This window comes from Ailuropoda melanoleuca, chromosome 3 (genome assembly GCF_002007445.2).
Source record: "Ailuropoda melanoleuca isolate Jingjing chromosome 3, ASM200744v2, whole genome shotgun sequence".
In the NCBI taxonomy this organism is placed as follows: Eukaryota; Metazoa; Chordata; class Mammalia; order Carnivora; family Ursidae; genus Ailuropoda; species Ailuropoda melanoleuca.
In genome coordinates this window covers 96,654,474-96,798,652 of record NC_048220.1, presented here as the reverse complement: position 1 = coordinate 96,798,652, position 144,179 = coordinate 96,654,474, and positions in this window count along the sequence as shown.

The following is a 144,179-nucleotide window of genomic DNA, read 5'->3' as shown; positions in this document are numbered from 1 at the left end:
TAAGTGCTTAGATAAATTAATAACTGAAGGTAAAGAGACAAATCTCCTGGCCAGAAGGATTTCAATGAACTTATTTACATAGTCTACCCTCAACGTTATCAATACTGGTTCATCAGTTGCAACAAATACACTAATTAATGTAAGGTGTTTATAATAGGGGTAACTGTGTGTGGGGTATATGGACCCTCTCTGCACTATTTTTGCAATTTTCTGTAAATCTAAAACTACCATAAAATTAAAAGTTTATTTAAAATAGGATGGAAAAAATATTCCTAACTGAAGTGAAAATCTGGTTTTATAATGCTCTCGCTTCAGAGACATCTGTTAGCATATTTGGACTTGCATGTTCAGATATGCATTTGGTGCCAAGAAAATGCTTCCAAAATAACGGCCCCTAAACAAAAAGTCAGCTTTAGTGAAACTGCTTTGTGGTTCACAGTTTAGTGGGCTGGAGCCAGCTCGTGGAGTTGGTAACTAGAATCCCTCTCCTATGTGACTTGTCCAAATATGGCAAAAACAGCTCACCAACATTAGGGACAGTTTTGTAAGAAAAGAAAAAAAGGAGCATTGTGTAACTTAGTACCTGTCTCAGCTGTATTGGTCTTAAGGCTTTAAGTTTTTCACCGAGGAGAAAGGGAAATACACTTTGGAATAGTGAGCTGCATGTATTTTTTGTACCCAGTATATCACCTTTTCCTGATGTTTCACTATATTACCAGAGTTTGTATTCATTGGAAAGGGAACGCACCAACTGTGTGTTTAAAGATTTGATTTAGAGTCCTTTTCATATGATGTGTATTGTAAAAGACAGTCCCCATTAATCCTTTGGCTTGTGGGGTTTTGTGTACATTTAAAAAACACCTTTTCTGTTTCTATAATTTAACCTTGAAATGACTGTTTCTAGTAAATTCTAGTGTTTAAATGCATCTAATACTTCAACAAGTTATTGAAAGAATGAGACTTCAGCTTCAATATAATAAGTAAACATTTAATACAGGATTATTGGAGTACTTGTCTTTGTAATTAATGTATTGATTGAATCAGTAATTATAATCTCTCAGCAAATTAGTGTATTAACATGTGCATTTTAATGGAAAAATTACATGCTTTAAAATAAATATTTACTTAGCTTATCAGGATTATTTGAATAATTTAAAATTGGCATTTTCTCTCATGAATTTAGACAGGAATTTCAGCCACTCAAAGTGTTCTATTTTACTTTAAATGGAGGGGGGTGGGGTGAAAAAAAGGTACGAAAATTATAAAATAAAAATTTACATTTTTGTCCAGTTTTGAAATTTTATCCTTTTTGGAATTACCATTCTCAATTCTGCATATCAAAATCTTACTCATCTTTAAGGTCCAGTCTGTTGGGGCGCCTGGATGGCTCAATTCATTAGGTGTCTGCCTTCTGCTCAGGTCATGGTCCCAGGGTCCTGGGATCCAGCCCCCAGGCTCCTGGGATCAAGCTCCTACTGTCCTGGGATCCAGCCTGGTGTCCAGCTCACTGCTCAATGGACAGTCTGCTTCTCCCTCTGCCCTTCCCCTCTCCACCCCCACCCCTGCTTGTACTCTCTCTCTCAAATAAATAAATAAAATCTTAAAAAAAAAAAAAAGTCCAGCCTGTTAACTATAAATTGTCAAAGGTCTTGTATTTGTCCAGATATATGTAATGTCTCCCTCTTCAGACACCCTGTTAACTTCTTAGATAAACTGATTATAAACATGTGAAGAAGACTTATATTCAGCTAACCTCAAGGGAAGAGACTCCAGATAGAACTAAGGCAAATATTTCTGTCTTATAGCCACATATAGAAAATAATGTAAAATAATGTAAAGGAATGTCCATTTAAAAATTATTATTATGTGAGTCAAGTCTGATTGTATGATATTGTATCTTTAAAGGTCTGGTTTGAGACTGTTTGGTAGTACAATCAAAGGGAGTGGGTAGCTTTCACTTCCCTTAGGGAGTTATTAATTAGATCATTGTTCAGGAATTTTTATCAGGAGTTCTAGTTACTTTATAGGAGAGATTATAGATTTTGTCATGCAAAAAAGACTTTCTCAGATGAGGTTTAAGGAAAATTTCCTTTCTCTGCACTGGATGACTCATCTCAAACAAGACTGTATAAAACAGACAGCAAAGAAATAAACATGGAAGGTTTTCCTACACTGTAAGTTTTATTAGAAAAAATTTTTAAAGGGAACAAAATTTTTTTTTCTCTATTAAAGGGATTTGCCACAGATATAGACAGGGAAATGAACAAAATTTCTCTTTTCTTCACTGACCAATGTTCTTTTCACCCTTGGGTTCCATGCAAGCCCAAGGAACAGAATACTTACCTGCATGAATAACTAGAGAATTTTATACCTGTGTGTTTTCAGAAACATTGTGCTGTTTGTGCTACATTAAATCAAAGAGAGAGAATGAAGGAGCTCAAAATTCCAGTCATAGATAGCATACCAATATCACAACCAGCTGTAAGAGATGAGCAAAGACTGCTGTTTTTACAACCTTTCTTTGCCATCTCAGAAATTTGGCTTGCTTTTTGCCCTCCAGTACTAATTACAAATACGAAAAAGCACAGGCTTTCACAAATCAATTCAACTTCCTGTGTATACTTTCAAATGTTTCATTCACAAACAAGGGACTATATTCAATTTCAGTTCCTACGTAACAAAAGAACCCTCAAATTTCTGGGTATTGAGATTTTCATTTTCTTCGTCCTTTGTCTGAAATGAAGATAATTTCACTTGCAACAAGGAACACAAACTGTTTATTAAGAGAATATTTGAAGCATATGCTTACCGCCGGTGAAGCTATGCAAGGCAATGAGAGAAATTCAGAATAATCTTGAGTCACTAATGTTTTTGATGAAAACAATATTGATGTTGAAGATACCACAATGAACTTAACAGTGAAACAGATGATAGCAATCTCAACTACAATTAGAACTCCATGCACTCCACTCTGAGTAATTGATATACTGAGCAGACAAAAAGTCAGAAAGGATACTGACGATTTAAGAGCAAAAATGTTTGTATAATGGATAATTATACCCAGAATTTGAGAATATGTATTTTTCTCAAGCATATAGTGAACATTTAAAATAAACATATGCTATGCCTAAGTATCAACAAACTTCAAAGAACTGGTATTATCCAGAGCACATTCTTTGAACATAATTCAATTTATTAAGAAACAAATAGTAGGGGCGCCTGGGTGGCACAGTGGTTAAGCGTCTGCCTTCGGCTCAGGGTGTGATCCCAGCGTTATGGGATCGAGCCCCACATCAGGCTCTTCTGCTATGAGCCTGCTTCTTCCTCTCCCACTCCCCCTGCTTGTGTTCCCTCTCTCTGGCTGTCTCTATCTCTGTCAAATAAATAGATAAAATCTTAAAAAAAAAAAAAGAAACAAATAGTAAGAAAAGTAAGAACAATCCTTTATGATTAGAAATTAAAAACAAACTATATACTTCTCAACAATGGATGAGGTCATGAAAGAAATCTTAAAGGAAAATAGAATATACTTAAATTTAACTGTAATAAAAGTAATATAGGTAATTAAAGTTTAATTTAACTTTGAAAATAAAGGAAAGCCAAATATCAGTAAACAAAAGATCTAACTAAAACATTAGAAAAAGAATAAAAACAAAGAAATTTAATATCAAAATCAGTAATACAGAGAGAGCAGAATGCAGTGAAATAGAACGATACAATAGAGATAACTTACAAAAGTAAAGTTTGGTTTTTTTGGAAATTAATAAAATTGACACATTTCTCCTGGGACTCATCTAAACAGAGAAAGAAGAGGAACAAATAAAATAAAAAGTGGGAAAAGGGACATAACCATAAATCCTACAGATACTAAAAATATATTATGTAAGGATTTTAGGAACAACTTTAAGGAAACAAATTTGAAATGGACAAATTCCTAGAAAAAGATTACTTAGTCAAACTGACTGAAGAAAGAGGATATCTGCTTAGTTCTATAACCACCAAATAAATTAAATATGTAGTGAAAATTTTTCCCTCAAAAAAAAAAAAATCTCACTAATACTCAGGTAATCTTCTAGGCAAGTTCTAACAATTATCCAAGGAATAGATGATCCCAATCCCATGCAACTAACTTCAATTAATAGACAAGAAGGACTACAACTCCAGTTCCATTTATAAAAGGCTGCTTATAATTAGTACAACTACTTTGGAAACAATTTGGCAATGTTTGTGAAGCTGAAATGCCTATTCACCACAAACCAGTAATTTTTGGAGAAATCTTGCATATGTGTTTTAGGAGTTATGCTTAAGGTGTTCATTGGAGTAGCAGAAAAAAGCGGAACCATCCAAACATCGACTGAAAGGAAAATGGAAAAATAAAGTGGTGTCTATTAAAGTAATTCTAGACAGAATTGAAAATACGTGAATTAAAGCTGTATCCGTTAACATGCATGAAACTCAAGAATATACCATTGAGAGAAGAAAACAAGTTACAGAAGAACTCCTACAGTATTACTCCATATACATCAATTTCAAAAACATGAAAAATTAAGTGATCTGTTTGGTGATGTACCTACACGGCAAAATTTTAAAACAAAGTCACAGAATAGCAGAAGTGAAATTCAGGACAATGGTTAACTTAGGTGGTTGTGCAAGGGGAAAATAGGATAGGGCTTATATGTGGTTATAATGTTTTGGCCCTTACTGGTGGTGGGTATATAGGTGTTTGAATTATTGTTATTCCAAATAATTTGCAAATATTATAAATATTATATTGTATATGTATCCAATCTTTAACATAAAAAAAACAAAAAAAGAAAATTCATTCGTGTAATATTGAGCTTACCAGAGAGGCCTTGCCTGAAAACAGTTAAAAATAACTCAAAATAAAAAAAAAATCATCTTTTTCATAATTGTTTGAAAATGTGATGAGGACCAGATAGGACAAAATTTGGCAGTGCTCTGCTTGGTATAAGTTTGAAGTTGAAAGGTAATAGCCGATCTTGAAAAGGTTGCCTTACTCCAACTATTAAATGGCACATTTCAGCATATACACAATACATAATATACTTCATCAGTTGCTTGGGAGGCTGAAGTTTACCTAATTCTTTCCGTAACTATTATTTAAAACAAAATACGTGCCTTCATGATTTTCTCATTTTGTCGTTTTATAAAGGTGTCTTAAGCAGCCTTAGAGTGACGAAGTCTGAAATTATGTTAATTTGCAAAGTGATTCATGATAAGATAATTATTGAAAATATTTCAGCCCTAGATACAAACGTTTTCGTGCACATGTGATTGACCGGAAAGCTGACTAGACATGAGTGAATGAGGCCAAGCTGTTAACGTGCCTCACAAGAAGAATGGGGAACTTGATCACGGCTTCTAGACTTTCTGAGTTCACCCATGGACTTCATTGCTTGAGTTTCTCTTCTGATGTTTTAGAAAGTACAACGGGCTACTTTGAAATAGTTTTTATTTATTTAAAAAAAATTTTTTTACTATATTATGTTAGTCACCGTACAGTACACCCCTAGTTTTTGATATAAAGTTCCATGATTCATTACTTGCGTGTAACACCCAGCGCACCATGCAATACGTGCTAAGTGAAATAAGTCAAACAGAGAAAAACAATTATCATATGGTTTCACTCATTTATGAAATAGTTTTTAAAATGCATTTTGAACACAAGTCTTTTTAGAAAAATTTATAACCAAAGGCCTCATCTCCCACTCCATTATTTTCTGCCTTAGCCAACAAAAGGAGTTGATGAAGGTAAACACAGGGATTGAATTTGTTTTTCTTTAGGAGAAGAAATAAAATGGATCACAAAACAAAGAGAAAGGAATTGGATTGGGTAAATTTTTTCAGTTTAAAAATCAAGAGAGACTTGCAGTATTGGTTATGAAGTAGGTGTTTTCCCAAGCCTACACACTTTTAAAAACAATTGCAAGGCAAAAAGTGTAAATATTTTTTACCAAGCACAAAATGATTGCTTCAATGTAAAACCAGTTTGAGCCGTGGAAGAAGCAAACTGGCCATGGAGACTGCAAGTCATGAGACTTGACTCATTAAGATATGATGAAAGTAAAAAACCCACCCCCATCAGTAACTTTTAATCCTTCTCTCTCTCTCTCTCTCTCTCTCTCACACACACACACACACACACACACACACACACACCCCTACCTTTTGGTGGTTATTCTGCTGAGAAAATAGAAATCAACTATTCAGCCTAAGATATGGCATCATGTTTAGTCTATGAGAAAATAAGGCGCTTGTGGAAACTTTCTTCAAACTTGACTGATTCTTTAGCAACATTCTGATCACACTGGCATAGCTCCAGAAAGAGTAAAAGTACTGTTTTGATTTATACCTGCAGGCCTATTTTTGCATCTGCTAAAATGTTTGCTCAAGTCTATCAATGACACCATCTTGTCTCAAACCTTTCAGAGAGTAGAGCTTATAATTTTGAACCGACTTAACAATTTTTTTTAGAGAATGTTAGAATTGAAAGGGAATTTAGGAGACAGTCCTGCACTTCCCTCCCTCTCTCATTTTATGTAAGTGGAAGGTCCAGAGAAGTGAAGAAGAGCTCAAGGCAACATACTCTTATTTCTGGTTCAATCACTGGTTTATCAACTACCTTTAATACAGAGGGAAAGGGGGAGGGAGAGGAAGTTTTATAAAGCAGAAATAGAATATAAAAACAACTCAAAACCGCAGTATTTTCTGAGAGCTGGGGATTTGAGTAATGATGGGGTAAAGTAAGGAGAAAGTGCCAGACGGGAACCACCCTGCTTCTTTACACCTTCTGTGTACTCTTCTTGCCCTGATGTCAGCACAAGGGACATTGATTTATAGCAGGTGCTCTCTTGTGGCTCTCTCTAATGTTTGAATCTGCCAAGTCATTACCCATTCCTACCGTTGCTATCCCTTAAGTAGTAGAGATGCATCATTGATGAAAGTAAGGAAGGAAGGAAGGAAGAAAAAAGAAAAAAAGAAGAAAAGAAAGAAAGAAGAAAGAAAGAGAGAGAAAAAAGATCTATTTGAAAAATATTGGGAAATTTACTGTATATATTTAGTTCCTGGAAAAATCTAACAATTAGGGTGCAAATCATTTTACTTAATTAAATTTCAAGAAACATAAAGCCACAACTGTATTCTCTCTGGAGCTGCTGGGAGTGACTCCCTTATTCACAATACACCAATACAGCTCCAGGTACTTGCCACCTTACTCACTGGGCAGGGATAAAACAGGAACCCAACTTTAGAATGAAGATGATAATAAGGCACTTTTCAGATCATGGCAGCTTTTCCGTTGTTGGGAATTCCCTCACATGGAAATCACTGCAGCTGTTGTGGATATTTTGACAATAGACTGAATGTGCTAGCATAAATAGAATCAAATAAAAAAAAATCTGACATTGAAAACATTAACTATTTTGGTAATTTGCAAGATATTTAAAAATATCTATAATAAATATTTTGAATATTTTAATAAACATTTTGAATTTTAAATAAATAACTCAGATTTTTAAAAAATCTAACAAATTAGAGATCTCATATTCTTCTATAGCCATATTTATTAATTTTAATAACATTTTATCCATTCTTGGATGAGTCCTTAATTGCAATAATTAGGTTTCAAAAGACAGGATTTTTTTTTTTTAAAAAAACAGGTGACAATAGTAGTGGACCTTCTTATGAAGATGCTTCATTCTACCTTATTTGTAAATTGTAATAGATTATTTGGTCATCAATTACCTGGGTACTGAAGGGACATTTTGCTATCTCCATGGTATATATATTAAAATTCTATTTCAAGGGTTCATTTTTGATGGCAGGCTGTCAGGGGGATGGATGCACAGGCTTGATGTGGTTTTCGAACTTCGTGATAATGAGGAGGTATGAGGATCTTTACGTTCATCATGGAGCATTCTTTGTGTTATAAAACTCCAGTACAAAGTGCAGAGCTAGCACGTCTCCAAATGGTAATTGTAATTTTGTTGGAATGAAAACTATTGGCTATGGTATTGAGAGGCTTTCAAGATTGAACAAAGATCACCAAAATGTGTCTTAAGTTTAAAACCAAGTTTCTCTTCCTTTGGAAGTTACACGTGGGGCTTTTGATTTGTAGATACTGCAGTAATGTTTTCTCATATTTTATGGAATTTTAACAACCTTTATGTTGTGCACTAGGTTATATTAATTTGTACTGATTTGCCAAAACAAAAGCAAAGCAAAAACTGTAGCTCAATCTTCCCTTCCATCATTAAGCATTTGCACTAAAAGGAGCAGGAGGCAAGAGAAGTAAATTTGCTTTTTTCTCTCGGAGCTAATGTGCCTCCGGGGTATAACCCCTCACCTCACTGGGTGTGAGTCTGCTATTCGAAGGTGAAATTTTTTTTATACAAATTGGCTCTTAAGCCAATTTTCTCTGCTTGGTTCTTCAGTGAAGAAAGAGATTTATTCCAAGACTGGAGGAAAGCCAACTATATTGGACTGAGACATGATCTCATTAGCTCTCTTATGGTATGTGAGTGTGGCCATGAATTAGGCTTGTCAGGTATAATGCAAGACACCTGAGGAAAACTGAATTGCAGAGTAACAAAAATTTTTTTAGTGTTAAGTTTGTTTTGCTAAATTTGTCAGTGCTACCATAAATCCTGTATTTTAAGGAATATTTCAAGGACATCCCCCCCCCCCGGTAATTTTGATTAAAACTGATTTTCATTTCTGTATTGATATTAGAACCTAACTCTGGTATAAAATGAGACCTTGCTGCACTTTTATCAAACTGCTCCACAGCTCTTATCTCATTGAGATCTCCATGATAATCCTCCTGGGGACTTTAAGTCTGTCTCATGAACGCCCATTTCCAGATGAGAATGCTGATATTCAGAATAATTCTGTTAATCAAGGCCATTTGGAGAGTCAAGAGGCAGAGTCTGAACTCTCTTATAGCCCAATGTTCTCTCACAAACTCACTCCTATGTGGGAGTGGATAATAACTGATTAATCTTATGAATATATTTCAGCTAGTTCATCATAGTTCCCCCATCCCTCTCTCTTTCTCTCTCTATAAGGTACTATAATATAGAAATATAATACCATATAATAAAATTATATAATACTACCTCTTTGATAGCATTGTATTCTAGCCTAATAAAAGTGTTTGCTTCCCTTCAAGATAACAAAAATAGGTGATTTGGGACAGTATAGCCTTCTACGGAGACATTCAGCAGGCCTATCTGAATACCTTAACATTTTACCACATAGATGACCACTTTCCGAACTTGTTCAATGGCATAAAACATATTGGTGCATGAATAACAGAGATAAGATTTTTTAGAAGAATAGTTCTTTAAATGGTTAAGTCTTTTGAGGCACTCCTGCCCCTGTGCCCCCGCACATAATAAGCATTCACTGTTCATGCCTTTGTTTGAAACATACCTCTAAACCTTCTCTCTTGAAATCACTTTCAGATGCTCTATCCAATTGAGGTTTATGGTTTTGATGGTATAACCAGCTTTCCTTTCATGGTCTGTTTCCACTTCTGGAACTAGCAGAAGTTACAGAGTGACAATATGAAGCAATAATTATGTTATTTATTCACTAAAATGTTCTAGATGGTTAATAACACGTACCAAGGCATGTTTCATCTTTGCCACTTCTCTGGTATAACTTCCTTCCTCAATCATTTCAGATCTTCTTGGTGGAAGTGGAGAGTTAATAGTAATGTCAGGAGGAGTAAACTCTGAGTGAATAGTTTCTTCAATGTTTAAAATGCCCTGAGCATAATCTTCACAGTATTGTCAATTACTGGCTTCTCAAAATGCCACATTTTCAAACAATGTAACAAACATGTGTCAACCTAAATGTGGCTCATCATGGCACAGTGGAGAGGGAAAATTAGTGAGGATTAATATATATGAGGAATGTGGCTGAAGTTTTCCTATCCCCTGCATTGTTGGTGGGTGAATTCATTTTCTGGATTCTTTATTTTTCTCAAGGTCATCTCATCAGATACGTTTTCAGTTAAGTACAGTACTGTATCTAGTAGACAAATTTATTTTCTTCATTGAGGATAGATGGTAACATAGAGGTGCAAAGTAACTTTAATGGAGAAATCTAAGGAATATGGGAATAGAAAAACCAATTAAGAGAGAGAGGAGAAGCTGGGTGGGGGAAAACAGTAAAAGCGGAGGAGAGTGCTTGTAAGGAAAATATGGAAATTGAGACTAAAGCCTTTTCGATAGTAGAAAACCATGCCCTTCTTTGTTCAAAGGAAACTGAAGTCTTTATGAGCTCTTTGGACATCAAATATCATTTCGATACTTGATACTTCAATGAGGGAAAAACATGCTGCTTAAAGTCCCTTTGAAATTCACATTTGATATAAAACTCAAGTCTAAAAACGGTTTTAGCATAAATAAATTTATAGAAGGCCAGCTCTGGAAGAACATGCAAATAGATCAAAATACCATCCTATGGCTCCCCAATTTTCTCTCTCTCTGGTACTGGCACGGAGAAGATATTTTGATTTTTTATTTAAATAAAGGAACAGTGGCTAAAAAGAGGCATTGAGTACAGATTCAAATGAACAGAACTGATGAAGTGGAAATGAATATGCTTGAATTAATCATAATGCTTTAATCAGGGTTTTCTAATGCTAGTTAATTGCATCCACAAAATACAGCACCAAATGAGCTTGGTGAGTTGTAAAAGGGAGACTCGGAGTCTCTGAATAGGATTCTGTTTTGAACAAGAGAGGTGTGGAAAAATTGACCAATTGCCACTGAAGCTGTTGCGTGCCCAAGTGGCTGAATAAACTTGGTATCAGTCAACTCAATTAAATTATAGGCCTAAATTAAACTTATATCATAAGGCTACCATATTCAATTTCATTTGTTTTTCTAAGTAATTCCATTCCCAAGAGACACTAGACGTCTCTCATGACTGAAAATAAATTATCTTTCTTTTCCAATGTGGTTTCCATTAATTTAATTCCACTGCATAATAATTAAAACCATTTGGCCTCTCTGGCATTGAAATACCTATGTGTTCAAAGTGATTGTTGTCCCCAAGAACATCAGAGCTGGGGACTCTATGAACTCTGTCCCCCCTTCAGAAACATCACTCTGGTCTCTCTGACAGGACCAAAAGTTTTTATCTCTGATTCTTCTCTTTGGCTTAGCACATAAATGATTTTAATTTCATCCTGCCTGTGTGACATAAAGGGCCATATCTTAAACAGTGTATTTGTTATTGCCAACAGACTATTTCAATAATTAAAACCAATCTTATCTTTTTTTTCTCAGCAACATATTCATTCATTCATTCATTCATTCATTCATTCAACATGGCATTCATTCATAACATTCATTCATTCAACTACATGGCAAAGACTCTCTGGTGGAATATGTTATTAGAATTCATAAGCTCTAAGATCTCTGCAGCTTCTCTCTTCACACTGACTTGCCTCAATATCTGAGTCCATGAGAGCCAGCTTATTCTGAGAAAAGCCAATTCTTAATTAGAACATAAAGTTTTTATCAGCAAACATCTAATCTTTCAGAATCTCTTACAAGCCTTAAGCCTTCAGATCTTCAAGGCTGTTAGTAATAGTTTTATAACCCACATTTCCAATACATTGCTTTGCCTTTTTTCAAGTCTCTGAAGAGAAGTCCTTTACTTACACACTTCTCTGGGTTGATAAGTTGGATGATGTCAGACTCTGAGGGTTAACAGACAAGTAAGAAGGTTAATTTATGGTGAAGTTTGGGTGGGGTGGGGAAATGCATGATTGGTGTGGAGAGTAGAAATTATCAGTGAAGATGAATTGTGCAAGCCAAGGCAATTCTTCCCATATCTACATTCCTGGGACACTGAGATTTATCATCCCAAACATATCTATCTGCCTGACTTATCTAACAAATAATCTAAACAGCTTTGTTTGCTTTTTTGTTTATAATATCTGCTGGTTTTGTGCACTGTTCCTTCAAAATCAGGACACAGGCAGATAAGTGTTTGTTGGTCACTTGTATTGAACAACTTACTCAACAAATTTAGCTGTGTTTCATTAACTTATTTATTTTTTTTAAAGATTTTATTTATTATTTGACAGAGAGAGAGACAGCCAGTGAGAGAGGGAACACAAGCAGGGAGAGTGGGAGAGGAAGAAGCAGGCTCCCAGCGGAGCAGGGAGCAAGATGCGGGGGTTCGATCCCAGGACCCTGGGATCACGCCCTGAGCCCAAGGCAGACTCTTAACGACTGAGCCATCCAGGCGCCCCACTGAGCCACCCAGGTGTCCCTCATTAACTTATTAATTGGTCTGCAAAAGCCCAGGCTCTGTGTTATAGTAGATGTCTGGTTTCCTCCCAATCAATACTCTTTTATGCTTAAAAACAGAGTGGGTTCTAGTCTAATCATGAAATGGGAAGCCTGTTTCCTTAATCACCCATCTGCTTGCTGTTACCTTTCCAATACGCTTTTTCGGTTACCTTAATTCTAAACAATGAAGCATCTCTCACTCAATTCATAGAACTCTATGAAGGAGCATTTTCTGTTAAGTGGCAAGGAGTAGTAAAACATTAACCTCTCTAAACCTCAGTTTCCTCATCTGTAAATTCACACTTAACGTATCTCTTCAGAGAAAAGTCACAAGTTCAAAATAAAAATAAAATTTTCATAATACATAAAAAAAGAACAGATCAAACCAACTTCCTCTTTTCCATTTCTTCATTTATAGTATTATTAATAACAACAGGTAACACGGGAGCATGAGACAGATCATGTGCAAACACAACTGCTACAATTCCTCCTATGTTTCCCAACATAACTTTGAAGCTAATCCCATCAGGTGGTGAAGCCTAGTTTCCCCAACACTTACATAGGTGGCCTTGTAACTTGCTTTGACCAAAAGAATGCTGCAGATGACTTCTAAAGCTGGATCATATGAAGCTTTTCAGGTTTTGTTTTCACACTCTTAGAATGATGTCCTAAGATCATCGTGCCATGATGAAAGCTGGGAGGACGACCACACAGAGAAAGAGATCCAGATGTCCCAGCTATCTCAGCTGACTACAGCCCTCAGTTGATTCTCCAGCAAAGTACATTCATGAGTGAGCCCAGGGGAGACTGCTCAACCAATAGCCAGAATTATGGACAATAATAAACTGTTTTCTAAAGCTATTAAGCTTTAAGATAGTTTGTTTTACAGCAATAAATAATCAATAGAATTATTGTGGTAAGGATTAGCAGTGAACAACAGAGAAGATCCTTGCTTCATAAATGTATATGTTAGCCTCAAAAATTTTATTATAATTGAAATTATATATATATATAAATTGAATTATAATTGAAACCTATCTTATGTATTTTTTTACTGATTTACATAAAGGAATGGCATGTAAAAGCATGAGTTTAATATTTTGCTGATGGTTGTCTATGACATTTAGTAGAAACATACTGGAGTTAATGGCTAAATTTTTGAATGCTTACTATATAATAGGTTTACAGGTATTTTTACAGGTAATAACTCATTAAATATGTACAATAATCCTAAGTGATATATACTATATATATGTATATGTGACATATATACATATGATAGATACTATTTTCACTCTCACTTTGCATTAAAGGAACCTGAGACACAGAGAGGATGATAGCTTTAGCTAAGTTCACATAGATAGTAAGTATTGGAGTCCAATTCAAGCAATCTAGCTCCAGAGTGTACCCCCTTAACTTCTGCACACTGTTGGACTAAGGCAACTATTGTATTTACACAGAAATTCTCCCACTTAACATCTTTAGGTAATTTGGGGAAGGCTACTTTTTATTATAATGTATGAGATAAAAGACAAGGCAGATTAGATTCAATGTTCCCCATTGAATTTTCCCAAGGACGGATATAGGGATATTTAGTCTTTTTAAACATCACTCAGACTTACCCTCAAGGCAGTAAATAAAGTAGAAATTATATTTATTTAAAACAGACAAATGGCACTGGACATCATTATACCAGAGATTAAATTAATCAAATTTTTCTTCTAAATAGAGTAATACTTAATGCATTTATTTTGCTAATAGTTGGTAAACCTGTAAAATGTACACGCTTATCTACACCGTAATCTAGTGATTATTTTGATTAGAGCACAGTACTTACTTCTTTTTTTTTTTTAAGATTTTTTTAAAATTTATTTATTCGACAGAGACAGAGATAGCCAGCGAGAGAGGGAACACAAGCAGGGGGAGTGGGAGAAGAAGAAGCAGGCTCATAGCGGAGGAGCCTGATGTGGGGCTCGATCCCATAACGCCGGGATCACGCCCTGAGCCAAAGGCAGACGCTCAACCGCTGTGCCATCCAGGCGCCCCCACAGTACTTACTTCTATCTTAAAGTGAGTTTTGTTGGAATTTAGCTCCCCTGAGCTTTTTTTTTTTTAAGTTATTTACTGTCAGCACCATGGAGAGAAACCACCCCATCTAGGCTGGTGATTTGCCGGCACCAACCTGAGGGTGAGCTACTAAATAGTCCAACTAACTATTGCCCTGCTAGATAGGGGGAAAATCTACCGAATTGTAATCTCCAGAGGTGAGGATCAGAAACGTTGAGTATGTGAATATGTTCCTTAGGTAATTCTGAACATCAGCCACGTATGAACACCTGCGTGGCTATGGGTTTTACCAAAAAATCCCGGGATACTACCTTACCTATACACTCCCTCTTAACTCTCTGAAGTTGCAGAATTACTTGGAAAAGTTATTATTATTTTTTTAATGCAATGCTGGCTTTTAAAAAAGGGAGTTCCTGAGGTTTATATTCAGTGCCTTGCCTTCCAGCTTATGGTTTTCCCTGTTTGGTTATCCTTTTCTCTTAACTCAGGCACTTATCCCCATGTTATACTCATCTACTTTAACCTACTCCTGATACACTAAGATAAGCAATTCACAAACAATTGACATAAACTGGAAATTCACAGGAGAGGATTACAAATGACCAAAAATCTAAAAAAAATTAAAGATGTTCAACCTTCTAAATGATTAGGTAAATGAAAAAAAAATCAGTTATGTCTTTTTGTAACACATCAGATGGGTAAGAAGTTTGAGTTTTCTAGTGTTAGCAAGGGTAGAATAAAATTGACATTTTCAGTCGCTTCTGGGCATTTAACAAACACTGATATTGTGCTCACCTGCACCCATTTCCTATCACTACCTTAACTTAGAGACTAGAAATGTAAATATTCATTTCCCTAGCCTTCTTTGGAGCTGTGGTGGTCATATAACACAGTTCTAGTCGATAAACGTAAAGAAAGTCTGCTGCTTTATTGATAAGAAAACAGAATTGTAGTAAATGCCTCCTGTCTCTGCTTCATTATGTTTTGAATGTAGACATGATACCTGGAGGAATGGCTTTCATCTTGTCATCATAAGGGAAAGGCCGTGGAACTCACGGATAGCAGTTATAATATTTTTAAGTTATTGAAAAAATGCCAGCAGCTGCCCACACACTACTTTGTGAGACAAGCAGATCTCCATCTATGTAGATTACCTTTAATTTGAATTTTTTGTTACTTAAAGAATTATTAACAGAATGGTAGGATTATAAAGTGATGAAATATTTTTAGAAGGCAATTTCACATAATCTCTTAAATTTTAAATACACTAAGTATTACTATTGCAGTTTAATGACTGCAGTATATGAATTTATCCTAATGATATATTCACTCATATACACAAAGATTATATATATTTATATAGACATATAATATATTTATATGTACATATATAGACATTCATTTAAGCATTCTTGCAATAGCAAACAATTGTAAATTATGAATAACTTGGATGTTTACCATTAAGGAGAATGATTAAATAAAACATGGGTACTACGCAGCTATTAAAATAAAGAGTACACAAACATAGAAAGGCCATCAAAATTCAGAGCAAGTTTAAAAATACACTCAAGGGGTGCCTGGGTAGCGCAGTCGTTAAGCGTCTGCCTTTGGCTCAGGGCGTGATCCCGGCGTTCCGGGATCGAGTCCCACCATCGGGCTCCTCCGCTGGGAGCCTGTTTCTTCCTCTCCCACTCCTCCTGCTTGTGTTCCCTCTCTTGCTGGCTATCTCTCTGTCACATAAATAAAAAAAAAAATCTTTAGGGGCGCCTGGGTGGCACAGCGGTTAAGCGTCTGCCTTCGGCTCAGGGCGTGATCCCGGCGTTATGGGATCGAGGCCCACATCAGGCTCCTCTGCTATGAGCCTGCTTCTTCCTCTCCCACTCCCCCTGCTTGTGTTCCCTCTCTCACTGGCTGTCTCTATCTCTGTCGAATAAATAAATAAGATCTTTAAAAAAAAATCTTTAAATAAAATACATTTAAGAACAATATGTATAATATAGATACCACCTTAAACCAGTTAGAATGGCAAAAATTAACAAGACAGCAAACAACAAATGTTGTAAAAGGGGAACCCTCTTACACTGTTGGTGAGAATGCAAGCTGGTACAGCCACTCTGGAAAACAGTGTGGAGGTTCCTCAAGAAGTTAAAAATAGAGCTATCCTACAACCCAGCAATTGCACTACTGGTATTTACCCCAAAGATACAGATGTAGTGTAAAGAAGGGTCACCTGTACTCCAATGCTCATAGTAACAATGTCCACAATAGCCAAACTGTGGAAGGAGTTGAGACGTCCTTCAAAAGATGAATGGATAAATAAGACGTGCTTCATATATACAATGGAATTTTACTCAGCCATCAGAAAGGATGAATACCTACTATTTACATCGACAGGATGGAACTGGAGGGTATTATACTAAGTGAAATAAGTTGATCGGAGAAGACAATCATCATATGGTTTCACTCATATGTGGAATACAAGGAATAGCACAGAGGATCATAGGGGAAGGGAGGGAAAACTGAATGGGAAGAAATCAGAGTGGGCGACAAACCACGAGAAACTCTTGACTCCGGGAAACAAACTGAGGGTTACAGAGAGGGAGGTGGGTGGGGGGATGGGGTAACTGGGTGATGGGCATTAAAGAGGGCACATATGTGATGAGTATTGGGTTTATACACAACTAATTAATCATTGAACACTACATCAAAAGCTAATGATGTACTATATGTTGGCTAATTATATTTAAATAAAAAAATAAAGGAGAAAATACATGTGTGTGGATATAAGCTTACACATGAAACTTTAACAATGGTTATTTTTTATGTGGGAGAAGAATAAGATTTTCAGTGTTCTTTCCAATGCTCAGTACTGTTTCTATCTTGGTTAATGATCATATGATCACATGTTAACATGTTAATAAATTTATTCATGTTGAAATTTAAACACTTGATAACAGCTTGCATTCATTGAAAATTTGAGTTTCAAATAGTAACTGAAGGAACTGACCAAAGGTCCAGGTGAGCAAGGGAGAAATATGATAAAATCACGCAGTATAGATGGCCACTTCTTATCTGTTGGAAAAATAGTCTTTCCCTCTTGGTATTTGGCATTAAGTGGCTGGCTGAAAGTTAGATCTTCAGAAAAAAGTAAAGCATTTATGAACAGCAAAATATATTTGCCATGAATGGATCCATGAAGATAATTTAGAAATCTGTAAGTTAAAGATTATTCTAAATTATTTTCCCATTCTATGGCTTCTAGAATTCATTTTTTGAGTATGAATAAAATAATTTTCACTGACACAAGATTGTGAAAATCACAAGTATTATTTAGGGCTAGATAATTTTATTTTTGCCTAACGATTGCTACTACCTAAATGATTGGATGTTATGTATTTTATTTGATTTGTTTATTATCACTACCCATCCCAAATCAAAAATGGAAAACTCATAAGACAATCGATCATTTTAATACTTTACTTCACACTTTGATAACTGTTTGATAATATTGATGAAGACAAGTTTATAGATTGGATCTATTGCCTTTCTTTCAATTTCAAAAGCATGGGTGTTTTTATTTCATTATTTTTTATTCATGGTCAGGTAAGTTTAAAAGTTAATACAACCAATGGTTGTATAGGAACAGATAAGTGGGAATAAGGATGAAATTTGTTACTAGAATTAGTTGTTACTCATTCTAAAGTGAGGATGAGTGAACAGTGGATCTTTACAATTGTCACAATGTTTGTCATAATACCTAACATGTATTGAGCACTTACAAAGTCCCTGATACGATGTAATCTCTTTACATGCACTACTTCATTAAATTCTTAAAACGAGATATGAGGTAGGTTCTATTATATCTCCATTTTATTGATAAAGTAGCCAGCTGCGACTCAGAGAAATTAAGTAATTTGACCAATTAAGTAATACAGCTTGTCTGGAATACTAGCCCAGGTCTGTGTGACTCTATTAGTCTCTGCGGAGTCCCGAGGCATTAAACACGCACTTGTATATGACATAGAGGTTGGGTTCATATATAAGTCCCACATTGACAAGTATTTGTTTGTGTTGTTCAACACTGTATCACAAATAAAATAGATACTTGATATATATTTGCTAAATGGATGAATAAATATATACACAAATGAAATGCTAATGATCTGAATATAAAATACAAAATAATTCCTCCTTCTTCACAAGACCAGATCTCCTCCCAGGATGCTATTAATTGGTTTCCTTCTTTGAGTATTTAGCTAGAAATGTCTCTTAAGATACCTCCTGTTTAATAATTTTAACATTCTAGGAAATGTTGTTTATTAGTTCTAGAGACATAGCCCAAAACTGAAGACTAACTGAATTTTCCACTCATGGATGGAGAGAGTCCTGGTGGAACAGTGCTTAAAAACAGCCTCAAAACAGTATGTCTTCCTTTGTGTCCTTCTCTCAATGGGTCATAAAGAGACATGCTGAGAATGCTGACTTTGAAGAGCTCCCAAGATAGCTTTCCAGATGACCTCTTGGTTACAAAGGCCTGTTATTTTGAAAGGCATAAGTACCATAGAGAGCAAAGGGAGTGGCTGGAATTTCCTTCCTTGATTGGTGCATTATTCTAAGAAAAGCTGATACAGACCATTTTGCCTCAGAGGGAGGGAACCCAAGCTCCTGGCTTTGCCTAATTTGCAAATCTTGAAACCAATTAATCTTTTAGAAATCTAACAAACTTCCCCAACTGAAAAAAATACGGAGAATTTCTATATATATGACAAAAAAATAACAAAGGAAAATCTAGCATTTATGTGTCAGTACATATTGAGACCATGGGTAGTGCCGGCTACTAACAGAGTACTTTTTCTAATGCATAGTTGGGGGAAAATTAACCCATTTCCCTGCTTAAGCACACTGCTTATGTGTCTCATTGCTTAGACTCCTTAGAATTGAGTTCTGGGCCCTCTACTTAGGTCTATCTAGCATTATCTCCTACTACTGTCATGTAAGAATTCTCTGCTCCAGACAAAACAAGTTCTTAGCCTCTTTCTAAAATGAGCTTAAATGGCCAACGTTAACATCTAGCATTTTTCGAACATGTACTATGTGCTAAATATTCTGCTAAATGCTTCTGTAGATTATCTCATTTAACCTCATAACTCTATAAGGGAAAATCCATTTTACAGATAAAGATATTGAGATACAGAGAGGGTAAGTAATCTGTCCAAGCTCACACAGCTGTTAGTGGTAAATTTGAACTTTAACTTCAGCAGTTTAACTCCCATTGTTTTAATTGTAACCTCTCTCTTACAGAAATAAAATAGTTTAGAACCTTAGTTTTATTCTCTTTGGCCATCATATAACATCACAACCATAAAGTGAGTAGAATATCTCTTTTCTACCTCAAGAAGCTGGAAGATCTGTAGATATCATGTGAATTTGGTTCATTCAGTCATTTAACAAGTGTTCATTGAGTACTTCCTATGTGGAGGCACTGCTTTAGGCACTGAAGATACATTCGTGAAGAAAACAGAAATCCTCACCTTCATGGAACCTATATTTTAGTGCATTTTAGTTCCTCATATTTATCAAAGGGACCTAAGTCCTATACCTAAGTATAGAAAAGTTTTTGTCCCTGGCAAGGGATAAGCAGGCATGTAACTAACTTTGCTTTCTCTTGGAGGCTGATCACTCAGATAAAGGGACACAGTTTCTGGAGGTGAAAAAGAGGTTTAATAATCAAACTTTCATACTACGGGGGCATCTGGGATATGTAGCAGAAAGTAGGTCAGGAGGTGACTGTGGTACACTAAAGAGTACTTATTCAGTCTATAAATGCAGGCCGTTCTCAACTGTCATGAGCTGTCACCATCCTGGAATGTGGGCCAGTGTTATAAAGCTACCAGGATTTCAAGAGAAGACAGAAATCTCATTTTTTTGTGTGAAAACAGCAAAACACAAATACCAAACAAAATTCTGTGCCAATTAAAAAAAATCTATTTTAACGCCGAATGATGTTTCAAAAATACTGCAAGATTCCACTTATATGAGGTACCTAAACTAGTCAAACTCATAGAATCAGAGAGTAGAATTGCAGTTGTCAGGGGCTAAGGGCAACGGGGAATGAAGAGTTACTAACCAATGGGAATAAAGTCTCAATTATGCAAGGAGAATGAGTTCTAGAGCTCTGGTCTATAACATTGTTTTTAAAGTTAACAATTTGTATTGTACACTTAAAAAGTTGTTAAGAAAGTATATATCATAGTGTTTTTATCACAGTAACAGAAAATTGTATATTCTGTGTGTTGATGTGTGTGTTTGTGTGTTGAGGTGGGGTAATTAGAAATGCTGCAGCAGTTAGCACAGTGATTGCATTAGAGGAATGTATCACCAGAGGCCTCTGCACAAACCTAGTAGAATATAGAATGAAGGAGGCCAGGGACCTTGCAAAAGATCCTATAAAAAAAAAAAAAAGGAAAGAAGGATTTAAATCACTAACTAAAAAAGGTACAAGGAGAGTTTGACAAAAGAATCAGGAGCAATGTCAGAATCAGCATGTATCTTCCTGCAAAAACATCACATAAAGTTTATTTCAGCCAATGTCACTTCCCTTCAGGCTCTCTGCAGTTTGCTGACTTGCTCTGAGATAGAGACAGGGCAGGTCATTTCTCCTTTGTCCTGGAGCTCTGGTGGGGATAAACTTTTCCTTTGAAACTTCAGAGACAGGGATAGAGAAAGCCTAAGCCTCCCAGAGGAGGAGTTTCTTGCAAAGAATTTGTTCTACCTTTCTCAGATTGGTTCTCTTGCAGGATCTGGGCATTGCTCTAGGCAAGGTTTATTTTACTATCTATCATCTATCTATCTATCTATCTATCTATCTATCTATCATCTATCTATCTATCATCTATGTATTTATTGTGGTAAGAACATTTAACATGAGAGCTACATCTTAACAAAGTGCATAATACAATCCTGTTGACTATAGGCACTATGCTGTACAGATCTCTAGAACTAATTCATCCTGCGTAACTAGACTTTATACCAATTGAAGAACATTTCCCCATTTCTCCATCCCCCATGCCCTTGGTAATCACCATTCTTTCTGGTTTAATAACTCAGACTATTTAGATACCCCATAAAATGGAATCATTCAGTATTTGTCCTTCTGTGGTTGTTTTACTTCACCCAGCATAATGTCCTCCAGGTTCATTTATGTTGTTACAAATCTGTAGGCATGTTCTGACTCATTTTCCCCAATTACAAAGGCCATGGATGAATCTGAGCCCAAACACAGAAGACCCATGTTCTAGAATCATTTAGCAAAACACTTTACCCAGAAACAAAAGGAGGAATATTATCCACATGACTTTGAATAACTTTGTTAAGTATAGAGAAAGACTAAGAAAATCAATTCTTCTGTGGCGTTTTTGAGCTTTTGGTAGAAGGTAGACTCCCCAGTAATATGGGAAAGTAAAAATGTTTAGCTAAATGTCCAGTTCAGGGAGGGACACCTGGGTGGCTCATTCAGTTAAGCATGATCCCAGAGTTCTGGGATCAAGTCCCACAATGGGCTCCTTGGTCAGCAGGGAGCCTGCTTCTCCCTCTGCTTGCTGCTCCCCCTGCTTGTGTGCTCTCTCTCTCTTTTTTTTTTAAGATTTTATTTATTTATTTGACAGAGAGAGAGACAGCCAGAGAGAGAGGGAACACAAGCAGGGGGAGTGGGAGAGGAAGAAGCAGGCTCATAGCAGAGGAGCCTGATGTGGGGTTCGATCCCATAATGCTGGGATCATGCCCTGAGCCGAAGGCAGACGCTTAACCGCTGTGCCACCCAGGCACCCCTCTCTTTCTGACAAATAAATAAATAAAATCTTAAAAATAAATAAATAAATGTGGTTCATGGTAAACATCCAATAAAGGTCAGCAGTTTTTATCATTATTTCTCAGTTCAATAAATGGTTTTTCCTCTATTGCAACTTTAGTTTCAGTTTTGTTCATCAATTTAACTGAAACACTTATTTTTATAAAAACTTCAAAAATTGTCCCAAACATATGCATATTTGATTGAAAAAAAAGGGGGGGGTCTTGCTTAAGACATTTTGCTAATTATTTCCTTGGCCAAGAATGCTAATGTTCTCAAGTAGCAAGATCATTGATCAATACCCTACTGAAATATAAGCAGTAATTACTATCATTCAGAGTCTTAACAGATTCCCTGAAAGTTTATAAAGTTCAGTGCTTTTAGGCCCTCAAATTTATTATTGTAGATGCATCATTTTTGATAGAAAAAAAAATCAGTTGATTGTATTCAAAGTTACCATAAGTTAAAAAAAATTAAATAGCTCTTAACAGATTCCCTGAAAGTTTATAAAGTTCAGTGCTTTTAGGCCCTCAAATTTATTATTGTAGATGCATCATTTTTGATAGAAAAAAATCAGTTGACTGTATTCAAAGTTACCATAAGTTAAAAAAAAATTAAATAGCTCTATTGAGACACAATCCATATACTATATAATTCACTCATTTAAAGAGTTCAAATGAATGGTTTTTATTATATTCACAGAGGTCTGAAACCATCACTGTAATCTAAGATTAGAACATTTTCATCACCATCAAAAGAAACTCTGAGCTAACAGAGCAGTCATTCCTCACCCCCTACTTCTACCCAGCCTCTAGCAGCCATGAATCAATTTTCTGTCTCTATGGATTTGCCTATTCTGGATATTTCGTATAGATGGAAGATGCAATATATGGTCTTTTGAGTCTGGCTTCTTTCAATTAACATAAGTTTTCAAGTTTTATTCATGTATTAGTTTTTTAAAACATTTTTTTAAAAGTTTCATTTATTTGAGAGAGAGAGAGGGAAAGAGAGAGAGAGAACGTGAGTGGGAGGAAGGGTGGAGGGAGAGGGAAAGAATCTCAAGCAGACTCCCTGCAGAGCATCTCATTCCTTTTTATAGATCAATAATATCCCATCGCATGCATATACCACATTTTGTTTATCTATTGATCCACTGATGGACATTGTTTGCTTTCACTTTTCAGCTATTATGGTGCTGTGAACATACGTGTAAAAGTTTTTGTGTGAACATATGTTTTCAGTTCTTTGGAGTGTATACTTATGACTAGAATAGTAGTAACACAGAATATAGTAATATAGTAAATAATAATAGAATGAATAGCCAAGATATGGAAGAAACCCAAGTGTCCATTCCTAGGTGAATGGATAAAGCTGTGATATGTATGTACAATGGGCTACTACTCAACCATAAAGCACATTTGATACCCGCTCAGCCACTTGTATGACACCCAGCTGCAACAGACTTCCATCCTGCTGGCTGTCTTCTATATTTATATAATATTGAAGGTTTACTGAGTGTTCTCAAGTATATGATCTCATCCAAACCTTACGATAATCTCACAGGTATACTGTACCTCACCGTGAAAAGTAAGGAACTGACTTTGAGGAGCTAAATGACTTGCCTTGGGCCACATGGATTGCAGAGCTAAACCTTGAACTCATGACTTTTGACTCTAGAGTCAGGATTATTCTCATTGCCCCAGGCTATTGTGAGACTTTATTAATCTTTTCATTCTGGGACACTGCCTTTTGCTTGTCGTCATATGTAAAGCTATAGTACATTCTGCCATAGAAATCACTTTAAAATGCTTTTAAATACTACTTGGATCATTTTTCTACCACCTAGAAGTAATGAAAATTTAAGAGCCCACAAGGACTGGGTGAAGACTTCAGTGTGTTTATTGATTATAATTTAGTTTGGATGTTTACTATTCTCTAGTCGCCTAATCAATAAAAAGTGATTAACTGATTAATTGATAGGCATGCTGGTGTTTTCAACCTTTTTACTGACCTGTCCAGATTGAGCGTTCAGCCTACTTATTTATAGTGTAGCAGTTATTGAAGTGCTCACAAAAATTCTAACAGAAAATATATGCAATGACAGATCTGTGTTTGGTCAAGAGGAAGTTATAAAAATTTAGGAGAGCACATTAAGGAAAGGTTTAAGGACATAAATTCTGGAGTCAGGGAGACCTCGGTTTGAGTCCCAACCAAGCTCTGCCATTTACTTGCTGTATGCCTTTAGGCAAATTGTTTAACATCTCTAAACCTCAATGTCCTCATCCATAAAATACAAATGACAGTTTCTCCTACCTTGAATGTTTACTGTGGGGATTAAATGAGTTAATTTAAGTAATGGAATTATAGCATTAGCTAGTATATCAAAAGAATTTCAGGAAATATTAATTACTATTATAGTTATTATTATTTATTTAGTATCGCTAACTTAATTTCCCTCATTAATTTCTTTAACCATACAGAGTGTCAGCTCATTGTGTTGGTGGTATCACAGTTAACGTGATAATGCAGAGAAAACATTTTTCACTCAGTGATTTGCAATGCCTCAACGCTAGATAAATATCTCCTGTCATATTATACACCTCCTAGGCCCCAACTCATAGCTTCTTGGCCTGTCTTCTACTCCAGTCATTGCTAGGCAACTTGTTTCATGTTGAAGCAGCCTCCTAGCACCTCATCGGCCTCACTTTCTGAGCCTGGATTTTCCACGTGGCTGAGTTGAGGGATATATATATGAGAAACTCTTTTAGCACTGGTACATGTGCAGATTTGGAGATTTAGGAGAGTTCACACCCCATGGGGGTCTTTCCCAGTCAAGGATTGAAGCTGGTAGACAAATGCTGCCTTCTTCCATCCCTCAGGTGGACAGTGTAGTTGCATTTTATACAGCTCTTCAGGGGTCTTTGGCAGGATTGAGCCAAGTTTCCCAGAGCAATGACAGCTGGGTAACACATCTTTCCTCTCATACCCTATTTTAATCTTTCCAATCCCCAACCACTGTTTCCTGGGATCACTTTCCAAATAAACTGCCTGCACAGAAGTGCTTATCTGGAGTTCTGCTTTCAGGGGAACTCAGAATGTTATAATATATGGCATGAACCCTACTGAAGTAAATATATTTTGACTTTTAGGTTCCATCTCCTAAGAATTATATTAAGGCCTTTTCGTGGTATCAGAAGACTGTTAAACTGGATCTGGAGGGTAATTTACACCAATCCATTGAATGCTTCTAGACTCCCTTTCAATGATCTTAAGTAATATTTTAGCCCAGGGGTTGGCAAGCTTTTTCTGAGGAGGGACTGATAATAAATATTTAAGGCTTTGCAGGCCGGGTGGTCTCTGTTGAAATTACTTGACTCCATTGTTGTAGCGGAAAGCAGTCAAAGATGATAAGGAAATGAATAGGTGTAACTGTGTTTCAATAGTCTTTATTTACATGTGGCAGTTCTAGGCTTGCAATATAGATGTGATACATAATTTCAACATTTTTTTAGGCAGATATGTTTGAAAGTTATTAATTTAAAATTTTTAAGCCCTAAAGATGCTTGTCTCAAAGCATCTCCTTTACAATAACTGAAAGTGTCTCCATATATTTCTATTCCTTCTCCTCCCCACACCCTCCCCTGCCACCTTTCATGCAGACAAACTATGCTGACTGGAGGAAGGGCTCAAACTGAATGTCTGAGGACTTACTCGATGATAGTAGTTGGATTCATGAGTGCCTGCTCTGTCCCAGGCTTGTACTGATTCCTTTTTTCTGCCTTAGCTCATTTATTTTGGAGAGAAACAGAGGTTGAAGAGGCTGTAGGCAATCTGCCTATATCCTCACAGCAAGTAACTGAGAAAATGAGAGTCAAACCCAAATCCATCCCTACAGTGCACTCTGTTAGGACCACAGGATGGTCTATAGCACATTTGTAAAACTAATAGTACTCTTCGACGGCATAGCAATTTATGACATAGCATTATGTCTCAATATGTGGGGTCTAAGCCGGGAGTGGAGACAAAAACAAGTGTGGTTGTCTAAGAAAAGTGTATCTACCATTCTCTGTCAAAATATTTAACATGTTTTTGGAGTAAATAGCTAATTCCACAACTTTAAAAATATCTAAAGTATGTTAGTGCTGTCATGTAGAACACAGTCTTAGTTATGCGATAGTAATTTGTAAAATTGGATTTTCATTGTTAATTCTTTGGAATTAGTCCAAGAATGAAGCAAAGCATGAGAATTCACACATGGACATTTAAATCATTCATATCCATACTAAGAATGCATTTACAGCAGTTGACAGCTGTCACTGAAATGGCAGCTAATTAGAAGGGCAAAATTTTTTTTAAAAAATTAAGAATAATCCAGATTTCTGCTCTATAATTTAAGAGGACTCAGCTTCATATCTCAGTTGTGATATACTAGTTCTTTGATGATATAAAAAAATACAGATTTTCATTTAAACAATAAGTAACTACTTAAATGACATTTTAAAATTCTATTTAAACTAAAACAACAACAACAACAACAACAATAGTTCACCCATGTCTTCCATCCCCCATCCTCTGCCTCTGGCAATCACCAGTCTGTTCTCTGGATCTATAAGCTTGGTTTTGTTTTTGTTGTTGTTATTTTCTTTTTTAAGATTCCACACGTAAGAGGGATGGATCATACAATATTTGTCTTTCTTTGTTTGACTTATTTCACTTAGCATAATGCCCTTGAGTTCCATCCATGTTGTTTTGCAAATGGCAAGATTTCTTTCTTTTTTATAGCCAAATATTCCATGTATATATACACTACATCTTTATCCATTCTTCCATAGATGTATTCTTAGGTTGTTCCCACAGGTTAGCTATTGTAAATAATGCTGCAATGAACATGGGGGTGCATGAATCTCTTCAAGTTAGTGTTTTCATTTTCTTTGGGTGAGTACTAAGAGTGGAAGTGTTGGATCATATGGTCATTCTATTTTTAATTAAAATAAAACAAAACTCTCCATAGTGTTTTCCGTAGTGGTTGCACCAATTTACATTCCCACCAACAGTGCACAAGGGTTGCCTTTTCTCTACATCCTTGCCCACACTTATTACTTGTCTTTTTGATATTGGCCCTTATAACAGGTATCAGGTAATGTCTCATTGGAATTTGATTTTTATTTTCCTGATGATTAATGATGTTGAACATCTTTCCATGTACCTGTTAGCCACTTGTATGTCTTCTCAGGGAAAATGTCTATTCAGATCAGCCCATTTTTTAACTGGATTGCTTGCTTTTTGCAATTGAATTATATAAGTTCTTTATATATTTTGAATATTAGCCCCTTCTCAGATATATGAGCTGCAAAAACTTTCTCCCATTCAGTAGGTTGCCTTTTCACTTTGTTGATGGTTTCCTTTGCTGTTCAGAAGCTTTTTAGTTTGATATAATCCTACTTGCTTATTTTTACTTTTGCTGCTTTTGTTTTTGGGTCAGTAAAAAAAAAATCATGGCCAAGACCTATGTCAAGGTGCTCACTGCCTATGCAGTAAGCTATTTTTGAACACTGTAAATGATAGCAGGTTTTAACTACTATGTGAATAAAAGAAAGATAGCAATAGAGATGAAGGGTCACAAATCTAAGCTGAAACACAATGTTATTGTATTTCTAACAGACGGTACCTTCAATCCACATTGAACTGTTGTAGACCAAAGGATGCACAATTGGGATGGGAGTCTATAGCTAATTCTAGATATACATTAAGTTCAGTCATGGAAAAGAGAATATGAAGGCAAATAAAGAACAAAGCATAGCGCTCCTATGACATTTGCCATTTGGTCTGTGAAGTGGAAGAAAAATAAGGTAAAAATTACAAGACATTTGAGGATAGTTTTGAGCTAAAAATTTGAATGAAACCCAAATCTCAGAAAAACAGCATAATTAGTGAGTCGCAGGATTGAGTCACATTGTGACCAGCACAAGAAAGGCAAGGGGGCATGGGGCAAATTTCATGAAAAAGAAGATCTGATTGTAAAGGGGAACATTTATCAGTGGAGGATAAACTGGTTTGAAGAAATACATAAATATGGATAATATTTTTCTTGAATTACAAGATTTTCATACTGCTAGGCCATCTTAGAAATTATCCAAGAAATAATCTTTACCATTCCTAGACTGGATTTTGAGACTTGGTCTGTGTTAAGGCATCTAATCAGTGTGAACTCAATTGTTCATTCATTTATTCAACAAATACAAATCTTTAGTTTTTTGCCCTTCTTCTTGGCACAACTTGAAAATTTTATTTTAGTACACATATCCTCTTTAGTAAACATATCCAGGTGGCATGGGTGCTGGAACCATCTCCTAACGTTAAGAGTGTCTCACCTCAGCTTAAGCCAACCAACCCTTGACACCAAGGTTGATTGAGGGATGCGCACAGCACAGCCAATTAAAAACATAAGAAGCTACTGGGCATCTTGGAAATGGGACTTCCCTCTCTCTGCCATGGGAGCAACTAGAAGAGATTCTTTCTCCCTCTGATGGTGTGATATGAAGATGTGGAGCCTGAAAAAACTGAAGCCATTATGCTGCCAAGAGAAAAACACCTGGGTGCTGGTGATTTCAGTTGGTTTGAACCATCGAACCAGTCAGAATGTATTCTGGAGTTTTTGGTTTTGTGAGTTAATGAACTCTCTTTATTGCTTAAGCCTGTTTGATTTGGGTTTCTTTTTGTTACTTATTTATACGAATCTTTGTAGAGTAAAAGTACATTGTGTCAGGTTCTAGGGAACCAAGACAAATAAAACTATGCTCTGCTTTCAGAAGACTTCCTATGTCATAGAAATAGAACCTCTGAGCTATAGGTTGAAGACGACCCAGATACTTTCAGGTAAGAGACTGAAGCACTAGAAGAAATCAACTGAGTTAAATTTTTAAAGAGAAATTATAAGAGAAAAGAAAAATAAATATTTCTTGGGGGGAGGACAAGATATAGAAATGAATAACAAAAGCTTGTGCTACCCAGTGCATAGATTGAAAAATAAACCAAAAAATTACCTGAAAGTCTTAAAAGGTCCTCTGAATGTGAATCAAACCAGTTTCAATGGAAAACATTTATATATCCTAAAGTCTTGTTGTGCAGAACAGAGGAATTTTGGGTAGTGTTCACAGCTTCTAGGAGCAAAAGCATGTTCTTTCCTCCTACAAATAATTGAGAACAAGATGTCTGTACAGAATTAATCAGATTGGTGTCAAAGATGAGTTACAAAGCCAGCAACATCTAAGAGATCAACTGTGTCATCTTTATCCTTAAGAACAATTTAAATCATTAAAAATAGATTGATTGTATCTTGAGCTCATAGCTATATTCAATTACATCCACTGTCACAGAAAATGTGCGGCTGAGATTTTTTAACCTTTCTTTTTCAAAAGAGTAAAAGAAGCCTCCTGGCAAGAGCAGGAATTGTTCTTTTTACTTAACACAGAATTGAGATTTATGGTGCTGGGTTATGTAAAAGAAAAAGGGAAATAAATGTGTTTGTCTTCTGGCTATAAAGAATGATCTCTTGTGGGTTTAGCTTTGGGCTTCTACATACAAAATAGGGATGTGTGCTACAGAACATATGACTCAAACTATAATGTGCATACAAATCATGTGGGAATCATATTGAAATGCAGATTCAGATTTAGGAGATCTAAGTTGGGCCTTAGATCTGCATTTTGACAAGATCCCCCATGATACTGGTGCTTCCAGGTCTATGGATCACACTTTGAGAAACAAAGATGTAGGGTGAAGAGCTGGGCTACAGAGGATGCAAGAAGTCTGGGCCTCGTTCCAGCCCCATCATTAACCAGTTGTGAGAACTTGCTAATATCACTTAAACTTTGAGTGTTTCTCATATATAAAATGATGGAGCTGGACTTAGTCATTTCAAAATCTATGACAAAGCCAATCCAACAGGAAAAAGAGGCTCTATATATTAATCATGGTGTTTAAAAATCTTCTCTGTTCACTTTTCATTGCTCCTTTCCTTCAGGGAAGCTATCATCTATCATACTAGCAACATGACTCTTGTCCTTGGCTCTTCTCTCTCCACTACCTCCCTATATTTAGTCAATCTTCACCTATCACCCAGTTTCTTACTAAATAATTGTAGACTCTTTTACTTGTTTGTTTCTACTTCCACTGGTAGAACTAAAATTCAAGTAACCATCATCTTCCTCTTGACCACACTATAACAGTCTCCTAAAAAGTAAATTCCTTCTGTCCCCATTCCAATCCATTATTCATTCATTTATTCAGGAAATGAATATTTTTAATAGTCTGCCTCATGACATTTCCTGTCTTCTAGGCATAATGCTTTTCATACACTGCAGCATACCTCTCCTCCTGTCCTCTCCGCTATGTGGTTAGATGGGTTCTACCTACCTTTCCATTCCAATACTGAATTTATATCTAATTATCTCCTGTCCCTGTATGAAATCTTTCAGTGACTTCCCACTTTTTGTAAGGAAATGGACTAGTCTCTATTATGAAATAGGCCATGCACGAGCTCACTCTTGTCCTCTCCTTCTCTCCCCTCTTGCTCTCACAGTTTAGTCATATAGACTCCTTTAAGTTTTTTAAAAGCCTCATGCTGGGGCGTCTGGGTGGCTCAGTCATTAAGCATCTGCCTTCGGCTCAGGTCATGATGCCAGGGTCCTGGGATCTAGCCCCGCATCAGGCTCCCTGCTCAGCGGGAGGCCTGCTTCTCCCTCTCCCACTCCCACTGCTTGTGTTCCTTGTCTCGCTGCCTCTCTCTCTGTCAAATAAATAAATAAAATCTTAAAAAAAAAAAAAGAGCCTCATGCTCTTTTTCATCTCAGCTTCTTTGTGCCTGTAGTTCCTTCAGCCTGGCATATTCACTCATCTCCTCCCTGATTCAGAGTCCCTGCTGGTGAATTATTTTGCTGAGCTCTGCTGAAATGTCACATTCTGATTCCCAAGGTTAATTAAGGTCAGGACTCTGAGATTAAATGTGCTAGAAGTACTGTGCTCTTGACCTTCATAATGTTTAGTAACATACTTTTAAATATCTGTCCAATGTCTATTTTTGCCAGCAGACTATATGCTTGATGAAGACGGGTAACCCATCTGCCTTACGCAGGGCTGGATTTGCAAGTATTTTCAATACTTACTAACAGACTTCAAATGGAGAAAGTACAGATAAAAATTTGGCTTTCCACCTCTTTAAAGACCAGGTTTTATAGAATATTGAGCATTTCTTGGATACTTGGTCTCCCTGCCTCCAATTTCTCTTTATGTCAATCTCTTCTTTATTACTAGCAATTACTTCAAACCAGAGCTCCAATCATCTTAATCCTTTGCTCAAAAGTTATTTTATGGTTTCTCATTTTCTGTGGAGAAATCCCAAAACCCAGAGTCTTTATTCAAGTTTCTTCATGAACTGTTCTAAGAAACCTTGGGGATATACTGCCTAAACAAATATTCTAATATCTAGCCAAATGGAATAATTAGCGGTCTCCCAAACACTTCCCATATTTCCAAGTTCATGATTTTGTTTCTAATATGCCCCTTTTCTAGAATATTTCTATATGCATAGCTCAACACAAATTCCATTTATTATCAGTCTTTTTTTTTATGTATGCTCTAGATTAAAAATGATCTCTTCTTCCTTTATATCTTTTAGCAGTTCATCTGTCCCTTCGTGCTGGAGGTTTAAAGGAGTCTAATCACCCTTGTTCTCTTGTTCCAGTTCTAGCCATTGATATGTACACAGAAAGCCAATAGGGATAATTAATAAATGAGGCTTAACAGCTCATAAATGACAAATCTTTCTAGACTGTTAAATATGACTTAGACCTAAGGGCTTCCCTATTCCTCCATCCCTTCCCTACATCACATGTGGAAAAAGTTAAATCTACTGAGAAGATACTCATATAGCCAGCTAATTGCAAAATTACAGCTTCCTTCGTAAACTCATTCAGGAAAATGACTTAGAGCAGCACCGTGCAATAGAAATACAATGCAAGCCATATATACAGTTTTACATTTTTTAGTAACTATGTAAAAATCCCAAAGAACAAAATTAGTTTTAATAACACATTTAATTTGGTCTAATATACCCAAAGCATTATCATTTTAACAGCTAATCAATATAAAAATTACTGATGAGGTATTTTGCCTTTTTTTGTCATGATAAATATGGTATGTATCTTATACTTTAAAGACATCTAAGGGCTCAGTAGCCATATGTAGCTATTCTATAGTGAAGCCTGAGAGGAATATATAGGCCACTGTTGCATTTTTAAAATAAATTTTTATTTTGAACTAATAGATTCAGAAGATGTTGCAAAGAAATGAAGAATAGGTTCTATGAACCCTTTACCCCATCTCCCCTGTCATTGTCTTTTATAATTATAGGACAGTAGCAAAACCAGGACATTAAAAAAAATGGACAGAAGACATGAAGAAGCATGATTCCAAAGAAGATATCCAGCAGGCCAACAGACACATGAAAAGATGCTCAGCATCACTGACCATCAGGGAAACGCAAATGAAAAATACAATGAGATACCACCTCACATCTGTTAGAATGGCTAAAATCAACACAAGAAACCACAACTGTTGGTGAGGATGTGGAGAAAGGGGAAGCCTCATGCACTGTTGATGGGAACTGGTGCTGCCAATCTGGAAAATAGTACGGAGCTTGCTCAAAAACTTAAAAATAGAGCTATCCTAAGATCCAGCAATTGCAGTAGTAGACATTTATTCAAAGAACACAAAAATACTAATTCAAAGGGCTACTTGCATCCCAATGTTTAAAAGCACCATTATATACAATAGCCAAATTATGGAAACAGCCCAAATGATGACTGGATAAAGAAGATGTGGTATATATACACAATGGAATATTACTCTGCCATAAAAAAGAATGAAATCTTGCCATTTGCAAGGGCATGGATGGAGCTAGAGATTATTACGCTAAGTGAAATAAGTCAGAGAAAGACAGATACCATATGATTTCACTCATATGTGGAATTTAGGAAACAAAACAAATGAGCAAAGGAACAACAACAAAAAAGAGAGGCAAACCACAAAACAGAGTCTTAACCATAGAGAACCACCTGATGGTTACCAGAGGCAAGGTGGGTGGAGGACCGGTTATATAGGGCATGGGAATTAAGGAGGGCACTTGTGATGAGCAGTGGGTGTTGGATGGAAGTGTTGAATCACTACATTGTACACATCATACTGATATTACACTGTATGTCAACTAACAGGAATTTTAATAAAAACTTTAAAAAACATGAATGAATGAATGAATGAATGAATGAATGAATAAATAAATAAATAAATAAAGCAGTGGCCTTTTCCTCCCTGCCCGGATTTCTCTGAGATCAGCAATGGATAAGTTCTTTTTCCTAAGAGGAAAGATGAATAGTAAAATGGAGAAATAGGATAAAATTTTCATTCCAATACTGCTTTCTTCTAGAGAGTGGATCAGATGTCACCTGCCACCTGTGAAAGTGAGAACTCATCCCTCTACCCACACCAGTACATTATACTCTGCCTTGTTTTAGAGTTAATTATTTTTGCATTATACTTTTACTGAAGAGGTGATAAGATTCTGATATAGGGAAACTTATTCTTTTCAGCATCTTCTACACATACATTGGTTTGCATAGAGAAGATGCTCAGTGAGTATTTATTGAGGTTTCTTGAAATGATCCAATTGTTACATGAAACGCCTCCATTATTCACATTTTCAAGCTACTCAGCTGTTGTATGCCTAAAAGGGAAATGACATAGCCTTTGAATAGTTTGGAAGGATGGCTTTTCTTAGGCAAGAAAGATTTACAGGGCACACAGTAAATTAGCCAGCAGGGAATATTCTATCGATCTAGAGATACAAGCCCTTTTCCTTACTTGGTTTTAATTAGAAATAAGTCTCTGAGGACTTGTCATCCATGCTGTAGGTAGTTTTTTATTAAGTTTATCATCGCCATACTTCAAAAAGAAAAAAAGCAGAGATACAGGGACCTCCCGGCCATACTAGCTTATAAGATTATTCAGCTAATAATTGGTGCATAAATATAAACCATTGCTTTTTCGGTCTAATTTTTACAGTCTAGATGTGTTAAATCAGCTCCAGGGGCTACTTACTTCAAATAGATTAAAACTCAAATACCTCAGCTGTGTGATTAGCTCTATTTTTAGATCCAGACAAGGCTGGGAACATATCAATAAATATATATTGAATAAATGAACACATGAATGAATGATGTTCACATTCAGTGTCACTTTTGAATGTATGTAGGATCTAGGGATAGATTGTCTGAATTGGAAGGGTACTGGGTAATTTATAAAAGTAATAGAACTCACCAGGAAATGTCACCAGCTTCTCAGTATCTCTTGGCAACAGCCCTACAAGGGCCTAGGGCAAAAACCTGAGCATGTCTAGACCCAATGATTATCACTTTCCCTGCTTTTATCCAGGGATATCTGTATGTTAGAGCTCTAGAGTTCTGGTCATGACTGTCTTCTAGGAGTACTCAAAGTCTGCACAATAAACAGCAGCATGTCTTCAGATCCTTGCTTGCCATTTATTTAGATGTATCTTCTACCTGACAACCAGCCCCTCCTCCATTCTTTGACAGAAACCAAGGTAATATCAAATCCTATTGATTTTGATTTTAACTTATCCCTAGAATCTGTCCATTTCTTTTAATGTGGCCACAACCCATCTCTAATGTAGGTAACTGCAACAGTGCCCAGGGTAGCCCCTGTATTTCCACTCTGGCAGCTGTCCACCTAAAGGGTGCAGGGGGTGTCATGTTACTTCTCTGTTTCAAACCCTTCAAGGTCTTCTCACAGACCACTCTTTGTTTCATCCCAAGACTTTTCTATCTTCATAAATAAATTATTAATGGTCCTTACCTTTACATGTAGTGCAGTGGGAAACATGCCATTGTCAGAAGCTGGAGGGTTTGCCTGAGGAAGCATGTTTGTCTGGTGTAACAGAAAGGGTGCTCAACAGAGAGTTACAACTCCAAGTTTTAATGCCAGGGTCTACCATGAAGGAGCTATATAAACTTCACCTAGTTCCTTCCTTGCTCCAGGTCTTAATTTACTTTTGTGTAAACTGTACAGTGGAGAAACTTTAAATGACCACCTAGGGCTAATGTTCTGTTTAAGGTCTTCCCCAAAGAAAACTGTGATAGCTGGCCCTTCAGTTATAAAGAGCAGATGCCACAAAAGTTTTGAAAATAAAGTATAACTGCCTTTTGGAGAATCTAAGGAAAAATAATGATATTCTTTCCAGAAAAAAGGAATGTGTGTACATAAACGACCATTACAAGTTTGCTCAGAATTTCAAGTTAAGAAGTATTACCCCAAATTAAAGTTACAGATATTCCTATGACCATCTCTAGGCAAAGTTTTAAAGTCACTGAAGTTTAACTTTTGTATCTTTTCACCATTCTATTTGCTCTCTTTGCTCAGTCACTTACAAGCTCCTGGGACTACTTTCCATTTTAGTATAAAAATCTCCATTTTTTTCAATTGCCATGAAATATTACTTATCCAGCAGACAGAAAAATTCCAAAAGTAATTAAAAGGCCTATTAATTATGTAATAATATTAATAATGGTTAACACATGTTGAACACTTTCTAAATGTCAGGAAATATTGTAAATACTTTACTTCTTAACTTCACCGATCACCTTGATTAGCTTCTACTCCAGCCAAACGGTTTTTCCTTATTCCTTAAACACCCATACACATTCCTACAGCTGAGCCTTTCCTAACATCATGTCCTCTCTCTGATTCATCTATGGATAAATAATTTGTTCCTTTTTAAAAAAAATTATAAACTTTATTTTTTTAGAACAGTTTTAGGTTCACAGCAAAATTAAGTGGGCAGTAAAGAGAGCTCCCATACACCTACCCCTCCACACAAGCACAGGTTCCCCCACTATCAACACCCCACACCAGAGTGGTTCATTTGTTACCACTGATGAACTTACATTGACACATTATTACCATCTGAAGTACATAGCTTACATTAGGGTTCACCCTAGGTGTTACACTTTTCGTGGTTTTTGACAAATGGGTAATGATACGCGTTCTGTAGCTGAAACTCCTCTGTGCTCTACCTATTCAACTCCCCGCTTCCGCCCAACCTCTGCAACCACTAATATTTTTACTGTCTTGCCTTTTCCAGGTCATATAGTTGGAGTCATAGAGTATGGAGTTTTTTTCAGATTGGCTTCTTTCACTTAGTAATATACATTTAAATTTCCTCCGTGTCTTTTCATGGCTCGATTATTCATTTCTCTTTAGCACTGAATAATAGTACCCTACTGTTTGGATGTACCACAGTTTATCCACTCACCTACAGATGGGCGTCTTGGTTGCTTTCAAGTTTTGGTAATTATAAATAAAACATAGAAACATTTGTGTTTATTTATTGCTTCCTCATTTGTTATCTATTTTCTTACTGGATTGTAAACTTTCTCAGGGCAGGGATCTTGTTCTTGTTCGCCACGTCTTATGTTACACGCCTTGATGCAGTACATTGACTGGTCCACAGCTGGTGTTCTGTGGCTATTTGTTGAATGCATGCATGAATGAAATGGTTCCATGCCAGGAATGGCCAGCAATCCCTGCACCGACGGATGAAAGATTACTCCAAACTTTGCCGTGAAAGAGAGGAGAAGGGCAAAGGGGTCAACGCTCAGAGACGAAGACCCTTTGCTCTTCTCTGCTCCCGCTTTTATTGGTCCTTCAAGATAATCGCAAATCCTTTATTACTGTTCCTCAAGCACAGGTTGACAAGGGGTCTTACTGAAACTGGGAGGATCTGTTTACAGAAGATGCTATATGCTAATTTGGGCGTGTTCTATTAAACACAGCCTAAGGGACAATGCCTACATCTCTTAGATCACCCGGCAGCTGTTTGGGCTAGGAAAGCTTCTGCAAGGCAACTCCCTGCTGAGTTCCAACCGCAGAGTGGTCACTTAGGCCTCGGCATTCCAAAGCCCTAAGCCCTTCTCCGAAACCTTCCCTACCCTCAGCGGCCTCCGCGTTACATTGTAGCAAGCCAGGTATTATGGCTGATTCCATGCTCTACGTTAACCCCAACAGTTGTTTTTTCAACACACATACTCCAATTAGCTTTCAACACACCACCATAACCACCTATACTTCATAAGGCTGAGATGAGGAAACATCATCAGTGCACGCTTCGGGTGGGAGAACGTGTCTGTGTCACCAATTCCTAGTGTTTTTTTCTTGTTTTCCATTTTGCCTTTGCATCTTCCATTTTTTAGCACTTGTGGATAAGCCCTGAAGGATTGGGCCTGCCTGGAAATCTTGATGCCCAGATCATAGATTGGATCCTTCTTTATGTTCAGCTTTACCATGTCATCTGAATACCAAAATTATATAGATTCTATGTATCAGGCAGGGGTAAGGATAAAAGCATTCTAAGATCAGAATAGAGCACGGACTATTGCTAAGTAGCCCACACAAGACTAACAGACGAGACAGAAGACTGAAGCATCACTTACAGCAATGCCTTAGTCCTGAAGAACTAAGAATTTTCATCAGAGTAGATTTGTCTTCACTTAAAAAAGGGAGTCTAGAATAGCATCCCAGTTCTAATAGAACCTTGTCTTCCTGTTATTTAAACTCTCCCTAAACTGTTCTCTGGCCTCTGTTTCTAAATCGTAGTGGCTAAACTAAATATTCTCTGATTCAATTAACATTCTGTGAATTTTCCAACCAGGTCAAAGAGTCAGTAGTTCCTGATTGTCCCAATTTCTCATGCACAATATATCATAGCTGTTTGTTTACTTTTTTTTTTTTTTGAAGATTTTATTTATTTATTTGACAGGATAGAGACAGCCAGCGAGAGAGGGAACACAAGCAGGGGGAGTAGGAGAGGAAGAAGCAGGCTCATAGCAGAGGAGCCTGACGTGGGGCTCGAACCCATAACGCGGGATCGCCCTGAGCCGAAGGCAGACGCTTAACCGCTGTGCCACCCAGGCGCCCCTGTTTACTCTTAAACTTACTAGTCCACGAGCTCCCTAAACGTACTCACCAGGGCTTTTCTTTTTCCCCCCATTAATGTATTCTTGGCACCTATTACAGTGACTGGCATATAGACAGTAAATATTTGTTGAATTATTGAAACATCTATTTACATGGAGCTCTAGTCCTCATAGCTCATACACATAAGTAATCAGTGGTTAGGGCCATAGGATATTACCACTGAAACAGATTTCTCAAGATTTCCTAGTTGAACTCCTTAACTGTATACATGAGGAAATTGAGGTACAGCTAACTAAGAGTCTTGAAGAATAGTCTCACACACCCGAAAAGTGGTTAATTTGGCCTACAGTGCTGGTTTTCTATTCATAAACACGAAAACTTAAGAGCATATATTTAACAATACAACCATAGTGAATACAGCAGGATCTTTTCTCAGTAATTCTCCAACCCTGCAAGTTCTTGCATTTTTTTTTTTTTGGGTCCTTGATAGGCATGATGATTCTCATGGAGAGATGTGCCAGTTAATAGAGGTCTGTGTTTTTTTCCAGTGTCAGATGATAGGGAGCTTGATTTGTTTCTCTGGGTCAGCAAAACAAAACAAAACAAAACAACAACAACAAAAAACCCACCTCTGGATTGAGTTAACACAGACACTTTTCAAAGTGTTTTATATGAATTAACTCATGGAATCATGGAATCTACCTCATAAAGTAGATTCCTTTATTATCATTTTCATTCTGCTGGTGAAGAAACGGAAGCACAGAGAAGCTAAGTAACTTTCCTAAGGCCACACAGCTCGGTAGTAGAAGAGTCAAAATATGAAACCAAGGAAGGTGTTTAAAGATGGCAGAGAAAACAAAGTATCATCATTCCAAATGGGGTATATATCTGGCTCCCTTCCCCCAATCGCTTGCAAAAGTGAGAGTCAGCTTTCTTACACCCAAGATGTACCTTTGGACTATTGAGTTACATGAATCCATCAATTCTCTATTATAATGAAGTCTCTCAGAGCTGGATTTTCTGTTACTTGCCCCCTAACTCTTCCTAACTGATAAAGTTTGCAAGTCAATTAAATTAGTCAGGGTGTACATGGAACTATGCCTAATGCTGGTACTTACTAAGCATTCAGTACTTGTATCCAGCATTTTTCTAACGAGGAGCTTCTCTCTGGCTTTTGGCATTTTCTGCCTTCATTCCCACCACCAAGGCTATTTCTCAGGTTCTTAAAGCCTCTTAACCTATTGAAATCTCACCTACACTTTAGAATCCACCTCAATCTCCTGTCCTCTTTGCCCAGACCCCTGGTGCCTGTCTGTGACCAGCTTGGATGAGACGCTCGAGGCCTTGTTCTCTGGGCCCATAGAGCATATTCCTCCTCTATCACTTAACAAAGAGTAATACTAATTCTTTGTCTCTGCTTCTTGAAAGCAAAGATCGTGTTTTCTATGGCTGTATTCCTTAGAGCCTGACAGATAGTAGGTGCTCAATAAATGCATAAATAATTAAATGAAGTTTCCTTAGGCAAGCTCATCTCAACATGATGCCCCTGGAGAAGGAGCAGAAAAAATGTCAGGAACCCTCCTTAGTATATCAAAGTCACATTAATAATTTATCACCAATAAGCAAAGGGACAACAAAGCAGAGAAGTTTTCCTAACTATAGACTCCTGAAAACCAAGAGGGATTAGCTGACTGGGAGCTACTTATAAATGTATAGTTTATCAGACAAAGTCTCTGGGAATGATTTGTAAATAGCCTTGACTTTAATTGTCAGAAAAATATTTCCTCATTCCTTCATCCTCATGCACAATATTTAAAACTCATTTCCCAAATATTGTCAAACTGAAAATTAAGCAGAGGCTCCCAACCCACTTAACGAAGTCTTTTTTTCTTAACATTTCTTCCAGTAATCAGGCAAAAAGCTTTAGTTAAGGATGGGGGTGGGGCAGGGAACTCATTGTCTTGGCTGCCTCAGTGGGGATAACTTTAGGTCAAAGTTTTCCTTTTAAATCCTGAAGTTGAAAGTGACTTCCACATTCTGTGACAGGACTAGAGATGAGATTGAAGCGAGGTCACTGAGGGGGAGATGGCGTCCTCCAACAGGGCTTTCCAAGGACACTGATTGGGTCCCTTATTGTTCAAGAGGAAAAAAGAGAGCACAGAGTGTTTGATAGGGAACTTGAGCAGAGTCTCTGTGGGAATGAAAATGCTTCTCTCTGTCTACTCTGACTCTTGAGGTCAACTTCAAAACTTCGCTTCCCGACAGAGAACCTTGAGTAAAGGAAGCCCTCTCCCCTGTGTCCTACCTCAAAGCTGGACAGCTTTCATTGAATAAACACATTTTCTGAGTTAAGCTAGGGATCAGGGTTAAGAAGCCAGGGCAATGCCACTTTTCAGATCCAAGGAGTGATGGGGCACCTAGGTGGCTCAGTCAGTTAAGCATCTGTCTTCAGCTTAGGTCATGATCCCAGCATCCTGGGATCAAGTCTTCAGCCTCCTTGCTCATCGAGGAGCCTACTTCTCCCTCTGCCTGCTGCTCCCCCTGCTTGTGCTCTTTCTCTCTCTGACATGTAAATAAAATATATATATATATAAAGTACCAAATCCAAGGACTGTGAGAAAGTCATCAAATATAGAAGTTTAGTACCAGATGATAATCATTTAGTTATGAACCTGTAATTCAATGTTCCTAATCACTCCTTGGTATTGGTGGTCTTAGTAAGGCAGTGTTTTTGTTTGTTTGTTCCTTTAATGATAGTTGCTCTTTTGTTTTTGTTTTCCATATTATTCTCTCTCTCTTTCTCTTTCTGTGTATGCGTGTGTGTGTATGTGTGTCCTCTCCAATGCATTATCACATGAATGCTTGTCATATAAGTGCCAGGAGGGGCAAATGCAAAGGGCAAATGCTTTGTCCTCAAGAACAAGGTAATGTAGTACAGCAGTAAGGAGTTTCAACTCCAGAGTCATTATCTAGACCAGGATTTTGACTCTGGTTCTGCCTCAAAGTCCATATGGCCTTGGTTAGTTTACTGTGAAGATCAAATGACATAGTGTTTTATGTACATTATTGTATATAAAATTGTACATTTGTTGTATATTGTACATAAAATTGTACTATGTGTCAGAAACTGCTTATTTTATATAATTATTATATACATTACATAACTTAGGAACCATAATGTCACAATACTTTATCCCTCAATTACCCCAAGCTTAATAGTAATTTCTACCAAATGACATTCTTCTTTCCACTGTGAAGACAGAAAATTGTGTAAATGTGTGGCAGGGGCAATGGGGAGCGATTTGTTTAGTGGGTGAGAATGTAAAAGAGAAAACAGTGTAAAGTTAAGTCCAGACCCCCTTTACTGGGCCCAGCTGCTATGTGTTGGCTCCTAGTGACTCACAGCTGCCAACTTTCCTTCCGAGATTTGCCCTAGGGCAATAGAACCCACCTTGCTCAGGGACACCAGGGAGGATATGCCAACACCCCCACCCCCAACCACAGGTGCAGCTCTTAGCTAATGACTAACATATATGGAGGAATACAAGCTTGCTCTCTTGCTCCAAGGTGGGGTGTTTTGGTAGTGCCATTGTGGCAGTGGAGTTCCCTGTGGGATCAGGCTGAGACTTTGCTTAGCATCTTCCTCTGCCTGATCTTGCTTCCTAACTTCCTGATTTTGCCCGAGAGCCTTTCCTCAATGGCTTACTTGTATATGAATCACCATCTTAGGCTCTGCTTCCAGGGGATTGGACCTAAGATAACAACCATTCATGACAAATTTCACAGAACAATTCCCTCTCTATGTCCTGCCTCTTGACTTAGAGGGGTAGTCCAAAATGAACAATTTGTTTTGGCTTCTCGTTGGTAGATGGGAGAATGAATTGCTAAGAATACAGAAGTGAGCTTGGTAAAGTACACCTGTGAGGTCTTTGTGCTCTGAGTTGGGCAGATAGAAAAAGAGGGGACAAATCATTATTCAGTAGCAAACACTGTGTTCACACCTTATGTATGCTTTATCTTTTTAAAAGTCTAATAATCCTAGTGTAACGTCCTCTAGAGTCACCCATGTCATTGCATATGATAGGATTTTCTTCTTTTTTCAGGCTGAATAATATTCCATTGCATGTATATACCATAATTTCTTTATCCATTCATCTGTTGATGGACATTTAGGTTGTTTCCATATCTTAACTATTATGAATAATGATGGATGAACTTGAAGGACATTATGCTAAGTAGAGAAAGCCAGTAACAGAAGGAAAAGTATTATTTGATTGCATTTACATGAGGTATCTACAAGTGTCAAACTCATAGAAACAGAAAGTAGAATGGTGGTTGCCAGGGACAGCAGGAAAGGAGAAATGGGGAATTGTAGTTCAATGTGTTTAAGTTTCAGTTATGCTAGATTAGTAAATTCTAGAGATATGCTATACATTATTGTGCCTATAGTTAACAATACTGTATTGTACACTTAAAAATTTGTTAAGAGGGTGGATTTCATATGAAATGTTCATAGCACAATAAAAATACATTCTAATAAGCCTAAAAGGTGGTTTAATATTTTCGCCCCCATTTTGTAGATGAGCAAATTAAAGCATAGCAAGTGATTTGCCCAGGGTTGTATAAGTTTGTATATGGCAGAAGAGGAAATAAAATATATTTGATGTTTAGTTAATAGGATTCTTTCTAAATATTGGTATGGCTCTCTTTCAAAACTAATTTATTTTTTGGTGAACAGGGGATCATTTTCCTTTACACTTGTTATCACTCAAAACCAAGAACTTGATGGTAAGTTGAGGAGAAAAATCAGGGAAGTAAACCTAGTTAAGAGTCTCTGCTTATCTGGGACTTTCTTATCTGAAATGCAGGGTTTTCAGCAATGTTATTTTCAAATCCAGCATGCACGGTTTCAGGGAAGCCTTGTGATTTGGAATAATTTTATAATATTACCATAGCAACTCGTGATTGTGCAGATACTGAGACTATAAATCAACAACAAAATTTGTAGGAAGGTAATTTTTTTACACATATATATTTAGAACTAAATAAAAACATAACTGTTTTCATATGGTGATGGTGCAGAAAGTGTTAAAAATGAATCTTTTTTTAAAATATAGGGAACTCTGTAAGTAAAAGTCAATGCAAATGACAGGTATAAAAAAATTCTGAAGAAAACAGTGCTTGTACAGCAATGGACGACTGAGGGTTGCAAGAAGAGTCTGCATATTAGAGAAGGTTGAAAATGCACTGAATAGGAGTAGCTAGTGAATATTTCAGAAGACTGATGAAAATCATCAACACAGTGATTGTTGGATCGTTCCCTTCCCCAGCCAAATGTGTCCAGTTTGGGAGTTTCAGAACTAGGGAATCAAAGACTATTAGAATGGAAAGAGTTCTTAGAGGTCATTTATGATGTCTGACACCCCCCCCACCACACCCTGCAAATTTTCCAGTAAATGATATACCAGTAATATATAGTGGTGGATGTTGGCTGTTTTGCCTGCATAATCTCTATTCCTTCTTTATATGGTAACATGTACTATGATTTTCTTCGGGAAGCTACCCTTCCCCATCTTATCCTTCTGTTTGACTGGGTCTGAATCCACCCCAACCCCTAAATCCTGGGAGGGCACACGGCCCAGCTAAGCAGAGCACAGCATCCCCCACAACCACAGCAATGAGATCAAGCCTGAGCAAAGGCTGAAGTCCAACAGATGAGAACTCAGAATATTACTGAACTCTGGGGAAGAGTCTTTTTCTTTCCACTGGATTTGCTAAGGTGCAAAGACACAAGCTAAGAGAAGCAGGTGTCCATTTTGGCATAAACAGATTAAGTTTGCTGGAGAATGAAGGCAAAGTCCAGAAATATGACCATAAACCTTGTGAGCTCTTGGCAATGCCGGACAATTCTAAGATATTTTCCTGGTCAATGTACTTTATTATTCTCTGAGTGGTCCACTTCAAATCTTCTTTCTCTTCAAGCTTCCAATACACTCTCTTCACCATTCACTTACATCTGATGATCCTGTTTTTTATTTCAGGGAGGAAATAGAAGCAATCTAAAGAGATTTTCCACTGTCAAATCTATCAGCCTTCCAGCTTTTGTAGCCACATTTTATTACAGTAGTGATCTGTGCCTGCTCCTGATATCAACTCCCGCCATGTGCACTGGTTCCCAAATCTGAGTAGATACCACTCCAGGAGCTTGTTCCTGTGTGTACCCCTTGCTCTCCTTCATTATCAGAGTTCTTCTCTTTACTGTGTCATTGCCACCAACTTATAAACTTTCTAACTTTCCTCAACTTAAGAAATATAAACACAAACAAAAAAACATTCCTTCCCTAACCGTCACATCTTTCTTCAACTTCTGCCCTGTTTCTCTATTACCCATTACTGTGAAAAGTTCCCTGGCTCTTCTTTCTCCTCTCATCTCCTTGGAACTCTCACCAATCAGGATCTCATCATCCCACTGAAATCACTCTAGTCATGTCTTCACCTTACTCAATGTCTCAGTAGCATTTGGCATTGTTAGATCATTTTCGCCTCTTGACATATTGACTTCAGCTGACTTTGAGAGTACTTGCTTTTCCCTTGCTGTTCCTTTCTCATTTTTGCGGCTGGATCTTCTTCCTCTTTTAGAGTAGAGCTCAGTCCTAGGTCCTCTTCTTTCTCTATGTACACTCATTGTCTATGGCTTTAAATATTATCTTTTCACTCATAGATAACTCCCACGTTTTTATGTTCAGCCCTTACTTCTCCCTTGAGATGGCCTTACATGCATTTCTGAATCTCGCAATATACATGTATAATTATTTTATGCTTAGACCATACAATATCAGCGATATTCACTCCTCTTTTTCTCTTATACCACACATCTGATCCATCATTAAGTTATGTCTATCACAAACCTGACCACCTATCTCCACCTTTACATCTGCACCTTAGTCTAAGTCACCACTATCTCTCACTTGGATTATAACCATAGTCCCCTAATTGGTTCCCTGCTTCTTGGAATATCTTCCCACCTTCAGATAATACTTTACTCAGCAGGTTGATGTGTTCCTTAACATAGAAACCAGATCATGGCACTTCACGGCTCAAAACATCCAATTGTTTTGCATAAAGCATGAAAGCAGGAAGACCAATTAGAAAAAGTTAGAGAAAGAGATGTAATATGGTGTCATCAGTAGAGAGGGCTATATTTTGAAAGGTATATTTTGAAAGCTGAGCCGATAGAACTTGAAGATGGATTGAGTGTAAGTGTTGAGGAAGAGGGAGCTATCAAAAAGTGAGTCCTTGGTTGAAGATTAGTGCCATTAGAGAGATGATTATGACATTTACCAAATGAGAAGGTATGGTGCAGAACTGATTGAAGAAGGACCTGGGTCTCTAGCATCAGAGAAATGGGACAACAAATCCTTCAAGACAGTTGTAGCAGAAGCAAAAGAGCAATTCACTGAGCATTAGAATACATCTTTACACCTGTGAGTAATCCCAGGCATTCCCCCTAAACATGCCCAAAGAAATCTTAGATTATTCATTCTTTATGAGAATGCTTTAGTCTAGATTGTTCCTAAGTTTCTCCCCAGCTCTTCACTTGTTTGATTTATAGCAACACCTGCCTTTCCACAACCTGACACACATAGGCTCCTGTTTTCACACAGGAAGAGAAGTTCTGGTTCCCGAAGTCAGAGGTAGGTGTTCTCTTCTTTGTCCTCTTACTTTAACTTAATTATTTTGCATTTTCCTGCCTTTTCCAGGCAACAGGTCAAATAACGGCTCATATGTATTAAATTCACGGCTTTTCAAGATACTTAAATTCATCTTTTTAAAACACCGACTTGAAATAGCCTGCCTTATTCAAATTGGGTCTCAGAACTGGAGTATGTTAGGACAATGTGTACATATATGAGTGAGTCAGATGTACTTCTTATTGTAGATTTCTCTCTATTGAAGGGTATTTTCCTGCGGTCAAATTCATCCAAATAAAAGATATCCCAGAAATGGCATGGGTAGCCATTTATAAAGAAGAAGGAAGGGAAAAGTAAACAAAGTAAGAAAGATTAATGTGCCCACCTTTAGGAATAATGTGCTGCCTTCCTGAAAAAGAACCAAGTACTGTTGTTTCCAATAACGCTTCCATTAATCAAAACCTGGATGTAGCTGCATAATGAGGCAAAGAAGTTAATGGATATTAGAATATTGCTGTACTTTCTCCTTTACTGGCATGAGTGGCAAGTTCAGGGTCTGTACCATTCTCTCTGTCCCAAATATTGTAGCTGGAGAGAAAGAAAGGACTAGAGCAATTCCAAATGAGTGTTCTGCAGATCACTCCCCAGCATTGAAAGATGCTCCAGAGATTAAAGTTTCTCTGTTTATACATGTGGAAAACTTTGCATACTGTATAATCACCTTGGATATTTACAAACCATATTACAAAGGCTCACGGTAAAGAAACCTGTTTACTTTGTTGAATGCAAAGTTTCTCAAATTACTCTGCTAATATTTTAACAATCTACAATATATTTTGAGATGGGTGGAGTTACTCCCTTTTTACAGTTTTTACAGCTTCATTTACTTACTTACTAGAATTATCTAACTCGAACTCCACAAGGGTCAATACCATGGCTTATGTGCTGTCTTTAACTGGGCACAGTGCTTGGAACAGAACTTATGCCAAGTCGGTCTCAAAAAATATTAATTCCGTTTGAATCATACTCAGTCTAACATTCTGCTTCTTGGTGATGTGGGCTTATCTTACATTTCTGCCAAATTGTACAGCCATTTCTCGAAAGCTTAGCTGATCTCCATGTGGAGTCTTATCTTCTAGATCATGTTTGGAATTTATGTAGAGACTCAGCTTCAAGAAAATTCCACATATTTAATTCCTTCCACTTATTTTATTCCTAGTTTAAAAAAGAATTACCTTTTACTTGTTCAAAACCTACTGTTTTTAAGCTTCATGGAATTCTCTCTGGACTTATTTATTTATTTATTTATTTATTTATTTTTAAAAGATTTTATTTATTTATTCAACAGAGAGAGAGACAGCCAGCGAGAGGGGGAACACAAGCANCTGGACTTATTTATTTATTTATTTATTTATTTATTTATTTTTAAAAGATTTTATTTATTTATTCAACAGAGAGAGAGACAGCCGGAGAGAGGGGGAACACAAGCAGGGGGAGTGGGAGAGGAAGAAGCGGGCTCATAGCAGAGGAGACTGATGTGGGGCTTGATCCCATAACGCCAGGATCACGCCCTGAGCCGAAGGCAGACACTCAACCGCTGTGCCACCCAGGCGCCCCTGGACTTAATTATTATGGTATTTATTTGGTGTAAAGGAAAAGCCACCATTTTAAAGTTTCCAGCTGTTTTCTTTTAAGCTGACAAAGCTTTTTGGAGCAGTTTTCTTTGTTCTAAGAACAATCTGTCCCTCTGAGGAGAGGCCAGATTCAGAGGCCCATAGTACTTGTAGGAACTGTATAATATGTTTACAGCACCTGAGCTGAGCTGGGGGCGCAAGCTGGTTGATTTACATGGCTTTCAATGATCCCTTTGGAAGGAAAGGGATGGAAACCAACCACTTTCCTTTTGGAGAAGTTATTAGAAATTCTCTGGTAAATTAAAACAGTCCCAAAAAAGATTTTCTATCAAACAAAGGGCCTCAAAATGGAATTCATCATGAGGAAAGAAAAAATCCAGCAGTCACGATGAAAAAGGTAGTTTGGGCAGAGAATAGGTTTCCCTTGTGATGAACATACCAGAGCGTAGGGCAAGCTTAGAGACTGGGGCTCAACTGGTCAGTGTTACATAAAAGGCTCACACAGGGTAGGGAACTACAGGAATATTAGCACAGCACAGAATTCAGGCATATTATACTATGTGGGGCTAATTTTTTGTAGCCGCATTGTGTGTTGGAAATAGAAACACCTATGAGTCAAAATCTGGACTCTTTTAGCAGAAAAATAATATGTCTAATTCTTTGGGAATAGACTGATCCATTTGGCCTGAGTAAGCCCCTAGGGAGCTGTAAATTTGAAGCAAGGGATTGCAGTAATTAAAAGGCTTTTAACAAGATATGTGACTTTATTTTGTATCTGTTCATCTTTTGCTTCCAGAATTGTTCTTACAGCTTCCAAATTCTAACCATTTGGCTCTGTACTCGTAGACCCTGTCCTGGTCTTTGAATTATTTTAATTAAATACTTAAACATATTTCCTTTAAAAGAATGTTTGTCTTTTGTGTGTGGTGAGAAAATATGACATACCACAAAGTGGAGGATAAATTTTCTACTGAAAAATTTCCTTATCTGATAAAAATGGGGAAAATATTCACATTTCTCTGTGGATTACTTCACATTAAAACTTTTTTATTTACCAAAGGAATAATCTATCTCTGTCATTTTCTTCAATATCTAGCAAAAGTTTGTGCATATGTTAGATATTAAAAAAAATACCTGCTGGTTGATAGGAGGGCAGGAAATATGGCAGTAACAGGATGATATTCATAGAGAAGGCAAAGACAATACAAACAGAGCAGAGTGGCTATAACAGAATAGAGGGACATATAACCACACAGAGTTTTACTCTGTGCCGGGCACTATGCTAAGTGTTTTCTCATGTATCTATTCTTTTTTTTTTTTTTTTAAGATTTTATTTATTCGACAGAGATAGAGACAGCCAGCGAGAGAGGGAACACAAGCAGGGGGAGTGGGAGAGGAGGAAGCAGGCTCATAGCGGAGGAGCCTGATGTGGGGCTTGATCCCATAACGCCGGTCACGCCCTGAGCCGAAGGCAGACGCCCAACCGCTGTGCCACCCAGGCGCCCCTCTCATGTATCTATTCAAGAATTCACCCAACAAAGCTATGAGAAGGTGCTGTTATTATGCCCACTGTAAGCACTAGTGCGGTTATATGCCACAAGGTAGCGGAGCTGGGAATTTGACCACAGGACCATTTAAATTTAGAATTCAAGTTCTTAACAATTTCACTATAATACCTCTCTTATAAAAATTGAGATTATCCCTATGTACCTCATGAAGTGTCTAAATAGAAATACTTTTAAATGTATTATAAATATAGTTATATAGATATAAATATTTTCATATTTTTTAAAATCAAATGACCAAATTTCTAGGTCCAACAGTAAGATGATTACCCTATTTCATCCCTCTCCCATGAGTCTGGAATGTATCTCTTCTGTTCATTTTCCAACAGTGATGGTAGATGATGCAGATTTTGTATATTATTCTTTAACTTGTGAGCAGAGAAAAGCACGGATTCCCAGCCTCATTAATCAACACTATTTAAAGATGGCTTTTCCCTTTCAAACAAGTTGTTATCTATTGTGAGGGGAAAACATTCACTTTGTTCAAATGCTAGTACAATTTGGCGACTGTCAGAGGAGCCTGATGAATCTAGCACCCGGACACTACAGCGAAGTTATTCAACTTTTTACGGCGTCACTTTCCCCTTCTGTATCATGAGGGTGGAAGCCAGATTTTGAAAAACCACCTAGCACTGAAAGTTTGAAGACCAGGTTAAGTACAGCATTACTAAGAGATTTCTATTTAGCTTATACCTGGAAGAGTTTCCCTGCTATTACCGGATGACACATTCTAACTAAAGAAGCAGTGCTTAGTTTTTAGAAACTTGATTTTTACTCAATTCAATTACAGTCAGAGAACATACTTTGAATGATTTCGTTTTTTAAAAATTTGTTGAGATTTGTATTACGGTCCAGAATATGGTACTTAACAAGAATGTGAATGAATGTTAGGTGGGGCTTTCTATACATGGCCAATTCAGTCAAATTGGTTGATAGTATTGTTCTGGTTTTATACATCTTTATTGGTTTTTCCGTCTACTTATTCTGTCAATTACTGAGAAAGGAGAATTGAACCCTCCAACTAGAATGGTGGTTTGTCCATTTTTGCTTTCAGTTTTATCAGTTTTTGCTTCATTTGTCTTGAAGCTCTATTGTTCGGTATACAACATTTAGGATAGTTGTGACTTCTCAGTGAATTGACCACTTCATATAATTATGTCTTTATGTAATGCCTTCTTACAATATTTCTGATAATATTTTATTTTCTGATAATATTTTCTTGTTCTGAAATCTACTTCTCTGATATTAAGATGGTCATTCCAGATTTGTTTTGGTAAGTGTTTGCATGGTAAATATTTTTCCATCCTTTTATTTTTAATCAGAAGTATTTACATTTAAGCTATGTTTCTTATACACAACATACAATTCAGTCTTCCTTTTTTATCCAGTTGACAATCCCTATCTTTTAACTGGTATGTTAGAACAACTATAATTATTGATATTGTTGGATTTAAACCTACCATCTTGTTAGCTGCATTCTATTTGTTCCATCTATTCTTTGTTCCTTTTTCTCTCTTCTGTCTGCTCTCACATTAAGTATTTTTATTGTTCTATTTTATCTCCACCACTAGCTTATTAGTTATACCACTATTTTTTTTTTATTTTTTAGTGTTTGTCTTAGGGTTTATGATATGTATCTTTAATTTCAGATACAGCACAATGGGGAGACCTTACCCCTGATCCACAATGTCTGGGATTTCATCTGGGAGTATTTGAAGGCCAGGAGGATCCCAACAAATGAGGGCTGGTATCATCTAGAGGAGAATGCACTCACATGTCTGGTGGCATGGACTAGTTAGGGCTTCCTCACTGCATTGTGACTGAGTTTCAAAAGGAAATGTCCCTAGAGAATAATACAGAAGTACATGGCACTATATAATCTAGAATCAGAAATCAAAGGTCCACCCAGGTTCAAGGGGAGGAAGCAGGGTTTTTATGATTTGAACCCTGCTTACATCTCTATGGTATTGCCCTCAACAGTCTTGAACTCTGCTCTTCAGACATACTAACGTCTTTCCTTTAAACCCACCACATTTACTTGCCTCTTCTCTTGTTAATAAGATTACCTCTCTCTCTGAAATACTCTCCCATCACATATTCTCACCCTCCTCACATTTCTTGCCTGACTGCCTCCCTACATGCTTTTCCTTACCTCTGATCTGCCTTCAAATCTGGTTTGTGCCTCTCTTCTTTTATTTCCTTATCACCCAGCATAGTGCTTAGAGCATGGTAAATGCTCATGAAATATTTGTTGAACGAATGGCTGTCTCTCCCAAGTTAGAGACATTAGTATCCAGCTCACCATGATATCCCCTGAGACTAGTACAGTGCTGACCTAGAGTAGGTGCTCAAAAATATTTATTGAGGGCACCTGGGTAGCTCAGTGGGTTAAGCATCTGACTTTGGCTCAGGTCATGATCTTGGGGTGCTGGGGCTGAGCTCCGAGTCAGATCCCTGCTCAGCAGGGAGTCTGCTTCTCCCTCTCTCTCTGCTCCTCCCCCGGCTCATGCACTCTCTCTCTCTCAAATAAATAAATAAGAATCTTAAAAATATATTAATTGAAAGAATAAAGTACTGTGTTTTCTTGGTGATCTATAGGTGTTTTTTTTTTTTTGAGAATTTAGGGGGCTAGGTAGAGCTCTTTGAAGAAGGCATCATATTGAGCCAGTGATATACCAACTGTTGCTAACAGAACTCTGCAGAGCTAAGTCATGAGTCTATTGTGTTATTAGCATCCCAAAGCTTCCAGGTTGATTCTCGCTACCTCTCAGTCAAATCAACACAGTCTCTGCTCAAAGGAAAGAAGCTAAATTGGTCACGTAAGAACTCTCCGAGCAGAGAGCATTCTAAGATTGCTGCCAGAAACTCAGGTAGGGATTGAAGCGAAGAAATTATGCAGGCTTTCCTCTCTCAAACTGGGCAACAGAGCTATGCAAGCTTCTCAGTTTTCCTATAAACATTGCTATGGTAACTGACAGGTAATTAGCTATTTATCACACATGCACACATGCATACCCACACAGTTTCAAGCTGGAGTCCTCTACCTGCAACAGTATGTAAGCATAAGGAAAGGAAGTCAATTTGCTTGTGCCTAAAATTATGTTTTTGGAAAGTCTTCCCATTGTGAACCTTCTCAGGAAACAAAATATTTATGGATGGACAAGCATCACTAAAAATGATAATATTGTCAACTGTTCCCTAAACATTCTTCCTGTCACTCCCCCCTTAAAAATAGAATTGGGGTTTAGAGGTACATCTTTAAGTTTGAGCTGAGGAGCTGACAGAAGAGACTGCAAAGCAAAGAGATGGAGATCATCATAGTAACACTAATGGCAAAATCACCTGTTAAGGAAATGTGCAAAGAAACCAGATTTCCTTTCAGCTAGAGGTCAGAATGGCTAATTATTTTCTTTCTAGTCTCTAACATGCCCCATGGTGCTAATACAAAAAAGGAATAAACAAGGTGGATACTAAAAGAGAGCAAATTGCTTATTTTGGTCCTAATCTGTATAATTTTACGAGAAGAATACTAAAGCCTATTGTGCATTTTATTCACATAATTTTGAACATATTTGTATATAATAACCTTCCACCCATATGTAATTACATCCTATTTATGCACAATCAAAAGAGGCACTTGGAAGAAAAAACAAGTTCATAATAAGATCTGTAACAGAGATTAAGAAGGGCCTAATTAAAATTTTTTAAGGAGGAATGAACTATTTCTCAATGCACACTTTATAATTATGTCATTTAAGTTTCTCGAATCACAACTTTATTTTGAAAAAAGAAAAAAAAAAAACTTTGAAGCAATTACCAGAGTATGTATTTTGTCTTGCTTAAAGGAGCACAGCAACAAATATTCCTAGCACATGTAGATAGAACTTAAGCTAGGCCAATATTTATTAAATGATAACACATATCAAATGACTATAAAGAACATATTTTAGAAATTGTGCTAATGTGTTTCTCAGTTAGGGGCCTGTGCTCCTTGATCACTTCTCTCCAGGAAGCCAAGTCTGGTGTCATACATTAGTAAGGAGTGAGTTTGAAGAAGACAAATCATCAAGACAGAGGCAGGAAAGCTACTTTGTAAATCTTAAAAGGAGTCATGATTGGAAATCTCAATGGGCAATGTGCTTCTCAATAAACGCTACTGTCCTGGGTTATTACAGTTTTCCAGAGGTATATTCAACAGCAAACAAGCAGAGCGTGTGGCTTCTGCTTCCTGAATGTGGCACTTGAGAATTACCTTGGTGGTTAAAACAAGAAACTAGGGCCACAGCCTCTCCTTCTATCATTTCAGCTTCAAATTCCCTAATCTCACCCTTTGCCTCCAATGAGATGAGACTGTTCATTTGGGCTTTCTAGATTCAAACATCCGTGTGGAGGGAAAATAATGGGCTCCCACAGCAACTCTGGTGGCTTATAGTTTGGTAGAAGAGGACACACACATACACACTGCTATTAAGCTGATCCAGACAACTCCCATAGGGAAGATCAGATGTCACATGACTCAGTTTTGCTTCCTTTGGCCTCTGCTATGGACTGAATTGTGTGCCCCCAAAATTCATATGTTGAAGCTCTAAACCCCCAGGGTGACTAGGAGGATACAGTGCGGTAAGGAGGTAATTAAGGTTAGATGAGGTCATAAGGGTAAGTCCTTGATCTGATGGGAAGAGTGTCCTTTAAGAAGAGACACCAAAGAGTAAACTCCCTTGCCACTCTCCAACCAAGCCTGAACACCTAAGAAAGGTCACATGAGCACATAGGGAGAACGTGGTCAGGAAGAGGGCTCTCATCAAATACTGAATTGGCTGATACCTTGATTTTGGACTAACCAGCTTCCAAAACTGTGAGAAGTAAATTTCTGTTGTTTGAGTCACCCAGTCTATGATATTTTGTTATAGGATCCCAGGCAGATTAATCTAGCCCAAAGATCTCTGATGAAGCCATAGCTGGCGATGACACTGTCCACGTATAAGGGACATTGCTGGATCTGAAAGCTCCAACCTTGCCACATCACTGCCCTATAAGGGTTCCATCAATTAGCACTTCTGATTTAAGAAAAAATTACAAACATATAGCCCTCCTTGTTCTCCGGCATCAATACAATTCTTGATTGTGGTAGGACCTGGGAGGTATGAGGATATAAAGCATTGTCAGTGTCCATAATCCCTAAGTAATACTTCTGTATACCTCTGCCACTAGCTTTTTCACCTTCAGGAAAACCCATTTTCTTGTATTACCATTCCCTCAGGGAATGCTCATCATTTTCCACTGTGATAGCTAAAACAAGAATCATTTCTTATCCTTGTTATAAGTCTCACAACACTGTGTAGTGTTATTATCCTTTTGCTCCCAGCTAAAGCATCTGAGAAGCTCAGTCATTTGCCCAAGATCACAAGTCTAGATTCATAATTTGAAACTAGGTTTGGCTGACCTCAAAGCTCATAATTCTAATACAATAAATTCACCCCCAGTGTCCTATGGAGCAGATGAAGCTACAGAATACGGGGCTAATCTAACAAACAAATCCAGCTCAAAAATTAGCTATTGGCTAAATAAAGCAGTCTTGTCTGGCAATATATTTAAATCTTAATAAACACTATTAAGTTATAGAGATTTTCTCAAATTGGGAGTGAATTTGAGTTTTTGGCATTTATAGTTGGATGTGTAGGGAACTTTCTATAAGAGAAAAGTGTAAAAAGCTAATGGTCCCATTTCTGGTTTCCCCAAACCATGGAAAGAATCCAGGACAAAATTCTTCTTTCAAAAGCTAGTGCATTAAAATGAAAAATACCAGATATAGGTTAGGGTGTTAGAATGATGAATGCATTTTTATTTTTCATAATTTCTGTAATGCTATTAATTGCCTTCATGATGAAAAAAAAACATAAAAATGCTTATTGAAAACTTACTATTAAGGTCTAAATACTTAATGCATAACTAGCTCATTTAATCCTTATTACCATCTTGTGAGTTAATTACTATTGTTACTATCATCATTTTACAGATGAGGAAACAGTCCCTGGGAGATCTAATACCAGTAAGTGGCAGAACCAGGGTTTAAAGTCAGGCGTTCTTTCTCCAGAGACCATGCACTGAACTTCTCCAGTAAGCTGCTGTTTGAATGGCTGAATCTACTAAAAGAGAGAGGGCCAGAGCATTAGATAGGGCTAAGATAGAAAAAAGAGGGAGGAAGGTGGGACTGGGCAGCTTAGGAGCCAGACAAGGAGCCCTGCTTCAAAAGAGGTGGCAGAATGCTTTGCTCTGTGGCAGTTTTCATTTTAAAGTTAACATACCATGCTAAATTAATTCCCAGTCCTGAAATAAATGAATGGCTTTATATCCTTATATCCTCAGCTCCAATAATCATATTCCATGCTTTATTTCACTCACTCTCTCATCACAAATTACAAGGTAAATGCCTTTAATGGGTATGCTTTAGCCTCATAATTAGCGACCTTACATAACAAATTATTTTTTAGGTAATCCCATTTACAGACAGCAATAGCTATAGTATTACAGTGGTTTGTAAATAATAGAAACAAGATGTTTTGTCTAGAAGCGAGGCACTGAATACTCAAGTCAAGCAAAATAACTTATTGATATTTTATATTACCCCATTACTACCTCAAAAATAATCATGTAAGCAATATTAATTCTCCTTGATATGTAACGACAATAGTGCAAATCAGTCTGGAAGAGTAAGTATTCACCTACTGTGTATTTTAATGGTTTCACAAGGATGATGAATTTCACCTTATCTGAGGAGAGTGTTTTGGTAATGGTGGGAAGGTTACCATTTAGTTTGTCTACAAAGAAAAAGAAAATAAGCACCTTCATCTAAACACCCACACATTTATTCTTCATTCTATCTACCCATCCCTCACCCCCTCATCCACCTATCCATCCATCCACTCATCCATCCATTTATTCTTCCACTCATCCACCTATCTTCTCAGCCTCCTACTGATCTAGTGAATATTTGTCGAGTACCTATACTATAGCTCAGTCAGAAACTGTACTTTTGCTGCTGTGGATATTGTTTGGACTCTTTGTCTTCTTTTGTTCTCACTTCATTATTTTTTTGTAAGTGTAGTCTATGGACCACCTGCCTCAGAATCTCCTAGGGTATTATTAAAAATAATCTCCAAGGCTTATTAAAAACATATACTCCACACACCCATCTAACTTTGCTTACTTTATCAGAATTACTGGCAGGAATCTTTCTCTTTTTTTAATTGTAAAAATAAACTTAATCTATTAAGAAATGCTAACCTGGACCAACTGTGTTTCATAAAAATTCTTCTGAAAACAGTTCAGAGAACAGATACAACTGCAACCATTTTTTCAAAGGTATTTATTAATCTCGAGATGCAAAGAGCTAGTGATCTAGAGATAAGGAAATGTGAATAGGATACTGAAGACTTTGAAGAAACATTTGCAGAAGCTGACCTTCCTTACGCTGGACTCCAGAGGTAAGAGCCTAAATTGAGAGATGGTAAAATCAAAGATCTCTACGCATTCTCAGACTGTCATGGCTGTCCATTTATTTCTATTTGATGACCTTCCTTTTAGGCTTTGGACCACCAACATTTCACTTTGGAAGCCTACATAGCTGTCTTTGAATTTGGAATCAGAAGTCCAGTTGACTTGTATGATCATAGACAAGTCACCTAACTTCTCTGATCTTTATATTCCTTAACTGTAAAATGAGAAGGATAACACTATGTAACTCTCAGGCTGTTTTGAACCAAATGTTGACATTACATTCCTTTTGGTTCTGTAGCCTTGCTCACCACTGGATTATGCTCTGGATGGTTTCAGCTACCTCCAGCTCCCTAACTATGTTAGACCTGTTTATTTTTTATTCCTTCCTTGTACTGAACTCTTCTCCCTCTAACCATCTACCTCAAATAGCCCAAATCTCCCCTTTACGTTTAACTTTGTGTTGAATATGGAGAGGTGTCTATCTATATATCTTCATGCTAAGAGCTAACAATCCAGTTGTGCCCAAGAAGTTGAATTTTGAAAAATTCAGAATAGGATTTTATGTACAAGACAGTGAAGTAGCAATAACCAATGTAGAATTTCATAGTAAATGTGTTCCAAAAAGGCCAATGGGAACCTACAACAAATAAGCGTGACAGATGCCAGAAATGCTTTCTATAGAAGTTTCATCATCAGAACGTCATTCAGAGTCACTCAATCATTTACTCATTCACTTATCAATTTATTTATTTAATTATTTATGGAATTTCTACATGTCATATAGGATGTTGGGGGCTGGGGTTTCAACAATGAATAAAAGAGTTAGAACACCTGCTCTCACAGAGCTGAGAGTTTAGTGGGAGAGTAGAACTGAATTACCTTATGCTTGTAGACAGAACAAGCCCTTGAGAACGAAGTTTAGTGATATTCCAGCAAGTCAGGTTTGTCTATAGGTGGAAATTAAACTTGAATCACTAAGTAGACCTATGGAGAATGGAAAAGGGCTCAGCAAAGGAAAAAATTGGAAAGAGAGGCTTATATTTTCATAAGAATAAAGATAATGATTTTTAGGACTGTTTGTCTCTGTTCTCTAGATCTATAATGATTATCTTTTGTAGAGTTAGCACAGCGGTGCTCATGGTCATGTCCAAAATTCCTCTCACTCAGATAGCTTTGATACATCAATTAAAGTAGTGGGTGACCCCACAGAGGAAGGGGTATTCGGTGTGTATGTGTGTGTTGGAACAAAGTGGTCTGAACATTAGGGTTGAACTATCAGTTCTGAAGCTAAAGTGACAAATAGCCCATTACGAAGGTTAGGATGACTGGATGAGAGGAAACAATAGCCATAACATGCCCTAATTCAGGGACTCATTCCCACTAGTACTGGGGTACAGACATTTGACAACTGTCAGCTTCAGGATGAGCAAGTTGTCATGTCCAAAAGAGGGAAGTACTTTATCCAAGGTCATGAAGTAAGTTGTCAAGAGAGCCAAGGTGAAACCACAGGCCTCTCAATTTTTAGTCTAGCGTTCTTTGGGCCACATCGCAGCACATCCATGCACTGAAGCTTCCTGCTACTGTCTGAGAGGATACTCATCTTAATCTGGAAATTGCTGACAAAGAACCCATTTTTCACTGAAATATAACATGCAAATGAGAAACCCATACCAGATGGCCCATCACCTTAGTACCCAGCACATCGGTCAATTTTTGCCTCCTATGGTGAGGAGGCACTGCACAGAGCAAAACACTCTGAATCTTGGGCTGCAGCTCACATCCACTAAAGCCCCGCTCCAAAGGCATTGTGCCATGAAACTGACACCTATCATCCTCTCATTATTGTCAGTGTTAAAGACATCAGCACTGCCCACACAACTAACATTAATGTGTGCCAGACACTTCATATGGTAAAAAATTCAAATGACATAATATCATATACATATATTCTTACTTAACATGCATGAATTCAACTCTGCACACGTCTCCCCATTCTCTACCCCCCAAAAAATGTGTAGGGGGAGAGAGAGAAAAAGAAGAGGAAGAAACAGAGGGAGGACAAAAAACTATGTTAAATAATACTGGCAATTTTACTCCCTCATCCCCAATGTCTTTGTCACTTGGCAGAAATAATGACTAATCCTAAGCATTAGATCCTTCTCTTCAGGTAAAATTTTTGACAAATTGTACATTACCTGGCATAAGGGAGAAATGCTGACATTGGGCACTGACTTCATGTCAGGTATTCTGTATAAAGCTCTCATACACATTGTCCCATTTAATCTTTCTAACAGCCTTATGAGCCAACCGATAACTTGCATAGCAAAAGTTCCAGAATCATGAAACAGAGAAAATGTTTATATGACAGTATTAGCTTTTACTTGTGTTAGAATGTATGGTTTTCAGAGCATATCCACATCTGTAACCTTACTGAATGCAATTAGTTTACATGAGAAAGTAGGAGAAACAGTGGCTGTTTTTCTGACAAGTACCTTTTCTTTGATGACTATTTCCTTCCCCCTTCCATGTGGTCTTGGGGATGTCAGTCATAACGCTCCTGAGCAGCCACTCTGCTCTGCCACCCTTCCAGAACACAGGGTTGAGCACGTTAGCAGCCCGACTTCTCAGATGGTTGCATTCCCCTGGTTCCTTGAGTTTTGGTATATTCACAAGGAGAGATGGAGAGATCTTTCATACTTTTGGATAGTAAATTAAGACAAAAATCTTGGAGCTATCTATGGCCAAATTTGTTACCACATGAAGAGAGTTAATGTGAGAAGAATGTCTTCACTAAAAAGGGTTAGAGTTGAATTTGATCAAAAGAAGAATTTGAGAGATGGGGGGAAAACTGAAGCTTGCTGTTATTGCTAAGCCCTTGGATGATTTCCTTCACAAGCTTATTTAACTTGGGTTTCTGTAAGTTCCAACAAAAGAAGTCACGACTAGTGCGCCCACAGAACAGGAACTAGAATCGAAATCTCGGTCTTTTCTATCTAGTCTAGCCCTCTGTCTCTGGGGAAGTCTGGTGCCTGAGAAATCATCTAGAGTGGGCATATCAGACGAAAGGGAAGGGGAAGAGGAAGAATAAGTGTGGAACTGATCACTCAAAAAAGACAAAATGAATAGGACTAGGAAATTAGCACAATGAATGTAAGTATACTTCTTTCCTAATTCTGCCAGTAGCTACTCTTAAAAATTAAACTTAATCTGCCATTCACTGCTGACTCCAAGGCAATGATCCTTGTCACAGGTTCATTACTTAGGCATGGTAACTAAAATGTGAGTGGTTTCACCTTTCTTTCCATCTTTGTCACTGTTTTCTACAACTGGGCCTTCTGACCTGCTTAGAATATGTTAATTTACAGAATGTAGTCATTTCCCTTATCAGTCCCTCCAGGCAGTTGGCAAGAAGTATTTTCAGCTACAGACCTTGCAATCAGCCACTCAGACCTGCTGGCTTCCTGTGCCCTGACAGATAGAGCTAATTAGCACTTAGCAGCTTTTAGGCATTATCTCTGGCTCCAGAACATCCCCATAAATGAGGGGCAGGCCTGTCTCCACCCCTAAGGGACAAGAAGAAAATCTCAAATATTTGGAGGTTAAACAACTTCCTAAAAGTTCCTCCCTAGACTGCAATTCCATTTCTCCTCTAATGGTCACCTAATGTCCCATCTTATCTGAGCAGTCTAAGGAGACTACATCAACCTTTTTTGATGTTTTCTTTGTCATGTAAATTTGTATATAATTTTCCTACCTTGTCATTACCATACACAGTGCAACAATTGGTGGCATAATCCTTATTTATCCATCCATCCATCCATGCATCCAGTCCACCAACATTTCTTGAATCTATAGTCTATGCCAGGCACAGTAGGAATTCATAGAACCATGCAGGAAAGATACTTTAGCTATACAGGGCTTGTAAGAGAAAGACAATAGATAAGAAAAAAAATTACCAAGGTAATTATATGTCATGATGAGAACTACTGAGTTAAAATCAACTAATGATATGCAGAGTGAAGGGAGGTTTGAGTGGTTAGAGAAAACCTTAGGAGGTGATGTACATGTCCAGATAATAGTCAGCTAAGCAAAGATGCAGGGATGGACATATTCCAGGAAGAAGGAAGCAGTGAGGCCATGGCCTTGGTGTGGAAATGAGGCCTGTGCATTTGAGAAACAGAAGGAAAATAAGTGTGGCTGGAGTATAATGAGGGAGCGACAGGTTGGCTTGAGAAGAAGTGAAAGATTCACCCCTTCTTTGAATTATCTTTGAACTGCCATGGAACGTCATTAGAAGGCTTTTACACCATCATGTACCAGGAACTGATTTGCCTTTTCAAAAGCTCACTCTGGATGCTAAGAGGGGAATGGACTACAGGGGGCAGAAGACCAGCGCAAGCAGCAGAGCAGCTTGGCTACCATTCCAGAGCTTAGCACATGCCTGACACTGTGCTGAGGGCTCCTCTTAGGTTCCTCTTAGATCCCTTTAGAGCCTGAAGAAGCATTGATTACTTTTGTATTTTATAAATGAAGGACCAGTTGAGAATTTCCCCAAAATCATAAATATTCAGAGGTTGAGCTGGGATTTGCAGCTACATCCAAATAACTCCAAAGCCTTTGCTCTTAAATGCTTTATTTATTGCATCATGCTGTGCCATAGACCCTTGACCTTCAGAGATTTAACAATCAAGGTTTTGATTCATTTTAAGAATCCTAATATCCCATGATACATTAATTTTAATTTTGTAGAAGCAGCCACCTGTGTATACTATAAAGGTGGTGTGTAGCAGGGTGGCACTTAAGGGGTGAGCGGTTCTTTAGCCAAGAATATGCAGTAACTCTTGTGGAATGTCTCTCTAGAGGCTAAGCGTAAGAAGCATAATTCTCCAGAGAGCTGTGATTCAAGAACAATTTTTCTGATATACAGAATTAAGAATGTGAAAAGAACACTTACATTTTTCAAATATTACTGCTTTTTTAAGAGACTTTATTTTCTGTGGAAGTATTTGCAAATTGGAGACTTCTGAAATCTGTAGATATACTTCTCAGATTGTCAAGGTTCTATAACATATCTATAAATAAAGGTTTGGGAATACCCATTACTAGGTCCCTTCAGTGAAGCTTTCAAACTTTGTTCTGTCTATCTCACTTCTCTGCAATTTACACATAAAAACCTGAATTTGATTACAGAATGTAATAGTCATGAACTCCATGGTAAAATTAAAATGAACCACGCAAACTTTTGTAATTGCTTTCAAAACTGGTACCAGGATCTTGGAATCATCAAAATATTTGGGTGCTTTTCTTTTTAAAAGGAAAAATGGCAAGGTGAAGCGAGGCCCAACTTAGAGGTCATAGGGTAGAAAGGAATTCTTTTTCTGGATTTCCAAGAGAAATAGCAAAATACCAGTCTCTAGCCACTCACTGGAGTTAGAGCTGATTGTGGGAATAGACAAAATTCACAGTCTCCAGCACCAATAGTTAAGTCCTCCCTAAAGTGGGGGAGAGTACCATCCCACTATGCACACTTCATACCTGTCCAAGCCTCTGATCCTCTCCTTAGAACCCACCTGCAATAGGTCTTTTCTTTCTGGAAATCAAGGACTCATATATCTTAGAATATATATAACCACCTCAGTTAGGGCAACGGCATTGTACCAGTGATTTACAAGACCTGTCCCACAGGCCCAGATGCTCAGGCAGCACTATGGATAACATCTGGATAGCCAGGCAGGCCTCATGGTTTTTCTAACTACCATATTTATTCAAGGATTCCAATTATTTATTAAGAACCATGCCAGTTATTTATGAAGTACCATGAAATATTAGAGATGCTTCAAACACAAGATAGTATCTAAATGATGGAAAAGTCATCTGGAAAGTTCTAGTGTTAGCAAATAGCCTTCATTTTGCTCCCTATATTTTATTTATCCAACAAATTCTTATTAAGCCTCTATTATGCAACAGGAACTTTTCTTGATTCTTGGGGCACATCAATGAATTAAACAGACAAAACTCTCTCCTCCTATTTAATAGCCAAGAGATGGAAACAACCAAAATGTTTATCAATAGATAAATGTATTAAAAATTGTGGTCCATACATACAATGGAATACTATGAAGCCTTGTTTTTTTTTAATTTTTAAAAAAGATTTTATTTATTTATTTATTTATTTATTTACTTGAGAGAGAGAGAGAGAGAGAGAGTGTGGGAAGGGAACAGGGAGGGAGAGGGACAAGCAGACTCTTTGCTGAGCGTGGTGCCCAAGGCAGGTCTTGATTTCATGACCCTGACGTCATGACCCCCAGATCCTGACTTGAGCCAAAATCAAGAGTCAGATGCTTAACCAACTAAGCCAGGTGCCCCACTACGAAACCTTAAAAAGGCAGGGTCCGACATGGATGGATGTTGAGATCATTATGCTAAATGAAACAAGCTAGTCACAAAAGGACAAATGCTGTATGATTCCACATATAGAATATATCTAAAATAGTCAAATTCTTGGAAACAGAAAGTAAAGTGGTAGTTACCAGGGGCTGGGCAGAGGGAGAAAAGGGGAGTTATTTAGAGGGTATAGAGTTTCAGTTCTACAAGATACAAAAAAACAAAACAAAACAAAACAAAACAAAAAACCTGGAGATCTGTTTCACAACCTATATAAATAAATAAATAAATAAATAAATATATATATATATATATATATATATATATATAGTGTATGTATGTGTGTGCTGAAATTTGGGATTGAACAGTGTAAATATTCTTAACCCTACGTAACTGTATACTTAAAACATAGTTAAGATGGTAAATTTTATGGGGCGCCTGGGTGGCACAGTGGTTAAGCGTCTGCCTTCGGCTCAGGGCATGATCCCGGCGTTGTGGGATCGAGCCCCACATGAGGCTCCTCCGCTATGAGCCTGCTTCTTCCTCTCCCACTCCCCTTGCTTGTGTTCCTTCTCTCACTGGCTGTCTCTATCTCTGTCAAATAAATAAAATCTTAAAAAAAAAAAAAAAAAAAAAAGATGGTAAATTTTATATATCTTTTTACCACAATTAAAAAAAAAAAACCCTGCCTGGGGAGCTTACATTCTAGTGAGACTAGGTGTGTGGCAGTGTTAAGTGACAATATATAATAAGCATAATAAAATATAGAATATGTTAAAAAATGATAAGTCCTATCTAAAAAGTAAAAGGTAAAATAGGTAAGTCAGGAGTTGAAGAGCTAGTTGTGGAGGGAAGTTCACTGTTAACAGCATTTAAGACCTCAATTAAAAGCAATATTTGCGAAAATCCTTGAAGCAAGTGATTGACTTAGCTAAGGTGATGGAGGAAAAGGCAAAAATTTCAGGCAAAGTGAACAGGTGGAGTAGACCTAATGGTGAGAACATGTCTGTTGCATTAGAGGAACAGCATGAAAACCAGTATATTTGCCCTTTTGAGATATACATAATATCTGGGTACCATTCAACAAAGGTCTGAGTCTTTGTGGAGAAGGTGATTAAAGTCTTACTCTAATACCTACCACTTCATTCATTCATTTCTTACAAGTTTCACTCTTTATCAAGTTCCCAATATTGTGCTGGGGTGTAAAGATAAAGTCGTAAGCAAGACAAGCCCGTCCTTGCTGCTGGCAGGGGAGAGGAATGACTGTCCAGGCAAGAGCAGTAACCGTGGTCAATGTTTCACAGGGATGTATGAGGACATACTCCACCCGGGAGGTCAGAGAAGTCCTCCCTGAGGATAAAATGGACATTTTCACCCAGACTTCAAGGAGTGGAAGTTAGCCAGAAAATGAGCAAGAGGAGTAGTGCTCTAGGGGGTGGGGTAGCATGTTGAAAGGCCTAAGGGAATATGACAGAGCACCTGAGGAACTCAAGCAAGTCTGGCATGAATAGAATAGAGGGAAATGGTACAGAGTGAGCACAGTGGGGGAGAATGATGCAGGGAGATACCACTGGGAACTTGAAAGCCATTTTAAGGATTTTTTTTTTTAATTTTTAAAAAATAGAGAGTTACAAAGTGTTTTAAAGAGGAAAATGATGCAAACAAATTTTGCCTGTATTCTTTTTTTTTTTCCTGTACTAAATTGGTTTCTTCAAGATCTTTGGCTCATTACCATATTCTCCATCACTGACCCATGTATAGACCTCTTTTACCGATTATTTCTATATACAGTAATAACCTTTGGACTCACCACCTATTATAAAAGCTATGAAGTTTTGACAATATCCTTCAACTATTTATATCGTTTCCTCCAAGTGCCCTGTCCCGTACCCCTGTCCTTCCCAATTCAAAGTAATCATTACCCTAAGTTCTGAGTTTATCCTTCTCTTCTTTTCTTTTTTGTTTAAGGTTTTATAACTATATGTATTTTTTTTAAAGTTTTTAAAATGTGGCTAAAAACTTATAATGTAAAATTTACCATCTTAATCACTGTTAAGTGTACAGTTTAGTAGTGTTAAGTATATTCATATTGCTGTAAAATAGATCTCCAGAATTATTTTATATTGCAAAACCGAAATTATATCCATTTGACAACAACTCTCAATGTTCTCCGTTCTACTTTCTTGTTCTGTGATTCTGACTACTTCATATGCCTCACATATAAGTGGAATCATACGGTATTTGTCTTTTTGTGACTAGCTTATTTTATTTAGCATAAATCCTCAAGGTTCATCCATGTTACAGCATGTGATGGAATTTCCTTCTTTTTTTTTTAAGCTGAATAACAGTCTTTATACCACATTGCTTCAAGCACTCTTAAAAGGTATACTTTTATTTTGGCAAGAGCACTCTGGCTGGTGGAGTTTTGAGGGAGATGAGATAGTCCACAGGAAGACTGTGATGTCCAAATTGTGCTAGTGATATTGGTCCTTGTATCCTAAGCATTCCCATATAAAAAAGCCAGTTAACTAGAGTTCCCTAGGCTAGTGTACCACATATTTTTGGCATGATGCTTGGTGCTTGGCAATTATCCTCTCTTTGGTGAATCTGCCATAATTTATGGAAATCTACTCATTTCTCACTGTGTGAGATCAGATATCCATACTAGCTGAAATATGCAGGGTTCTAAAGGTTAGCAGTGGACAGAAAGACCCCTACACTTCCTCAAATGACCAGGATTTTCTTCCATTTTTTTTTCTACCAGAAAAAGCTTGAAATTTAGTACCAGACAAAGAAATGGAAATTTTAATAGTGTTTTCCTTTCCTTCTCATTAATTCATACATGACCTCTTTCTGGAATCCTTATGAGGAAACAGGAATTCAATAGGGTCAGAAAGGATCAAGATGGAGCCATTACAGAACAAAATACTAGGGAAAGAGGGCAGGGAAGGGGACAAAAAGCAAGGAGGGAGAGAAAGAATTATGTGTGGCCAGAAAAGTGGTCAGTCAGTGAGATGCAGAAAGAATTACACAGGGGAGAATATTTACTGGGGCACGGAGCATTACAAAAGCAACAAAACAAGTAGGAGAGAGGGTGGGAGAGGGAAAGAGAGGGCAGAGAAAATGAAATTGTGCCAACTCCCAGGGAGATTGCTGAGGGGTTCCAACCTGCAGATCCATCTGTCTCCTCGGATTCTAGGGCAAACCTCATTAGTGTGAGGAGGCACCCCACAGCTCAGTCCCTACCCCCAGGACCTCAGATCCCCATCTGGCAAGCTAAGGGAACAAGTGTATTTGCTCTGCCATGGGGTTTGGATTCTCTTGCATACTTTTTCTGATAAGAAAAATGAACCTTTTCCACTATTAGCTTTTATTACCTAGTCCATGCTATGTTATTCTAGCCTTAGGAGTCACCGTAACTTGATTTTAAGTTGATTGCTGAAGAAGGCTAATAACTTAACTCTTTGTTCAATTAAACTCTGAAAAGCAAATCTTCATTTTTAGTCATCCTACCTGGCAGGTGGTCAAAGACATCCACCAGACTTCCAAATGGTGGTTCCTTGGATGTGGGCCCTAAGATGCAGGCCTGGGGTTACTCAGAAGGCCAAAGGGTCATGGGCTTGAAGAGATGTTCTATTTCTTCCTGGAAAGAAATGGGGAGAAGTTAGGTACCACTACAAATCTAGAAATTTACATTTCCAGATTTGAAAAATTCTATACATAAGAACCATAAAGAAGGTGACAATATAGCTGAAACTTATTTAAGAAGCATTCATGCAGGGGCGCCTGGGTGGCGCAGTCATTAAGCATCTGCCTTCGGCTCAGGGCATGATCCCGACGTTATGGGATCGAGCCCCACATCATGCTCCTCTGCTAGGAGCCTGCTTCTTCCTCTCCCACTCCCCCTGCTTGTGTTCCCTCTCTCGCTGGCTCTCTCTCTCTCTGTCAAATAAATAAATAAATAAAAATCTATAAAAAAAAAAGAAGCATCCATGCACATATGAGGGCTTATTTGAGGATGGTTAAAATCTTTCAAAGGTTAACTTCCCTCTGCCATGGCAGCATATTCACTCTTATTACGGATTTGAGTACTTGGCACTCTTTTTGCATTTATTTAATTCATTTATTTACTCAACAAATATGTATCAACTGCTCACCCAATGCCAGTATTGTGATAAATATTGGGGCTATAGTCATATAAAAGATGGATTTTTTTCCCCTGCCCTCATGGAGCTTACAATCTGTGATAATTGAGAATGCATAAAGAGAGAAATTGTCAAGAATGTTTTTAGAAGATACAAGCACTTCCTCTTTGGGTGGTTGCAGACATTGCTCCAGATTCCTCTCTAGCCTCCATTAACTTCACACTGGAGCCAGGGAAGGAAGGTGCAGGCGGAACCCCAGTGCCTGCCTTGTATTGCCATCTCCTCTACTTTGTTGACCTTGAGCGTGTCATGTAACCTTTCTGAGACTCCATTTCTCTCATCTCTAAAATCCAACCTGCCAGATTTACTTACCTCACAAAACTGTGAAGTTGAAATAAAATCAAATTTGGGAAGCACTTTGTAAACTGTAGTATGATTATACAGTGAGGTGTTCTTCACTGCCCTCTTCCCTTAGGGTGTTTCAAGCCCTTGGTTTCAAGCCCTACGGTGGACAAATTCTTCCTGTCACATCCAGTTGTGTGGCTTTGGATATTTTTATGAGACTTTCCAAGACCTTGTTTCCTAATCCGTGAAGTGGATATCATAGCATTTAGCACACACATTAGCGGGGATTAAACAAAGCTAGCAACGCGAAGTCCTACCCTGCCAGGCAGAAAGTGCAGCATCCTCGATAAATGTTATTCCGATGCTTCACTCTGTTCTTGTTCTCCCTGCTTTCTCCCACTCTTTCACTTCACCTCTAAAGACCACTATGGATAAAAGATCAAAGTTCAAAATTATTGTTGGTGGAAGTGAAACTGCATAAGTTCTTTTTCTTCCTCAATAACAAATATTAAGCACTTAGCATCTTCCTTCTCTGGCAAACCTGTAGTCACTTGAATGGCAGTAAACAATCAATGTTATAATAACAAGTAGCAGATAACAGAGCTAACTGTGGAATTATGACTAAACCCTTCATAGGAAAATCTCATTTAATCCTCCACTATGTAAATCAGGCACTATTATTATAAGGAAAAATGAGGCACAGAGAGGTTAAATAACCTGACCAAGGTTATGCGGTTGGAGCCAGAACTGGGCCCAGGCAGTCTGACAGAACCTGCGTTCTCATCCCCTTTGGCATGCTGGGCTCCTGGTCGCTGTGTTTTATAAAGCCCGAACTATTCAAGGGAAATTGACACCCTTTCTGGATTTCTCGTTCAGGTGCTGCAATTAACTTTTTTCTAAGAATTACAAATAAATATTAAGAGGATGAATGAAAGGATGGTTGGGTAGACAGGGAATGGAAGGATGAACAATCCCTGAAAGCTTCAAACAGTATGTGGTTCTTCCAGGCTTTAAGTGATTTTGAGCTTTCTAGGCAAAATCTGTCATGTTCCAACATTTCCTTGGTCCTGCCTTTTTTTTTCTTCCTTATTCTTTCTCTACTTTTGTTTCAGAGAATTACTACGTCCCTTCTTATAGGAAAGTTACTAGCTGCTGCCACTGTAGTCTCAGCTGTTTTAAGCTTACTTGGCTTATTCAGCTCCTTTGATCTAAATCAGTTTGGTTCAAGCATTGCAAATCACTATCGTTTGCTTTTCATCTCTAAGGAGCAGGATGGGTACAGCAGAGATGCTGCAGACAATCAATTTGTTACTAATAAAATTGATAGCATAATCATCTGAGAGTGCTTTGGAAGCCAGGAATTGCGATAGATTGTTTTATCATTTTATTTTATCTGCACTGATTTTCCTGCTTAGGTCTTATTCTACCCATTCTACAGATAAGAACATCAAGTTCAGAGCCCGTGACCACAGGTAATATGCAGTGCAACCAGGTTAAAAGTCCAGGACTAGCCTGTGCTCTTTCTTTTATGCTAAACAACTTCCCACTCTCCTCTTGGTTTCAAGTTCCTGATCAGTGAAATGTTAAATGGATCACTAACTCCTTTTCAGAGCTCAAGATTATCTTTTTGAAAGGATGCAAAATTGCTTTTTATCTGTTTCTAGTCTCAAAATTCTTTTCTGTCTTATAAAAATCGGAAGAGTCACTTCCTGATTCCAACATTCTCTATGTACCTGTGACACCCAAGAGCTTTGCCTCATTCTTGTATTTTTATTCATATTACTTTTATCCTTGCATAATGGTTACACACCTCTTTTAGCATAGGAATGAAAAAAAATCACATAAAATTCTCTTCTTTACCATGAATGACATGTTGTGACAGTAAGTATAAATAGCTTGAATTTATTCCATGTGTCAGGTCTATTTCAGCGAATACCTGATGTGAATATTTATTAAAAACGTTTGAATACTGATGTCACCTCTCTACTGGGCAGGGAAAGCCAGGATAAAAGATGTGACCTTTACTTTGGCAATTATAGCATGAAGACACGGGGGAGGAGCGTGTGCATGAGGATGTGGCAAAAAATCCTTTTTAATGATCTTCAGACAAAAGTGATGCTTCATTCTCTGTCCTCTTCCTGATTTGGATAAATCAAAGGTATCTGGAAAACTGTTAAAGGTGGGTGTGGTCCCTGCTTTGGAACAAGAGCTCTATTAATTGGGTCTTCTGGAAGCAGATGATGAGATGGAATTAGGAGCACAAGAGGTTGGTTGTGTGAGAAAGATAAAAGGAAAATCAGCAGTATTGAGCACAGAAAGCTTCCAACCACGGTAGATTTGATGAAAGCCTTGGTCAACTTAATGGAGCATCTCTGGAGCAAATATGTCCCACTGGAGGAGTCCGATCTTGTACAGAAATGTCCAGGCCCTAGTATCCCACCTGGGGCTGCCCAGGAAGAGCATGACATCAGTTTGCAAGCTGGAGCAGGTTCTGAAGGTGTTAACAGTTGGAAGTTACTTTAGCACCCCTTGCAACTGAACGGCAAGTTCTTTCTTGAAAGGAGATTCAGTAGTGCGCTTCTGCGGCCGTTGTGGTAACCCGTCAGAGGTCTTTTAAACCTGTTCTCACCTGTTACTGTGTAGTCCTAAAATCTCCTAAGAGGGGCGCCCAGGTGGCGCAGTTGTTAAGCGTCTGCCTTCGGTTCAGGGCTTGATCCTGGCGTTCTGGGATCGAGCCCCACATCAGGCTCTTCTGCTAGGAGCCTGCTTCTTCCTCTCCCACTCCCCCTGCTTGTGTTCCCTCTCTCACTGGCTGTATCTCTGTCAAATAAATAAATAAAATCTTTAAAAAAAATAAAATCTCCTAAGAAATTCTTGAGCATCCTGCAGCTTCTTCAAATGCTTTTTATAATTCATTTGCATTTTTAAGGTTGTTATCTAAGGGAGAACAATAGACATATTTATTTTTTGTACTCCGCTTAGAGATAATAGAGGACTTCTTCACACAAAATACAGAAACTTGGCAACTGTCTATATCTCTATTCCCCAATCCTGTATGTTATAATAATCTTTGTGTATCTCTATAGATGTTATAAATCCCACAAGACAATGTTAAACTTTGCTTTGAACAGTTATATAATTTACAAAGTAATTATGAGAAATCATAAGAAATAATAAAATAATTTTTTGAATTTATCCAGATATTTACCATTTGCCATGTTCTTCGCTGTATCTGAGGATCTGAATTTCCATCTGGTGTCATTTCTTTTCAGTCTGTAGAATTTCTTCATCTATATTTACTGGTACAGAATTTGCTACAATTTTTTTTTTTTAACTATTACTTGGTAAATACTTTGGTTGTCATAATTTTTTCTTTCTTCTCCTTTTGGGATTTCAGTGTATGTTGAATCAGCTATTATTTCACAGGTTCGCAAAGCTTTATACATTTTATTTAATTTCTATTTCTCTTATTTTCTTTCTTGTATTTTTTCTCTCCTTTCTTCAAATTAGATAATTTCTACTAATGTACTTTTAATTTAGCTTACTTAATTTCTGTCATCACCATACATTTTATATTTGGTTAAGCTGCTCTGAGTCTAGCCATACATGTGTGCCTCAGGGAACAATAAGGTACGTGGGTAGAAAGAACATGGGGATCCTCTCTTTGTCCTTTCAGAAGAATCCCTCCCATTGACCTCAGCAGTAATGTTTCCTAAGCAAAAAAATGCATTTTTTTTTCCCCAACAGCACCCTGCCACCTCACATGAGCCATGCCAACTGCACTTAGCCCGAGGCTAAAAGCTGTGAAAACAGAACTTACCTGGCATGGCTCCCCTGCCCCCTGCTCTGAAAGAACACTCCCTACCAATCTGCCTTCTTCTGCTCCGTCTCCAGTGCCTCAGAGACTCGCTCTTTTTATATGTCAGGTTTTACAGCCATTTTCTGCAGGGGAGTCACCAGGTAGGGTCTTACTCTGCCATTGCTAGATGCTGTTGACCAAAGGCTTTTAAAAAACATCTCAGCTACGGTTCAATTACATATGACTTAGTTAGCTTTGCTCCCTGAATCATTCTTGAATCTAGTCATATCATTTCAGGTTAATGGCCCCTTCGATGGTATTATTACTTCTGTCCTGTTCAGCTAGTTTCTTTGAATATTTTCTGATGCGAAGACTCCCAACAGCAAATACTCCACACAGTTGCCAGAGAGATCCGGGTATAGCACCAATGTGACTAGGTCACTTCCTATTTAAAACCTTTAAATGTAACCTCAATATTTTTAGAATAAAATTTAAAATCCACATATAAACAAGACACTACACGGAATGGCTCTTGCCTATTTATGTTGACTAGATCCCTGTTTCTTGTGAGCTGCAGCCACACGGTCTTCTTTCTTCTTTTTCAGTGACATGAATTTCATGGTTATAACCTATACACAAAGAGAATATACTTCTAGACAGGACTAGTCTTCTATTGTTCTTAGCTGAGTAACTTCAGTTCCTCCTCGAGATGTTAGCTCAAATAGCAGCTCCTTCAAGGAGGGCCTTTTGCCCTTCAGATTAGCAGAGGGCCCCTCGCGATAGACTTTTACTGCACGTGATTCTTTGATCATCACTAGTGTGTTATCCTCAGCTTTTTCCATTCAAAACATCATCTTCCAATACCATACTATTTGATTTTATATTTAGGATTTTGAGCCAAAATTATTTCAGAGTAGATTCTGGCCCTTTACAGTTTCTGTAGAGTGAGGCTATCTTTCATGGGCTGCAGTTTCACTGAAGCATTGAAGGCATCATGAATTATAATAATTAGAGAATTGAACATTTTTTGGCACTCAGGACATAAGTGTGTTGGCTCTCAATGTTGTACTCTTGGAAACTGAGACCCTGTTCTGATATATTTATTCTCAGCTGCTTTCAAATATGATCATCATTTGAGTTTTGATGACTCTAAATGCTTTCATATGATTTAGGCCCAGGGCTAAATTATTTTTATTTTGCATATTTATTTTTGAAACTAAGTTGAAGCATCTTGAGACTCAGAAAACTTTAGTTTGAAAAGACATCACGGTTTCACAGTTGGGGCCCTGGATACACAAACCTTCAGAATAAAGCCCTCTGGAAGATGTAGGTGAGGTGGGAGAATTGGATTTATTGGAAAACTTTGCATCTCTCCTCTTCACAGTTAGGGGAAAAGTACCTTTTTACATCCCATGAAGCTGTCTGATTCCAGCTTGCATTTCCATTAGGAGGACTGAAGAAATCTAATTTTGGGGGATACTTTTTTTTTGGTAGATTTACTTAATAAATGGAAATGGGCAGTATAGAATTGGGCCTGATGCATTCTTATTCTCTTTCTTGCTTGTGCTTGTTTCATAGCAACTAAAGGAAAAAAAAGAAAGGTGTGCTGTAAACATGTCAGCATAAGGATCTAAACCCCCATACAAATCCGGGGATGTACTGTAGGGTGACTAACATAATAATAATAAAAAATAAAATAAAAAAAATAAACCTCCATACAGTGCAGCACCTTCTCTTATTGAAGCAAAACTCATATAACATAAAATTAACCATTTTAAGGTGTATCATTCAGTGAAATTTAGTACACTCACAGTGTTATGCTACTATCACCTCTAGCTAGTTCCAAAAACTTTCATCACCATGGAAGGAGACCTCATACTCATTAAGTGGCCATTTCCATTCATCATGTCTCCTCCTTCAGCCCCTACTTAACTCTGTGTCTATGGATTTACCTATTTGGTATATTTCGTATAAATGGAATCAATCATTTTATTTGTGACCTTTTGTGTCTGGCTTCTTTCATATACGGCATGTATCAATACTTTATTCCTTTTTATGGCCAAATGATATTCCACCGTATGTATCTACTACGATTTGTTTACCTATTCATCTGTTTGCACTTTTTGTTTGAATACCTATTTTTAATTATTTTGGGGTATAAACCCAGGAGTGGGATTGCTGATCATACAGTAATTATATGTTTGTTTTGAAAAGCCACCAAACTGTTTTTCACAGTGGCTATACCATTTTACATTCCCACAAGCAGTGTATAGAGATTCCATTATCTCTACATCATCACCAAAGCTTATTTTTCATTTTATTATTTTAAATTAAAACCCAATAGGGAGTATGAAGCAGTATTTCATTGTAGTTTTAGTTGCATTTCCTTAATGACAGTGATATTAAATAACATTTCATGGGCTTTTTATTTATATATCTTCTTTGAAGAAATATCTTTCAATTACTTCACCTATTTTTTTTTAATTGGGTTATTTTGTTGTTGTTACTGAGTTGTAAGATTTCTTTATATATTCTGGATATGAGACTTTTATCATATATAGGATTTGCAAATATTTTCTCCATTTCTGTGTGTTGTCTTTTCACTTTCTTGACACTGTCCTTTGAGTCACAAAAGTTTTTAATTTGGTGAAGTCCAATCTATTTATTTTTCTTTTGTTGCTTGTACTTTTGGTGTCATATTCAAGTATCCATTGCCAAAATCAAGTTCATGAAGCTCTACCATATGTTTTCTTCTAAAAGTTTGAGTTTTAGCTCATATGCTCTGGTGTTTGTTCTATTTGGAGTTAATACTCGTATACGGAATGAGGTATAGGTCTAACTTCATGCTTTTGCATGTACATATTTAATTGCTGATACACCATTTGTTGAAGAGACTTCCTTTTCCTGTTGAATGGCCTTAGCATGCTTGTCAAAAATCAATTGGCCATAAATGTGTAGGGTAACGCATTCTTGTTCACCAGTGTTTTTACACTCGTAAACATTATCTTGCCCTTGGGTAATGGAATTAAGATATATTTAATATTTGACAAGGAGTTAAGATGGCGGAGGAGTAGGGGACCCCTTTTTTTCAGCTGGTCCCCTGAGTCGAGCTGGATAGGTACCAGACCAGCCTGAACATCCACGGAATCAACCTGAGACGCAGGAAGATACATCTGGATCTCTACAAATAAACATCTCCAGCACTGAGTATTGAGGTACAAAACGGGGAGCCATGAATCAGAGCACAGATATCAGAAGATAAATGGAAGGGGGAGGGAGCCACCACGTTCAGGTGCCGGGAAGCGGTAGCCACCTGCACGGGGGAGCAGGCGGACTCGCAGATGGCACCCGCGAGAGAGCAGACTGAGACCGTGAGCCGGGGAACGTGCAACCAGACTGAAACGGAGCTCCAGTGTGCTCACTGGAACCAGACTGAGATCGGGAGCTCCGGGAGCGCGCAGGGCGGCTGGCGGTGTTAGAAACAAAAAGGACAGAGATGCACTGGCCCTGGAAGTGAGGGCTTGGACTCCGGGTGTGGGACACACATCCCAGGACACTGCAGGGTTGAGCAGCACCAACAGTAACAGAGTTAACGTGGCCAGATCATCAGTGGAGAACGGTCTGCGAGCCCTCTGTTCTGAGACAGAGGCTGAGATTTGGCTGCTGCTGCTCGGACTCTCAGAAGAGGCACAGCAAACCACCAGGGAAAGCTGCCAGAGAACAAAAGTCTGGAAATACTGTCTCACAGTGTGCTCATTCCCATCCCCCCTTGCAGGGGACACGGAGATGCTACCCAAACAGGGTTGCCTGAGTATCGGCGAGGCAGGCTTCTCCCCCAGAAGGCAGGCTGAAAAATCAAGAAGCCCACATCCCCTAAGATCCCTATAAAACAAGTGCGCACTGCCTGGGCCCTGGTCAATAATTTGGGCTCTGGACAACCCTGCAACCTCTCCTCATCAGAATGACGAGAAGGAGAAATCCCCCCCAGCAAAGAAAAGACAATGAGTCTGTAGCCTCTGCCACAGAACTAATGGATATGGATATAACCAAATTATCAGAAATGGAATTCAGAGTAACAATGGTCAAGATGATGTGCAGACTTGAAAAAAGTATTAATGAAAATGTTAATGAGAATATAGAATCTTTAAGGGTGGAAATGAGAGCGATTCTGGCAGAAATTAAAAATTCTACAAACCAAATGCAGTCAAAACTAGATGCTCTGACAGCCAGGGTGAAAGAGGCAGAAGAACGTATCAGCGAATTGGAGGATGGGTTAATAGAAGAGAAAGATAAAATAGAAATTGGGCTCAAAAAAATCCAATCTCAAGAATGTAGGGTACGGGAGATTACTGACTCAATGAAACGTTCCAATGTCAGAATCATCGGCATCCCCGAGGGGGTGGAGAAAAACAGAGGTCTAGAAGAGATATTTGAACAAATTGTAGCTGAAAACTTCCCTAATCTAGCAAAGGAAACAAGCATTCATGTCCAAGAGGCAGAGAGGACCCCTCCCAAGCTCAACCATGACAAACCTACACCACGTCACGTCATAGTGCAGTTTGCAAATATTAGATCCAAGGATACAGTATTGAAAGCGGCCAGGGCAAAGAAATTTCTCACATACCAAGGCAAAGGTATCAGAATTACGTCAGACCTGTCTACACAGACCTGGAATGAGAGAAAGGGTTGGGGGGGGGCATCTTTAAAGCTCTTTCAGAGAAAAACATGCAGCCAAGGATCCTTTATCCAGCAAGGCTGTCATTCAGAATTGATGGAGAGATAAAGACCTTCCAGAATCCCCAGTCATTGACCAATTTCATAACCACAAAACCAGCCCTACAGGAGATATTAAGGGGGGGTTCTATAAAAGTAAAAAGGCCCCAAGAGTGATACAGAACAGAAAGTCACAATCTATAGAAACAAAGACTTTACTGGCAACATGGCATCATTAAAATCATATCTCTCAATAATCAGTCTCAATGAAAATGGCCTAAATGCTCCCATAAAATGTCACAGGGTTGCAGATTGGATAAAAAGACATGACCCATCCATTTGCTGTCTACAAGAGACTCATTTTGTACCTAAAGATACATTCAGACTGAAAGTAAAGGGATGGAATACCATCTCTGACGCCAATGGACCTCAAAAGAAAGCTGGGGTAGCAATTCTCATATCAGACAATTTGGATTTTAAACTAAAGAGTATAGTTAGAGACACAGAAGGGCACTATATTATTCTTAAAGGATGTATCCAACAAGTGGATATGACAATTATAAATATATATGCCCCCAACAGGGGAGAAGCAAGATACACAAGCCAACTCTTAACCAGAATAAAGAGACATATAGATAAAAATACATTAATAGTAGGGGACCTCAACACTCCACTATCAGCAATAGACAGAGCACCAGAACAGAAAACTAACAAATAAACAAGAGCTTTGAATGCCATACTCGATGAGTTGGACCTCATAGATATATATAGAACACTACACCCCAGAACCAAAGAATAATCATTCTATTCTAATGCCCATGGAATATTCTCAAGAATAGACCATGTTCTGGGTCACAAAACAGGTCTCAACCGATACCAAAGGACTGAAATTATCCCATGCATATTCTCAGACCACACGCTTTGAAATTGGAACTCAACCACGAGGAAAAATTTGGAAGAAACTCAAACTCTTGGGGACTAAGAACCATTCTGCTCAAGAATGATTTGATAAACCAGGAAATCAAAAATCAATTTAAAAAATTAATGGAGACTAATGAGAATGAAAACACAATGGTCCAAAACCTATGGAATACTGCAAAGGCAGTACTAAGGGGGAAAATACATAGCCATCCAAGCCTCACTCAAAAGAATAGAAAAATCTAAAATGCAGTTTTTATATTCTCACTTCAAGAAGCTGGAACAGCAACAGAGGGACAGGCCTAACCCACTCATGAGGAAGCAGTTGACCAAGATTAGAGCAGAAATCAATGAATTAGAAAACAGAAGTACAGTAGAGCAGATCAACAGGACTAGAAGCTGGTTCTTTGAGAGAATCCATAAAATTGGCAGACCACTGGCAAGACTTATCCAAAAGCAAAGAGAAAGGACCGAAATTATTAAAATTATGAATGAAAAAGGAGAGTTCACGACCGACAACATTGAAATTGGAAGGATTATTAGAAACTTTTATCAACAGCTTTATGCCAATAAATTAAGCAATCTGGAAGAGATGGAGGCCTTCCTGGAAACCTATAAACTACCAAGACCGAAACAGGAAGAAATTGATTTTTTAAACAGGCCAATTAATTATGAAGAGATTAAGACAGTGATAAAAAACCTTCCAAAAAACAAAACTCCAGGACCAGATGGTTTTCCCAGGGAATTCTACCAAACATTCAAAGAAGAAATAATACCTATTCTCCTAAAGCTATTTCAAAAAAAAGAAACAGAAAGAAAGCTACCAAACAAATTCTATGAGGCCAATATTACCTTGATCCCCAAACCAGTAAAGACCCCATCAGAAAGGAGAATTACAGACTGATTTCCCTAATGAATATGGACACCAAAATTCTCAACAAAATCCTGGCTAACAGAATCCAACAGTAGATTAAAAGGATTATCCATCATGATCAAGTGGGATTCATCCCTGGGATGCAAAGGTGGTTCAATATTCGCAAATCGATCAGTGTCATAGATTTTATCCAGAAGGAAAAAGCAAAAAATCATGATTCTCTCAATAGATGCAGAAAAAGCATTTGACAAAATACAGCATCCTTTCCTATTAAAACCCTTCAGAGTGTAGGGATAGAGGGCACATTCCTCAATCTCATAAAAACCTTCTATGAAAAGCCTACAGCAAATATTATTCTCAATGGGGAAAAGCTGGAAGCCTTTCCCTTAAGATCAGGAACACGACAAGGATGCCCACTCTCGCCACTATTATTCAACATAGTACTAGAAGTCCTTGCAACAGCAATCAGACAACAAAAAGGGATAAAAGGTATCCAAATCGGCAAAGAAGAAGTCAAAATGTCTCTCTTCACAGATGACATGATACTCTATATGGAAAACTCAAAAGAATCTACTCCCAAACTATTAGAAGTTATAGAGTAATTCAGTAATGTGGCAGGTTACAAAATCGATGCTCAGAAACCAGTTGCATTTCTATACACGAATAATGAGACTGAAGAAAGAGAAATTAGGGAATCCATCCCATTTTCAATACCACCAAAAACCATACGTTACCTTGGAATTAACTTAAACAGAGACGTAAAGGACCTATATCCTAGAAACTATAGATCANATTCTAGAAACTATAAATCACTCTTGAAAGACATTGAAGGAGACACAAAAAGATGGAAAAATATTCCATGCTCATGGATCAGAAGAATTAACATAGTTCAAGTGTCCATGCTGCNTGCTGCCCAGAGCAGTCTACACTTTCAATGCTATCCCGATCAAAATACCAATGACATTTTTCAAAGAACTGGAACAAGTAGTCCTTAAATTTGTATGTAACCAGAAAAGGCCCCGAATCTCCAAGGAACTGTTGAAAAGGAAAAACAAAGCTGGGGGCATCACAATGCCGGATTTCGAGCTGTACTACAAAGCTGTGATCACAAAGACAGCATGGTACTGGCACAAAAACAGACACATCGACCAATGGAACAGAATAGAGAACCCAGAAATGGACCCTCGGCTCTTTGGGCAACTAATCTTTGATAAAGCAGGAAAAAACATCCGGTGGAAAAAAGACAGTCTCTTCAATAAATGGTGCTGGGAAAATTGGACAGCTACATGCAANCAGCTATATGCAAAAGAATGAAACTTGACCACTCTCCCACACCATACACAAAGATAAACTCCAAATGGATGCAACACCTCAATGTGAGACAGGAATCCATCAAAATTCTAGAGGAGAACATAGGCAACAACTTCTATGACATCGGCCAGAGCAACCTTTTTCACGACACATCTCCAAAGGCAAGAGAAATAAAAGATAAAATGAACTTATGGGACTTTATCAGGATAAAGAGCTTCTGCACAGCCAAGGAAACAGTCAAAAAAACTAAGAGACAGCCCACGGAATGGGAGAATATATTTGCAAAGGACACCACAGATAAAGGACTGGTATCCAAGATCTACAAAGAACTTCTCAAACTCAATACACGAGAAACAAATAAACAAATCATAAAATGGGCAGAAGATATGAACAGACACTTTTCCAATGAAGACATACAAATGGCTAACAGACACATGAAAAAATGTTCAAAATCATTAGCCATCAGGGAAATTCAAATCAAAACCACACTGAGATACCACCTTACGCCAGTTAGAATGGCAAAGATAGACAAGGCNCAAAAATAGACAAGGCAAGACAACAATTGCTGGAGAGGATGTGGAGAAAGGGGATCCCTCCTACATTGTTGGTGGGAATGCAGGTTGGTACAACCACTCTGGAAAACAGTGTGGTGGTCCCTTAAAAGTTAAAAATTGAGCTACCCTATGATCCAGCCATTGCATTACTGGGGGTTTACCCCAAAGATACAGACGTAGTGAAGAGAAGGGCCATATGCACCCCAGTGTTCATAGCAGCATTGCCCACAATAGTTAAGTCGTGGAAGGAACCGAGATGCCCTTCAACAGATGACTGGATTAAGAAGCTGTGGTCCATATATACAATGGAATATTACTCAGCTATCAGAAAGAACGAATTCTCAGCATTTGCTGCAACATGGATGGCACTGGAGGAGATAATGCTAAGTGAAATAAGTCAAGCAGAGAAAGACAATTATCATATGATTTCTCTCATCTATGGAACATAAGAACTAGGAAGATCAGTAGGGGAAGAAAGGGATAAAGAAAGAGGGGTAATCAGAAGGGGGAATGAAGCATGAGAGACTATGGACTCTGAGAAACAAACTGAGGGCTTCGGGGGGGGGTGGGGGAATGGGATAGGCTGGTGATGGGTAGTAAGGAGGGCATGTATTGCATGGTGCACTGGGTGTTATATGCAACTAATGAATCATCGAACTTTGCATCAAAAACCAGGGATGTACTGTATGGTGACTAACATAATAAAAAAAACAATAAAAAAATGGGATATTAATAACAGCTAACCATGTAATGCTGTTGGAGAAAATGAACCCTGTAAAATTGCCCTGTAAATTATGAGGTACTCTAAAATTATTAGGTGTAAAATTGTCATAAATGTACTCAAAACAGAGCATAAATTGAAAAATACCAAGTTGAAAAAAAAACCAACTCTGCACAAAGCTCATGACATGCAAAATTCAAAATGAAATCCTATATCCAAGAACAACAAAAAAAGATATATTTAATATTTTGTTTTTGGAAATCAATCCAACCTCTGCATTTTACTTGTTAGAGTAAATATTGACATTCTGTACTATAATATATTACACTGGAACTTTTGTTCCACCACTTATTATTTTCCTTATAAAATTGTGGCTTTTCCCATAGAATCCAAAGTTTCTGATGGGTTTAGGTCCACACTTGGTATACTGGTTCTTAAATTTTATTAAATGTCAAAAGAAGTACTCACAACATCTACCTTGAGTGTTAGGCTATTATAAAGCAGTTATTAAGATTCTTTTGGAAATACCATTAATATTGGACATTGAACACGTCAAATATCTAGTATTTTCTTTATTATCAGTTTTTAAAGTTAATGCTGTAATTAAAGTCTCTTGATTACACTTTATATACTACATTATTTCTACTCAGTTGCATTACGGTTTTTTTTAAGATTTTATTTATTTATTTGACAGAGAGAGAGTACAAGCAGGGGGAGTGGCAGGCTCTCCACTGAGCAGGGAGCCCCATGTTGGGCTTGATCCCAGGATCCTGGGATCATGATCTGAGCTGAAGGCAGATGCTTAACTGACCTGAGCCACCCAGGCGCCCCTCAGTTGCATTACGTTAAGATAAATTTTTTTTTTCTTAAAGTCCCATACTAAGTACAAATAAGTGCCTATTTAATTTATATTTTCTGAAATGTGGTCTATAGACTCTTTTCTTAATTCTGACTCTACTGAAGAAAATGGTTCTAAATATATGAAGATTTATAAAAGTATTGTGAAAAAATGTAGGGGTATTAATGTAACATGTAAGTATTTGTAAATGTAAATTTTTCTGCATTTACTTCAATTTTTGTCTAGATATTGGATCACAGCCTTCTGTTATATGTATATATGTGTGTGTATACATATATATGTATATATATGTATAAACTAGTATTTTCTTTATTATCAGTTTAGTTCTAACCTACTATCATTATGCTTAAAGTGAGTTTCTTGTAGACAACAAAGAGGTGGGTCCTTTATTAAATCTGATCTAACAGTCACTGCCTTTTAATTGGGGTGTTTAGTCTGTTAAAATTTAGTTATCAATATTGTTGGGCTTAACGATCATTTTGTAATTTGTTTTGTTTTCCTTTCAGTTTTTTGCTGTTGTTCTTTCCTTCTTTCTTATTTTCTTAGGGGTGTTAATAAATATTTTTAATGTTCCATTTTAATGCTTCTGCTGACTTTTTAGCTAACATATTGGCATTATTTTAATGACTGTTTCAGAATGATAATATGTATCCTTAACTTACCACAGTATAAGAATCAATTTGCACCACGTATAGTAAAATATAAGAATGTTGCAACAGATAGTTTCAATTACTTTCTGGACTTTGTGCTATTGTTACTTTACATAATATGTAGGGATATAATAATAAATCACATAATACATGTTATAGTTTTTTTTTCTAATAGTCATATATCCTTTAAAGAAATTAAGGGAAGAAAAAAATTATATTTAACATTTTCAGTGTACTTTCTTTCTGTAGATATAAGTTTCCATCCTATGTTTCCTTGGTGTTATTCCAGCTTAAAGAATTTTCCATAGTATTTCTTGTAATTCAAGTGAGATTACTGATAATGAATCATTTAAGCTTTTGTCACTGAAACTTTCATCTGCCAACCTGCCATCAAATTTATCCAGAAAATTTGTCATTTTAGATATTATATTTTATAGTTCTAAAATTTCCATTTTGTTCTTATAGTTTCCATTTCTATTCTGGGCTTTCACATAATTCCTCCCATTATAAACATATATTCCTTTAAGTCTTTGAACGTATTCGGAACAGGACTCAAAATCCAAACTCTGTCTTGGTTGTGGTGGGCAGCAGTTGAAACTGTTCTCAACTCCTTCAGTTTTCCATCTGTTACCTTACACTGAGAACTCTGGACCTTCCCTGATTAATTTATAGTTCATGGGTGACCAGAGATGCTGAGCAGAGTTTATTGGTAGATTCGCAGAGTTTTGTGGCAACTTCCTTTCCAAAACTGACCTTTATTTTCCAGGTTCTCTGACTGAAATGAATTTCATTGTCTGACTCCTTAAGTGAGCCTGAGACTAGCTGTGCCTGTTTAAATTTGGGGTGTTTAGTTAGATGAAATAATAAATCCCTCATATACTTCTTTTCGTCTTAAACTGGTTTGATTTGATTTTGCATCTACTGCAACTGAAGAAGACCTGATTAATATAAAGGGTTTTGCTAATTAGCAAACCCTCTGGAAATAAAAGTGGAGCCTTTTCAGTGCAGAGTCATAGATTCCAATCCTCTAATTCATGGTAAATTCAGAGTAGGTAGAAACACTGTACCTTCACCAGGTTAAGGGGAAAAATGTAACTGATTATTTGCTCAATTTCTGGGGTTTTTTGTTTGCTTGTTTTGGTTCATTGTTTTTGCTAGATTGTGGTGAGATTCTTTTTTTTTTTTTTTTAAAGATTTTATTTATTTATTTGACAGAAATAGCAAGAAAGGGAACACAAGCAAGGGGAGTGGGAGAAGGAGAAGCAGGCTTCCCGCTGAGCAGGGAGCCCAATGCGGGGCTGGATCCCAGGACACTGGGATCATGACCTGAGCCGAAGGCAGATGCTCAATGACTGAGCCACCCAGGCGCCACAGTGGTGAGATTCTTGACCGCAGCAGAAACATCTTATTTGCTTCTGTATTCCTATTGAATAGCATGGAGCGCTTGACAAATATTTGTTGAATGACTAAATTTTGACATTTGTATTTAGCAAATAAGTTGCAAATTATTATCTAACCAAGCAGTTATTAAGTCAGAAATGTATTAACCTATTCTCTATACTAAAGCTGAAATAATCTATTAAAGAATTAAAGTAAGACATTTCATAGAGGACTTAAACCACCCACTGGTTTCCCAATATACTCAAGATAAAAATGTAACATTGCCAAGGTCTAGAAAATTTATTGTGTTCTGGCCCTTTCCTCTCTAATCTCATTTCTTATTGCTCTCACTTTTTCATCATGCTCCAACATATTGGCCTTCTTTCTGCTTCAAGATCTTATAGTCTCTAAGTTTATTCTGACTCAGAGCTTTTCACTTGCCATTCTCACCTCCTAGAATATTTTTCCCACACCTTTTCATATAGCTGATTCCTCATCATTCACATCTCAAAATCTGACCTTTGCAGAGAACCTTCCCTGGATCTCTCAACTTCATAGAGTACAAATGCATGAACACTCACCTACCACACGTAAACTCTATTTAGTGCATTCCTTTATTTTTATAATTTATAGTATTACTAATTTATGAGGTCATCTTGATTATTTTTTAATGGCCTTTCTCATGTCATAAAATAAAATTTCCATAAAAGCAGAGATCTTTTCTTCCTGTTCACCCTTATATCTCCAGTGCCTGTAACAGTGCTTGCTGGGTGCATGAAGAATAAAATAAAATTTGATGAATAAATGAATTTAATTATAACAATCAAATCAAGGGTGGTTGTAAATAATCTGATTTTAAAATGGTCAATGTACCAGAAAAATAAGCGAAAACAGTTATTGGGGAATCATGAAATGAAACTCTTTTTTCTCTGGTTCTGTATGGCCAGGAATTAGGTTGAGCCACAAAAATTTAGCCATCATGTAAGAAAAATTGCAAAGGACCAGTCTGAGTTGTTTTATTGCTCTTTTTGAAGTAGAATTTATACATAAAAATGAGAACCATTAAAGTTAATGCTCTCACACAGCTTGGTCGTATTGATTTTTTTTCCACAATTGATCTCCTTCATTTTGGGCATTTATTATATACTAGATATTCATATAGGGGCAGACATTAACCTCTGTGTTCACTGTGATCATTTTTATTGTTCATTTTTTTATACTGCTGCTCCAAGCACACCCACATGAATGCTTTTGCTGATTTTTACTGTAAACCTGCCATTTCCTCCAATGAAGACCTCTTTTCAGCACATCTGTTCATAAAACAGGATAGCCAGTGTGCAGCACTGTTTGCACATTTATTCTACTTATTATACAAGTGTGTGTGGAGATGGCATATACATAAAGGTTTTAGTAGTGTTATGCAGGAATCAAGGCAAGTATAGTTCACGGACTCTTTCTTCTACCTTCTTTGCAGACTTTCCAATTCCGGAGAGAGATTCTCTTTTATATGGAGGTGACTTGTGAACAAACTTGATCAGTTATCACAAAAAAGCACCATGTTTTCTCCATGTATTCTGGTCCCCTTCTAGGGGATGTCTATGTCTGCATCTTCACATCTTTCGGGAAATACTGCTGTTTCCGTATGTTCCACTGCTTGCTTTCTCTGAGCATTACCATGTGCTGTTGCTGCCTCCACTGTCACACGTGCTTCTGTCAGCGCCACAGCCACCACAGCCCCCAACACGACAGAACTACACTATTTCAGACAGAGGCAGGATTGATTTTATCCTTTTTTGTGGCCCTTTTTCGCCACAGAGAAGTCTGTGTCTTCCGAAATTTCCTGGCGAGTTAGCTGCTTTTGATTTCGCTTAAGGTTCCTGATACTCACCTCTATTCAGACTGTTGCACAAATCCATAATGGGAATCTATGCCCAAGTAACAATTATGTAATAACTGCACTCCTCCTCTGACAACTAAGCCCTCCCTACTGAACCATGCATGTCTGTCTGACTCAATGCCAGCTAGTAACACAGAGCATTAGACATGTGCTTTTTGTCTTTTTATCTCAGCTCAATCCTATAAGGCAGATGCTGTCATCTCCAGGAGAGCAGAGATTTTTGTTTGTTTTTGTCCCCTGCTGTACTCCCAGCACCTAGAACAGAGTCTGGAACAGGGTAATTATTCAATAAATATTTGTTAGATGAATGAATCTTCATTTCTTCCATGAGAAAATTGAGGTTTAGCAAGGTAAAGTAATTTGATCAAGGATGTGGCAGCATCAGGATTTGAATTCAGGCATATCTGGCATTGAAATCCTTACTCAGAACCTTCTGAAGATTGGTTGGTCTCAGGCAGAGATTTCTGTCAGACCCACATCACCAGACACACACGTGTCTAAATCTCAGCATGGAATTGGACCAGGCTCTAGCGAAAACTGTGCTAGTACTCATTTTGTGAGGAAAATAGAAAAGTTCATATGGAGCTGAATATTTTTAAAAAACGAAATATTAACACCTAACAAGAGTAAATGGATTGTTTAACCATTCTTAAGCATACCCTCCCTCCTTCCAGCCTAAGTTCCTGTTCACTGTTAGTCTGGGCTCAAAAACTGTCATCACTTTTTTTGTCACCAGTTCCACTAATCCCTCACCTGAACAGCCCTTACTTTCCTCCTACCCAACTGTTCCCATCCTCAATGATCAACTCCAAAAGAATCATGCTAGTACAATTTTGACTTCCTTGGTGCGAAGTTAGCTCTTGCTTCTCCTTGAGCTTAGTCTTTGTTTCTCTAGCGTTACTGTGAAATTGCTGAATAATCAGCAGCTTTTCATATTAATTGAGTAAACTGAATAGCTCAAATTGAGTAGAATTTATTGTATTGCTTGTTTGTTAATTATATGCTACTTTGAATTTCATTCGTGCACATGTCTTCTCTCTACAACTGAATCTCAGGAAATTTGAGGAGAGGGTGTGTGTCCTTTTTTTGCGTCACACTGCACACAGAGCAGAGACTATTGTAGACACTAAACTTTTGCTAGTCCTAAACTGATGAGCAGATCTGGTGATTACAGCTGGACAGGGTCTTGAAAAAGGGCACTGCTGTCTTTGGCATCACTATGCTTACCTTACACTCCATTGTGTTGATCCTCAAGGTTTACATAACTCAAAACCAGAGTATAAGATCCCCAATTAGAGAGTTTTGTACGTAAATGTTTTTACACACTAGAGACTTTCATTTCTGATGCAAACTTCAATTGTTCCGTTGTCCGTAGATTTTCCAAAGTACTTGAGAAGTTCATTAATGACAGGCAGAGATTTTGTCCAGAGAAATCCAGGTACTGATAGTTTTCTCCCTGGATGAGGATTTGGTCTGATTTGGTTGATCTAGAAGAGCTTAGAAATGTGTCAACAGTCTCTTAAATGGAAGTAGCAGACAGTTAATTTAAGTTCTTCCTCAAGGGTGATAAAACTCACCACAAACTGGGTTTTTCTCAAGTCTAATGAGACCTTATTCTGGAAGAATTGCCATCAACGTCTCAATCTTCCACGAGGGATGCAGGTGCCCAGTGGAAGCTGGGATGAAATATACTGCCGCTACATGTGCAATCAACCTATTGTCCCTTGCATATTTTCAATAAAAGCATGAGTTCTTTGTCCTAGATTATCAGGGTAATTCCCTATTTTCTAACTCTTTTCTGTTTTAAGCATAGTCAAAAATGAGAAAAAAGATATCCCTAAATTCCTATAAGATGTTACCTTAACTGGGGCTTTGTATTTATGAAGACATTTTTGAAGTTACAATTCTTGGCTGCTGGAAAACACCTTAATCTCAAATTGCATCATCTCAAGACAGCCTAATAATCAGCCAGCTCATCAATGCCAGCTCTGAAATAACAGACTTGGAGGCAGACAAAAACATGTTATCCCAAACAGATCACCGTAGACAGGACTCAGGAGAAGAAACACAGATTAAAAAATAAATAACAATTGCAAAAGTACACAAAGATGGTAAAGCATACTTTTAGAATTCAGCAGGACACTGCACATTCAGATTTATAAGCATTCAATTCGTGACTATCTTCTAGAATAAAATATACAGGGCTTATAACCTGTCTTAAACCTCATGTATGTGTTAAAAGTACTGCAGTTTACAAATATATTTTACATATGCCATTTAATTTGATCTTCCCAACTAATGTGTAAACCTGGTAGAATTATATCTGTGTCAAGATGTGGAAATTGAAATATGAAGAGCTGAACTTGGCACAGAGTGTCTGGTTTGAGTTTTGGCTCTACCCAGAGACCTCCTCTAATTATTAAGTGAAGTCAAGTAACCTAATCTCACTGAGCTGTAGATTCCTTATATATTAAACAAGGGCAAGTTCTACGTGCCTAATTGTTTCAAGGAATAAATTAAGTGTGCAGAGTGCTTCCTAAGCATAATGTTTGGTACATAGTATGTGACCTGATATTATTGGCATTTTCAAGGTTACTAAGCTAATAAATCACAGTCAAGCCCAAGACATCAATACTTATTGAGAAGCAAATAGTCAAGATATTTAAACTCAGTATAAGATGATCTGTCCATTTACCCTTGACAACTTTTTGAAACTGATGACAGTGACTCCCACTATGAGGGTGATGCTATAACTGGCCCCTTGGCATTTTCAGTGTATTTGATATTTTCATAAAGGCTTCCTAGCAGTCATTCTTTTTTTTTTCTTCACAAGAATCCTGTGTCGTCAAGACAGATTGTATACCAATTTTCCAAACAATTCAGGAAATTAAAATCCAGACCCATCAGGTTCTCTGTCTGTGGTACTCAGTGGCTCAGTAATATGCCCGAATGATATACTTTTGTTCTAAAGGGGCCATGGGGCTTTTTCGCAGTGCCTCTTCAAATCTGAAATTGGGATTCAATGGAATGACTTTCCTTATCTTTCTCTTCCCTGAAGGGAAGTATTTTGGATTCATATTTTAAAGAGGATTTCATCCCCTTTCTTCCAACCTGATGAGAATCCTGGACCAAGCCACAGTTCTTCTCTTGGGCTCCCACAATAGACAGCTAAATGAACTTTGCTGTTTTCACTCTTATTCCCCTCCAATTCATCCATCATGTGCAAAGTGACTACTTCTAAGGTTACATCACACAATGTCTTCATCCTCTAATGACTTTCCATGCTCTTAGGAAAGAAAGAGTTACAAATTCCCACTGTGACCCTAAGGGCCCTCAGTTCCGGCTGCTGGGCACTTTCCCTTATGTCAGGCTACTCTCTCACCTGCCCATCAAGCTCCTGTCATGCAGGATGACTTTCACTTTCTTAAACCCAGCATGTTCTTTCCCATCTCAGTCTTTGCAAATGCTGTTCCTTCTCCTAAAATTCATATTCTCTTAGCATCACCTGCCCATGCATATTGATATGGCTGGTTCTTCCCACTCTTTCAACTTTGGCAAAAATGTCCCTTCCATCGAGTGGCTGTCACTGACCTCCCTGACTATGGTCCTGTATGGTATTCTCTCACACCGCTTCTACTACATTTAGCATAAGTTATGGCACTCCATCTGTATTCATTATCACGCCTCCCCCATTAGACAGAAAATCCTTTGAGAGCAAGGGCTGGGTTTTTTGTTCATCAATGTATCTCTAACACATATAACAGTACTTTTTGCTGTAGCTCATCAAAATATAATTATTACATGAATGCATAAATCAATATATACTTCTTGTTTGTTAGGCCATATATTCTCAGGCCCCAAAGAGCATTTTTAAAGAGCTGATTTCCAACTAGTGTGCCATAAATTGCAGATGTGCCCAAATCTCTCCCACCTCAACCCTGGAGTGGCCCTGAGAGGGAGCTAAAACCTTTAAGCTATTAGCTTTCAACCTGTCCTGCCAGTAGCCTGCCCATTTGCCTCAGCAGGTTACACAAATACTATCAATTCCTGTGTGTGCCAGGAAGTAGAAAGCTTACCTTAAATGTGGATGCAGATGAAGGTAGAGGAAAGCAGGTGAGTGTAGAGGTTTGGTACTGAGGTAATCTTCCTTCCAACTCCCAAATGCTGCCCAGTCCCCACATTCACCCTGAGAATTAGAGCAGTCATAATCTTATCAGCTTTATAAAATGAAGCTTCTGGTTCAAATTTACTCCTTAGATTTTTTTTTCATACAAATTCTTAAATGATGTTTAAAAAATATTATTAAAGGGGCCTCATTTTACAAATAAGGGAACTTAGACAAGCAATCCTCTGTGCTGGCCTGTCTTTATTCCTTATTTCCTCTCAGAAAGGCTTGATAAAGCAAGGGTTCTCAATCTAAAAGGCTACATCTAAAATCTAAGACTTTGTTGGGGAACTTTAAAAAACTCCCATGCTAGGCAACACCTTACACTGATGAAATCAGAATCTTTGGAAGTAGGACTGAGGCATGAAGATATTAAAAATAAGAAAACACTTGTCAAGATTAGTTATAATAATAAATATACTTAATTTCTAACCCTTCACCTCATCAGTGACTGGTTTCAGAGACAATGCGAAAAATAACAGTAAAACTAAGAAAATACAAACAGCATTTTAACTGGCCTAAAGGCTTTTTTAAGGAAAATATTTTTAAAAATTAGAAAAGTGGTAATTTTCTTTTGACAGTGGAAGAGCTCTGTAATTGAGAATAGATTTCTGGAAAAAGAACATACCTGCCAAGCTTACCAATTTGTTGCATAATTGGAGATGACTGCTAACCTCCTTCTTTGAAGGCAACATTTAGTTTTGTCATGTTTGGTAATGGGAAATTGGCATATTGCATAGGATAGAGTACATGATGCCAATTTCAGATGCATGGGAAATGTTGCTTAATCCTATTAGTGTAAGTTATATGTGGCTGTTTTCAGCCTGAGTGTTGTGATCCTCAGTGAGGCTCTGTTACAGGTGTGTCCCCTCCACCAAGCAGGGTGATTAGCAATATGGCAATTTCCTTCTAGAACAGTTCACCTCTAGGGACAAGAATAGTCCTTTGTGGGGTTGTCGTAAGGTTCAAATGTGAAAATATAAAAAGCATTTAAGCACAATTCTTGGCAAGCAACATGCTCACCAAATGGTATCATTCTTATAGGTTATTATTCTTAAAATTGTGTTGATTCTCTTGTTGCTACTAATAATTTAGAAGTCAAGAGGTCTGAAAATGCCCTGGTAGCACACTGAGAATTCCTGTAGCCTGTTCTCAGTTCCTGGCACAGTGTTTGCTGTTTGCTATTCTTACACACAAACTGATACTGTACATTCAAGAATTTATTAAATGACAGACAAGAAAACCAAATGCAGGATTCCACCTAATTGCCTAATTGGTTGAAATCCTGACCATTTCATCAAATTTTCAGGTTCTTATGAGGAAAGTACCAGAAATTTTATAGACATTATATTCTTACTGTCAACACTGAAAAATTTTTTGGATCTCTCTTCAGTGACATTAAAGATTCCACTGAAGTAAGAAGATGAGGAGTTAGGGGGTATATCATACTTAGAAGAGATGATATAAGGTCAGTACAGGCCCATTTTAATTTATTTTTTTTAAAGATTTTATTTATTTATTTGACAGAGAGAGACAGCCAGTGAGAGAGGGAACACAAGCAGGGGGAGTGGGAGAGGAAGAAGCAGGCTCCCAGCGGAGAAGCCAGATGTAGGACTCAATCCCAGAACTCCGGGATCACGCCCTGAGCCGAAGGCAGACGCTCAACGACTATGCCACCCAGGCGCCCCAGGACAGGCCCATTTTAAATTGCATATCGTAAAACACCATTATCACCCTGCTACACTCAGGACCTGAGATTAAATGGATAACACAAGAGTCGGGGACACAATGGTTAAGTTGTTTAACGGCATTTAACTACCCTCACTGCCTGGACACGTACACAGATAAGGCATACATATGAACGTCTATATAATAAAAGTGTGTTAAACCAATACATCAACAAAAGAGCAATGATTAAATCATATCATTCTGTGCAGTGGTCTAATCATTAGGAAGATGTAGGGAGAATCTGTGGGGAAAATGTTTCCTTGAAATTGGACTGTCTAACTCTAAATTACGTAATGCACTTTCGAATACTAAATTCATCACACTGAGTTTTCAATCAGGAGCTAGAGGTATGAGTTTTGTAGTCACCTCAACTCTACTCCCTCACTTCTAAGCAGGGGCACATCTCTCTCACAGATCTGCTTTCTTCCTCTTTCATCTTTATCTTTCTTTCCTTCCAAATGATGGGACACCTGGCTGTGGGCAGAGGACCAGCCAACAGTCTTACGAGCAATAGTTATGTTGTCTGTCCAGCCAGTGATCCCCTTAACTGCCCCTTATCGAAGCTGGTTTCCCCAATGGCCATGTTATATGATGTGACCCCATCATTTAGGATGAGGTAAAGAGGTGGAGAGAAGAAAAGAAAGTAGAGCATGATGTCTCCTCATCATTTAGGTTTCCACTAACATGTCTCTCCCTTGTGAAAGTCTTTCCTGACCATCCAAGTTAGATGAGCACCTCTCGGTCACTCTCAGTTTGACATCCTCCTGTTTGACCTCCTTTGTGTCACTTATCAGTATATGGAATAATCTGGCTCTTGTTTAGACGTCTATTACTGATCTCTCCCCTCTGACGATAACTCCGCAGGCAGGCACCTTTATTCCCTTGTTCTCTATGCCTTTGGAGAATAGTACCTGACACATGTGGACACTCAAATGCTGAATGAGTTCATGAAAAGGATGACAGACCTGATTGTTTTCAGGTCAGAAGCTATAGGCCAATATTTCTTTGTCCATTTGGAATAACTGTACTTGACCCCATAGGGATAATTCAATTAAAACTGACAAAAGTTAAGTTCATCCAAAGGTCTTCTCCCCTTTTCCCCAAATCATGCTCCTCTTCATCATTTTCTCTCTCAGTAAAAGATAGCACTCAGAATACAAAAATGATTTTCTAAAATAATTTAACTCAATCTCTAATGACTACAAGCATTCTGCCGTTTTCGTTCCCAAATCCCATAGTTAAAAAGAAACATGACTTAATTCTCTAATTCTGAACAAGGAAGAGAGTCTAGAGAAGAAAAGGATTCATCTCAACTTAAATTTTGCAGATGCTTGTTAATGAGTAACATTGATCCTTTAAATAAACTCTCTCCTAAAAAAAATAATTTAAAAAAAAGGATAAAACTGAGGGAAAACAAAAAAAAAGAAATTAGAGAGAAGGAATCAGTGTAAAGGGAAAGGGAAATTTTAAAAAGTATTGATATTACTAAGGAAAATTCACAAATTTAGCAAAATAAATAAATAAATAAACAAACAAACTCACTCTCTCCTTTAGGATACAAGCTAGTTACAGTGCAGCAGACTAATTCAGTCATCATTTAAGCTAACCTTTTTTGAGGCCTATCTTGTGCAGAGAACTATTCCAAATAGGATATGCAAAAAGAACAAAGATGCATTTTTCCTCCAGGAGCTTTTAATCTAATCATGCATTCTGGATGAGCACAAAATAGTTACAAAAGAATAGGGTTCAGTGCAAAAATATACGGAACATAAAAGGACCTATGGACGTCTATAGGGACAAGAGCTCAGTTTTGGTGCTCTAGGATCGCCTACATGTATTTCTGAACTCATGTTTGCCTCTGAGCAAGATTATGTACTAGGCCCTGGGTGGATAAAACAGAATCAGTCTCATGGACCTTATTATTTAGTAGAGGAGACTAACAAGTAGAGAGAGAAACAGGTACAGACTGCAGTAAATGCTATGGTAGAAAAGAATAGGGTAGTATGAGAAAAATATCTTAGGAGACCTACACTAAGTGGGAGGCAGGGTTAAGGGGTCTTGAAAAGCTTGTCTGAAGATACGACAGTTAAAACTTAGACCTAAGGCAAGGGAATTGACCCAGTCAGGAAGGGGATGGACACAATACAGGCAGAGGGAAGTAATCACCTTGGCACGTTAGAAGAAATGAAAGAAAGTCACATAACCAGAAAAAGGAGAGGAGAGTAGTTTGAGGTAAGTTTGGAAATGTTGGCTGATCAGGCAAAGCTTTGCAGGGTATTGTAAAGAGTTTGTCCAGTTAAGTAACATTGAAAATTAATTAGGTATATCATAACTTCTCTTTTATTTAGATCTTAGTCAATTAATAACTACTGACAGAGCACAGTACCAGGCACTGCTTCCCGGCAAGCTGACAAGAGTAGACCTCAGAGGAGTGTGGTTGAAACAGACTATCTGTGGTTACGGAAGATCCAGGGGCTTGGCAGAGAACACAGTGCCTTCACTCATAAACCCAGTCCTCATCCTTGGTCTCATTAAGAGTATCCAGAGATATGAATAGCCTAAACTATTCTCTGCTCGTTATTAGTAAAAGGAAATTACAAAAGAGAAAAAGAATGCTGTCATCAGAAGAAACTCCTTTAATCTAGTTATACTAGATAATGTTTTACATCTGCTTCTGTGGTGTCCCAAAGGGAGGCCTTTTATTATTAGCATTGCCAGAGTTGTGCTAAGTCTGCTGTATGCCAAATGCTTTGGAAGATCCCACTGACATCCATGGCTGTTGTGATATTTGGAAATTATAACCAGTGATAAGACGTCAGGAGTCCCACCTGCTCCAACGAGTAGGAAGAGGCTAAAATATACTTTGAGGATAATAAGTTTAAAGAAAAACGTGCAGCTCTTCTTTGATGCCCTGAGAGTGGGGAGGGAAAATTCTGAACATTTGTATAGCTAGCCATTTCCTCTTTGGTCTGGGATGTTATAAAGACTTGGGAGAGCAAAGCGTGATTTAGATTTCTCTTGCCTGCTGGAATCTTTAATCTTTCTAAAAATGTCACTTATTTGATTTTTCTAATTGAAGTAAAATTGAGGTATAATACTGTATAACATTATCATAGTTTCAGGTGTACAATGTAATGATTTGATATTTACATATACTGTGAAATGATCACCACAATAAGTCTAGCCAATATCTGTCACCATACATAGTTAAAATTTTTTTGTTCTTGTCTTGGGTACTTTTAAGATTTACTCTCTTAGAAACTTTAAAATATATAATAGTGTTATTAACGATAGTCACCATGTTATACTTTAGATCCCCATGACTTATTTATTTTACAACTGGAAATTTGTACCTTTTGATGCTCTTTAACTATTTTCCCCCCACATCCATACAGGTGCTTACTGGTAAGCACCAATCTGTGTCCCGGATCTATGAGCTCAGTTACCTATTTACTTTAGATTCCACATATAAGTGAGATCATATGGTATTTATCTTCCTCTGTCTGACTTATTTCACTTGGCATAATGCCCTCAAGGTCCATCCATGCTGTCACATCTGGTAGCCTGCTGGAATCTTGGCAGAGCTTTTCCAACTTTAATGTGCATGTGCATGTGACTCATCTGGGTACCTTAAGATGCAGATTTTTGCTTCAGGAAGTTACAGGTGGGGCATGACATTTTTTATTTCTAACAAGCTCCTAGGGATACAGGAGGTGCTGATCCATGAGCCAAAATTTGTAAGAAGCTATATAATTGATTCTGGAATGAGGGTGATGCAGAGCTGTTGAGAGATATTGGTAAGGTAGCTGTGTTCTAAATGTATTTTCCTACTTAGGAGTCTTGGACCCCTGAATGCCCCTAATGGGTGTTTTCCTCCTGTGTGTTTTCACTTCTTGTTTTCGCTTTCAAATGCAAATACTTTATGAATTGAAATACATCAACGTTCACTGAATTCTGTTGACTTTATTTCCTAATATCTGTACCACAGCCTCTTAAATGTTTACATCCTTTTTTCACACCCTTAGCATCTTGTTATGTTTTTCCCCACCCCCCCCACCTGGATTGCTCAAAGAGCATCTTACCTAGACATTTTGCCTCTTGTCTCCATCATGACTTTACATATAGGAGGCAGATCTTTCTTCTAAAATGCAAATCCTATGTAATGACCTATCCTCAAATCTTTCAATGGCTCCATATTGCCCTCAGGATAAAATTCAGCAGGATTCTGAGAGGGATTTTTCATGAAAACAGACCACAGATATTAAATATGTGCATAAGCTAAATAATGGATGCAGCCTCCGTTTTACTTTCCAGATCACCCAGGAATCATCCCTGTAGCACACCCTAACTGGAGACATACAAGAAAGTGAATATGGGAAAATGTAGTTCAGTCTAGTCATTGACACATTACAGTCATCATATTGGGTTTGTTTTTTAAAAAAACAAGCTCATAGGGCCATGTTCCTTTTTCTCAGAATATTCATCTTAGAATTTGGAAATATATTTCTTCTTCACTAGGCATTAAGTCTCATTAAGGCAGAAGATATATTTGATTCTGCTCCCACTATATTCATAGTGACCAGTAGAAGACTTCACACTAAAAGACACTCACATATTTATTGAATAATGAATGGATGAATGCATGGATGAATAAAATGCAACAAAATTATAGGAATAAAATATATTTCGTTTATGTCAGATTTCTGAAATGAAGAGCCCCGGGGGCATGGGATATTTGCAATCATATTCAAAAAGAATTCTTTTTAGTTGTAAGCTAATTTCAGCCAATATGGTATAGCAGAGATCATATTTACCTTTCCCCCAAAACATTTAAAAATGATCACATAAATGTATGGAACAACAGTTTTCAGGACACTGAATATCAGGCAACAAGGAACAGTAATCCTTAGAAACAAGACACTAGTTAGGTAAGCCCCATGATTACCTCAGCTTATTTCCTTGTGAGAGTTTCTAGACCGTGGTGAGGTGGGAGAACCACACAGATTCCCACAGTTGAGGGGACAGAGCTGAAAGTCCAAGGAAAGTCCAAGACAGAGTTCACAGGACTGAATACCACAGAGGAGAAAACCGTACAGAGAGATAACTGCAGAGATTTGCAGTGTCTCCATACAGTGTACAGGAGAGTACTGATCAGAGCATGAGTATGAGAAAATTTCCTGATGAGAGGAAGAACCACCCAAAAGGACTAAAGATTAAAGTGCTTAGAATACACACAGGGCTGGGAGTAGTAACAGAACTGACAGATTTTAGAAATAGCAGATAGAACTTTAAAACAGTAATTACAATGTATACTTTCAAAAAGTTAAGTGGAGACCAAGAAGATATAAGAACCAATCAAATTAAACTCCCAGGGAAGAAAACAAAAATGACTAAGGTGAAAAATACATTGAACTGATTTAATGGCTGATAAATATTTCAGTACAGGTTAGGGAACTTGAAGAGGCATCAATGGAACCTATATAGAATGAAACAGAGTAAGAATAAAGAAAAGAAAAGGAATGAAAAGAGTAGCATTAGACAGTGGGACAATTTAAAGCAACCTACGGTACATGTAATTAGAGTATCTGAAAAAGGGGAAGAGAAAAATTATATCAAGGAACAATGACTCCAAGCTTTCTAAATTTGACAGAGGCTATGAACCTTTAGGTCTAAGAAACTAAAAATCTCAATCACAAGGAACATGAAGAAAACTATACTGAGACACATCATAATCAAATTGCTTAAAGCCAGTAATAGAGAAGATCTATGCACAAGGGAGAAAAATTAAAGATAATGGTGTACTTCTTACCAGAAAGAGTGCAATCATGCAAGTGAAAAGACATCTTAAAAAGTACTGGAAGTAAAAAGTATCAGTTGAGAAATCAATATTCAATGAAACTATTTTAAAAATGAAGATGAAATAAAAAGGATTATAAGGGAACAGTAAGAATCATTGTGTATCAACAAATTAGGTAACAGAGAAAATAGACAAATTCTTAGAAAGACACAAGCTACTGAAATATACTAAAAAATGGAATCTGAATAAATCTATAATAAGAAAAGGGATTGAATAGTAATAAAAAAATTTTTTTTCACAAAGAAAAGCCCAGGACCATATGGCTTAAATGATAAATTCTACCAAATATTGAAAGACGAGTTAACACCAGTCCTTTGCAAACTTCTCATCTCTCTCTCTCTCTCTCTCTCTCTCTCTATCTATCTATATATATAATTAGGGGGAGTGTTTCCTCTCTATCTATCTATCTATCTATCTATCTATCTATCTATATATATATATAATTAGGGGGAGTGTTTCCTCTCTCTCTATCTATCTATCTATATATATATAGATATATATCTATATCTATATCTATCTATCTATAGATAGATAGATAGATGAGAGAGAGAGAGGAAACACTCCCCCTAATTTATGAGGACAATACTACTCTGGCACCAAGACATTAAAAGAAAACTACAGACTAATATCCCTTATGAATAGAGACTCAAAATCCTCAACAAATAACAGAAAAGAGAATCCAGCAGTACAAAAAAAAAAGATTATAACCATTACCAAATGAAATTTATCCCAGAAATGCAAGATTGGTTCAACATATGAAAATGAATCAATGTAATACAGTTTATTAATAGAATAAAGGATAAAGGATAAACACCATGTGATCATTTCATTTGATGCAGAATAAACATTTGAAAAAAATCCAAACCCCTTTCCTGATAAAATCATTCAACAAACTAGGAATAGGAGTGAACTTCTCAACCTGATAAAGGGCACTATGGAATAACCGATAGAGAGCATCATGCTTAAAGGTGGAAGACTGAAAGTTTCCCCCCTTATATCAGGAACACGACAAGGAAGCTCACTCTTACATCTTCCACTTAACATTGCAGTGGAAGTTCTAGTCAGCATAATTAGGAAAAATAAAGAAATGAAAGGCGTCCAGATTGGAAAGGAGGAAGTAAAATGATCTCCATTTGCAAAAGGTCTTACATGCATAGTCCTAAGGAATAAACACACACACACACACACACACACACACACACACAACTATTAGAGGTAATAAACAAGTTCAGCAAGTTTATAGAATACAGGATAAATATGCAATAATCAATTGCATATCTATATACTACGAATAAGCTCTCTGAAACTAAAATTATGAAGTAATTCAATTTATACTATAATCAAAAAGCAAAAAATACTCAGGAATAAATTCAATTAAAGATGTGAAGACTTGCACACTTAAAACTACAAAACATCATTGAATATTATTAAAGAAAAACTAAACAAATGGAAAGACATCCCATGTTCATAGATCGGAAGACAATATTGTTACAATGCCAACATTCCCCAAATTATAGATTCAATTCAATCCTTATCAAAGTCTCAGCAGTTTTTTTGCAGAAATTGACAAACTGATTTGAAGATTTATATGGAAATTTAAGGGATCCATACCAGCCAAACAACCTTGAAAAAGAACAAAGAAGATTCGCACTTTTCAATTTCAAACTTACTATAAAGCTACAGTAATCAAGACTGTAGGGGTACTGGCATAAGGCTAGACATATAAATCAATGGAACAGAAATAAGAGTACAGAAATAACCCATTCATTTATATGCTTTTTGGAAAGGGTATCAAATCAATTCAATTGGGAAAGAATAGTCTTTTCAACAAATCATATTGGGACAACTGGATGGTGGCATGTCAAACAGTTAATTTGGACCTCCCTACCTCACAGCACATTTAAAAATTACATAAAAATGGAACAAAGATCTAAAAGTGAGTGCTAAAACTATAAAAGTCTTGGAAGAAAATATAGACATAAATCTTCATGAACTTGGTATAGGTTATGGTTTCTTAGATAGAAAACTGAAAGCACAAGCAAAGAAAAAAATAGATAAATTTGACTTCATTGATTCGAAACTTTTGTGCTCAGAGTGTACTATTAAGAAAATGAAAAAGCAGGGGTGTCTGGGTGCTTAGTTAGTTGGTTAAGCATCTGCCTTCGGCTCAGATCAAGATCTCATGATCCTGGGATGGAGCCCTGCATTGGGCTCCCTGCTCAGCAGGAAAGTCTGCTTCTTCCTCTCCCTCTGACCCTCCCCTTAGCTTGTGCGCACTGTCTCTCTCTCTCAAATAAATAAATAAACTTTTAAAAAAAAGAGAGAAAATGGAAAAGGAACCCAAAGAATTAGAGAAAATACTTGCAAATCATGTATCTGATAAGAGTCAAATGTCTGGTATTCTTACAACTCAACAACAAAAGGGCAAATAACCTAATTTAAAAAATGGTCAAATAATTTGAGTAGACACTACTCTAAAAATATATAAATGACCAATAAGCATATCAAAAGATGTTCAATATCATTAACCATTACGGAAATGTAATTCCAAACCACAATGAGATACTACTTTATACTTGCTAGGATGGTGAGAGAGAGAGAGAGAAGAAAACGAAAGAAAGAGAAAGAGAGAGAGAAAGGAAGGAAGGAAGGAAGGAAGGAGGAAGGAAGGAAGGAAGGAAGGAAGGAAGGAAACAAGTGTTCGTAGGGATATGGAGAAATTAGAAACTTTATACACTGCTGGTGGTATTATATAATGATAAAGCCCCTGTGAAAAATAGTTTGATACTTCCTCAAAATATTAAACACAGATACACCTATAATGACCCAGCAATTCCACTCTTAGGTACATACCCAATAGGACTAAAAACATACATTGACATAAAAACTTACATAGAAATGTTTATATAAACATTATTTATAATAGCCTAATGAAAAAAATGTCCATGACCTGATGAATGGATAAATAAAATGTAGTATTTTCACTCAATGGTTTATCATTCAGTCATAAAAAGGAATTAAATGCTAATACATGCTATAACAGATTAAACATGAGAACACTAAGTGAAAGAAGCCAGGCATAAAATGTCATATATTATACAATTCCATTTCTATGAAATGTCCAGAATAAGCAAATGTATAGAAGTAGAAAACAGATTACTAATTAGTAGCTTGTAGATTACTGGCATAGGGCTGGGGGGAGGGTATAATGGTCAGTAACTGTCAATAGGAATGGATATTTCTTTAGGTGATATAAGTAGACTGGCATGCAGTACCTCTACCCAATGACCATCAACATTATTAGTGAGGTAGTCTGTGTACCATGAAAGTATATGAATGTGTGCCCATCAATATTTTGTACAAATATTAACATACGATAAACACTGTATGCAAGATGAAGGGGGGGGAAAAGCCAGAGACTGGGAAAAAATACTTGCTTAACATATATCTGATAAAGGACTTACATTTAGAATAGTTCTTTAAGCCGAACAATAAGAAAGCAAACAACACAAATAAAAATACTGGCTTGAACAGACATTTCACCAAAGATACAGTGATGGCAAAAAGACACATGACAAGATTTCAACATCATTAGTCATTAGGAAATTGCAAATTAAAACCATAATGAGATATCTATCCACATCTATTAGAATGGCCAAAATTAGAAAAGATTTTACTATACCAGTTGTAGGTGAGAATGGAGAAGAATTGAAATTCTCATACATAGATATTAAGATTGTAATAGAGAATGTACTTACCTTGGAAAAGACTCTGGAAGCTGTGATAAAGTGTTAAACAGACATCACCATATTATACAACCATTTCACTCCCAGATACAATCCCAAGAGGAAAGAAAATATATGTTCTTGCAAAGATTTATACATGAATGCTCATAGTATTTTTGTTTGCAATAGACAAAACTCAATAAAAACCCCATTTTAAAAACTGGATAGAAAATCTGAATCAACAAATACATGAAAAGATGCTTAATATCAGTAGTCATTAGAGAAATGCAAAAATTAAGCACACAATGGGGAAGGACTACATACCTTTCAGAATGCCTAAAATTAAAAAGACAGACCATGCTAAGTGTTGACAAGGATGTGGAGGATTTGGAACTCATACACTGCTGCTGGGATTATAAAATAGTATAATCACTTTGGAAAATAGTTTACAGTTTCTTTAAAACTGAAACACCCTATTACCATACAATCTAGCCATTCCACTCCACGGTACTTATCCAACAGAAATCAAAGCAAAAGTGCCTATATAGACTTGTACAATGATGTTCATAGAAGCTTTATTTGTAATAGCCCTAAACTGGAAACATTCAAATGTCCATGAATAGCTGACAAATTATGGAATATCCATATAATGAATTCTATTCAGGAATGAAAGGGAATGAACTATTAATACATGAAACGTGAATGAATCTCGATTATGCTAAATGAAAGAAGGCAGGAGAAAAAGAATATATACTGTATGATTCTATGATTACATTTGGAAATGTAAATTAACGTATAGTGACAGAAAGGAGATTAGTGATTGCCTGGGGGAGGAATGCAGGGAGGGGCGGGAAGAAAGGATAGCAAGGGAGCATGAGGCACCTTCTATGGGTGATGAAAACGTTCATTATCTGACTGTGGTGATGGTTTCATGGGTATATATAGACGTCAAAACTTATGAAATTGTACATTTTAAATATGTATAGAGTATTGTATAACAATTATGCCTCAATAAAGCTGTGATTTTTTTGTATCAATTTCATTCTTCCAGGTACCACAAATTTTAAATGATTCTAACTCTGTCATTTGATTCAGTCATAAAACTTCTAAATCAGCATTAGGACTGACACTAAAGGGAACAGATATGCTCAAAACATTCACGACATCTCATTATCCACTGCCTTCAGAATCCAATAAGGTAGCTCCCCACAAGAACAGTCAGCTCCTCTTAGAAGCTTTTGATTCAGTTAAATGATTTTCCCTTTTTTCCCACTGAAATGAGAAGTGAAAACTGGCAAGGATTTGAAAATTGTTAAATGTATTTCTGTAATTCCATTTTCAGTCTTCACGCCAATATGAGGTTCTTTCCCAATTTAAATTTAAATCCAAAGCTTTTAATATCAAATTTTGCAAAATACCTATTAATTTCTCATATGCTATTATTTGAATGAATGGAGCATTACAAATATTATTAAAATAATGGGAAAATTATTACGGCATCACTACACAAGATTTGTATTTATATATATTTCAAACTTTGGTTTTTTCATATTCCAAGTCAGTTTCAAACTTCTGTGATTTAAAAATTTAACAAAATAAGTGAAAATGATTCTGTTTTCTGTAATGGCACATATTCAGCAAAAGATGAACTGTTATTCCCCATAGAAATAACTGTGATGGTGCCATTAGTCAACATGTTAGCCTTTTAGTTGATCTGTTTATTACTTCCATATCGGCTCAAAATGATTTATTGTAAAATCCCCACATTTTATTATCTTGTCTCATATGTTTTTCAGTAAGGGACTGCCTGTAATTCCTTACAATGGTATTAACAATAAAAGAAGGCTATTAAGATAGTTTTCTCCAGAGACTATTTAAAGTTAATAATACCTAGATAACTTCAGTGATCTCTGGATTGCAAGGATGAAGGAAATTCTGAAGATTAGTTCCCAATTGAAAATTTCAGATGTGGGAGAGGTTGCCTTGTTATCACATCTTAACATCTGCTAATTCACTAAGACTTTCAAACAGGGATTGAAAGTAAGTCTGAAGCATAGAAAGAGAAGCTCATCTTGTGGTTGTACCAGTATAATAGGTTAAGGTTTTATCTATTCTTTGTACCTTTATATGACTTTTTTCAAATTTTTATTTAAATTTTAATTAGTTAACATATGGCTTAATACTGGTTTCAAGAGTAGAATTTAGTGGTTCATCACTTAATATAACACCTAGTGCTCATCACAAGTGCCCTCCTTAATACCCACCACTCATCTAGCCCATGCCTCACCCACCTCCTTCCATCAACAGTTTGTTCTCTATCATTAAGAGTCTCATGGTTCGCTTCCTTCTCTTTTTCCTCCCCATATGTTCATCTGTTTTGTTTCCTCAATTCCACATATGAGTGAAATCATATGGTATTCATCTTTCTCTGACTGGCTTATTTCACTTAGTATAATACACTCTAGCTCCATCTGTCATTGCAAATGGCAAAATTTCATTCTATTTGATGACTGAGTAATATTCCATTGTGTGATATAGATATAAGTATAGATACATCACACCTTCTTTATTCATTCATCAACCGATAAATTATAAATGTTTGGGCTCTTTCCATCGTTTGACTATTGTTGATAATGATGCTATAAACATTGGGGTGCATGTACCACTTCATATCTGTATTTTTGTATCCTTTGGGTAAACACCTAGTAGTGCAAATGCTGGGTTATAAAGTAGTTCTATTTTAACTTTGGAGGAAACTCTATATTGTTTTCCAGAGGGGCTGAAACAGTTAGCATTCCCACCAACAGTATAAGAGGGTTCCCTTTTCTCCACATCCTTGTCAACATCTGTTGTTTCCTGTGTCTCTTCCTGTGTTTAGCCATTCTGACAGGTGCCAGGTGGTACCTCATCATGATTTTGACTTGTATTTCCCTGATGATGAGTGATGTTGAACATCTTTTCATGTGTCTGTTGGCCATCTAGATGTCTTCTTCAGAAAAATGTCTATTCATGTCTTCTCCCCATTTCTTAAATGGATTATTTGGTTTTGTGGTGTTGGGTTTGATAAGTTGTTTATACATTTTGGATACTAACCTTTTATCAGATATGTCATTTGCAAATATCTTCTCCCATTCTATAGGCTGGCTTTTAGTTTTGTTGATTGTTTCCTTCGCTGTGCAAAAGCTTTTCTCTTGATGAAGTCCCAATAGTTCATTTTTGCTTTTGTTTCCCTTGCTTCTGGGGATGTGTAAGAAGTTGCTACAGTCAAGGTCCAGAAATGGACCCACAACTATATGGTCAACTAATCTTTGACAGGGCAGGAAAGAATATCCAATGGGAATAAGACAGTTTCTTCAACAAATAGTATTGGGAAAACCGAACAGCAACATGCACAAGAATGAAACTGGACTATTTTCTTATATCACATAAAAGTAAATTCAAAATGGATGAAAGACCTAAATGTGAGACAGGAAATCATCACAATCCTAGAGGAGAAAACAGGCAACAACCACTTGGACATCTGTATGATTTAAATAAAAACCAGTAATTCTTTCGCTGGTGTAATTTTCATGATACATATTACATTAATTAGTTTACCAGATATTTACAAAGGACCTACATTGTACTAAGTGCTAAACATATAGTGATGAACAAATTCAAGTTCCTGTCAAGAAGTCACCGGCATCCTGGAGAGTAAGATTTATCAGGTATCTGTGCCTTAGAGAACAATTAGGAGTGTTACAGAGTAGTATAATTTTTAATATCTACCTGTTTATCTATCTATCTATCTATCTATCTATCTATCTATCTATCTATCTATCCTTCCTTAGACTTTCCTTCCTTCTTTCTATCTATCTTTTTATCCCTTCCCTTCCCCTCCTCTGTTTTCCCTTCCTCCTATCCATTCATTCTCTCCACTTCCCTTCCCTTCCCGACAAACGGGTATTTCTTCTCAATTCACATTCCCAATTAGATGTTATTTTTTCCACAACAATGGAATTTTTTTTCTGGGAGAATTACAACACAGTCACTAGTTCTTCAGATCTAGAGGACAGAGTTGCAACATCAATGAGGAGGCTTTCCTGGGAAAGGAACAACTAACACACAGGGTTTTGAAGAACAGATGAATAAGGGAAATATATAAGACAAGATTTGCCATAAACATGATAAAGACTGTTACCTAAAGAGATTTAGAACAATGTCATGAATATATAAATATGGAGTTATATAGAATTGGACTTTAGTACTGGTTTTGGATGACCCACCCACCACGCTCCCCCCAGAGTGGGCTCTGAGCAATTACTTAAACTCTTAAATTTTGGTTTCCTTTCTTTAATTTCATATAATTATTATGTTGCTGAATCAAATAATTTGTGAAAAGTGTTTAACACTGTGCCTAATACTTAGACTCAATAAATATTTACTGAATGGTCAGTATTTGTTAGAACAATCATACAAGAATGAGTAACAAATACAGAAGATCTGAACACCAGCACATTTGATTCTCACGGTTTCTACATATAATCTATATAGACACATAAATAATCACATACCTCACATATATGTAAATATCTATATTTATATATAAATACTACATCCAATATACAAAACATACAGTCTTTTCAAGTACACATGGGGCATTTATAAAAATCAACTCTATTGTGGGCAATGTAAGTCACGACACACATTAAAAGATTAAAATTATTGCAATAGATACAATGCAATTATTCCGGATGACTAGAAAATATTAGTTGAAAATATACATATATCTAGAATGCAAGAAATACACTTCTAAATAACCTATGAGTTAAATATTAAATGTTAATAGAAATTAGAAGGTGCTTATAATAGAATAATGATAAAAAATATTTATCAAAAAGTGTACAATGTACCTATGAAGTACTCAAAGGGAAATCTGAGGTTTAAATTCATATAGGGCAAAAGAAAGGCTGAAAGTTAATGAGCCAAGAATCCATCTTAGGAATTCAGAAAGATAATACCAAATTAAATCCAAAAGATATAGTAAGAAGGACAGTGTGGAGATATGAGCAGAAATTCAACAGAAAATAAACCATACCACATAAAGATCAACAAACCCAAAGTAGGTTCTTTAAAGTTTGTTCTTAAAATTGATAAACCTGTAGGTGAGAGCCATTGATACACGCATGCGCGCACACACCCCACCCCCCACAATAACCATCAAGAATGGAAAAGGGGACCGCACTATAGAGTCTATAGACATTTTAAAAGTTGAAGGAGATTTTAGAAAAGACAAAAATCTAGATGAAAGAGAAATTCTTGGAAAATCATAATTTAACAAAACTGATAGAAGAATATAGCAGCATGAATACAAGGAAGACAGGCAGATAATCTATCCAGTAATTTTTTCCATCATTACTGAATAATTGTAATTTTTGAAATATTTTGAAATTGCAAACAATGGTAGAGGGCTTGAGGTTCTTTTTTTAATCCAAAGGGAGAGTACTTTTAAGAGATTGAAGACCACCGGCATATATGTCATACAAGCAATTTATAATGGGCCTATTTATGAAGCCAACTTAAAAACATGGTAAGGTATAAGTCTTCTGTATCTGTGGTAGCATTGGTGTTGTATACCAGATGGGTGTCCTATAATTTAACTCGATTCTGACATCAACTGCCTGAAGACAGCAGGAATTGCCTATGGGAACAGGTTAAGGGCTAGGTCCCTTATCCACTACCCCCACCAATTTCAAGCCTTGGTTGTTACCTGTGCTTCTGACTGACAGGTTAGATCAGAGGTTCCCACAACCCTATTCTTGCATGTTGGGGAAGGTCCCCAAAAAGATGTGACTGCCAAATGTCCCCTGAGCTGGACCTGGCCATTCAGAAGCTCTTACCCCACCCCTGTCCTTAGACTGTGGATTCCGCTTGCCTTTCCTGCTCCCAGGGGCTGCTCCAAGAAAACAGTCTTGAGATGGTGATGTGGTATTGTAAACCTGCACAGTATGTGCAAATAAGCCTAGTTAGGGCCTCTTTATACACTTTTAAGATCTGGTGGGCTGGTATAGGGTCCATTCATTTTGCTGTCACCCAAGACAAGCTTCCTCTGTAAGTTACCTTTGCTTATTAAAATTGCTACCTACCAACTTGAAGTGGCCTACCTCTTTCTTCAGTCTCTCCCTGCCCTTTGAGTATAGGAACCAGTTTCAGATTACATCTGGGAAGCTCCTGGAAGGGTTGCGAACCAACATTGGGTTTGATTAATTTGCTAAAGTAGCTCAAAGAATTCAGAAAAACATTTTACTAGATTGTCAATTTATTATAAAAGAATACAACTCAGAAAAAGCCAGATGAAAGAGATGCTTAGATCAAGACTTGGGGAAAGGGTGTGGAGCTTCCATACCCTTTCTAGGTCTGCCACTCTCCCTGAATCTCCACATGTTCAACTTGGAAGCTCTCTGAACCCTGTCCTTTTGGATTCTTTTAGCAGCTTCATTACATAGGCACAACTGATTAATCAGTGGTCATTGACGATTGATTCAAGCTCCAGTCCCTCTCTCATCCCCTGAGGTCAGGGGTGTGGGACTGAAATTTCTTATCCTCTAGTCATAGGGTTTGTTCACCTGGCAACCAGTCTCCACATTTAGGAGAGATCCGGAAGTCACAGCATTAGCATAACAAGAGACATCTTTATAGCTCTCAATACCTAGAAAATTCCATGGGTTTTTAGGAGCTCTGAGACAGGAGCAGTGGATGAAGACCAAATATATATTAGTTAAACAATCACAATACTACAATAGTATAACCTGATTCTTCTGTAGCTATTTCATGTTTTTTTGTTGTTGTTGTTTTTTGTTTTGTTTTGTTTGTTTTTGCAAACCAGTGTTCATGAGAACTAAGGCTCAGAGCAGCCAGGAATCTTGCCCAAGGTCACATGTACCTAGTATATGATGGAGCCTGCATCTCAAACAAGTTTCCTGTTTATAAATCCAGTATTCTTTTTTGTTGTAACTGTTGCTTAAATTTACTCACCTCATTGATATGTAACTATGTCGTTTATGTTGGTTTTAGATTAGGGAATAGAAATAAATTAGAGTTTGTGACATTAGTTTGTGTTTTGTAGTTTTGCTTCTCATTTTCAAACAATATATAAGCTTATATAGGAGTCCTATTCAAGACCAATTTTGCGTCAGTTTTGGTTCAACTTTCAGATTCTTTCCATTCTTGGATTAGGTACCAAAAACAGTCATCTCTAGGGAAGACAACTGGAAGGGCCACTTATCTTATTCTAGTTACTTCTACCTAGTATAAGAATGAGGTCAACAAGCAAACAGATTTAATGGTTTTTCTCTTACTTCCAGGCTGAATGATTGGTATTACAGGTTTTCTTTCCTTCTTCCCTTCCTTCTTCTATTCTCTTTTCCTTTCTTCCTTCCTTTCCCTCTTCCTTTCTTCCTTCCTTTATTTCTACCTATTTGTATCTAAGGTTCATAAAATCATGTATTTTTAAAATACACAGGATTCTACTTGCTAACATTCAAATTGATTTATGGGGAAGACCAAAAATTGTGGCCTAGTGTCAAGGAATATAAGAAGGAAGCAATTAATTGAAACATAATATGATAAAGAATAGAAGAGTGCTCAGTACAGAAATGCTAAAAACACTAAAAATGACCAAAAGAGCTCAACTCTTCTATTCAAAGAAGAGACTGATTTTTCAACAAGAGTAAGCACTCAACCAGAAATTCAGTAGTAGGCTTACATGAGACCAAATAAACTTCTTTCACTGAACAAGTATTTGCTGACCAATAACTATGTGTCCAGCACTGAGTTAGTCATCGGGAATTCTGCAGTAACCAAAAAGAACAGGGTTTGTTTTTTAAGCTTGTATTTTAGTGGGACAGGACAATAATATATAATTAAACACACAAACACACACACACACACACACACACACACGGTCCAATACGAGTACAATGAAGAATAAAGTAGGGGCAGAGTGAAGGGTAGTGAGTGAACATGGAATGATGCTAATTTACATAGGCTCAGGGAATGCTTCTCTGATATACCCTGATGTAGCCCTGACATTTGAATGAAAGCATCAGCCAGGTGAGGGAACTATCCACACAGATATCAGGGGAAATACTGCACAAGACAGAGAAAAGAGAAAGTGCAAAGACTCCGAGTATAAGCCTGGTTGACATATTTAAGGACCACTGAGAAAGCCAGCATGGCTGGAATGGGATGAACTTGGTGGAGAGTTGTGAGAAGTATGGCTGGAGGGGCAGTGAGGTATTTAAGCTGACTCTCAGGGTCTGCGCCTATTATTACATGGATTTGGTTGGAAGACTTCCATAGTCTACTTAAATAATACTTTTAATAAATAGCAATGCAGAATATTAAAAAAATGAATCAAAGTGAGGCTATTCTGGTTCATGTGGAAATTTTAAGTTATATGCAGTTTTTCACTATCATAAATTAATGGTTTCATGAACCTAGTTGTAGAAACATTACTTTCTTGTTAACGACTTAAAATACCTTTTTTCTTTCTTTTGTGGGAGTTCACATTTTAGCTTTAAGTATTACTTTCTAATGGGGACAAAATAAAGGAGGTTTTTACAGGGAAGTCAGGCCTCTATCTATTAAAAAGTCAAAAAAAATCTTTAAATACTAAGAATATGCCATCTTTAAGGTTGAGAGATATAATGTCACTTGACTCAGAGTACCACCCTAACAAATATTTCATGAAAGAATGCTAGGTCACACATCCTTTAGGAATACAAACCTGGTTAAAAAACAGATGGTCCTGATTTCTCAGTATTCTGCAGTATAGTTTTTGTTATTAAAGTGGTCTCTGACTAGGAATGGGAGCAAAATTATTTATAATTTTACTAGCTTAATAAAATTTGCATCCCATTAGAGCCAGCAGACCTGAGTTCAATCCCAGTCTCTATCACCTACTATCTGCACATGGCCTGAGCAACTCAGCTAACTCCTCAGTTTTTTTTTCTTTTTTTATAATTTTTGTTATATTAGGTCACCATACAGTACACCCCCAGTTTTTGATGCAACGTTCCATGCTTCATTAGTTGCATATAACACCCAGTGCACCATGCAATATGTGCCCTCCTTAATACCCATCACCGGCCTATCCCAATCCCCCACCCCCCTCCCCTCTGAAGCCCTCAGTTTGTTTCCCAGAGTCCATAGTCTCTCATGGTTCATTCCCCCTTCTGTTTACACCCCCCCCTTCATTCTTCCCTTCCTTCTCCTACATCTTCCTATTTCTTATGTTCCATAAATGAGTGAAATAAGTCAAGCAGAGACTCCTCAGTTTTCTGATTTGTAAGATGGAGCTAATGATACCTTGGCCTGGTTATTTCATGAGGGCTGGAAACGTTATCAAAGCAGTGGGATAGCATAAGGTAAAGCGATTAACAGTCTGTTCAGGAGTAAGGAAGTAGAATAATATCATGAGCAAAACCACTGTTATTAATGGAAATAGTACAATATGGAGATTAAAAGGGTTTGAATTCAGATCCTAGCTTTTGTACCTAGACTTTTGGCCAAACGCTTTAACTTCTTCAAGCTTCAGTTTTGTCAAAAGTGAAATGAGGATAATTATGGTACCTACCTCTCAGAATTGCTGACAGACCATTTTTGCTAAAAGCCTTGAGATGGTGCTCCTGAAGCGTTTAGCAGAGTGGCTGGCACATCCGAAATGAGCAGTAACTTGTGGCTTTTAAGGATGATGCAGATGATAATGATGATGACTGCCCGGCTCGTGAGCCATAACTGTAAACAACAGAATCCACTCTGGCTGATTGAAGCTGGAAAGGAATTTATTAAAACCATATTGGTAGATCACGGAGGCACAAAGGATGGAAAATCAGGTTCTAAAAACAGGCAAGAACAACCAGAATTCAGGTAATCAACATCATAGGCCAAGTCATGCTCAGAACCAGGTGGTGGGGACAGCACTGAACATAACAATATCATGTCTGGCACAGCTGTCACAAAGCAGAGATAATGGTAATTTTGCCACCGGCGCCACTGGAAACCTGATTGCTACTGCTCCCTTGTCTGCCTCCCTTACTTTCTTTGAATCACTAGCTTCTGTTTCAGGTTTTTGCTTTTGACAAGCAAAGCCTAGGTCTCACGTTTGTGTCTGCACTTCAAGATGCCTGGGTAAGCTTTCATCTAGACTTTGTTTTTCCCACAAAGTCTCAAAAGATGGAAAATTTCCTGCAACACAATACAAGAAGGAGTTTCTAATTATGGAGAGAGAGAGAGAGAAGTCCACTGAAACGCTGGACATTAGAAACAGTGAAGGTGACATATACTCGTGATATTTAGAGATGGCCCTGAATGCAGCAGAAATGAACCACTCGTTTGAGCCTTGCCTGTGCTTGTTTTTGCCACCACCTGGCTGAACCTCTTGCCCCCTGCTTTTCCCAGGACCATATTGTAAATATTCAGCAGAGAGCCTTTTGGATACTTCCTGACCTTTTGGAGACTCTATGCTATTTTCTTATGGCAGCAGATGGCATGAAAGGGGTCCTCAATACAAACCATAGTTTATGAAGAATATTATCATTTGACAAAATTCAGGAACAGCAAATCAAGTAGCATATCTATTTCGTAGTAGTTTCTGAGTGAGCGAGCAGCGACCATAGTTGATTGTTAAGAGCAAAAAATACTGATGCTCTACAAATATTTGTTTAGAGGGAGGAGGACAACCCAAGCCACACTTGCCCAAAATATATCCTAAAAACAAATAGACTTTGCACACCCCAAATATATACAGTTTAAGTGATTAAAAGAATGTGAAAAGTTTAAATCTGACGATGTCATGGGTTTTGCTACCAACATGGCTTTTTTATTAATCAGTCTGGTTTGAAATACACTTCCCTGGATTTTTGGGGGGGTTGGTTTGGTGTATTTGTTTTTCTGATTCCAGAAGTGCCACTGAGAGGCTGAGAAATGCTTTTCGAAGGCCTGCTGGGTGAGGAGAACAGGCTATAGCATCCAAGGTCCCCAAGTGTAGGACACGGTGGTGAGCCCTCTCACTTTAAGCAGGGTCCCAAGAATGCTGCAGAATTACACAGCCTGCATATATACTGCAGCTTGAAATACAATGATCTCAATTCCTGAAATTAGATCTAAGTGAGCCCAGGGTGTCAATGCCCTCCAAACACCCTGGAATATTAATTCTCGTAGGCCAAATGTAAGTCTTTCCTAAAGGAGGATAATGTACTTCTAGAGATCAAATTATTTACAAATATACTTTCTCAAATACAACACCTAGTACACTTTATAAAACAATGAGGCACACTGGTAGATTATACAACATTAATGACACTACAGGAAAATAGATAATATAAACAGACACACAGAGACTCCAGTTATGGGAGCCTTGATGTACAGACAGTTAGGTAAATATGCTTTCTACACAAAAAGAAATGAACGATTGACAGTTTTTACAGAAAATAGAAATGATGAAAATAAAAATTCAGTAACTAAATAATAAACTATGTGAAATGAAGTATTGAAAAGTTAGGTTAAAATCTGAATTCAGACAACCAAAAAGGAAATCAGTATACCAGAACACATACAAAAATAAATAACTCAAATAACCAGAAGGAAACACAGAGTCAAAAAGATTAGTAACATTGAAAAGAGGTAAGAGAAGGTCAATCATTTGTGCTATGAATGTCTCAGAAGAGGAGAAGAGAATAGAACAAAGACAATATTTGCAAAGATAATGGCTGAAAACTGACAGACATTAAGCCACCAAACCAAACAGAGTCTTAAAAGGTCTTTATCCAAAGTATTAACCCAAAAGAAATGAAATATATGTCTATACAAAGACTTGTACTCAAATGTTCATAAGGCTTTATTTGTAATAGCTTCAAAATGAAAAGAAAAATACCTAGAAGTCCATAAATAGGTGAATGGATAATTTATGATATATCCTTTATAATAGACTACTACCAAGCAATAAAATGGAGTGAGCTATAAATACACAGAATAACATGTATTGATCCCTAACTCATATTTTATGCTACAAAATCTGGACCAAAAAAAAAAAAAAGAATATGAACCCTTTGATTTGATTTATAGAAAATTGAACCATTTGTACTGACATAAAGCAGATAGTTAGTGGTTGCCTACAGATAGGCGTGAAGGAAGGAATGGATTATAGAGAGGCATGAGAACACTTTTGTGGGTGGTGGAAACATTCATTATATTGATTATGGTGATGTATACTTTATGTGTACTTTTGACATGTCAGTTATACTTCCATAAAATTCTCTCCCTCTCTCTGTAGGTTGATACCTATCTATCAGAACTAAATAAGAGTTGATGTAGTGGAATTATATCAAAAAGTAAATTTTAGATGATAAAATTTAAATATCAGAAATGATGCAATTTTCAATTCATCAGGAAAATATAGCAATTCAAAATCAGACTCAAAATGCGACAGAAATAAAAGAAGAAATAGCCAACTCCACAATTACTGTGGAAAAACTTTAACCATTTCTGTCAATAATATATAGAAAAAGCAGATAAGAAAATCAATAACATAGAATATTTGAATAGTACTGTCAACAAACTCAAACCTAACAGATCTATATGGAACACAATGACGTACATACATTCATTTCAAAACCAAAAGTATAACTTCAAAAAACTGACCAAATGCTGAGCCCTAAAAAGAAAGTCTTAAAAAATTTTAGGGAATTGAAGTTTATATTTTTTTCTGGCCATACTGCAATGCAAAATTATAAGTAGAAACACTTCATATATAGGACATTAAGAAAGATTCTTCTTAATAACCCCAAGTGTCAAAGCAGAAATAATAATGGAAATTAAAATACATTTTGGAGTTAATGAGAATGAGTATACCAAAAATTAAGCCCTGTGGGGTACAGATAAAGCCATGCTTGCATGTAAAATTATAACTTTTAATGAAAATATTAGTATATGAATATAAGATGAAATCAACAAGCTAATAAGCATTTATTCCAAGAAAAAGACCTGCAAAATAAACCCAAAATAAGTAGAAAGAAGAAAATGATAAATACAAGAATAGAAACTAACAAAATAGAAAGCAAACATAAAATAGAGCAGATTAACAGAGTTAAAACTTGGTTATTTAAAAAGACTAACAACACTGGTAAATTCCAGATGAGAGTAAATGAAAGAAAAAAAGGGAAGTCTTGTAATTTCATTTTAAATGTTCACTTTAAACCAGAGTTGTTTTAACAAAGATGTTTTATTTTTGTTCCCTGGTTGGTTCTTATTTGACTGCTTGTTTTGATTCTAGATGGATGTACTTTCTGTGATGTTCTTGATTTTAAACCTGTATTGATTTCTAACTTTACGGCACCGTGATCATAGAAATATTGTCTGAATTACATTTTGGGGGGGAATGTAGTGAGGCTTAATTTGGGGTATAAGATGAGATCAGTTTTCACAAATATCCTACACGTAGTTGTAAAGTTACAATTTCTGTCGTCAGGGTTTATACTTTTACTTATGTCTGTTGTTTACACTTACTGATTATGCTGTTTAGATATTTTACATTATTAGTGATGGTTTCTTGGGCTGCCTCAGACTGATGTATATGTTAAAGTAAACCATTATCACAAGACCTTATTATACACATTAGTTTTATCATAGCTGTATTTCTTTTTGTTAACATATTTTAACTTGCTTCCACACTTATACATTCTACTATAATCTTAAACATGTATATGCATGTAGAGGAGTTGTCACTGTTTTCAATAAAAACATTATAAATTTTTAAAAAATTAAAAATAAAGTAAACCATTATCAGTTACTCTTGTCTGTTTCTGTTTGCATAGCCTATAGTATCTTTCTAAAATTTGTGGTTGTATTACCTGGTGCAAAGACATGAATAATTGTATCTTCTTCGTATATTGTGGTTTTCAGCATTGTAAAATACTCTTCTTGCCAGATTTTATTTTTGGCCTGACTTATCTCTTGTTTGATAGCAAGATAATGACCCCTACCTTCTTTTATTATGAATTTGCCTAGTAGATCTTTGTTGCCCTTTAATTTTTATCTTTTTGGGTTCATTTTAAGTTATGCATCTCATACCCACTCAAATTGTGTTTTGCTTTGTTAGCCAATTTGAAAAGTTTTTATTTTGATGGAGAAGTGAGTACATTAACTGTACTCACATGAGATAATATTTGTTCTTGGTTCTGAATTTATGATTTATTTAGAGCATATATAACCTTTCACTGTGATTGTTGTTCCCTGTTTTAAAAAATATTTTAATAGTTAGGAAAGTTTACATTTTTATTCTCTTCATTCTTAGTTTTCTTTAATTTTAATACTTTCTATTGTTTTCTACTATAAGGAATAATGAAATTAATCAATAACCACTTCTTACTTCCACTAGCTAAAGAGAGGGTAACTTGAGCATTAAAAAGAATGATGGCTGAATTTCTGTTTTGTATCTGTTTAACAGTAATCAAGTCAGCAATCTCCAAGATGTAGGAGAATCTACAGGACTTAAAAACTAACTCTGTGTCTTATCAGATAAAGGGCTAGTTTCCAAAATCTGTAAAAAACTTATCAAACTCAACAACCGAAGAACAAATAATCCACTCAAGAAATGGGCAGAAGACTTGAACAGACATTTTCCCAAAGAAGACATACAAATGGTCAACATACACATGAAAAAATTCTCCATGTCACTCATCATCAGGGAACAACACCTCAAAACCACAATGAGATACCACCTCACACCTATCAGAATGGCTAAAATTAAGTCAGGAAACAACAGATTATTGGCAAGGATGCAGAGAAAGGGGAACCCTCTTACACTGTTGATGGGAATGCAAGCTGGTATAGCTACTCTGGAAAATGGTGTGGAGGTTCCTCAAAAAGTTGAAAATAGAGCTACCCTATGACCCAGCAATTGCACTACTAGGTATTTGCCCCAAAGATCCAAAATGGTGATCCAAAGGGGCACGTGCACCTCAATGTTTATAGCAGCAATGTCCACAATAGCCAAACTATGGAAAGAGCTGAGATGTCCATCAAAAGATGAATAAAGAAGATGTGGTGTATATATGTATATACATACATACAATGGAATATTACTCAGCCATGAAAAAGAGTGAAATCTTGCCGTTTGCAACAATGTGGATGGAACTAGAGGGCAAGCGAACTTATGCTAAGCAAAACAAGCCAATCAGAGAAAGACAATTATCATATGATTTCATTCATATGTGGAATTTAAGAAACAAAACAGAGGAACATAGGGGGAAGGAGGGAAAAATAACACGAGATGAAATCAGAGACAGAGACAAACCACAAGGGACTCTTAATCATAGGAAACAAACTGAGGGTTGCTGGAGGGGAGGGGTGAGAGTGGATAGGGCAACAAGGTGATGAAAATTAAGGAGGGCATGTGATGTAATGAGCACTGGGTGTTACATACAACTGAAGAATCACTGAACTCCACCTCGAAACTAATAATGCATTATATATTAATTAATTTAATTTTTTAAAAAAGCTAATTTCTTCAATAAAAAATAGCAGGGAAAAGAAATAGACAAAGGGGGAAAACTAATTTAAAAGAGAATTAGGAGATATATCAAACAATTCATTGGCCTTTTTTGGATCCTGACTCAAACAAGCAAAATGTAAACACATAACATATATTTGTAACATATATATATTTTATAATGCCATGAGTTCACAGGAAAACATACCCCTCCCCACAAAAATAAGAATATGCAAAAATAAAATACAAGTCAAAAAAAGTAATACAAGTCATTGAGCCCCACTAAAGATTGCTAAGATACTAGCCATTACGCTGAACATTGATGACTACAGGTAAGTAAATAAGTATCTTGTTTTTGCCTTGTGAACCCTACTTCAGGGGAATTAAATAGTTCTGGTAAATGGGAGGGATCTCTTTTATAAAGAATTCTAGAAAAAGAGCAAAAGAGATGACAGAATTAGGAAAAAACAAAACAAAACACCATTTTGCAATCCATAACAAAATAACTGATTCAAGGATATGGTCATCAAAACCATTTAGTGAAATTAATGAGGGCTTTACAGTGGAAGAACCTATAATCACCGATCAATCTTAGCATCACTAAAAGTGAGACATTGTCCCTCCATAGGATATAAACTATTATGAATTCTTGAAAATTGAAATTCTTCCTGAATTTGATCAGATTTGTAGCTCCACATTCCAGTCTCTAGAAAATGAAGTCATGATACATAAATTCAACTACACTATGAGGAAACAATCTGCCAAGCCCAGAATATAGAGTAGTATGCTTTATCTGATGTTTTTAACAGATCAGTGGCATAAAAAATGGGAGTAGAGAGGAACCACTGTTCAGTCTTAAAAAAGACTTAAATGACAACTCCATTATTAGCTTCCTGCTTAAATAGTAATTTGAACAAACCACGTAAAAACAAATTTCATTAGGCACGTTTGAATATAGATTTGATAATAGACCAAAGTAATTGGAGTCGATTTTATTTTGTGATAGTAATGGCACTGTGATGTGTAAGAAAATGTCATTTTAAAATATTTATTAACATTATTTATTTAATAGTATTTATTTATTTGAGAGAGAGTGCGTAAAAGAGAGCACAAGAGAGGGGAGGGGCAGAAGGAGAGGGAGGAGCAGACTCCCCGTGGAGCAGGGAGCCTGATGTGGGACTTGATCCCAGGACCCTGGGATCATGACCTGAGCTGAAGACAGATGCTTAACCGACTGAGCTACCCAGACGCCCAAGAAAACGTTATTTTTGTGATATACATTGAAAGATCTTGGAGTTAAATGACAGTGTATCTGATATTTGCTATAAAATATTCCAGAAAAAAATATCAGAGTATTAGATGAAATAAGAATGCAAAAATATTGATGGTTATTGGAATTGGGTAGATGGAAGTGGTTTATACAATTCTCTTTTGGGGTATGTTTAGAAATTTCTGTACTAAATAGTTCAAAAAATGTAATATAAAATCTGTCTGTCATGATTTATCAACAAACCACAATAGCCGAGACATATATAATATCAGTCTATAACACTTTGCTAATGAAGCCATTTATCCTTACACCCAGTCCTTAAAACATATACACACATGCAAATCCAGGGCAGCGTGTGCTTTCTGAAAGGTATTTATCACTTCCCATTTTACCAGTTCACACAAGTTGAGGAGAGTAAATCACAACCATACTATGACAAGCAGTTTGAGACTTGACCATTTGTGATAAAGAATAGGCAAGAAGTCAGGAATTATATTTCCTAAAAGCCTTCTCCCTCGCCCCCAGTAAACTCAATTCATGCAAGCAAAAAAGAGGAATTACTCAACAGCTTAAAATATATAACTTAAAACCAGGGTATTCATGCATATACAGAATATGTGCAACCCAGGTAATGTCCTTGTAAGCCAAGTGCTCCTTTTCACTGGACTCAAAGCAGGTCTGAGTAATCAATTAACAAGATCCTTTTATTTCTTTTCTTTCTTTTTTTTTTTTTTAAGTAGAACTCTTTTTTTTTTCTTTCTACTAGACAGAATCTTATGACAGAAGAATATGAAACAGCTCAGACTATGGATTCAGAAATGATGGTTTAATACACGCCCCTGCCTCTTATTAGCGGGGTGAAGCTTAAATGTTTAATCTATAAAATGGGTATAATAACTACTTCATTGTTTTGTGGCATTTTCTGATTTTCCTTTGGAACCCTCCCCTTCTACATTTTTTATTGATGGATCCTCTTATGCCATTCCAGGGGTAGGCATGAGCTCCAGGCCTGATCAGTTAGTCTTCCATCGCGTTGGCTGTAGCAGGGTTTCCCGAGTTTCGCAATACTGAATTTGGAGCTGGATCACTTTATTGAGGGGACTGACTGGTGCATTGCAGGATGTTTAGCAGCATTCCTGTCCTTTCCCCACCAGATGCCAGTTGCATGACCAAGTTGTGACAAGCAAAATCGTCCTAAGGCATTGCCAACTGTGCAAAACTGAAATTTACGGGACACTAGCAACTGGCTCAGGGAGAGGGCACATACCTCAAGTTGGTCCTGTTGGAGCCAATTATAGGAATTACTGGGTAGTTGCTGCACTCTTTTCGCTGGGTTTGCTCAGCTAGGGGGCTGTAGGTTTGGAACTGCAATGGATTTCTTGCTACAATGTGGCAAGGCCTTTCTAGAATCAAAAGATAGAAAGGAAAAGAAAAAATTAGCCTTGGTGATCTTGTTTAAAAGTTGTATCCAGCCATTTCTGAAGCAAGGTGTCACTGGACTTTTTAAATAATCAGCAACCATGCATTCTCCTTACTTCCTGAGTAGTCTGAACAGGCTCTGAGGAACTTGCAGACTAGAGGCTCGCTGTACTGTATCAGCAGGGATGGAGCAGGAACTCAGAGCCATTCCATGTTCCATGAGGCAGGCTGAGATGAGCATTTCTTCACATCTTTGTGATATAGATTCCTTTGAAATTCTGAGATAGATTTTGAGGTCTTTTTCCTAAAACATGCAGGTAAAACTGTAAATTTGTACCTCATTTCAGGGGACTCAGGAACAGCTCCCCAAAGTCCTAAAGATTTTAACTTTCACATCTGAATTAGAGAGCTTTATGTTCTAAAATGGGTTCTGATGTTAGCACATGGCCTGAAAAATTCAGACAAATTTAATTATGTCTCTAAAATTTCTTTCTTAAAGACACAGAACAAGAGCGCAGTGATATCTCTGGCAGTCACCGGGGTCCCCATTCTCGGCGTCAAAGCCACGAGATGATCTGGATGAAAAAGAGAAATCATTTGTTTCCATTGTATTAAAAAGATAGAGATAGTCTTGTGCCTGGCAATGGTACTTATTCCCTGCCACACTGAGAAAGCTTTAGCCATCCGGAGCCTCCTTGCGCATGCTCTAGACGGCGGGCAGAGACCACGCTGCGGGACCCTGTGCAGTTGGGGAAAAAGACGTGCAAGTAAATACAGCTGCCTGGGAGCCACACAGGCTGTACCCCATTTCTGCTGACCTTGAGCAAGGACGAAGCCTTAAGAGTTTCTTTTTCTCGCTTAAGAATTGGAATGTCAAATAGGAGGGCTCCTCCTCTTCCCACTTTGAGAGGAGGCTGGGGATTTACCAAAACAGCATGAAGTAACCTTCTGTTTCACCTTCAGAAAAGGTCCTCGTCCTCATGGCCTGTCAGCTCCCTCAGACACTCCCACCCTTTGGTTTTTGTGAACACAATTGGTGGTGGTTTCAGACACAGGTGGCATTCCCATCTTAGTACTAGGCTTCTCAATCCTTTACTGGCACTGCAAATATAGCCAATACACAGCTTAGGTGGCCTCTTTGTGACATAAGGTTAGAACACCTTGCTTAATAACTAGCTCACTTGTAATATTCTGGGTTACTTCTAAGCCTTGGTTTTCCTGTCTGCCATGGGAGCTGGCTGGATTAGATCACCTCCACATATCCTCAGTGGACCCACACCACTTCAGCCCGGGGCGGAGTGGCAGTGCACCCATGCAGTTCTAACAACGTGGACTTGCCAACAGCTTGATAAGTTCCTGTGCATTATCTCATTTGACCTTAAGGGCAACTCAACATGTTAGGTAATATTGTTATCCCCACTTGAGGGGAAACTGAGGCAGAGTGAGGGGAAATGCTTCTGGCTACATAACTACGTGATAGCGTCAACCCAGACCCTCAGACCCATTTCTTAGTCTTTCGCAACATCACCCGTGTGAATCTAGAGCCTATGTTTTTCTGCAACCACACGTGCCTTTAAGTTTTGGCTTGAAAATTCAGTCTGCCTTTATGCAGCGTTTTTAAGTCCTCCAAAGGAATGCTCTCTGTGATGTGTACCTGTAACCCTAACATCAGGTACTTGGAGGACCAAAGACCTCCAGCAGCCAGTGAGACCATCTTGATCACTGACTTTTAAAATGTGTCTGACTCCCAAATACTGTGGGGACCTCAGACTCCTCATCCCTGTCTCTGGCTTCATGTGAAAATCATGCTTCTCTCATCTGTTATTCACAATCTGGGCTTCCATGGATCTGTAGCTTTTTTGTGTCCCTTTCTCTGGCTATTTCCTTTTCTATAATCATCATTAAACAAATGCAGAACATAGCTGTCTTCCTATTTTCTCCATGCGTCACCTCTATATATAATAGACTTTATTTTTTAAGATTCAGTAGAAATGTAGACTTGTAGCATCCAATTAGTTCTTTGGTCCTTTAGTTTTAAGGAGCAATGAGTTGGCAGGAGATGACATTGTTTTCAAAGCAACTACCATTTTGTAAGATTGGCATTGATAACCTGACATAAATATCTTGTTCTTTACTACTGCTGTGCTCAAACATCAAAATCACACAATAATGACAAAGGTAGGTAAATCCACACCGGTCCAAAGGAAAGGCAAAGTTATTCTAATTACCTAAATTATGTCTACCCTCTTTAATATTCTAACAGCTTTGGTGGTATTATCTGGACATAGAAATGGAGTTAAATAAAATACACAAAGTTTACTGATTTTCTCTGAGGCAATGATGAGTTTGCAAGTAAGAGTGCTTCCTAGAAATTCAGCTGGTTGAAATCCAAGGCAACAATCTATCTGTAGAATTTATTATTTATTTCTTGAACTTCCTAACCTGCTAAAAATATAATAGCCCCTTTATCTGTTGCTGTGTCAAATTTGGACCTCATCAGTGCAATCAATACTATTATAATTTTTTTTTATATAAATGGAAGAGCTAAATGTAAGCTGTTGGAGGGAGTGTAGAGGGTGATATTTTGGTCAAGGGATCTTGGAATACCGTAATTCTGCCCCAAAGTATAGCCTACCACCCTCTCTTTGAGGTTCCCAACAGAATTACAAATGGCAAAAACGAATGCAAGTATTCTTTGTGATTTGTGCTGAAGCTCTAGAAATGGAGATTTCTGGTAAGTGCACCTGCATTACACTGAAGGTACAAGGCGTAAGGCTTACAGCCCAAGGGGATAGCACTCCTTCCTGGGGAATGAGGCCCTACAGCTATTCCAGAGTCTGACCAAATTATCTTCTCTTTTTGGTATAGAAAAGAAGGGTGTGAGAAGGATTCATCTGAGGCAAAAGGAGAGGAAGATGTTTCCTCTCATGTTCTCCACCTCCGCTATTGTCCCGCGCCACAGTCCTTCACAAATAAGGAATATGGAACACATGTATGACCTAAGATAAATGCATCTTCATTTATTCTCATCACCTTGCTTTTCATCCACTTCTACTAATGTAAAGGGAATTAGGTTGATAAGAACATAGCTATTATAAAATATCTCAGGCAATAAGATAAATTTTGAAGTATCTTACATAATAGGTAAGACTAGAGGAATACTTTCTCATGCTATATTTTAATACTTACTGTGCTCTGGGAAGCAGTGAAAAAGCCACTCTCTGGGAGGCAATGTTATTCTGAGTTTCCATTCCCAATTTTGCATGTGATTAATAAGCACAGAGAAATTCAATTTAAACAAAGTGTTTTGCACATTAAAAATGAGGCCTACACATATACCATGGAAATGAGTTTTAAATGAGACAGTTACCACCAACTAAGTTTGTAAATGAATTATTACCATCAATTTGAAGCTTTTTAAAAGCTTTTTATTGTTAGGTTGCTGGGCTTTAAAAGGTGAATTAGGGATGTAAAAATATGGTCATGCAACATAGCCATGACCAAAAGATGCTACTGAATTTTATTTCTCCTTTATGCATACATTCATGGAGATAAAATTTCACTACCAAACTGGCCCAGGGCAGAGCAGAAAAATGGAGGAAATTAAGTTTGGGGAGCTCTCAGTCTCTTCCTCCTAAACTTTTTGCCCACTTTCTGGCATTGAACTCTAGCCTCTTCTTGCTGATCATAATCTGCTCTTGGGAAAAGCTCTGAAATAAGTCACTTTCAGGTAGTGTAAATTTTGGTCCCTGTATTTCCCGTCCAAGGGGATTTCTTTGTCTTTTGACATTTTGGCGTTGTAGCTTATTAATAACTTAAGCACCAAATAATAGGTGGAGGAGATTTTCTTACATAGAAGGATCTTCTCACTACCCAAGCTACTTAAATGAAAGTTGGGGGCACTTTACTTCACCTGGTTTTAGTCCGCTTGGTATAACTGAAGAATTGTCATCTTGCAACTCAAAACAACACATTACCTCAGAATGACAAGATACTATCTTCCCATCTTTTATCCTTATTTGAGAAATAGTAAGCGGATCAAACCCAAACACAACAGATTTTTCACAGGACTTGTAAATACAGCATTTACTCCTGAATCCCTCTGACAAATTATTTGATTCAGAGTTTAGGGGGATTGAGTGGCAGAGGGGACTAACTGGGATATTGGAATGCATCCGTGAGTTCAACCACGACTCATTTTCTTGATCCTGGTGTGATGGATTTCCACAGAAAGTCCTTTAGAGCAAAATTTTAGATAGGATAAATGGGTTCTGTCATCTTATCTTGATAACGATTTTCATCATCCTCAATTATCATGAAGGCACCCAGAAAGAGGAATTGATTTCCCTTTTATTTTGCTAAATTACAGTGCACATTTAAGTTCCTAGGTTCCATAGTACTAGATGACAAATAATTGCTTGTGTTCAGTCAATGAAGCCCAAATAATTTGTGTTTTTTTGGATAAAGTTGTTAAGCATGATCTTAATCAATGAAACCACTAAATCAATCAGTAAGTTGTTGTAAATAAGCAAGCAGTCATTGCTATTGCCCCATTTTGTGACCCAGTAGGCATATCCTATTTTCTACAATTCTGAGTTCCTAGAGAGGGAAAAACTGCACCTTCCGGATGGAATCAGCATGGAGCTTGAGGCTTGGGGACTATTTTGCAAATGTTTCAGGTAATTAGTTTCCAACATAGTGTCCTCATTATGACAATACCGGAGGCAACATACGGAAGGCGTTATATTGTCTGACAGCTGAAAAGTGGTTCAGAGTATATNTTGAGGCTTGGGGACTATTTTGCAAATGTTTCAGGTAATTAGTTTCCAACATAGTGTCCTCATTATGACAATCCCGGAGGCAACATACGGAAGGCGTTATATTGTCTGACAGCTGAAAAGTGGTTGAGTATACGCTTTGGGGCAACGCATGCCTCAATTCAAATCCTGCTTTCTCCAGTCACTAGCTGCATGTATTGGTTAGGGTAAGACTAGCTGCCGTAAGAAACCCCCCAAATCTCAGTGGTTTAACAAATACAAAAGACATCAGGGGCACCTGAGTGTCTCAGTTAAGTGTTTGACTTTGGCTCAGGTCATGATCTTAGGGTCCTAGGATGAGCCCTGTGTGAAGTTCCACACTCAGCAGGGAGTCTGCTTCTTCCCCTCCCATTGCCCCTGTCCCCAGCTTGTGCGCTATCTTTCTCTAATAGATAAAAATAAAAATTCTTTAAAAAATACAAAAGATGTCAATTGTTCTCATATGAAAAGACAAAAACAAGTACTCCTGATTGGTTAGTAGCTGTCCTGCAAGAAGTGATCCAAGTTACCAGGCTCATCTATCTTGTAATTTTGTCATTCTCGAAGATGGCTTCCAAAATTTATGGTAAAAGGGGAAAGAAGCATGGAAGACTGAGTAGGGGTTATTCTGTGAGTTAGGCCTGGAAGTGGCACTCTTCACTTCTCTCAGAGTGTACTGGCTAGAACTCAGTAACATGACCACAATCAACTGAAAGAAAAGCTGGGGAACCTGCTCTGTGTTTCCAGAAAGAAGACAAAATATGAGGTAGGCAGGCTCTTTCATTCTGAGTGACTTACACAATACTTGATCTCTCTCTGCATGATTTTCCTCATCTAGAAATAGAGATGCCCATCTCCTCTCAATTGTTACAAGAAGTTCATTACTTACAATGAATGCTTCAAATAGCAATAATGGCTGTTATAATTAATAACAACATTTCATTGAACATTTGTCCTCTATGTTAAGAGAAATTTTATTAATTCTTTTTCTTTTTGATTATTCAACATCAAATACTTATTCACAACTTAAAATGTATTATTTGAATGAATGGCTCCTTCACCCCACTCTAGGTGGATTCAAGAAAAGAAATCTGAAAACAGTAGAGTGGCAAAGGACATACAATTTATGAAAGTTCAAATCAAATGCAGAAGGAAGAAGAGTTTTAAGATTGACTGAGGTAGTTTATACTCTATGATTCTAAGAATGAAGAAGGCTTGAATAACTTTGTTAGAATTTTCTATCACCTACTTGTAATAGGCATAGTGAAGATGTTATCTAGAGAAAATAATAATGCTTTTGTCAGAATTTCTTCCTTCACTTCTAACTTGCTTTGAATCCTTTACGTAAGATAAAAAATTGATGTCCCTAGTTGCTGATCTCAGAGAAACTAAAATGCTAGACATTTCTTTTCAAAATTACAGTTGGGTCAAGTTTCCTTAATCAAGCTCCTATATTATGTCTACATACACAAAACTCTGGCATGATTTTGAGTGGTAAAAAACCACCTCACAATACTGAACTTTTAATTCAAACTAAAATGGCTACCAGAGAAACTCGTTTATAAACCATGAAGGAATGTAACGATAAGGTTTTCTCTACTAGGGAAGAATTCTGGACCCAGTGGTAAAGAAACTAGTTAAGCTTTCTTTGAGCTTATATCAGGGAGTGTCAATTCTTGGCTTGTTTTTATGGATGATTTGCACTGGCCCTTAGGACAGAATCTTCCAGCTGGATTTAAATTTTTATGAGCTAGAAATACTTTACATATACTTTAAAGTGAGTATGACACAGCCAGGGAAGATTTGCTTACCCCAGTGGATCAAGGATGGAAAACAATGTAAGTAAGACCCTGTTGGCACACGTGAGAGACAGAGTTTTTGGTTGGGGTACGGAAGTGCTAAGACAAACTGGTATTGCTAAGGAAGCTTGATAGCATGACTCTGGGAAAGATGTGAGGATGGATTTATAAAATATATCTGAAACCTAAATGTTTAGCTTACATAACCTACAAGGGTGGCTAGGAGGCAGAGACTTAAATGTGTAGAACCATGCAGTGAGTTCCCCCTTAAAAATTTTAGTAGGGGCACTGGACACTTTATGATGGGGCTATTATTTGTCCCTTTAGCTTTATCTTTGTTCTCTCCCATCATTGAGCTCTAAACTCCTGCTAGACTACAGTACTTGGAGCTCTACAGTTCTTATTTCTATACTATTACATCGCTATTCCCCTAAGCACAGAGCCATTCCTTCTTTCTTCCCCTGACTCCCTCCTACTCATCCCCCAGACCTTGGCTTAGGTGATGCTTTTTACAGGTGGCCTTTCATGGCCCTCGAAGAAATGAATCACATTTTCTTTTTTATGTGTTCCTGCTCTATCCAGTGGTTTATTATAGCAGTTCTGAGTTGCCTTTATTAGCTTTTGTATTTTCGGAGTTTAGATAATAAGTTGTCACTGTGTTTTGCCAGTATCTTGTAAAGTGCTATGTACAAAATAGGTCTTAATAATTTTATTGAATGAATAAATGACAAAAGAATGAGATCTGTCCTACTATTTGCCTTTGAAGGGTATTTCAGTTACTTTATTTTGGTGACACTATGCTATGCATCAGACCCATTGTCTTCACTAAGGTCTAACTTATTTCATATAAAACTTGAATTCTTTTGAGATCTGCCTAAAAGTGACAGAAAAATTAGTCTGAAACACCAAGAACTATGCAATGGTTTGGTGGTTATTTGACTTGAGAAAAAGAGTCATTTTCTCCCCTATCCATTGCTTTGAAGAGAACTTTTTCTTTTTATATGATATATTTCTCATTTCTCAAAAGTGATCCCTTCTTATCCCAGTCATGCAGAGCATAAATAAATTACGTTTATAAAAATAAGCTGTAATCTAGAGACGAAATGGCTATGTGAATGGAAACCCTGCACTATTATCTTCAGTCACCTTTGGAAGTTTTGCATCTGAAAAGCATCAGTTTTTAAATCAAATTATGCTCCATTTCATATTTCTAACTCATTAAAACAGCATTTGGACCAGCAGGTTTTCCACTAACACCATTCTTGTACACAAGATGCTGCCCTGTGCTCCATCTAAATAATCCTTTACAGGGACGAAAGGTTAATTACTGGCTGTTCTAATGATTTGTTGTTATTGATTTAAATGCTCCATTTGTTTCAATCACATTTGTACGATTTTACGCTACAAAAATTCCCATTAACCCCCTAAAGAAAGTACAGTTCCCCCATCAAATAATGTTTTCTTAAAGTCTAAGGCAAAGGCGAACAAAAAGAAACCAAAAATACTTTGTAAAACCCCTTAATAGCAACTTTCCCATGGTTTGTAAATAATTATCACTCCATGTGGGGAAAAAATATCAACAAGATTAAGCACATAATACCATTACTCTGCATTTTCATTCTCAAACCAGACCATGCATATTTAAATTTCAACTTTACAACTGAGAAAAATGGGGAAATGGAAGTTGAGTGATTGTCCAGATATACAAAGAGAATTAAAGTCAAAGGCAGGGCTATAATTTAGATCTTTTTTTTTTTTCTTTAAAGATTTTAGTTAATTATTTGACAAAGAGAGAGAGACAGCCTGTGAGAGAGGGAACACATGCAGGGGGAGTGGGAGAGGAAGAAGCAGGCTCCCAGCTCCCAGCAGAGGAGCCTGATGTGGGGCTCGATCCCAGGACTCTGGGATCACTCCCTGAGCCAAAGGCAGACGCTTAAGGACTGAGCCACCCAGGCGCCCCTATAATTTGAATCTCTTTAAGTCTTTTTTGTGTTTTATTCTCATCTAGAATACATATACACACACTGTGAGCATTGAAAGACAAACATTATAAGTAATTTACATATAAATGATATTTTTTTGGTTACTACAAAAGTAGATAAATTTAGGAGGATGATTTTGGGCAACTGTTTCATGAACAAAATTCCCTTTTTTTTTTTTAGATTAGAAGATAAAATAAGCTTTGAAAGACTGCATGAAATACTCAACAGTAGATCTTTTGAAAAAAGAAAAAAAAAAAGACTGAAGCTCTCAGACACCCTGGAAATTCATTAGTTTTTAATACCTAGATGTGGTATTTTAGGCTTTGAAATCCCTTTCTGACAATTTCTTTATGATTTTCCATCAGAGTATAAAACCAAAAGTATTTAAATGTACCAGGTGCCATCTTACTTCTTGGTCTTACATGAATTTTATATATTGTAATGATTTGTTAAGAATGAAGACCGGTTCAAATCTACACGAACAAATTATTCACATATACACTTTCTAATCTATATATTTTTTAAAATTATGTCCATCAAAAGGTTGTTGAATGGCTCAAGTGAACTGTCCATCCTCCCTTTGCAGAGTGCCTAGCATACAGTAAACTTTCCGCAAATGGAGTTGCTATTGTGCCATTACCAGGCTTACCTACTAACAGGTAGAGCTAACAAAACCTCACAGGAAAATGTCTGCATTACAAGATTAACTATGAAGTACTGCAATTACTTTATATCTTCTTGGATTTGCAGCATGGGTAGATTACGTAGTTCTACACTTATTCCTATGGTGCCCCTATTACTCAAAATGTTACAAGAGCATTAAGACCATGCTATACAAACAGCTAATAAACCAGTTAAAAGAGCCAGCCTTGCCACTTCACAATTAAATTTTTTACATCCACAGGATATCAGAGTTTATTTCTGAGGGTACAAGTGTCTTCACACGTCATTTACTGCAAACCATTGTGTCCTCAATTGACTTTGGAACCTAAAAAAAAATCGTTTGTGACTCAAAACTAGTGAGGTTTAAGCAGGAAAAGAGTTTTGGGGCCTGGAAGATAAGCACTTCTCTCAGTAATTTAACTAATAAATAACTAGTAAGCGATTTGGTTTTTCACAGAATTTGGAGCATTGCTTTCTAATCACCTGCTGACTTCTGAATGACAATGTAGAGGAACAAACACCAAGTCAGGGATCTGTGCACTTTGATCATTTTGCCTAGAGAAGGATTAAAAAAACCCCAAATCCGTATATTGGTCCAGCTGAACCCAACTTCAGCCAATTTTCTCTTCCCTCACTTCCTTCCAGGGCTTGTTTTGTTTTGTTGTTTATTTGTAAATCATTTTTCAATGTCTTGAGACTCACTATAAAATATTTGCTTTGGTCAAGTATTTCTGGTCTCCAGTAAGGGAAATCTACTTAAATTATATTAAGTCAAAAGCAACTTAGATAGAAGCAAGAATATATCCCAAGAAACATGGGCAGTCCAGGGTCCAGTCTTACAAGGGTGGAAACAAGAAAACACGCCAGGCTCCAAGGCAGCTAACACACATCCTCACCTGTGTATCTCTGGAGCCACATCATCTCTCAACCCTGCTTCTCTCCTTTGTCTCTTTCAATCCTTCTTCTTGGCAGACTGGCTTTCTCTCCCTCTGTTGCTCATGATGCATAATGGCCACCCTGTCCTCCCTGGGCTTGTGTCTCCTCAAGTCAAGCGAGAAGAAAAGATGAACAACATCTGGAAATGCTAACTTCAGACTTCTAGTAGAGGAATTGGAACTAAGCCATGTGAATCAAGCATATACTTGCTCCAGTGACTTCTGTCTGGGAGAGGGAATTTATAGAACACAAATAGGATGTCAGTGCCACTTTCCAGCTCCCCCTGCTCTGCATGGGTGGGCGGCATATGTGTATAGCATGTGGTGTATGTGTATGGTGTCTTCCATCCTGTTCTCCATTGCAAAAAGATAATTTCCCATCCGCACTCTTCCCTAAAAAGATTTTCCCATTTTTATTACCTCAGGGAGAATGTGAAGAGGATAACTTCTGCCAAGCAATGCCAAAGCTATCCACATTTTCAAAAGCAAATGAAGATGCCATAGCTAATCTCTGGAAGGCATCCTGCACAGCCAGATGATGCCCAACAAAGAAATCAATTTGGTTAAAACAAAACCAGCCAGGGTAGCATCTTATAGACATGCTGAGAAGCTTCTCTACTGCCTTTGCTTTTTTCGACAGTTGTGGCACCTTACAAAATGTCAAGGACACATTCCAGCCAATCAGCTTTCTTCTGACACAAACACACCCCACACTCACACACAGGGATGCATTTTTAAGGTAGAATTTAGGTGATTTTTAAAAACAACTGGAATGCTAGGTAATAACCACGGGATAGCACTGTACTCTATCATTCAATCATTTGTAAAAGAATGATTTTTGAGGCTCTGCTAGTGCCAGATACTCTGCTCAGACCCAATGATAAAGGAGTACACAAAGTATAGCCCATACCCTTAGAGAGATCATGATTGAGTAGAAGGGAGGGTTAGACAAACAGGAAGATGTTAAGATGCAAGAAATAAGTTTTGGGATGGGAGAAAGATGACTTTGGAAGAATGTTTTTGTGACTGGACCTGAAAGATGTTTGGGAGGTTGAAGAAGAAAGGAAAGAGTAAATGAGGTAAAAACAGTTAACTGAGGGTATATATTTATTAAACAATGATTATGTGCCAGCCTTTGTGATCCATGCTGGGGAAACAAGGTTGACTAATTCACATAGTCTCTGAATTTTCAGTTGAATGGGGGACACACAAGAGTAATCAAAAGATCAGCTTTGCAGTGATGACTGCCAGGAAGAAAAAGTATAAGGGAGGTTCATGCTTTCTGATGGATGAGTAGTAGTCCATTGTATATATGTACCACATCTTCTTTATCCATTCTTCTGTTAAAGGGCATCTCAGCTCTTTCCACAGCTTGGCTATTGTGGACATTGCTGCTATGAACACTGGGTGTTATACGCAACTAATGAATAATTGAATGCTACATAAAATACTAATGATGTACTATATGCTGGCTAACTGAAAATAAAAAAAATAAATTAAACAAAGAAAGGGGGAAAAAAGTATAAAAAAGATAATTTCCCATCCGCACTCTTCCCTAAAAAGATTTTCCCATTTTTATTACCTCAGGGAGAATGTGAAGAGGATAACTTCTGCCAAGCAATGCCAAAGCTATCCACATTTTCAAAAGCAAATGAAGACGCCATAGCTAATCTCTGGAAGGCATCCTGCACAGCCAGATGATGCCCAACAAAGAAATCAATTTGATTAAAACAAAACCAGCCAGGGTAGCATCTTATAGACATGCTGAGAAGCTTCTCTACTGCCTTTGCTTTTTTCGACAGTTGTGGCACCTTACAAAATGTCAAGGACACATTCCAGCCAATCAGCTTTCTTCTGACACAAACACACCCCACACTCACACACAGAGATGCATTTTTAAGGTAGAATTTAGGTGATTTTTAAAAACAACTGGAATGCTAGGTAATAACCACGGGATAGCACTGTACTCTATCATTCAATCATTTGTAAAAGAATGATTTTTGAGGCTCTGCTAGTGCCAGATACTCTGCTCAGACCCAATGATAAAGGAGTACACAAAGTATAGCCCATACCCTTAGAGAGATCATGATTGAGTAGAAGGGAGGGTTAGACAAACAGGAAGATGTTAAGATGCAAGAAATAAGTTTTGGGATGGGAGAAAGATGACTTTGGAAGAATGTTTTTGTGACTGGACCTGAAAGATGTTTGGGAGGTTGAAGAAGAAAGGAAAGAGTAAATGAGGTAAAAACAGTTAACGGAGGGTATATATTTATTAAACAATGATTATGTGCCAGCCTTTGTGATCCATGCTGGGGAAACAAGGTTGACTAATTCACATAGTCTCTGAATTTTCAGTTGAATGGGGGACACACAAGAGTAATCAAAAGATCAGCTTTGCAGTGATGACTGCCAGGAAGAAAAAGTATAAGGGAGGTTCATGCTTTCTGATGGATGAGTAGTAGTCCATTGTATATATGTACCACATCTTCTTTATCCATTCTTCTGTTAAAGGGCATCTCAGCTCTTTCCACAGCTTGGCTATTGTGGACATTGCTGCTATGAACACTGGGTGTTATACGCAACTAATGAATAATTGAATGCTACATAAAATACTAATGATGTACTATATGCTGGCTAACTGAAAATAAAAAAAATAAATTAAACAAAGAAAGGGGGAAAAAAGTATAAGGGAAAATCCCCTCATCAGAAGATGGGGATGGCTCATCTTACTTCTGCTTATTTAGCTAAAGGAGAACTAGACTAAAGAGACAAAGCAGAAAGAAGGAGAGGCACTTGAGATCAGTGTAAGTGGAAGAGGGAGCTCCAGGAGTCATGGCACAAGACCAGGTGGGAAGGTGGGCAGCAACCCAACTGCACAGGACCCCAAGGGTCAGGTGAAAGATGGTGCCTCAAGCCTTAGTGCAGTAAGAGTCCACTGAGGATGAGACAGGGCAACACTTTATTGCATTTGATTTTTGGAGAGCATTTCAGTAGTTCATGAATGAGGATTTAGGAACCTAAAAAAAATTTCCATATGATGGGAACTCAAGAACGCTGTGGATGGAGAGTGGTAAAATGAAAGGCTGGAGAGGTAAACAGAAGGAGATCATAGAGTATATTGTAATCATATGGGAAAATATATCATCTATGATCAATAATGATTCCCTGCTTGGGCTGTCATTACAAAATACCACAGATTATATCATTTAAACAACAGAAATTAATTTCCTCATTGTTCTAGAGGCTAGAAAGTCCAAGATCAAGGTCTAGCAGGATTTAACTTCCCATGAAGGATCTCTTCTTGGCTTACAGATGGCCACCATCTCCCTGTATGCTCATGTGACCTTGACTCAAGGTACGTAGATGGGATGGTAAGAGAGAGAACAAGGGCTCTGATATCTCTTTCANTAGGATGTCAGTGCCACTTTCCAGCTCCCCCTGCTCTGCATGGGTGGGCGGCATATGTGTATAGCATGTGGTGTATGTGTATGGTGTCTTCCATCCTGTTCTCCATTGCAAAAAGATAATTTCCCATCCGCACTCTTCCCTAAAAAGATTTTCCCATTTTTATTACCTCAGGGAGAATGTGAAGAGGATAACTTCTGCCAAGCAATGCCAAAGCTATCCACATTTTCAAAAGCAAATGAAGACGCCATAGCTAATCTCTGGAAGGCATCCTGCACAGCCAGATGATGCCCAACAAAGAAATCAATTTGATTAAAACAAAACCAGCCAGGGTAGCATCTTATAGACATGCTGAGAAGCTTCTCTACTGCCTTTGCTTTTTTCGACAGTTGTGGCACCTTACAAAATGTCAAGGACACATTCCAGCCAATCAGCTTTCTTCTGACACAAACACACCCCACACTCACACACAGAGATGCATTTTTAAGGTAGAATTTAGGTGATTTTTAAAAACAACTGGAATGCTAGGTAATAACCACGGGATAGCACTGTACTCTATCATTCAATCATTTGTAAAAGAATGATTTTTGAGGCTCTGCTAGTGCCAGATACTCTGCTCAGACCCAATGATAAAGGAGTACACAAAGTATAGCCCATACCCTTAGAGAGATCATGATTGAGTAGAAGGGAGGGTTAGACAAACAGGAAGATGTTAAGATGCAAGAAATAAGTTTTGGGATGGGAGAAAGATGACTTTGGAAGAATGTTTTTGTGACTGGACCTGAAAGATGTTTGGGAGGTTGAAGAAGAAAGGAAAGAGTAAATGAGGTAAAAACAGTTAACGGAGGGTATATATTTATTAAACAATGATTATGTGCCAGCCTTTGTGATCCATGCTGGGGAAACAAGGTTGACTAATTCACATAGTCTCTGAATTTTCAGTTGAATGGGGGACACACAAGAGTAATCAAAAGATCAGCTTTGCAGTGATGACTGCCAGGAAGAAAAAGTATAAGGGAGGTTCATGCTTTCTGATGGATGAGTAGTAGTCCATTGTATATATGTACCACATCTTCTTTATCCATTCTTCTGTTAAAGGGCATCTCAGCTCTTTCCACAGCTTGGCTATTGTGGACATTGCTGCTATGAACACTGGGTGTTATACGCAACTAATGAATAATTGAATGCTACATAAAATACTAATGATGTACTATATTGGCTAACTGAAAATAAAAAAAATAAATTAAACAAAGAAAGGGGGAAAAAAGTATAAGGGAAAATCCCCTCATCAGAAGATGGGGATGGCTCATCTTACTTCTGCTTATTTAGCTAAAGGAGAACTAGACTAAAGAGACAAAGCAGAAAGAAGGAGAGGCACTTGAGATCAGTGTAAGTGGAAGAGGGAGCTCCAGGAGTCATGGCACAAGACCAGGTGGGAAGGTGGGCAGCAACCCAACTGCACAGGACCCCAAGGGTCAGGTGAAAGATGGTGCCTCAAGCCTTAGTGCAGTAAGAGTCCACTGAGGATGAGACAGGGCAACACTTTATTGCATTTGATTTTTGGAGAGCATTTCAGTAGTTCATAAATGAGGATTTAGGAACCTAAAAAAAATTTCCATATGATGGGAACTCAAGAACGCTGTGGATGGAGAGTGGTAAAATGAAAGGCTGGAGAGGTAAACAGAAGGAGATCATAGAGTATATTGTAATCATATGGGAAAATATATCATCTATGATCAATAATGATTCCCTGCTTGGGCTGTCATTACAAAATACCACAGATTATATCATTTAAACAACAGAAATTAATTTCCTCATTGTTCTAGAGGCTAGAAAGTCCAAGATCAAGGTCTAGCAGGATTTAACTTCCCATGAAGGATCTCTTCTTGGCTTACAGATGGCCACCATCTCCCTGTATGCTCATGTGACCTTGACTCAAGGTACGTAGATGGGATGGTAAGAGAGAGAACAAGGGCTCTGATATCTCTTTCAGTAAGCACAAAAGATTATGTGCTTACCCTTACGATGTCATTTAGCTTTAATTATCTCCTAAAGACCTTATATCCAAATACAGTTACCTTGGGGATTAAGACTCCAACAAATGAATGGGAAGCATGACAATTCTGTGGGTCCACAGCACCCAGGAAATTCATTTCTTCTATATTTCTGAAGTACTTTTTGTTTACGAGAATAGCCATTTGACTACATGTAATACCCTCTTTTCACCAAACCAATTCGTCCAAGAAAAGATGGCCTTATAAAAAAGCTAGAGCCTGAAAGAATACCTTTGATTATAAATCTCATGAAATAGCTCACCTCAAGTGATGTGCCTCGATCCTACTGGGGGAAAAAGGGGAAGAATTTGTAAAGCAACTTTTCGATCCTTTCTTTTAATGCCAAATCTGGCCTTTGTAATTATTATTCATTTCATAAGATAAACATTTCCAGAAACTAATATCCCCTTTACACTTGCATTAATTATTCTGATTACACACTGTCTTGGAAACATTCCACCAAAATGTTTAAGCCTTTCCTCCCCTTTATTTTAGCCTGTTGGGAGTCCAGAGACAGTACCAAATGAATACCACTTCTTCTTAACTAAAATGAATTATTTAAGCTTTATATCCTCAATGATTTACCATGGCAGAGAGCTGAGCTCAATACAGGAATTTCCCAAAAATCGTGTGTTCCACATTTCTGAACATGTTTAAGCAGAGCCTGGAAGATTACTTGGGGGCATGAAGGTGAAGTAGACGCACCAGAATAAACGACCTTAAAAACATCCCTCCCAACCATTCCCCTCCATTCTTATTGTCAGGCCACTAAATCCAAATCTCTAGTTTAGTTGTTAGGCTTCAGAAACCTCAAGAAGCTGAACCTTGCTTTTCTAATTATAGTCACACAATCTTATAGGCTACTGTGCTTCTCTTGTTTGTGCCGTTTACCCAAAGTGGATTTTATTCACTGAGAATGAGATGACATTTCTTTTGAGTTATTATAACGTATGCTTTGCCAAGGCAGATGTCAGAAAACGGTAAGCTCTATTGTCCAAAAACTATGCTTCCAGATAGGACCTCGATCTCTTTGTTTTACAGAGGAGGATACTGAGATTTTTGTTTTGAACATCGGCAGTAACAGATATCAGTATTTTCAGCTTTCTATATCTTTCCATAACCACACCCCAGCATAGCATGAAGAATGTGAATAGATTTTAGAGATAGACAGAAGCAGGTTTAAATCTAAGCTCTGATATTTACTGTTTAGCCTTGGGTAAGTTATTTGACCTCTTTGAGTCTCCACTTACTCATCCCTAAAATATAGATGTTGTACTCAGCTTGTTGTAAATATTAGAAAGAACTTGTGAGCAAGGCTTGGCACGTGGTAGGCACTTCAAATGCGAGCCGCTCTTATTGTCAATATCAATCTCTCACCGCAGAGATAGCAGCCTCTGTGTTTCCACTTCTTCTCCGCTCCCTTCTCTCTCAGCTTCACATTGCCTGTGGTCATCCTTTTTATTTTTGTTTCTGCTTGTCATCTCATTCCAAGTCTGGCCAGGATGGTATCTACAAGGCCAGAACCAGAGCAGGGAACGGTGATAGAAGAGAAGAAGGCTCTTTTCTGCTGATTGACTCATGAAGCTGGGAAGGCACTGGCCACTTCCCACTTACTCTTTCATTTCCCTAGAACCTGGGCTCCCAGTATTTACACTAGAAGCCTGAGAACCAACATCTTCCAATGCCTTTGGATGAGTCAGTCCTCTTCTGTTCTTTGGGTATAAAGAATCTATCCAGTGGCAATGTCTCCAAGAATTAAGGATAAAATAACATAAAATAAAGTAATATAAAGGCAGTGCTGGCAGGAAAGGCAGGTTACAAACATTCTGACCCATTTCCCACTCCTTACCTCCCTAACCCAGCCCCTCCCCATATACACATACGTTGCATTTGTACCAAAACTGAAACCCTGGTCATTCAACAAAGGAGAAAGAATCAGCTAGGAGCAAGCTGGACTAGAACCACGTTTTCTAAATCTTAGTCTTTGGCTCTTTTTACCAAGGCCTACCTCCCTAAATGATATTCTCATGTAGATTTGAATAAGCTATTTTTTTCCTATTTAAACCCAGTCACTCAATTTTTTGCATTAATGGAGAGAATAATTTATAGTTGATGTTGGAGTACATTCTATAATGGGTGTTTTCTAAAGACATACTTTCCCCATGACATTCAGCGGAAGGCAGCAGAGTGGCATGAAATGGGCAGCAGCTTAGGTTTCTGAATGTCTGTGAGATTATTTAGTACACACTGTCTACAGCATCTACCATCTGACCTTGTGATGACAACTTCTTTCTCCAGGATCCTCAGCATCTTTCCCTTTCAGGATATTCATGAATATTTAGAGAAATGTGTTGTAATCAAAAGGGGAACTTAAGGTATTAATTATGCATGTATTAATTTGATTATCCCCAGCATGTAGCACAGAACCTGGCACATAGTAGATGTTGAGTAAAGCTTGTTGGGTCAAAGAGACTTTTGCCCCTGCCACTGACTAGGTGTAAAATTTGTGGTAAGACGCCTCACTTCTGAATCTCCATTTCTTCCCTTGCTAAATGGGAATTATAACCTTCCCTAATTAATAATAATAATGGCAACTAAAACTTCTGGAGCAAGTACTTAATGTCAGGCATAAGACTATGAACTTTTCTGGATACATCTCACTTGTTCCATACAGCAGTTTTATGCAGTAGGCATTATAATCTGCTTTATTTACGGATGAGAAAATGGAGGCTCCAAGGATTTAAATAAACTGTACCATCTGGAGAACCGCTGTATGAGAAGGAGTTCTGACAATATCCTTAGATTTTCAGATTTCATACCTACTAACATGGCTTTTCTTTCTGTGAGCACATCAGTTCTGGTGAGCGATGGATGGTGAGATGCCTGCCCAGTACCATCTAGAAGCCCTTCAGTGGGAAAGATCAGCAGGATAAAGTTCAGGTATGGATACTTAGGAATGTCTCCTGCTTTAGTCACTCAAGGTAGACAGTGATATTAAAAAAAATTAGAGTCACCTGAGATGAGTAAAGCACATGCAAGGGAATTAAGAAAGAAAGAAAAGCAAGTAATAATTGCAGATGAGGAGAAAGAAAGCAAGGCAGGGGCAGCAGGGAGCCACCACCGTTAGCGGCACAGACTGCGTGCAAATCTCCGTTCTTTACCATATTACCTAGGACCTTGAACAAGGTTCAGAACTCCTTTAAAACTTAATTTTCTTATTTAAAATATGGATAATTATAGCACTGACCTCCCTCCATGGTTGCAGGCGGGATGAGATGATGCAGGTAAAGCACTCAGCCCAAGGCTGGATGCTTAGGAAGTGATCAGTATATATTAGTTAATTATTAGATGATAGAATGGCGTTAAGACCATTTTGCTGTTCATGAATTAGTGGCTATGTTTAGACATGTGAAGTGAAGACACACTGCCCTGTGCCCATTTGTGCATGTCCTTCTTCATCTGACAGTGATGTGACTTTTTGGAGTGATATTTTGAGTCATTCCCCACTAGTTTCTGGATAATGATGCAGCCTAATATAAAGGTTATCTCTCAGGATCACATCACTATTATGTGACAGTTGGTGACAACTGATTAAATTAGATGATGGTGATGTCTTAGCTCCAGAAGAGTCTAAGAAAATTGGTGCTGCATAGGTTAGCCTAAGCAATGGTTCAACCTACCACTTTCCTGCACCTCCCCACGCTCCCTCTCTCTCTCCTTTTAGTTTCCCTTTCTTCCATCTCCCCTCCTTCTCTCCTTTGAATTTCTCCCCGAGGGATTTAACTGACTGGATCTTGAATCCAAATATGTATTATAGAAACAGAGACGGGAACAGATAAAAATTCTGCTTAGAGATAAGACTGTAAGAGTAAAGCAGATATGCAGGATTATCAGAAGAGTATAGAAGAAAGAATAATATATCTCCAAATATGAAATCTCTGAGAATAAAAATCAGTGAGAGAAACCTATTGCTTTACACATGAAGGACTTTGTGTGTACAACCTAACAGTTCTTATTTCTCCAGCATCAAGTGCATTTTTCAGTAGTCGACTAACACCCTGAGCTGCCATCCTACACAGCTGCAGAAAATCAGTTTCTTTTCCTCGTTCCTTGCAAGTTCTGCAAATCCTCTGGGAATGACAATACGTCATTGAAATCCATTCTGATTATCTCTTGTTTTCTAACACTCTGTGCACCATTCCTCTGATGATTGTCTCTCTTTGCATTGTAGACCCCCTTCCTAATCTGCTTCTCACCAACCATGAACCAAACATCATTTTCCCCATGAGCATTGCTGAAAAGAGGTTTTGGTGTTTAACCAAATTTTACTAAAGACTTAACTATAACATATAGAAATTTAAATGCAGAAAGGGAAAACGTCAACCTTTTCAACTGGATATCAGATACCTGTTCGTGGGGTCCATTGACTTCAGCTATTTTCAGGGGCTCCCCAACTGAGCCTCCTCCTCTACCTTGGCCTGCCACGATTTGCAGATATATACATATAGCCCCCTTCTCTTCCTTGGCCCTGCCCATGGTGCCCTTTATACAGAGGGAAAAGACCCTAAAAATAAATTCATGTGGCATTATACTCTGCCACTGGTGAAGACAGACTTCCAGCTCTTCATGTCCCCACCTTTCATTCCAGTATAGATAGGTACTCACCACGACTTTGAAAAACCAAGATGTTTCAATGACATATTTCCCCCCCAAACAAGAGAAACATGACCTTTAACATCAAATTTAAGACTTCATGGCGGTCACACAAAGACTTAATAAAGTTTGACATTTAATTTCTTTTTTAAGGCTTCAATCTGAGATCCATTTCTCAGGTTGGGCGCAAGGTCAATGTTAACTGGCATTCCTTCCTAGTGCCAAGTCAACCAGCGGGAAACTTTTTTCAAGTCTGCAATGATGGTGATAGGCAGCATTGACACCAGAACTGAGATCTTTCTATCCCTTTTCAGAACAAACACTGAGTGTCTCAGATTTATTCTTCCAAACAATAGCACTACAACTCTGCCTTTTTTTTTTCTTTTGGGGAGGGAATAATGAAGCCCTAATAAGAAATCATGAGAACACATTAAGTAGAATACTTAAATTACCCTTTCCTGATGTTCATTAGTTCCTTCACAAGGGCTTGAGGAGATAAACAAGAGATCTGAAGAGACCAAGCATTTTTCCATGTATACAGCCCTGAGCCAAACGCAGCTGTTTTTCACGTAGATGCCATTCACCTTATTTTTATCTAGTGCCTCTTACACAAAGTGTTTCAAGTGTTTTACAGTGAGAGAGATAAGAAAGAAAATGAAGGTGGTTGACAAATTGGGAGTAGTTACTTCTGGGGAAACAGAACAAAAAGGCAAAGAAATTTATAGAGGGAGAGAAACACCCTGAATAATGGGCAGATTTGGAATGCTGTCCTGGTAGGAGTTTGCTCATACAATATTTAGGGACGATAAAGGGAAAATGTCTAAAAATGTCAGAAAAAGTAGTTATAATACTTATGTGGTTTGGGTGTGACTGAAAGTAATCAAAATATAACCTCACAAGTAGAAGTTTCTATGAGAAAGGTAATAGTTGAGTAGGAATAGAAATACGTTCATGAAAGTGACTCCCTTAGAGAGCAGAGTCGATGAAAATGCCCAGGGAAGAATTTGAACAGGTCAGGGGTAGAGTCAATGCTCAGTCTTTTTGGACAGAAATTTATCTGGGAAAGACAATTATCATGTGGTTTCACTCATTTATGGAACATAAGGAATACTAGGGAGGTCAGTAGGAGAAGGAAAGGAAGAATGAAGAGGGGGTGGTAAACAGAAGGGGGAATGAACCATGAGAGACTGTGGACTCTGGGAAACAAACTGAGGGCTTCAGAGGGGTGGAGGATGGGGGATTGGGCCNAGGGGAGGAGGATGGGGGATTGGGCCAGGCCAGTGATGGGTATTAAGGAGGGCACGTATTGCATGGAGCACTGGGTGTTATATGCAAACAATGAATCATGGAACATTACATCAAAAACTAATGATGTACTGAGTGGTGACTAACATAATGCAAAAATTAAACAAAAAAAATTTATCTGGTACAGGGGGCTAGAACAAACATAGGCTATACAGAATACGCAGAATCAGAACCTAGGAATTTGTGTATTTACCCAGCCAGAACTCAAAAAAGGAAGGATCTGTGAAAAGAAGCATAGCTAAAAAAGGTCTCAGAGTGAAGACAATCAATTTTGGAGCTTGGAGAGGCTTAAAACCCACTCACCAGGTAGACAGACCGTCCTTTCTGAAAACTTTAAGCACGTACCTGTTCTGCTGGTCAGTCTGCTACTCCAAGGCACTTGCGGAACCTTGCTTTATCGACCTGGAAAGAGTGGCTCTATATTGTAATAGGAGAATACTGGGTAAAAGTNCCTTTCTGAAAACTTTAAGCACGTACCTGTTCTGCTGGTCAGTCTGCTACTCCAAGGCACTTGCGGAACCTTGCTTTATCGACCTGGAAAGAGTGGCTCTATATTGTAATAGGAGAATACTGGGTAAAAGTTTTTTTTGGAGGCCAGTTACTATGCTGGGTCCTTTCCATTTTTCTCTAAGCCTCACCACCATCTCGCCTAAACCTTAACCCACCGGAAGCGCCCAAGCCAGCAAGCCAGCACCGAATAAGGCGGGGAGGACTAATGAACCTAATTAGGAGCACCTGGGGCGCGTGCCCTGGGGCGGGTCACGTGCTCGCCGCACTAGAAGTGCCTTAGCAGGCACCGTGTAGGGCGGGGAGGGTCGTCTCACCTTACAAATAAGGACTGAGACAGAGAGAACAAGTAACCACCTGAATCTACATATGCTAACGATTGGTTTGGGGGGAGCAATCAGGGCATTGTTGGAGGACTTGGTTAACAATGTTAACTAGTAAGATGTGAGGAGCTTTTTTACATGCAGCTGGAGTTTGGTCCTGGAACTTATCATTTTCATCTGGAGATAATATGCCCTGAAAAGTGCAGCAGTATAGAAGTCAGAAGACTTTCATCTAGTTCTGTTTCTGTCACATATGATTTATGTAGTTTTGAACAAGTTATTTAACCTTTCTGAGCCTTCTTTTTCTTATCTGTAAAATGAAAGAAAGCATGTGATGGACCCAGGTTAATTCAGATGTGGACCTCAGTGTTCAATCAGTTGTAGATAGAGGTTCTGGGCCAAAGGCAGGTAAGCTGGCTTATCTAGCCTGTGGTGGGACACTTTTTACAAGAGGGAGGTATGAATGAGAAAGAAAGGGTTGTCATCAATCCTCGAGGTGGGCACAGTAGATTTCTTGAGAGAAATTCAAAATATTCTACACTGAGTACCTCTCTACAATCAAATGTTCCTTTGAGATTCAGGGTTAAGGAATAAGGTAAGGTAAATGACTTTTTCCAGTGTTACTCAGATATAATTGGGTCTAATTAGGCCATTGAGAAGAGATCTAAGGTCATCATGGGCCATAATAAGATATTTAGGATAACAAATATTATCCTTTAACTGTATAGCACATGCTACCTCCATGCCTCACAAGCACACCCCCGCACCCGTAACTTCCACAGCTATAATCTTCTGTTATGTTGATAATTTTCCTTTTGAGTTACTGGAACCTCACAGACCAGAGGACTTAAAAGGCAGAAATGTGGTTTGACAATTTCTTCTGACACCTGTAGAGAAATCATTGCCCTGACTTTGATTTAATCAACGAAGAGCATTAAACTCCTAACATTTAAAATAGGTAAGTGTATGATTCTTTAAGGATCATAAAATTCCTTTGTCTCCATTGGCAAATCCATTATTTAAAATAGGGCAATCACTATTGTGTTTAAAAGTTAAGTTCTGCTCCAGGACATGGGCTTCTAGCCAAGATTGAGCAAAGTGCAATAACTTAGAAAAGGCTAATAACTGTGAAATGTTATTACATTATTTGGACATTGCTCTGAGAGAGACTAATAGCAGTGACTTTAATGTGTGAACTGCCAGACTACAGAGGTAAATGGAACTGGGTTTCTGTCCATCAGTAACTTATTCAGTCACCCCATGTATAAGGCTTATCACAGTCTGCAGGCCCTTGGATTGTCCCCCAAAACTGCTACTGACTTTTTACGATACTATTGCTTTCTTTGCTAGAAGTTTGACTTTTTTTTGTCCTTGAAAGAGTTAAGACTGGTAGGATTGATTCTCTGAAATGCTTAGAGAAAAAGAAAGTTTGGGCTACTATTCTGAAAAATAAAGGTAAGAATGAGAAAGCATCATAGCGTGTGATGATAGACACCTTTTGGGTCAACAATTCAACCCTGTTTTCTCAGACAATTGTTGGACATGATTCCCTGACTAAATCTGTCTGGGCCAGAGAGGAAACCTGATCAAGGTAAGCCTATCACATTCTTTCTTGAGAGAGTTTGGAAATAGTATTCAAAAATTTTAGTTAGATAATTTTAGTATTTGAATTTAGAGGTAAACTTGGCAGCTGTGGGTGGTCCTTTTAAATTATGTTTATAGAACAGTAGAAATGTGAGGAAAAGAGAAGAATGAGACAGCAATATAAAATGAAAGGCAGAGAGGTGAGTTTATAAGTGTCCAAAGAAAGAAAGTGAGACTGGCTGCTTCCTGACAGCTTTTCCTGTTCTAATTCATTCTAAAGCATTTCTTGAGAAATGAGACGTAACGCCGAAATCTCAACAAGAACAAACCCTAAACCATTTATATGTGACTTAATTTTAGTGTGTTTCTATTACTTACAACCAAAGTAACCCTGGATAAGACAGTTGAGAGCAAGTTTATAAACCAATGAGAATGGAGAAAGAGTGAGAGATAAGAGAATTTGTTGATGAAACCTTTTCTAAGGTTTCCAGATTTTAGTACTTCATTTATTTTCTTTGTTTTTGAAGTGCAAAGCTTACAAATTCCACTTTTAGAAGACAGAAAGTTGAATGAGATAATTCTTTGGGTTTCCCTTTACTAATATGATCCTAATCAAGACATTAATTTGGGAGGAAAACGTTATTAAACTGACAATATTTTTTTTTCAAAATTAATATTTGAATAAAGCAGACCTCTTCCTTGGCAACCATTTCAAGTCAAAATGTGAGAAACTACCTTAAAATAGAGCCTAAGCTCTTAACCACAGCAACCATGACCCCAGAAAGGTATTCATTTCACACAGCCAGGCCACTTTTGCTGGAATATGGCCCTAATGGTCATTTTCTTTAATAAGTTTGAAGAGATCAGCTGGTAAATCCACTACTTACTAAGAGGAGATACAGAATCGAAAGAGTATATACTGAAGCAGATACATTGACGATGGAGCCACTGGTCCTAAGAACAAAGAGAAAGAACATTTATGGTTGATGTGGTTTCTCATATAATATCAGACAATTGTCAGGTGTGGTAATAAATAGCCAAAGTTTCTCAGCTCCCAAATAGAGGAGTGGTGTGATAGGGAAAGGCTAGTTTTTCTAGTTTTTTATTTTTTTTTGAAGGCACTTGATAACAGTGTTTCGAAGTTAGATAGTGATGATGATTGTACAACTCTGATTTTGCAAGTATTTACCAAATTGTATATTTCAAAAGGGTGAATTTTATGGTAAGTGAATATATCTCAATAAAGCAGTT